The sequence below is a fragment of the Anopheles coustani genome, chromosome 2 (assembly GCF_943734705.1).
Source record: "Anopheles coustani chromosome 2, idAnoCousDA_361_x.2, whole genome shotgun sequence".
Lineage (NCBI taxonomy): Eukaryota > Metazoa > Arthropoda > Insecta > Diptera > Culicidae > Anopheles > Anopheles coustani.
Genome location: NC_071289.1, coordinates 17,483,331 through 17,605,226, shown reverse-complemented (window position 1 = coordinate 17,605,226; position 121,896 = coordinate 17,483,331). Strand labels below are relative to the sequence as shown.

General features: G+C 45.0%; 1 protein-coding gene across 1 annotated transcript; it reads right to left on the bottom strand.

Annotated features, from left to right (window-relative positions):
• Nucleotides 1–12,733: 12,733 nt before the first annotated feature.
• Nucleotides 12,734–78,131, bottom strand: LOC131264011 (uncharacterized). Its single transcript, XM_058266301.1, has 10 exons — nt 78,024–78,131; nt 70,788–71,740; nt 33,449–33,664; nt 31,021–32,265; nt 23,551–23,665; nt 21,142–21,308; nt 20,937–21,056; nt 15,444–15,635; nt 15,217–15,352; nt 12,734–14,090 (listed from the first exon to the last, which is right to left on the bottom strand). Exons 2-10 carry the CDS (start codon nt 70,864–70,866, stop codon nt 14,039–14,041), a joined length of 2,322 nt encoding a protein of 773 aa, XP_058122284.1. The 5' UTR covers nt 70,867–71,740; nt 78,024–78,131; the 3' UTR covers nt 12,734–14,038.
• Nucleotides 78,132–121,896: the final 43,765 nt, after the last annotated feature.

Genomic DNA, 121,896 nt, shown 5'->3' with positions numbered 1-121,896 from the left:
TGGAACTTCTTCTAGGCACAAATATAACACATTGGCGTATGATTTCTTCCACACCGCGATCGTACAACCCACGGAGGGCAATTGAGTTGGCGCGGGGCAGGCGGCAGTTGGGTGGTTCCTAATAGAATTATCCAAGCGGTCAAGAGATCACACGACGGTCACTTGTTTTCTTTTCAGGGCGTCGGTCGCTTATGCGCTGACCTATTATGCGCCCAAGCCAGTCTTCAGCAGCTCCTCCATTATGCTGCTCGAAACCAGCACGGGTTTTGTTTCACAAATTTGTCGGAAATCCAAGGATTCGCAGGATTACAGGTAACCGCGCACACACACACAGGCCTCAAGCACGCACCTCTTTCAACGAGGTGAAAATATTCTCTACTATTTCTTAGCAATCTTCGGCAGACGTTTTTTCAAGAACATTCACAGCACGCACAAATATAAGAGGAAGAGGAAACAAAAGCCCTTCGATCACCAAATTCTCTAAAACTGCCGATATTTCATCACAAAACGAATAATTACGAAGGACAGTCGATCGACAACCACCTCCTTCGAGCATCTGACGTCAACTGAACAACTTTGAAGGAAGAAACTTCAAAAGTTTGAAACCTGAAACCTGTGACCAAGGTGGTCACAACTTGAAATAATGACTGCAATGGCTCATTTGTTAATAACTTTTTAGTGCCTTGGCCAATTTTAGCACCAAAGTTGTTTTGAAGGCAAACAACTTGATACAAAAAAGATTTTACCTCAATTTTTAGATTATGAAATAAACATTTGAATGGGACATAGGTACAGATACCTTGGTTCGGTACGAAATCAGTCGAACCAAAGAGCAAGAGTAGAAGGTGAGTTCTAGGTTTAAGAAGATCGTTTTGATTCCAAAATTCCACATGGAATACATGCTTTTTCAAGGTAAAAAAATTATAATTTCACAAAATTGGAATATTTGTTCTTTTTTTAAAACAATTTGCAAAAAATGTGGAGAAAACATCATTCCACACCGCTCAGTGATTGTCAAACAGATTCCAAAATGCCCGACACTGTCACAATTCGGTTGCATCCAATTGCCGTCAGATGGCGCCACTACCGGAGAAGAAATATTTCCGTACCGTTAATTTAAAATATTTGAATTACAATTGTTACAAAAACTCAAAACTTAGTTCCTGCAGAAGTACAAAGCATAAGTTTCACACTTACTACACTGCATGCATTCTAAAAACAGCGTAAATAACAACAGTTTTAGAGAAAAAAGGTCGTTTTATTATTTTTCATTATTTTTAGTGTTGTTTTACTTAGAAATAGTTTAACATTGTCATATTGCAGATGTTATTCAAAAAGTATCCTCAGCTGGATGTGTATGTTACGTGATGAGAGTTTATCGGAGTTTAAATCATGCTAGTACACCGGTTACGACGGGTCGACTTTAGGACAAAATCTATCGTTCTGAAATCTTATACGCCGTTTAGGACTGTTTATGTGAAGACCTGCTGCAAATCTGTTGTGTGTGGCTGGAGTGTTGCTGGCTTAGCACAGCGCCTCAAACGATTCTATTCCAGAGCAAAGTTGAGTTAAGAAATCGGTTTGGTTTGGACTTCATCATGAATCTTTAATGTGTGATTTGATACAACAATGAGTGCATGGTAAGTACGGTTTTTACCGAACAAATTTAAGTAAACTTGGTGCCTCTGCTTACAAAATACCCGGTTCAATCTAGTATCGCTTATCCCGATGTTGAAAGCCATGCGCCGTGCTACCAAAAACTCGGAAGAAAAGAATTTATTATCGCTCCTACTAGTTTTTTTTGCTTTCTCTCCTCACAACAGCAGACAGATGGAAGTGATCGAGGAACTGTGCGAAATACTCTTTTTATAAATCATCGGTGTGATTTGAACGAAGGCGCCTAACCAGTGCAATCTACGTCTGGCTGGTGTCGTATGCACGTCCTACACTATCTACTTAATAAGAATTCGTGGTCTTTGAGTAGATAATTTATTTAAAAGAATGCAGTTGAAGTTGGTTGTTGGACCTTTATTTTATTTTACGTTTTGTTATGATCTACTCAATGTATTCTGACGAAAATAAACAATTAGAATCAAACAGTTGAATTAAGCTCGGACACTTTTGCAATGTTTGCTTTGGAAAAGATTTTTAATATAACACAAAAAAAATTTCAAAATTTTGCCATTTCATTAATTCTAATGTACAACGACCATCAACAATGGTTTGGCATTGTATCACTGTCCTTGATGCTTTTGCTTGTATGTTGGTTTCAATTCAATGCAATCTCTTCATTTGCGCCAAAACACAAATCAAAAATCGAAATCTGTGGACGATGTTAATTCTATATGTCATAAGTAAATGTATTATCGTGAATTAATAATTGATCCTACGATCAAGCGTGAAAAGAGGCTTAAAAAACGATTCCCACACAATGCACAGTGTTCACCAAATAAAAGATGTAACTTCATTGATTGTCATTCAACTTATACAAATAAACAAAACTGTGGGTAGCAGAACATTTTCATAATCCGAAAAGTTAGAAAGAATATCCGAGAGCGATAGGAACAGAAAAATAAGGTGAATGGAAAGAAAATAAATTCCGAAACCAGTGCGATTTCGCTCCTGAAAAACCGGAACTACTACTACGCGCGGACGACCTGCCGGTTTCCTTCGGTGCCACAGGATGGTTTTCTTATTGTGGTGGTCTCGTCGAACGGTTACGCTTTGAGTGGCGATGTAATGCGTTGCGTTTCGGTTGCATTAAGTTTATTTACAGTTTTCTGCAGAATGCGGCTCTGGGAGGAAACATCACTTCTTCAGCTTCTCTCTGCAATGAAACCGTTGGAGGGAAGAAAAACGAAACAAATCGAAAATGTGAAAATAAAGTCAAATTAACGTTAAACGAACTAATAAATGACAGAGTCTTATAGTAGGAAGCAGTGTCAACAAAAGGAAGGAAAGGAAAATACACAATCACACAAAAACGGGGGAAAAAGTAATATTACAAGAAAAAAGAAGTAAACAAAAGACAGTACAAAAGTGACAAAGCACAACAACACAGTGAAATCACACCACATAGTCACATCGAACCGGTTGTCCTGCTACTACGAGATAGCGACACCGATGGAAGCTCATTTTAAATCAACTGTTTTTCTTTTATTGGTCAAACATTATACATAATAACAATATCTGGTAGTTTTTCTCCTCCACGCATCTCTGCTTCATGGTTTTTGTCCCCCTTTCTCATTATGCTCATTAGCGCTCCTCAATCTTGACACCCCGTCTTTCCTTAGATCTTCTTTGTTTGTTTCTATTTTACTTCTTTTAATTTATTTATTTCATTTTGTGTTTGTGTGTTTGATGCTTTTATTCCTTGTTTTTTTTGTTGTAATTATAATTCTACGCTTGCTCTATTTTTTTTATTTCTTGCTTCTCGATCTCATTAGCTTTTGCACAGTTCGTATGTGCGCGGATGCAATTTTTCTATATAGTTACCGGTTCGCTTTTAACTTCGGCCCTTTGTTTGGATGTATGCTTTACTTCTTCCTCGTTTCTTGCTGCCTTGTTTCACACACACATACACACGGTTGGCTCCTAACGCTATTGTCGGAGATGCACAATATTCTATTTGGACAGGGGCGCACATATCGCCCCTCTTGGTTGTTGTTGCTGTTGCTTGTTTTTTTTTTACTTTACTTTAGTTTTTTTTCTTTAATAATGCTTGCCGCGGGTGCATGACTTCACTTAATTTTAAACGCTCGTTTCTACAATGATAGTTGTTGGGGCTTTGTATAACTGAGTGTGTGAGAGTGTTTGTGTTTTTGTTTGCCTTTGTTTTGCTCAATGTTTAGTGTTGGTGCTTATGCTAGGCGTATGGCGCTTTAAGTCCCCACTGTCCCAGTTGTCGGCGCGTTTGTCGGTCGGTGATTTGTGATATATAAATGTATTCTTCTAGTTGATTCTCGCCGGGGAAGTTTTGCCACTTTATTACATTCCAAATCAAACACGCACACACATGCCGTTTCTTATGCAATCTGTTTTTTTCTGGGGGAGGTTTTCTAGGAACGAAAACGGTCGTTACGGTTGAGAACGCATAGTGTGTGGGATAAATAATAATATTATATTTTTCAACAACGCAACTTTATCTTGATATATGATAGAGCACTCGATAAACTGATGCTTTCGTATCTTTGTCCTGTTACACTGATTACCTTTTGTTTTGGTACTCTCTATAGCGAATTAGGCGCAATAGTGGCATAAATAATCTTTAGTGAAAATTAAACAGTGCCCCACAACTAGCCTCAATGGTATTTGCGATTCTCGCAAGCTTATCAAACATACGCTAACGGCACCTTGCTCTAGATTTGATGGCCAAATAAACTACAGCAGATGATTAATCAACAAGTAAACATTAGCAATAAATTCAACAGACTTCAATCGGCAAACAGATTAAACGATAGTTAGTTGATATTTCAGTTTGCTTTCTAAACAGAGAAAAGTAGATAACGAGAGAGAGAAAGTGCGCTTGAAATGTACGTCCGATGGGTTTCATTTTTAATATTTGCTCATCGAACGTTGAGTGTTGCGTAACCTTTTATCATAACTATATTGGTTGATAGCTAAATTATTTGTCCTCTGCAAAAAAAACGAACCGGTTTGTCGTATATCTCTGCGGCGACATCGTGCGATTGATTGTGTTTTTGCGACGTTAAAACGGACCGCCGAAGAAAACAAAGACCGCGCATTTGTGGTCTGGTATTTTTGTTCAATGTTAATGTTTCTATTGGTTGTCTCACAGTTTCTACTTGCAAGACAAGCTTGCTTTTGGTGTAGCAATCTTTATCGTCATGTGAATTTTACGTACTTTTGCTGTCTGGAGTTGGCTTTGGAAAGTGCTTCTCAAGAACTGGACATTGTTTTTCGGTGCCATTTTACTTTTACTTACTTCATTCACCGAACATTTTGGTGTTATTTTTTGAAGAAACGAAAGTTTTGTTTTGTTGTATTTGTAGATCGACAACTCTGGCCCTTTTCTATATCTTTCCTATTTGATCTTCGACGCGATTGATGACAATGCTGGCAAATCGAATGGGCTCACTAACTGATCAAGATTGTTCTGCGATTGATTCAATAACATACTTATGAGAGAGAAGGATAACTCAAAGCCTTGAATAAAATGTAAGCGAGATCGATGGTAAAAACTAAACATTTATAATTTAACTCAGTCCAGTCATTCGGGTGACACAGTGTGATGTTTTCGCTTCTATTAAGTGTTTTGTGTGTATGCCTCTGGCTTCTGCCATCGATAGGTACCGAATACGCCGCCAAAGAGGAACATTGGAGTTTAATGCACGTCCCCGCGGCGGTTACGGTCGAATGGTTCTTGTTTACTCTAGCTTAGTGTTTTATTTTGCGCCTTGGCTGCTCATAACTTTTCCAATTACATTTGTTTTCCTTCAATTTTATACAAGAGACAAATTTGGGGGGATTAGTCTTTCCTTTACGCCGTTGCTTGTAACCTGTTTTTTTCTGGGAGGGTTCGATTCGTATAGGGGCCTCGGGCTGGGAGTAGGAAACAAATGGGACGATCGTTAGTGCTCGAAGTGATTAGGCGATTGTATGTCTTCTTATCTCATGCCCTTCCACGCTATAAACATGGTTAACAGCGTGAGGAGTTTGTTGAATTTTTATGCTTATGCAAAAATGTTCCTCTTGGTTGCTTATCTTTCTTTGCGATTTTGTTTCCTTTCGCCCTCATACTCGGTGTGTTGAGAGTGTTTGTCGATTTGACGATTGTGCAAATGTATCCTGCGAATTCGAGTGAGAGTGCGTAACGTACGTGAAACTTTGAACGGTGACACAAATAGTGAATGCTATATGCGAGAAGGGTGGGTGAATTGTTTTTTCTTTTCTTTTCATTTTCGAGGATCGCGACCAAAAGACAACGAGAAGTTTGGTAGAGTGCAAAACTTTCAACTGCAACTGGCTGTTTCCCGGCAGCATCTCCATCTATCCGTCACACACGATGCCAACAACTTTCTAACGAAACGCAACACGGTTTGCTAAACGGTAACGGAACGCGAAGAAGTGATGCGTTGTGCACTAAATGCACGAACGATCTTTACCTGCAAATATATAGGTCTAATTCAACATCCTAACGCGTTTCGCATCGGACTGACGTTAAAGTAAATGAACATTGAACACATATTTAGTACACCACTTACGAGATAGAATATATGTATATGTTTGCATAATGACAAAAATAACTCCCACGTGGCGTGATGGCGCTCCTCAATGTAATTGCTTCTGTTGAGTTGGTTTGCATTGGGTTGTTTTTTTTTTCTCTTAAAACGTTTATGTGTTATTTTCGTATTTCATAATCAGAAAGTGTGGTTTTATGCTCCATTTTCATCTTCCATCATCTGTTATTTAATTTAATAAACGTATTATTCTACCACCGTCGCACGTTAATGCATAATAATGCGTAATTTGCAAATATTTTATTCAAGATATCTACAGTTTGGTGATCGTACTTTTTGCCTTACTCACTTGTCGGTTTTTCTTTTAATTCATGATATTGTTAGTGTGAAGAAACAATCAAACGCACTGAAAGCAGGAGGGTGTTGGCATCAACGTTAACAATCGCTCGTAGCTCGGGACGAGAACTTAAAGGTAACTCAATTCTGAATCACGTTTGATCCCTTTGGTGTGTGTGGTGAAATAACATTAAATTTAAAAAAACAATAAATAATCTCGCAACTCTACGCATAACGAAGTGTGTTTCAATTGGTTGTCTAAACTTTAGAAGTTTTCCGATTTTTGTTTTCCCTCGAGCGCAAAAGCAACAGTAGTTTAGATAGCAGTTTCACCGGCGCTTTTCCTTAAGTCCCGAGAGCCAACGAGAGAACGGAACGCCTGTGAGCCTGTGATAACTATATAATACGTTAACGCACGAACAGATCCGAAAAGGCGAAAGAAATAACGAGTAAAACTTTTAGCTATTACTTTATCCTTCAACTACTATTATTGCAATACGAAAGGCTATGAACACGATGTCTTCATTCGCTCCGTTTTTTTTCTTCATTTCTTAGATGATAACCGTGCACCTCTTACTGGAGGTTTCACCGTTGTTCACTGAGCGTTTTTATCCATGGCTTTTTGCTTGTCTCTTTACTCACACTTAAGTTGCATTTACCCGGTATAGCTGCTCTTCCGTACCACTGTTTTCATTTACTCGTTCGCCACTTACTCTGACCGGTTGTTTAGTTTCTATTAATCTTTAGCTTTATTTTCCTTCCCTCTTTATTATCTTTTCTCAAGTGAAGGAAGTTTTGTTTTTGCGTTTTTGCATATTTTTTATCATCCTTTTTTTTATGCTTTATATTTCTGTCTACTTACAGTGTATGAATCTGTGTTGCATTATCGAAATGTAATTTTAATCTATAGTTTTCTGCTCTGCTTACCATTAAATGTTTACATACATCTTTACTCTCGGATTTTTTTTTTGTTTATTTTCTCTCTATCCCTCATTTCATTCACTGATAAGGCGACTAGTAAACAAATTCTTGCTTATTTACTTCCATCCGCTTGCAGGCCGGAGGACAGTGGCGGAGGGTGAGGGGTGAGTGTCGGGAGTTGGAGTTTTGGTTTGCTGGCAATTCATCATCAAGTTGCTGATCTTCTTCCGTAGGTTAAAGTTGAAAAGAGAAAAATGTAATCTAAAACCGGCACCGGAAGGAACAAAGTTCAAAATTGTATACATCAACGTTCTTAACGTTCTTCCGATTCCGTTTCAAATACTGAAGCAACGCTGATAAACAGAATAATCTCTTTTTTTTGCATGCACTGGTCACCGGTTGATGTTTTTAAGATTTTTAGGAAAAGTAGGCGCAGATAGCCCTCAAGAAACCACGAGTTTGCCAAACCAGTTGCCTACCTGCTTGCTTAGCATTACACTAGGTATAGTAAGTACAGTGGTTGAGTTCGCTTTTTTGTTATCTCTTTCTACATAACTTATTTCGATCGATTGGCTAGAAAAATAAATCCACCCCGGTATGTTTCAATTTGTTATCTCGTTACAGGAGTAACCATCCGAATCAAATTCCCATACACAAACCCGGCACTGGGGGTTGGAGCTTTTACGCAGGCAAGCGAAAGTGGTCGTAGATGGTGTTTTAAATCTGAATTTTCAAAGATCTCATTTTTCTTTATCTATTTCCTACCAATTTTGCACTAAACTATAGCCTATGCCGTGTGCATGCCCGCTTCCAGCCCAACTACGACGCAGAAAGATCCAAAATCCGACGACGGAAAACAATAGAGTAACATTGAGAGGAAAACAATCGAAGGTAAGAAACAATATCTACGATAGCAGATCTTTCCATTTCTGTGTGTTTGCTGTGTTTCCTACGGTGACTCCATATTACTGCGTGCTTTTTCCACTAATAATTTGTTCGGTATTTGCATTTGCTTCTCAGATAAGACTCACATCACCCTCACTTATACCCTTGTTTGTTCTCCCATCTGTTTCTCGCGTGCGATCTTTCGCAATTTATCTATTCCCTTGTGAGATTGCTTAAGTCCCGTGGTACTTTTGTTTTCGAGTAGTTTCTATATAGATCATTGATATTAATTTATTTGCCTTCCACCATGCTTTCCTCTTTTCTCATCGTATTCCTATCATTTATCTGTTTCTGCCTTTTTAGTTTATTTTACAATATGTACAGGAGTGCAAAAGCATATAGACGTACGCTGCTGACGTTTACTAATTCCGATCAACTACTTATACTATACGCTAATTGTTATGTTTGGTTGTTGTTGTTGTGGTTTACTTTATTCCACGCTTTCCGTTCTTGATTTTCCTTTTTGTGTATGCGACGATTCGTAGCAGAGTCCTGTTCTATTATTTTAGCTCGCTCGTTCGCATCCTATTAGCAAAAGGACCGCATCAGCCTGCTGTCATATTTCGCTACGAAACAATAGGTACAAAATGCTCAATTTATTACCCTTGTTTATATTCCGTTTCGCTTGATTTTCTGTTTTACTATCAGGTCAACAAAAAATCTTTTACTTATCGTATTTTTTCCACTTTTCTTCATCTGCATGTTGGATATTTCTACGATCTACGAAACAGAACACGACGCGACGCGCTCAATTTGTTTGCTTTTTTTTATATATATGTTTAGCTTAGCTCTACACACACGGCATTCCACACGAAATTCGAATCGCTCGATTGCGCACCGCGATACCGGTGTATTTCACTTTTTAAAATGCTTTCTACGTTAATGCTGCTACGTGAATTATGTCCGGCGCCTCTTCGACTCTTCCACCCGGCAAAGGGATGATGAAATATGGGAACAACAAGTGATCGGTAACTCTGCGAAAGGAATCCCTTAGAACGCTTCCTTTGCTGCGTCAGAAGTAAACGCAACAACACGCAACGAGAACGAGCGGGGAAAGGATCTCGAATGGGTATAGTTAACATAATTTGAACCATGAAATCGTCGCTACAACAAAACCACCTGCGCAGCTCTAGCAACAAAACCACCTGCGAGACAGAACTGTTAACAAATGGTGGGCCGGGTAAGGTAATGCAGTTATAAAAGCTTGGTATTTTCTTTTCAATTTTTTTTTTTCGTTTGTTTTCCATTCTACCACGGATAACGTACAAACGCTTGTGGCAATGCTACTCGCTACTTGGGTAGGAAAACGCGCACGTCCGGTCGTACCCCTAGCACTTTTATGGAAGAGTTGAAGTAATCGCCACGGAATCGTCCGCACGCGTTCGTTACAATTGGAATTGATTGCTCCGTGTACAAAAATCCACCGGTTGTTTTCCTCCCCTCCCCCCACGAACGGATGGATGAAAAATAGTCTTTTAAGGTTTAGAAGTTTTTTAAAGCATGACTCGTGTTTTCCTTCTCGCTTTCTTCATTTCTTCTCGATTATCTAAATGTATCTGAAGTAGTATTTAGTAGTAGTAGTAGTAGTAATAGTAGTAGTAGTAGTAGTAGTCGTAGTTGTATCGGTAGTAGTTATAGTTTAGCTATTACCGCTATGAAGGACAACGGATGTAAAGCTATCGATTTCATCATCATATGAACGAGTGAAAAATGTGGATGGGTTGCAGAAGAAATAAAAAGGTGCCGGGAGATGAATGGATTGGGATGGCATTGAGACGTATGCAGTGGCAAGGAGTGACTTAAGCCGGTTCGCCGTCCGAAATTCCAATTCTAGGGTTCATTCACACCGGTTCATTCTGGTTCCGTTGCAGATTAAACGCCCGCCTGACATGCGATCAGCCAGCGAACGAGCATGAACATGCCGGTGAGCAAGTGATTTGAACTGCTGGTATGTGATCGTGGTTGCTTGCAACGTATACTCTTCTAATGGTGCTGTAAAAACGGATTTCGGCGATCAACACGTGACATTCGTTCCATTGTGGTTAGCACAACTATGCCTAAACTCGGTCGAATCAGCTTGTAAGAAGTCCTATTACGATGACACATCTTATCCAGCTTCCTTTTTCCCCCACTGTTATATTGCATGTGAAATCATACAAACGATTTTGCTTGCGCGCCCCCTCCTCGTATCTTCGTAGATCGCTAGCGGGATTAATCTTTTTTAGCTTTGAGTTTGCGTTTGTGTGTATTTAGGGTTTTGTTTTCATATCTTTAAACGTTCACCTGTCATTATATGTTACAATAAGCCTTATGGTTCTCTGTATTTCCGGTCACAATGGGGGGGGGGGGATGATATTCACCCCCTGCTTCTTCGTCCCAATATGTTTTGTTTGTATGTAAGGTAAGTAACTACATGTCATGTGTTCTCTCTGGTGGGATTTAATATAAATTTTCATCAATTGTTCATATTTCACTATTTATCGAAATCTTATAATGCTTCAGCTTGGCAGCATGGTCATTATGCCGGGGACCTCGGGATAGATCCTCGCTCCTAAGAAGAGGACGACGATCGTTTATACTCATTTCGAGGGGGGAAAATTCGACTACGGGCAGCTGAACAACGTCTATTTGATCAGTGTGTCTGTGTTGAGTGTTTCCAGATTTCGTGGTTTTGGGGATTTCCTTCCGATGTGTGAACCGGTTTATGCTCCATTTTGTTTCCTCCTTTAGTGCCACAAACTCTCTCAACAAGGCCGTTTGCAGCAGCTGGTTTCACACACATCCTTGCTCTCTACCAGCGTCCAACTGTCGAGCGTGTGTTTGTTTTATCAAGATTTCATTTATTGCATTTTTAGTTTTCCAGTTAGTTCGTAACTACTTTCGGTAGCATCAATATCGGCTCCTGTTTGATTTACTCTACTCTCAAAATTACCGGTATCTATCCGTAGATGTGTCTTTTTTATGATTTTCGATTTTTCTTTGTTATTCTGCTGGTGAGCGGTAAGTTTTGTCAATGTGTTTTGAATGATGTTACTTTTGCGTGGATGCACACCCCATTTTCCGCACGCGGTGGTGTGATCTTACAGCTCTTTCCGGCGTGTATGCCTAGAACCGACTCCGACACTCCATTAGCGACACTTGCTATCCACTCGATTTGTTTAATGCGACCTCCTACAACGCAGCCGCACGTGACTCGCACGCGACCTATTTGTTGGTGGTAGTGGTGGTGGTCGCCGCACGTGCCATCAACTGCGACACACACTCTCGGGACCGACGCGTCAACAATTGTTTAATATTATTTTAATGTGTTCGATCAGATATCGACTTACAGGACTAGACTTATCATTAATTGTAATTTCGAGAGCTTTTTCGCCTTCTCCTGTAAATAAAAACCCCGTACAAATATACATATACACACAGACACACACACACCCACACACGCAGACACATACACATCGAAGGCAAGAAAGTTTGAAGAAATGAAGAGCAGAAAGATGCGCGGTCCCGCGGCATTCCCCCGGAAGTCGTGTGTTCGCCGGAAGAGGACACACACAAGCCCCCCCCCCGGAGGTTGTGGTTGTTGTTTGATTTTTGTGCAGTTGTTTTTTTTTTTGGTTGGTTGGTTGGATTTGATTTTCGTTGTGGCGAGTGTGAATTGTTGCAGCACGTTGCAGCAGAGCGGAGGAAGATTAATTGGATGGGAAGATTAAAATTAATCGAACCGCGCGTGACCGATCGAACCACGGGCGGGCCAAAAAGTCACAGTACAGTCGGCGGATTCCCCAACGGAACACGGAAGGAAGAGAGAAGAGAGAAAATGTGTCAGATTTCTTTCGGGTTTAGTAGTGGTTTTATTTAGGTGTTTGAAATGGTTAAAAATCAACAAGCATGCATGCGCTACTGGCAAAACAGCGGGTTTTGGTTCTATTAGAGTTGGAAGACAAAAAAAAAGGAAAGTAAATTCGGCTTGCCAAGTGAGGATAGAACGAATACGCGCCAAACTGTAGCCAAAACTGCATCGAGTAGTGTTATGTTGTGGCGAAACTAATAAACGATCATGCAGCTGCATTCGCGATCATGCATGAAGGGGGGTGCGGGCGCATTGATTTGATTATGGCTGTGTGAGTGTGTAGGTTGGTTTGCAATCGACGCAGGGAGGTTTAGTATCATATCGTCGAGGAGGATTGATGGAGGACGATTTCTTTCCCAAATTAAACGGCATCAATAATTATCCTTGCGAATCTAACAACCAACTCCTATCGAATTCCTGAATGGTGGAAAGGTAAGAAACGAGAAGAAAAAAAATGCACATACACACACTCATATTCGTAATGGTGTTGTTAGAGGAAAGAATTTGTTTTTATTGAGATTCTAATCGATACTGAATACACCGTTTCGTGCGCGGTTGTTTGGTATTTTACCCTGCAAACAGCCAGCCAGTTGTACCTACTGGCGAACCTCTGTACCTCCTTGCTACTGCTCGCTCGGCTGGGTTTTGATTTTCACACGCGTGTCTCCCTCTTTCTCTCTCTCTCGCTCTCTTCTTTAAATACTGACAATTCTAACAAATTTCAACAACAGTGTTTGTGCAACACTTTTCGCACGGGTTGCACGGGTTCGGTAAGGCTAACTACTCTAGGTAAAGAAGGCCGCCCCACGCAAGTCCGTGGGGTTGCAGTGAATTTTTGGAAGGAAAAAAAATATATATATATATATGTGGTACGATAAAAGATAGTGGAAAAACAAAATCAAACTAAACTAAAATATTATCTTTTTGCTTGTATCTGATAGAATAATAATAGTATCTCCCCCTCGCATGGATCACACCTCCAACGGTGGTTATGAAAATATGGTAACAAGTTTGGGGGGAAAAAAGGGAATCCGTTAAAGCTAACGCCAACGTGCGTCAGGTGGATTGAGTTCGAGGCTTAACAAACCTCAAAAATCATATAAGATTTGGAAAAAGGTATTCATTTTAATTCGCATACTTCAAAGTACGATGGGGGTGATGGAAACAAGAAACTCGTGCATGCTGGAAGGGGAGCGATTAACGTAAGTTTGAGGATAAGAATTAGAATCCGAAGCCTATGGTTAACAACAACGCCAGACACGGGGGCTGGGGTGTTGGCGGGTGGTGGTGGTTGTGCTGCTGCTACTATATGTGGCTGCTATATTCTGTCACTCTCTCTCTCTATCTATTTCTTGCTGGGCAGCTGCGGTTGTAAGTGGTTGTTACTGCATTTGATAACCCCCCGGAGGAGAGACACAAAGAATTAAAAAGGCTTAACGGAACAAAATGGCAATGAAAAATCAGGAGGCGATTGCCGCAAGTCGCCGCGCGCGTCCGGCTCCTCCAAAAAGAAAACAAAATGAGGGGTTTCATTCTTTCATTCGACCGAAACGTAACAATGCTCAACAAACGACTGCAAGAGAACATGCGAGAAGCTGTAGGCGCAGTCGTTCGTCCCGGCACTCGTCAAAAAGGTGCATGTGCAGACGAGAGCAACACGCAGCACTGAAAAAGCACGACATCTCGCACGCGATTCGTGAGCACAACGAACGCGATTTTTGGGCGCCGGGGAGGTTTCTTTTTTTTTAGTTTACTTTTGTGAAGGGGAACGGGAGGCTCTGTGTCTCTACTTTCTTTGGCGTAGTTCGGAATCATTACCGTGGTAGCCGTTCTTGTTTCTGCGAAGCGGGAGAGAAGAAATAGAAGAAGAAAAAAAAGGGTAGCATCGGTTAGGGAAAATCGGTACTTTAAGGGACAGAAGAAGAAGAAGAAGGAGGAGGGGAAGAAAAACAAAAACACACACACTAAGATTACGACGGCAACTAAGAAGGGTCGCCTAACAGGAGGTTAAGCGCGGGCGAGAGGCAACAACAAAACGGTCTCGAAGGTCGGTTTTAGCTCAGCGAAAGTGAATTGGTTAGTTGCGCACGGTTTTGGAACGAATTGTGTGCAGTTTTCTAAAACAACAACAATTAACAACATATTGCCACGAAACTTGTAGCAGAGCAAGTCGGTTAGTAACAAGAAGCAACTTATGCTTTGCATTCATTACCACGCAGGAGGAAAAGAACGACACCGATTTGTTAGTCTAAACATCGGAATTCGTTGTGACTTAGCACTAGAGGTTAGAGGGTCAACGAGATGTTAAAGGAGGCTCCCAACGGATGCACGATGTTTGTCGTTAGTACACGGGTTATGGGGAATTATTTGACGTCCTGTGGTTATAAACACATTTTCCTTCACTTCCAACTCTATGTACTGCTTCTAATATCAATTAAACCCACAGTAAGAAAGCGACGAATGAACCGCACAACGAATAAACTGCGGACGTGTGTGTGTGTGTGGTGTGTAAGGTGTGGGGTGGTGATGTTGGCGCTTCTGTTGTGACGGTAAACAATGTAACATGAAATTAAAAATGGAACTAATGGAGCTACCCTCCAAACGGTACAACATAATGGTTTCAAGCACGACGACACGAGTAGTGATCATTATCACGGAAGCGCTACAGAAATCAAAGACAACACTACAAGGGGACAACTAAGGGGGGCCGGGACATTTCCGGATCAAAGCTTACAAGAGAACAGGCGGTAAACAAAGCGTCAATGCGGTCGCGGGAACTACGGTGCCATAATCACGTTCAACAAATGCTCGAAAATTCGTGACACGCGTTGTGACACCGTTTGTACCTCGCGAACCCGGATGGGCTTGAGACGAGGGGGCCGGAAGGAAATGGTGAACGGAAGATGGTGGAGACAAAAGAAAGAAAAGGAAAAACGAAAAAGGAAAAGCAAACTGGTTACTTACTGGTCGGGACTCTGGTCGGTATCACTCTCCTCAATCTCTGTCTTGTTACGTCTTTTTTCGCATATTAAAATAATCGCACATAATACAACAACTTCCGCAATAATACCCACGAAAACGTAAAGTGCGGCGTATTTTCCTAAAACAAAAGAAATTGGAACTGCTGTTAGTATCGGTAACTGAAATTAAGATAAGAAGATAGAACGTCGAACAGTCCCCCGGAGGTGTACCTCTAACTCTAACGGTCATCGTGACCTGTGCCGGCTTGTTCGTGTAGTCGGTGGCATTATTTCGAGCCTCACAGGTGAAGTCGACGTAGTCGTCCAGCGTTATGCTTTCGATGGTAAGCATCGCGTTTTGCATGCCCGTCTCGTCCGGCCCCAGTACGACGTTATTTTTCGACTCGTTATAAGTAGTGTTGCCTAGAAAAGAAAAAAAATTGAAAACTATTATATGCAAGCAATACTAGTCATTTTAAATGTAAGAAAAATCAATAAGGTTGTTTTCTCGAGATAAAATAGTTTCGTTGTCACCAAACTTTATCGCAAAAGCAGGCGAGATGTTGTCTCTACGGCAACAAGATTTGAAATAGATCTTCAACTTTTGTCCCAATCGCATCAGATTTTGGCTCATAGTCATTTACTTTTGTATCTTGTCGAAAACAAGAAAATAAATCAGATTGTTGTGGTTTTCCTAGATAATTACACTCTCACAAAAACAATCATCGATAAAGTAATGATTTAAAACTCACTTGTGCCAATTACTTTTTACCGATTTCCGAGTACATTTTTATTTGCGCATTCAATTTTTTTAAATAACCAAAAATATGAACGTTTGTAAACAACCAAAACCACGACCAAACTTTTAATTTTTTACTAATGGTGCATAATTAGCATTTTTTACACCTTTTTATTATAGCATTCTCAGCACTAATAATAATCTTGATCTTTACATTGATTTGAAAAAAAAATTGAACATAGGGTCAAAATTTAAATTAGGCGACAAAACAAAATAAACACACGACAAATCCTGATGCGGTAGAGACTTACGAGTATGGTTTATTTTTTAAAAAAAAGCTTACAAGACAAAAGTTGATGCACAATTTCAATCACGGGTGGGCTAGGGACAAAGACAGGTGGGAAAGAGTCGATACAAGAGTAGAAAAAAAGGAAACCTCCATAAGAATCGAGATTCCACTTGTGTGTCGTTTTCTGTTTTATCCCCAACCACGTTGGGTTTCCTGGACAGCACAGACGGAGAAACGAAATATTGTTTGGTCCAGGGAGTGTTGACCAGTCACGTAATTCCTCTGGAATCACACGCCGGACGATTGTGACACGGGCAGCGCGCGCGCGCGCCCTCGTCCAAGAGCCGAGTCGATTTGCTCGATTTACTCGAGTATACCCACTTTGGCGGGTGGGTGGTTGAAGATGCCGACCGTGCCACCCAGCGCAAAGCACCCGGAAAGAGAAACAAAAGTCCATTAGAGCAGCAACGTCCTCGTGGAGTTGGCGGGAGGGAGGGAAAGGCAACGATGAGCTTTATTCCTTGCTTTCACGAACCCGCTACAAGACACTAAAAGGAAAACCCATCGGCCGGAGTGTGTGTCCGGAAAAAGGCGTGCTGTTGAAGTGTTGACCGAAGGGCAGGAATATGCTATGCCCGTGTGCCGTCGTGCGAATGGTTAGTTGTAGTGGTGGTTTGTGCGCTTTACAAGAGCAGGATGAGGAGTTCGATCGATTTGTCCATTTGTACCGCTGTTGTTATTGTTGTTGTTCGTCGATCAGCGAGTGGACTCCGGGGGGAAGTTTACTTCTCCTTACACCAACAACAGCCAACCGTGACATTGCCAAACGACGGTACGCCGGGGGTACGAGACGAAGGCAGGCGACAGCAGACACCTGAACCATCGCTATCACAACGCGCCATCTTCGGTGGAAGCCCGCGGTCGAGTTGAGCAATTTAATTTATGCTGCAAAGATTGCGTGACCGTGCGGCAGAGGGCGTTCATATTTCTACCTCAGGTCGTTCTAAATCATACAAAAATAATGGTTCCTACCGTGCTTTCAAAGGACAACGAACGAGGGCGATAAAAACCAGACATCCATGAGACCAAGTCGGGCTTTTCTGAAGTCTCGAGGAGCCCAATCTCGATTTCCTACCATTTACTAAACCATTTTCTTGATTCCCACTACTTTTTACTAACTTTTCCCATCGGTATTAAAAATGGCTCTGTTTGAACTTGCAGATGCTTTCCACGAGGCAATGGTTGCTTTGTGTTCGGTGATTTATTTTCGTCGCAAATTATCACGGTGGTTGCTGTGGCATCGGAATACATGGCTTGCTGCTTTATGCAGGAAGTTGTCCAACGAACTTGCTTCTTGCACTGTGTCCGAGGGCGAGTAATTTGTTTCCTTTTCCAGCCGGCGGAATGAGATTAATAGCCGGGGTCTTTCTCCCCCTCCATTCCTTCACATTTTCAGCGCACCTGGCAGCGCAAACGGTGACTCAAGATGTAAACGGTTTAAAAACGGTCTCTGCCAAAAACAACACAGTCTGACGACGCTGCACAGGAGGTTTTCCAATCCGTTGCTTCACTGCTAACCAACGTCCTCGGGGTCTACGGGGTTTACAGATTCTTCCGTTAGCTTGCCGAAACTGACCGAAATGTCATACTCCGCAACCGACCGGCCGACGACAGGGGGTCAGTAAATATTTATCTCCACGCCGCTCGGAGCGTGTATGCTGCAGTTGTTTATGCGTTACCGTCGGACAACAGTGTTTTTTCCGGTATTTAAAATTTACGTTTCTCCATAAACAAATCGACTTTTGTGGTTAGTGTTTTCCTTCTTCTTAGTTGACCATGGGCGTGAGATGTGGATGGATTTGTAATGTTTGTTCTCGTTGCACCTCTTTTGCTCGGCAGACACACCCGGTGTAAGTTGATGAAACATAAATTCGATCAGTTTTTATGATCAGCCTCCCGGTTCGGTGAAGTTTCGGTTTGAACCACTAGGTATTTGAATCTGCATAGATCTCAACTGCTTTAGCTGTCAATCATCTTAAGCATAGGTCCATAGGTTCATCCCCGCGCGGATCCTTGCGATGGGGAGCCGGAGAAGATCGTAACAGTTTGTTTATTGTTGGTTTGATTAATGTTAATCGAATCTGTCCAATTGATGGCTTTTGAAGCGATTCTCCCTCCACGCCGACCCCCTCCCTTCACCCGGGGTGTAATGGACTGGTGGGTAATTATTTTCCACCAAAACAAATCAATGCATAAAAACGTCCGGCGTTTCGGAACACGCATTTGCACATTAACTTTAATGTTCTTGTTTCGCTTCATTTTTTTTTTGTGTGTTTCTGTCGAACATCGATTCACATCGGAATGTTTAGAAAAATATTCGTTTAAAGACTCGCCCCGGGTACAGTTCATCTATACACCCCCAAGCCAATGATGTTGTTTTTTTCTCAACCATTTTCTAGCACCGTTGAGTCACCTTCCTCGGCCTCGGATCGATGTCCCCGATGTGATGTAATTTGATTCCATGATTAAACGAGGGGAAAGGGAAGAACAACAACAAAACCAGTCTCCTCATAGGATAATCATATTGAACGGAGGAGGGTTTCGTGGGTGGTCGATAAAATATGCCAAAAACGACCGACACACACAGACCACCCTCCCCTCCGCGCCACCCATCCCCGCCATCGTTGTCGAATAAGTGAGTGCGATTTTTCTGTGCCAGCGCGTTTGAAGGCGGCGAAGGAAACGCTCGATCGACGGCAAATCAAGGACATAGGACGACACCTGAGCGAGTGGCCCTAAGCCCTAGCCCAAGCCCCGGCTGGTGTCGTGGTCGTGGTATGCAAATGTGGAGCACGATGGAAGGGCGAAGAAGAAAAATGGTATGAAATAATAAAAATCCACAAGCATACGAGGGCTGAGCGAGGGAAAAAAACGGAACAAAATTTCCAACAACACAACGTGGCAACCGTCGCAGCTGAAGCAAACCTGTCCCGTATGGGACACTAACAAACCATACACACACACACATAAGGTGGGTATTAAAAATAAATTTTAAATTAAGCTGATAATGCTTATGAGAGCGAGTAGATACCGTTGGGGACTATTAATAGACACGGTAGAATATTTTCGTCCACCGGCGTCCTTTTCCTCCTCCTTGGTCTCGACGGCCGATTTCCCTTCCTGCGGCTTCCCTTCCAATCGTCGGCCATGCGACATTATTTGTTGGCAAGCGAACGCGAGAGTGTCTTTTGCTCGAAGAAGCGGTTGTGTGCCGGTTGTGTGGGTGCGCTTTGTGTTCCGCCGTGCAAAGCCGCTTTTCCCTTCGATGGGGTTGAAAAGCAACACACAAAAAAAAAATTAAATCATTTCCTTTCTTCAACCCCGCAGCGCCTCCGTTCGTTTTCTGCGTTCCAGCATAAAAATAGAGCGACAATATAATGCTTTTAAGGTGAAACTGAAAAGACACCACGGCACATATTTTCTAGCAACATCCAGCACACCAGAGGCTGCCCGGGGTTCGTTCCTCACGTGGCCCCAGCAGGCGGAGGGGGTTAGGAGGAGTTACAGAACCGACCTCATGGCCAATGTGTCACGACCGACGGCGATTGGCAATTTGGGACGGTGGTTCCTCCAGCAAAGGGAGACGACGAGCTGGTCGAGGACGAGGAATGCCAAAGGAGTTACATTTCCGCGGCCAGAAAGAGAGATAAAACGGCAAAGAGCAATAGAATGGAACGGGTTTTTAAACGGCGGAGACAGTTTTCCATTCACCGCACCTTCGGTTTCCTTTTCTTGGCCTGCTAGTTTATGGTCTAGCCTTCCATTCCGATGTTTATGGCCTTATTGCCATTTTCCGCCTTGACTTTTGGTGGCAGAACCGGTGGAAAACTGTGGAAATGGGGTGGGATATGTTCGATAACCGTCCGGGTAGAACAGGCCATAACTTAACTCTCACGAGTTTGTATCGATGAAAAAATTAACTAACTCCGATAGAGCAAAAACCCCAGTGCCAAAAGTATTTTCTATACATTGTGATAAATCTTTTTATTCTTGACGCAAAAAAAAAGACGGAAAAACAAAACACATTCCATAATTCACAAACATCACACCCTCGGGCATCGAGAGTGGAAATAAATCTTCCAACGGAGACGCAAACCGCGACACACAACACAATGCTTGTGTTAATTAGCACTTTAAAAAACCAGCACAACCACTTGTAGCACTGTCGGTTTCTTTATTTGTACAAACACTAATGCAAATAAATACTTTTGCTTAGCAATTATTTTTAACAAACCAACAAATGGTGCGTGCTACACTTTCGTTCGCAGCACCCACAGCCCGGAACAAGGCAAGAAGAGAACGAAATCGCACCCGTCCGTCATCTTTGGCAGGCACAAACAGGGAGGAACAGGGGGGAGGGGACAAAAGTGAAAAGAAAAACCAAGCAAACGCGCTTTGATGATGCGCAAACTGATCTCGTATGTCATGAGTGACCGAGGGAAAAGATTCGGGCGAAGAGTAGATTGGTTTCATTCCGTGATCAACAAACGATGCCGTCGGATTGACATGTTTGTTGGCCGTTTTACGAAAGAGATACGGTCGGTAGAGGCGATTTTTGTCGCTGAAACCGACTGAGAATTGTTATAAATAGATAACTAGCTCTCCACCTACTTCTCCACCTCCTCCCGATACTTACCAATTATCCAATGAATCGTGGGCTCCGTTCCGAGAGCTATACAGTGGAGCGACAGCTTCTCGCCTTCCACGATGTTAGTTTTGCTTACTTCTGAGCTTTCAAATTTAACGAAAACATTAGCTAAAAGTATAGGAGAAAGGGTATTATTATTATAAGGGTTATTGCGATCGTCGACACTCGATGTCGAGCCCGTCGATCTGCTTACCAATTACGTTAAAAGTTTTCGATTGCTTCAAGGCAGCTACGCTACACGTGTACTGGCCGACGTCGGATTCCAGCGTCCGGGTGATGATGAACTTTCGCTCGGCCTCCAAGAGCTTGAAGCGACCTTTCAGCTCGCCGATTTCGTTTACATTTGTACCGTTTTTAAGCCTAAAGAAACAGTGGTAGGGAGAGAGAAAGAGAAGACAAAAGGAATGAGTTATATCGTAATGTGGTTTTCTCGTGCATCGTGTTATGGTACTGAAATTGATCTTCGATAAAAGGAATGACGCGAAACGACGCGAATGCCCCGAACGGGGGGAGGGAATACGATATGGAGATACTAGCGATCTCCTTTTTTTTGTTTTGGGCAGGAAATGGGGTCGTTTACGTCAAAACCACCCAACACGGGAGACTCGTTCCAAACTTTCATTTACGCTCAAATTTCATTCGCCCGTCGTCGGATGTTAAGTAGTTTGAGCATCAATTAACAGGAAGCTGTTATTAATGGGCGAACCTCCCGAACCGAACCGTTGGGGGGGGGGGGGGGGGGGGGGGGGCACTAAAACCCCCGGCGAATGGCTTGCTGACGCGCAACGATCGGATCAATCAATGGGCGGATGGGAAAGATGTAAAAACCGGACAAAAAGAAACAGGAAAATCCTACTGTACCCGAACCGCTTGCTTTCCGGCCAAAAAGCTACATGCTATCTGTATTTTGCGTTGCGGGAAGAAACATCAAACACATCACCGGATCGGAAGATATGCGTCATCGGAACGCTGCAGCGCCCTTTATTCCCTCTCTCCCTCCCTTTTTGCCGTATGACGCTCGTCCGAGTTCCGGGCTTTCCGGGGGAAACATTATTATTTAGGTCAAAAGTTGTTCTTACGTCGCGCGCCCTACGTGGGACGATTTTCTTATCAAAGTATTCGTTGTCGGGGGTGGTGGTTTGTTTTTTTTTTTTAAATAGGAGAGGAAAAAAACCTCAAACCCGGGGTTGGTATGCGGGAAAAATCGTTCAACCGTTTACGTGCTTCTCGTCGCTCTGACGTCAGCGTTTTTCTACGCAGGGTGTTAATGAGATGTTTATTTGCACTGGTCTTGTAGTGTGGCTTTTGTTTCTTTGTTTTACGTTTGTTTATGGTTTCTTGCCTTTAGTTTGGTTGAATCTCAAGGGTAGCCACACACCGGAGCTTACGGTTGGATCAATACTGGATCGCACGGTGACGACACATTTGTTTGAAAAATGGGTAACATTAAATGGTTAAATCCGAATGGAGGCGCCCGGTAGTTGGTGGAACCGGAACGTTTCCCACCTCACGCTCGATTCTCGTTTGATCCGGGGATCGGTTAACTTTAGGACGTTAAATTATTCGAGCCCTCTTAAAATCTAAACCCTGTTTTAAACCCGGAGGATACTCGCTGGTGTTATGCTCTCGAAGTTCATATCGTAAGAAACAAGCAGCCCAAAGGCATTCCACCGACGGAGGAACGGCCCACATCCTTCCGTGCGATACGAGACTACACTACGCAAACGCTGACTACAGCACGCCCCCTGCTGCTCTCGCCGCTGCTTTCGGTGGAGATTTGGTGAAAGATTCATCCTTACCCTGGATAATATTAGCATGCGGGTAAGAAAATCCGGTTTCGAATGAAAAATCGATAAAGTTCGAGCACAGCAACACACCAGCCGGAACAAACGGAACCCAGAGAGTGTTGTGAAAGATAAAGTAGAAAAGAAAACGTCCCAACACACGCCCACAAACAAGACAAAAGAATAGAATCCCGACCGGAGAGCCATCGTGTGAAACGATGGAAAAATAAAAAAAGGAAAAACCCTCGACGCTGCCCTCGCAAACTTATCTCGCCCGATAAAAAGAAAGGGGTTTTGTGGATTGATAAATATTAATGACAACAGGGAGGAGATGATGATGCCCACCCGTAACACGTCGAGGAAAGTTTTATTCCAGCCCAGCCGTTCTTTCTTGGTTCGGATGAAAGAAATGGTGGTAAAGAACGAACGCTCGAAAACGCTGCCACAAAGGATAATTGTTTGGGGGAGAAAAAGGATTTTAAACGTGCGCTCCATTGGCAAGCGATTCGATATAATAGGATCCGTTTGTCCGGTTTGGATTGAAAAAGGATGGTCTGTTGATAATCTAAACGATTTTTTTTTTAAATAAAAACCAATGTGCATAGTTTCAGATAATCGGTGAGAAACTTTCCCAAGGACGAAAAAAGTTTTCATCGCGATATAAATTTATGAACATGAGGATATTATGAAGTCTTTAATATAGTTACTCGAAGACCATCAAATTAAAGATTCAAACGATGTAAAAAAAACTATAAGCAAGCCCTAACAATGCGCTTTAAGTAAAAGATAAAAAGATCGAAAAAAATAACGTTACTTACCAACTTAACTCGTGCGTTCCCTCCTTTGTTACATTGCAGCCGAGCGTCAACGGTTTTCCTAAATCGAATACTTTTAGACGAGTGGCGGGTATGTCGTAGTTAGGCTGCAGAACATCTGTGGCGACGATACAGAGGGGAAAAAACGGGCGGGGGAGAGAGAAGAAAAAGAAAGTTATTAGCGAGTGCGATTATCGAATGCGGAACGGCGGCCGGTCACTAGAGAGAGAGAGCTAAATTCGTTTCCGGTTGCGTTGAAAACCGGCGAACAAGAGAACAGGAAAGAAAGCGAGAGAAGGAGTTAATAGAAGAAGTAAAAAACACAGGAAAAAAGAAATTACATGTACAGGCACTACCGGGCAGTGGTTGGCTGGACGGTTATGGTTTTCAAGTAGTAGCGGAGGAAGTAAGGATAGTTAGAAAACGGTAGCGGAATTACAAGAGGAATAAAAAAAGCATACGGCAGGAAGAGTATAAAACAAGAGATACATATATATAGATAGCGGAAATAAGATAAGATTAGTTAAAAGTTGATGTTAGTCAAGCTGTCGGGAAATAGAAATTAAAGAAAAGAGATTGAAAACAGAACCAGACAGCGTAACGATATAGGTAGCCTTCGGGAAAGTTTAAATTCGAACAAGAGAAAAGTAGAAGGCAGCTAAACTGCATATTGAGCAAATTGGGTAGCAATTCTTTTCTATTTCACCAGCTAAGATATTGTTAAAAGCAATACGTTTGTATGTTTATTTAACAATCTTTTTGGTCTAACAACGTTTTACCAACTCACATTCAGTACTAGTTTTTTAAGACAACAAAAGGATACATATTTAACATTTTCTTAACATTCTAATTTCCCTTCGATTTGAACCAACTATTTGGAAAAAAACCCAGGAAAACTAGACTTTTCCCTTCCTTTCGGCAGCCAATGCGGGATTGTAGGATCGTTGGGAAAGATAATAATATCTGTGTTCGAAATAAAATCCCTTCGGTCCGCCAGCTCACTTCCACCTTCCACCACTTGCTCCAGCGAACCCGCGTGGTGATTCTGTCGGGCCAAATTGAGCCATCAGCCGGTGAGTTTTCCACGCTGTCGGAAAACTGGCACTCCGACACGGGAAGGGGGGGGGATTGAGGGACAGCGAAAGAAAAACCCCCATCATTCCGTCGAAGTAAGTGTAAATGGATGCTCCAAACCAACCCTCTCTGCCTCCTTCCCTTCCTCCCCATCCCTCGGAGGATGGAAATGGGGTGTCGATGGACCCGTCCTGTCCCTCCCTACGTAAGAAGGGGATGCTGCTGGTGGTGGTGGTGGTTTTCCCGTTGGGCAGTAGGTCGAACGAAACAAGCAGGCCATCATGCCGTGCTCAGCGTGATAGACGACAGGCTTATGCGGGGCAGACCCGGAATCTCGCGCACCTGTTCCATTCTATCTTCGTAATTTGACTGATGCTCTCCTTCGCCTCCCCCCCCCCCCCTCCCCCCCCCCCCCCCCCAGCGTACCGCCCCGCATTGTGAGGTCTTCTTGAACACAGAGGCAGAATGAGGGAGAGATGGGAAAACCCAGGCAGACATTTTCTTAGCGCACTCTCGCCACAGTTTCTTCACACCGAGACGCGCTGAGAACAAGCGTCTTCTGTCTTCACCCGATGCCAACATATGTTCCGTCCAGTTCCCGAGAAGCTGACCGAGATGAGACCCGGGTTGAGCCAAGTTGAAAACAGTGAGGAGTGAGAATGAAGGGAGCGGGTTAGTTTAGCGCTAAGGATGTGCGTTTGTGTAGGCATTTCCTCGTTTACGGCCCCGTTCGGGGTAAAATGGGCTGGACGAAAGAGGGGACGGAAGGGGGGATGATGTTCGCAACCGGTGCTGGCATGATTATTTAATGAAAACCGCAGTCATCTGGCTTTTAATTTCATGCGCCACGGCGAGAGCGAAGGGATGAGTTCGTGCCGTGATTCGGGTGATCCGATCCGATAGAGAGATTCCATGGTTCGCAGCACAAACACACACACCCGTACACGTCCAACTTTTCCCTCGTTCTATCACCTCGTTCCCCGAGGGAGAGCGGGCGAGAGAGCGAGCGGGACAGCGTGTGCCCGTCTGATATTTATAAATTTAATAAATATTTAATTTGCCGTTGTTTACATTCCCTCGTTCCCTTCGCGCGGAGGAGCAGCGGCCAACGAAGACATCCGGAGCACGGTGGGAAGGGAGGGGCTGATTTTCATCGGCAATAAAAAGAAGGCCACCGGTTGCAAAAGCAGAGGGAAACACGCCATCCCCAAACCAAAACTGACAGTGGAGTAGTTTAGAGGTTTTAGGAGGAGTGAACCACGAGAGGGCTCAATTTGGGACGATGTGGTGTTGGGGAGGGTGCTGGTGGGGGTGGAGAAACCATCCACCCATCGGCAGTATAAGACGCCGGAGGAGATAAGGCAAGCGAAAGGTGAAGGTTTTATGGGGCCAGCGCCGGGGAAGGAAGGTAAGAGGAACATCGTAGAGGATCAACTTTTATAATCTAATGAAAATCTTTCCCCATTTGATGAACTTACCCCGCATGGAACAGGGTTGGGGGGTGGGAGTGAGTGATCACACCGGTAACAAGGATGCAGTTTGAGCCAATTCTGACAAAGGGCCATCAGTGTGTATGTGTGCATTTGATGGACAACCTCCTTTGTGGAACTCTTTAGAACAAAAACCTTCCCTTGGAATGCTCACCATGGAAGCGTGGAATGGAAATGGTTATACCGTCATATCGGTCACGAAACATCGGGTACGTACTGTAAATATTTGCCTACGAAACACACCGGACATGCCAGCACACCTTTTCCGTTGGGGGGGGCTTTTCCGATACGCGGGGGGTGGGAAATCGTTTTGCCATTGCCGTTTTGAAAGCGAAATCAATAGACATTGCGATGGGTTAGGCCACCCCTTTCCTGTTCCGGTCAGAGTATTGGTTTACTAATCAAACAAGTAGGGGAGGTTATTGATTATTGTTGTAAAGGCGCGACTGTTGGAAGTCAAAAATCGCTTCCGTTTCCACCGTGGAAATGTGGGTTTGAAAATATTCCACATTAAAGCGGGTTAAAGCAACGTGGTCTCGGTTGACTTTAGACAATTTTAATGGACGAAAGAAGCCAACGGGAAAACACTCACCTCATCTAATGCACTCAAATGCACGAGACGTGACTTAAATCCGTACTTCCGCGCCAACTTTATTCCGTTGGAGGCTTTATTTTCCTTGCTGCGAGTTTTATCACTCGAGTCTGGTTTGTGGAGTGCTTAAAGCAATGATTTTCCATACTCCGGCTCCCGTATCGGAGTGTTACCATGTTAAGTGTGCTTGTTCTTTTTCGCTTCCAATGCATTTGCTTCTTCGTAAAACGCAAACCATGAAGAGGATAAATGCACACGGAGCACAAGCATAACAGTTCGTTTATGGATGGTGCGCGAAAACGAGTTTTGTAATAAATACTGGCACGAATGTTCCATTTCGCCCAAGTGCACCTTTGGGTAGTAAAGTTCTTTCCCGCTCCTTTTTCCCCACCGTCCCTTTCATTACTCCGAATCAGGAAGGTGGAACACACCACGGGCAGAACGGGGTTTGGCCAAGGCCAAGGCACCGAAATCGTCAAGAAAAGATCATCTGCGAAGGAGGGAGAGGTGTCTGAAGGAGGAAAAATCCAAACCGTGGTTGATGGTTTTCTAGTGGCGAGATGTGTTTTTTTCTTGCCGCCTTTATGTACCGGTTTTACTTTTAGTTTTTCCTTTAGTCCGCGCACATCAAAGGGAAAGTCTCCTTGTGTTTCGCCGTGGGGGTTTCAAATGGTTGAAAAAAGCCGCCCGTCTCAGGCGTGTGTGTGTGTGTGTACTGTTGCTCCGTGTCCATATGTCCGGCTGTGGCGGTGAAAAATGGTCGTCTCAGATCTATTTATCGACGCGGGGGACGACGCACGTCTGCGGCGATGGAACGTTGGCACATGTAAACTCTCATTGCGCGATCTTCGCGACCGAAGGAATTTTCCTTTTCCTTTTCCTTTTCCCCCACCCCCAGCAAAAAAGCGGCACAAAAATGCTTTGTTCTTTGGAATGTGTTACGTCATTGGTCTTTTAGAGGTTTCTTTTTCTCAACCCGCCATTGAAATCTAATGCGAAGGAAGTCGAAACTCGTCGTTACCAATGAGGATTACGTTTACGATTGTCTTTAGTGACGAAATGAAGATCATAAGCTTGAGGATCGGATCATGCCTTTTTTCTCTCTTATAAAGGTATCATCTTTTTATGGCATCTCATTTGCGTTAACGTTGCGCAATACTGTAAACAGTAATGAAGCAGTTAAACATCTTCACTTCTGGTTGCAATAAAGGAAAGGTGCCGGTTGTCAAAGTCCAGCACATTTCTAACACATCCATCACAACTCGGGGGAGAAGAAGTAAAGCAACAGCTCGTCACAGTTGGGACGCAATTAAAAACGACAGGAAATAATGCGCACACACGCGCGCGCAGGACCACGGCGGGCCACTTCACACGCGAACCTCTTTAAAACATTTATGATAATGAAAATCCGCACACCAGCGCGGCGGGAAGGTGCGTGCTCGAGCCGACGACGGCAAAAGTGTGTCACGGTACCCGCGGGCTGGGCTTTGGCGAACACACAACATTTTGTGTTTGCTGCGACGGGCGAGAATCGAGCCCGCGCGCACGCCTCGTATAATAAGAGTTATGCACAACCCTTCGATAATTATGAACCACCTTCACTCCCTCTTAGGAGGAGCCTTATCAGGCTGTGTGTGTGTGTGGGTGTGTGTTGTTGCAAAACTTTGCTCCAAGTCGTGCCGTGTCGGTTTTGCACGCCGTTCAAGGCGTGCTGATGTGTGGCCGTGTGTTGACCTAATTATGCTAATGTTTCCAACGGAAACAACGGAACGAACGCGCGCGCTCGAATGGGGTTCTCAAACCCCCTTTGTACACTATTCTCTACCGGGTGGAAAACACCTGCGGGGAGTCGATTCACTCAACTCAACAGGTTCGGGTCCACCTGTCGTCCCAGGTGTGTTGTGTGGAAGGGGAGGGTAAATAGAGTCCCCCAAATGGATGAAGTGAATCCGGACGGTGCGTGCGTTTTTCCGACGCGAACCATCCTGGGTTTTCGCGGGGAATACGTCAAGCTACCCTCCAAAGCCAGCAACACGTGACGTGAACGACACGAATCGCAATCAGACAGTGACGACACACAGACACACACACACCCATATACCGGGTGCCTATGCTAATGAACATACAAATTGATTCACGGGCCGGAAAATTGTCATTTTCCGGGCTCCCGTGTTGCATGCATGTATGGGCACGTTCCGCACGCAGGGAAGGAGGATTGTGCGTATGTGTGTGTGTATGTATTTCTTGTTTTTTGTACCCCTCCTAGTATGTTATCATTGGTCATTCAACCGGTTGGGTTGAGAGCAAACGAAAGTTAAACAAATAGCATACAGTTGGAGAGAAAAATTGAATTCCGTAATAGAAAAAAAAAACCATAACCAAGTTTTTCATAGCTTCTGGCGAAAAAAGAAAACAGCAAAAACAAATAGGAGAGAATAATGGGAAACTTTAATCGACAAACTTATATAAACATTAACGAAATCGAATCATCGATCGTGTAAACTAATAGTTCTCAAGCAAATTAAAACAACCGAGATTTTTTGGGTGTTTAGGTGCGTGTGTGTGTGGGAAGAAACTAGTGTAACGCTTTTATTTATTTCATCAATCGAAAGCCTGAAAAAGGTACAAGCGAATAACTTGGAGGGGAAATTTAAAAACTATACTTTTCCGGTCACTATATAAAATAAAACCGAAACACACACACACACACACATACGGAACAAGCACGGCGGCAAGGCTACAAGAAGATCTCGAAACTGTTCAAATGAAAGCTACATCAAAGTGGCAACATTTTTTTTTTCTTCCATCGACAAGCTCTTCTACGCTTCAAGTTCTTTGGTCTGCTTTAATTGCAAGAAAAGGAATAAAACACGAGCAAGTTGCGTTCGAATCTAGTGCAAAAGCCAAGTGAAGGGAATAGAAAAAAATTAAACTAACGCAACAAAAAACAAAAAAAAAAAAACGGACTAAAATCTGTCTCTAAATCTTTCTACGCTAGCCGACCAGTTCCAAACGGGACGGGAATATCGCCATTCCAAAAAGAAAGCAAGCAAAGTTTGTAGCAAACGTTAATTAAAAAGTGTAGCAACAGCAACAAGCGGTGTCGGCGGTTTGTTCGATGTTGGAACCTTTTCAGAACGCATTTTCCGATGCCGAGGGCAGGTGAAATTCATACCTCCACAGGAGAAGGAAAGGAAAGTTAGGAAAGGAACTTGGTTTGCGAGAAACGGTAGCTTTTTATACCACTCAACCAAACCTATACCAAAAACCGTGGAAGGGGGCGATGGAGTGGAAGGAGGGGGCGGTTTAGGGGCGATTGAAAAGCAAGTTCAAAAAAGCAAAGGTGGAAAATTGGCATAATTGAATGGACGGTTTTATCCGGACTGTCTTTTAATTTGCAAATGGGCACCACTCCATTCACCAGAAGAAGCGGCACGGAAATGAATACTTCCAGCTCGGCTCGGATGGCAAAGGAAAACTGTAATTTGTGCCGGGGAAGAAAATTTTCAAAGGAAAAAACAGAACCGACAAACAAACACAAATCGAGCGAGGGTTTTCCAAACGAGACAAATCTAATTGGATGCTAATGTCGGGGGAAGGCTAAGAACATAACAAACAAGCCAAACGCAAGCCGAACGCTTTTAAATTTAAAAGTTTTATCGACAGTAAAGTGAAGAAAAACTACGTACTAACATAAATCCTGGATGCTTTTGAACTTCGAGCCAAACAAAATGGGGACAACTTAAATGATCTTGCAGGCAACAACAAGTGTATCGTGTCGGAAAGGAACACAACAATCTAACGTTATTTGAAAACAAAATTGGAACTATAAAAAAAAACAATGCAGTAAAATAATGGATTTCGGCGAAATGAAAAAGTGGAAAAGTTGCAAATATGAAACGTTGGGATTTTTTTTTAACTTCTCACTGGCCCATCGAATTTTAAATACTGCGTGAGATCGAAAGGATTGAACGAGCTAAACTAGCGAACGAGAACCTCGCACATACGCAAAACAACTGAGCAGAAAAAAGAACTCTAGCAGCTAGAGAGTCGCTAAACGATGCAATGAAAAACAACAGAAACAATTGGCGCGGAACCGAACGAAACACACCCTCCGGAACGTGGTGGACGGAAAAAAGTCGAATAAGAAATTTAGCAAACGATGATAGCGCGCTCGTTGGAATGGGGACCAATCGAATTTTTTGGATCAAAAGGGTGTTGGTTTTTTTTTAATTTCTTTTTGGTTCCTGCCACCCCCCAAAAACACTGGGCGGGAAGATGCGGAACAGAGGGTGGGAGAAATTCTTGTATCCTCACCGGCAGCGGGGGCGATTGTGGTGGTGGTGGTGGTGGTGGTAACGGTTGCCGTTGTATGATGCTCGCGATGGTGATGATGGTGGTGGTGGGCAGTGTTTTCGCTATTGTTCTGCCCCTCACCACCACCCCCCAGGACGACGGCGGGGTAGAAGGTCGGTGCGGGGGTGGTGGTTGTGGTGGAGGGGACAATTTTCGTTGTAATCAGCACCACCGTTGTTGGCGCTGGGGTTGTGGTAGTCGTGGTGGTGGTGGTTGTGGTGGTAGTAATGATGGTTGGAGCTGGTGGAATCTCTTCTTCGGAGAAGCTGGTGATTTTAATCGGCACGATTATCGTGGGCCCCAAGGCGACGGAGGAGGCTGTGTTGGGTGCGGTGGCTCCGTCTTCACCCGGCGGTGTGTGATGGTGCGGCTTGGGGTGCATCCTCGGCCCACCACCCGGTGGCAACTCCTCCCGGCTGTCCACCAGAATGATGCCATCGATGTCGGTCTTGTTCTGGATCAACCGCTCGATGTTATCGTCGTCGAGTGAGACGGCCTTGCTGTCGATAATGATCTCCGTGTCCGGCTCGGCGAGGTCCTCGACGGTGTCCCCACCACCATCCTCCTCGTTGCCGTCGCCGTCGTCGTCGTCGTCATCCTCGTCCTCTTCGAGCAGTGGAGGAGGAGGTTGCAGTCTCGCGGTCGGCGTATGTTTCGTGCCTCGAGTGCCACCCGCCGACGAAGGCGAGCTCTTATCGGCCCCGTGTGTCAACGCGAGTATGCTTTCCATGTCATCCATCCCCTCTTCCTGCTCCTCAACATCACCTACTTCCATAGGACTCTTTTGACCGACGTCGTTTGATCGTTGTTGCAGCGGCTTCTCATCAGCCGACGTTTCGTGATGTCGATGACCGCCCCCGGCAGTGGCAGGTCGGTGATGGTGCGAACCGTGTCCGACCTCACGATCGAGCGTCGCCCCCGGAGCGGGTGCTAGTGCGACGGCGGTGGTGAAATGATGATGGTCGATCGCGACCGGTGCGAGCAGGGTGGACTTGGTCGTACCGAGCACCACCGGACGGACCGACCCTTCGTCGGTCTCGTGGCGTCGACCCGCGCCCGGTTGGCTCGCGTGGCCCAGCAGCGTCCCGTTGCGGAACACGTACAGCTGGTGGTAGTTCCGGTACAGCGGGTTGCACTGATACTTGCCCTGGTGCTTCGGCAGCGCACGGTTGACGCTGAGCGACGCTTCGATCTTGTCGTTATTCCCTGCCGCGACGATGCAAGAGAAAATCGTGATCAGTATGCGTGCACCGAACGATCGATACACCACGGTGCAGTTGTCGCTGTACACTAGCCTCCCGCGACGCACCCACACTACTTGCGCTCGGGGCCTCGAGTCCTAGCTAACTGGTGATAGGTGTCCTTGTGTGAGGATGAGTGCTGCTTTCTACGGAATGAATTCTTCCAATCTTCAAGATGCGTCAAAGTCGACGCTTTTTGATCATGAAGCAAAAAAGAGTTCTCAAGCAGTCTATGAAAGTTGTCATTTGTAATAGCGATTTTTATTTACGGTCATTCTGATCCTCAAGCTCGATCCTATCGCAATTTTCCCAATGATGATTTCTAGCATGCATAATTCTACTGGCCAATCTTGGATGCGAATTGATTCGGTACATCTTTCAAGCGAGTGAAGAGTGTCAATTTGCTACTTGTGATATAATTCTACCGCGTCTACTTTTTCTTTTTTTTCGAAATCCACTCGCGCTGGTGTTTTTTTGGGGCCATTTGTCTGTTCCGGCAGCCCGGTTGAACACGTGACTCTCAGCGAAAAACCAAACGCGTCGAAATGGAGACGCCTGGTGGTTTGTGGAATGGAGACGCCTGGTGGTTTGTGGAATGGAGACGCCTGGTGGTTTGTGGAATGGAGACGCCTGGTCGTTTGTGGAATGGAGACGCCTGGTATTTTTCTCGAATTGCCCACTGACCACCGATCATGTCTCGTCGCGTCTGAGACACATTTGCCTCCCACGCGGCTCGAAAGACCTGTCTCGCGAGCTAAATAGGAAAGAGTTTTCTTTGGTGTGTGTTTTTCGTTTTTGCAATTCTCGTTGAGACTAGAAAGAATTTCCCACACTGTCGATGTCCGTCACCCGCGCGTTCCGGGTGACGGGGCACGGGATGCGTTCAATTAGACTTAGGGGAGGGGGCCGTCGTGTCTCGTCGTTCAACCGGGTGTCAGAGTTGTGCAGACCGTGTGGAGGTGTATTTTACAGGCGAGTGGGCGATGAGCAAAAATTCCTAGACACTTTCTTTCTTTCGTCGCGGCGGATGAAGATACCAGTGTCAGGCAAAATGGCTCCCTCTTTTTTGTCCATCCTTCACGTCTACACCTAGCGCTACACAACGTTGGGTTTTTTTCCCGCCTTCCACTACAACGCAGCTGGATTACCTGCGATGGACATCTCGTTCACGTTGTACAGATGATCGTCCTTGCCGTGGCGGATGTTGGTGTGCTTCCGGATCGGCTCGCCGTCCTTGTGCCACTCGATCTTGTCGCCGATGCTGATGATGCACGAGATCGAGAACGGCTTGCCGACCTCGACCTGCGAGTCACCGTAATAGATCACTTGGTACAGATTGTTCAGATCACGTTTGCGGGCACCTTCTTCGATTCGCGTGGACGAGTAGTGGTTTCGGTAAAGGTTTTGGGTGTTTTATTAGCATTTTTTATTTCACGCGACGCATCGACAGAACGGGGGGGAGGGAGGGAGTAGGTTGGAGAGAGAAAGAATGGTAAAAGAGAACCACATTTTAATTGCGATCGATACACTACGCTGGAAACGAATGGATTTTTGGACTTGCTTCCCCCAACTTCAGCGAAATGTATTGTTACAATAACACGAAAACCAAACGAACTTGAACTTAAACTCCCACTTTCGTTCACTTTCACTCTATTTTCGAAAAGAACAAATCAAAATGTGAATATTAATTAGGTGAGTGCGTGTGTGTGTATCGGTAGAGGGTGGTGTAAAATACAGAGTACATGAGTGAAATATGCTTCAAGCGATCGCAAGAACTTAACGCCTAACGCTATGACAAACGATCTAATGGCACGAAAACTGCGAAGGTGGTGCTGCTTTTCGAAGGGAAAATGATGATGACGAAGCTGAAAATCAAAATAATCGTGATAAACGTTGGTGAGAACAAAAAAAACCAAACCAGGCAGCAGCATACAGCAAAAAGGGCGATGTGTAGTTGTTTCCTTTCTTTTTCAACTTATCGCGTGTCCGGTGATTCGATGAGGAGGAGAAAATGGTGCTGGGTTATTTTTTTTCTTTTTGCTTAAAGTTTTACTCCGGTGCGATCCACCCTTGCACGCCAATTGGCAACAAGCGTTGTTCGTTGTGTTGTGCCCCTTGGAAGCGGTCACGAAACGCACATTCATTTAATTTCCCTGCTTTATAATTACCGCTCGCGGATGGGATCGTTGCTCAAAATAGGTGCCCTTTGCGCCGTTGGCGATCGAAGGAGCAAAAATCGAAATTATAATTACCCTACGGCGTAACAAACAAGGGCAGACATTTTGGAAGTAGTATAAAACAATTTTTTGTTAGCAATACAACCATGTTTTCGTAACGCTCGGTAAAATTCACCCCCTCGGGTTCGTGTGCCCCGATTTACACGAGCCCCGTGTCTAACGCTTCCACTTTGATAATCAAGCCCCGGAAACAAGAGTGAACAAAAATATAAAAACAAAATACCTTGTTGCCCCCCTCGCACTTTATTTACATCCGTGTGCTTCATATGTCCGTGCATTCCTCTCCCGCAGGAGGGGGCAAATAAATTGAAATGCCAAAATAGCGCCGCCGGAATGCTTCCAGGTAAAAGTTTCATTAAATTGTGCTCATAGTGCGGTCGAACACGGTTTCGTTTCATTTCGCATATACGCGCTGCACTGCTCCAAACGTGACCAAAAAAAACAAGCGAAATTAGGACAGAAGCGTCTGCCCCGAGGAAGAGAGAGAGAGAAGAAGAGGGAGGGATACAGTGGGTAGATTCCCACCGGAGCGATCGTTATATGCCATGCCGGTGTACTAACGTTGTGTTTCACTTCATTTTAGTTAGTAAAATTATGCAACCCACATGCTTCCCACTCGGAGGCGCTTTCATCGGGGGCGAGTGATTTTCCCGCACAAGTGAAGTAATTTCCACCAACGCGCCCCACCAACGCAACCTTTCACCTTCTCCATTCGCAAGGATTCTCATTTCGCTTCAACTTTTATCGCACCTCCGACCTCCTCGTGGAGGTCTCTCCTCTTCTTTCCCTGTTAGTCTCCACCGGACCGGAGTTTCCCGTGTTGTTTTCCTTTTATCGGCGTGGTTATTTTTTTTTCGCCTACCGAACCGTTGAAGCGTGAAGTGGAAGACTCACAGTTAGGTTAGGTTGAAGTCGACAAAAGAGGAAGGTGGGAAAAAGCGAGCATCACTAACTTTCCACCTCTCCTAATGCAACCAACCATCCATGGTGTTCTCCCTGCGTCAGGTTGGGTACAATATCAAATTCCACACTTGACTAGAATGGCGGTGTGAGACCCTCCTAACCCACATACACCATCGTGTGAAGGAGGCGAGCGGCCAAACTCGTGTGCAAACTATCATAATGGGCTAAAAGTTTTTAACTAACTCTTCCCCATTCGTTCGGCTGCCTTTGGCACAACAGGATCACCGTCGGCTCAGGAAAGCACACCACGGGGGGAGGAGGAGTAGGTGTTGGGTGGCCCACAATGACACGGCAAAAACCCACAAACACACCAACGACGAAAAGTGGTGGGTAGAGTGGAACCCGTGTGAAAATGGCGGGACGCGAACCGTGACGAAAAGCACAACGTGGCTTCCACTCCACACACTCAAACACATGACAAAAGGGTTCCCGAAAGGAAGGCCAAAGATCGGACCAGAAGTAATAAATGCGGTGCTGTCAGAATCGGTTTCTTCTTGCCCTGGAACGGAAATGGAATCGCGAAGGAAAGGGAGGGTTGAAAAGGGTGGAACACACAACTTTACCACAAAAACGTCGGGCGAAAACCCCGTCAGACAACGCAAATTTACAGGGCGCAAAATAAAATCATTTGCAACCAACCAGGCCTGTTCCGTGGCGCACCGATGTTGTGTGGAAAAGTTTGCCTTCGTGTTGCAACTTTGGGGTGGGTTTCCTTCTGACGACTGCAGGATTTCCCTTCTCCGCGCGGCGGGGTGTGCTGAAGCGAGAGGTTAGAGGCCTGCAGCCGATAGTGTCCTGCTGGCGACAAGTGTGTCAGGATATGCCCGCCTTCCTACGCTCTCTCCTCCTATCGAAGGGCGCTGCACGCGAACCTTCTACCACCTCCTCCTCCTCCTCCGTGGTCCGTGAGTAGGCATTTCTTCGATAATAGGATCAACCGTTCGGGTGAAGGTTTGCAGCAGCACCACTGAGCGGAGAACGCGGCTGACGCTAAACAAAGGAAAAGCGAAACGATGACACTATCATATCCGAGCCAGGCACATGTGCTTGAACCGTGAACCACCGGGCGCCTCCATCGGTATCGGGAATCGTTGCAATGGAGGCGCCCCGGGGAAATTCGTTCACGGGGAATTCTTCCACAGGCACACTTGTTCTTCGATTGTTTCACAAGGCGGTGATGTAAGACCGTCTGTTTTACGACTCATCGCGTATGGGAGGGTGGAAAATTTGCCTTCCTAAGTTTATTTATTTCCATTATCAACTAGTAGGCTTTATAAGTATTCGCTAAGCTAGTAAGCCCTACTATTTATCTCATTGAAAGAACACAGAAAAGTAGCACCAAAATTAATAACCGACGGTTCGTTTTGAGAAATATAATAAATATTTTAGATAAGCTAAACCTGACGAATAAACTGCAACGTCTCTTGGCTAAAATGTGAACAACAATTCTCGTTTTATGAGTTGAATTCTTAGCAACAGGCTGTTTGAATTCTTAGCAACAACCCATTGTGGGTTAGAGAAAAATAAAAATGATTCATAAAATATCTTTGACGTGTTTTATATGTTTTAAATCGTCAAAAATATATTAAAGTGAAGTATTAAAAATGTTATTTTAATTTTTACTTTTCGTATTATCGATTTGGAACTAAAGAAGTTCTTATCGGTGAAACTACAGTTTGTTTTCTCTACAAAAATCTAAAGCATATTTTTTAAGCAATATGACAAAAATATTTAAATTCACCACAGTGACTTTCTTCAGTGCCTACAAGTTTCTTTTCTGCGAAAACACTTTCTCCGAACATTCGAAAAAATTCGTGGTGAAACTAACATTTATTTGCTCTAGAAAAACCTAACACAAATGTTTTCAGTAATATAACAAACATATTTAAATGCACCACATTGACTTTCTTCAGCGGCAAATAACTTCCTTTTCTGCGAAAACACTTTTCTCCGAAAATTCGTAGTTCGTGCTTCAGAAACTTGTCCTTCCATCGCCGGGGTCGATGGGTTTGAGAAATTGCAAGAAAATGCCCCCTTCCCTCCCATTACTGGCCCCCACCTCAGTATCTCCCCCTTTGGCTCCATCTTTATCGCAAACGAGGGGCAAGAAGCAGTGCGCTAGAAATTGATTGATTATCTCGCAGAACATGTCCCTCACATGCACACCTCACCACATCCCACCATCATCCACTATACAAGCGCGGTTTTCAGCGGTTGGAAAAACTTTTTCCTCTCCCACCCTCCTCCCAATGGCCCATCGTCGGTACTCTGGAGTCGACTTCGGAAGAACTCAATCGCTGGCGTACGACGGTCCCGGTGCTGTGTAAGTATTCTCGAGAGGCTGAAGTGGATTTGTTTTCGTATGCCATTCCACCCCTCCACCACCTCTCTCGCTCGCACGGGGGGGTCGCAACTCCTGCGCCGAGCAGTGATTAGAAAATGCCATTCAAGGCCTCTTCTGCCGAGCCCTCACGGACCGGTGACTTCTGTCTTCCGACTCCTTTCCACCTTGTCCTCGGGAGATTATTTCACGTGATAGGACACGTTTCGTGAGTGGCTGGTGTCCTTCGGTCCGTGCTTTTCGTTTTTGTTCCACGCCTTGCCTGCCTTCTATATTTCTTTTCCTCTTTTCAACACCTTAATTTCCTTCCGTACGCCTGTCACCGTGCTCCGAAATCACTCGAATGCCCAGCGCGGTGCCGTACCACGCAATGCACAAACCAGATGACTGATGGAGAAAAGTTGCTTAATTTGAATTTTAAATTTTCCAATCCATTCATCGGCGTCCGGGCGTGCTTTCGGTCGGGTGTGTTGGTCTCCGGAAGACAAAAGGATCGATAGCGGGCGGGGTGGGGAAGAACATTTTCTTCCTCGCAACCATCGTCCAAGTTGGGCTAAATTTGCTACAGGCGAACTTGGCTATTTTTTTTCTGTCGTTTTAACCCTCAATCAGAAATACCATTTTAGCTCGAGCTAATTGTGTCACCTTTACGGATGAAATTTAAATCTTCTTCTGTTTCGTTCGCAAGGCGTTAAAGTGTCACAAGAAACGAGTCAATAAAGATGGAAAGTGGAATTCGATTGATTGATGGAGAAAGAATGAATTTAAACATTTTAAATGAAGACTTCACAGTTGTGTTGGAAATAAAAACTTGCTGAAGGGCAATTGAATTGAAAATATTCACAAACTTTCTACCAAGTTCTGAGTCATTTTTCCAACGAAACCGAAGTGCTCTGAACCAGCCAAATTAATGAGCCCTCATGTCAACACACTTGATGCTGAGGAAAGATAAAAAGAAACTATAAAAATACCACTTGATCGAACCGAGTAACACCGTCCGGCAGGGAGTTGCAGTCGGTTTACACATGGACGCTACCAAAAGGCGTCCATCGGAGGGATAGTCCGTCGTCTCGCACTCGTTCAAATTCAATTACAAGTCGGCCGACCCCTTCTTCTCTGCCGGATATGTTTATGGCTTTACGATCGAACTTTTCCCGCTCGTTCGCAGCACCGCTTCTGCTGTTGTGTGTTGTTCTGGTTTGGTGCTTCTGCTGCTGCTGCTTTTCTTAATAATTGTTTTATAAACACTGCGTTCGCATAAGCGCCAGCAAAATAAATACATCTCAAGTTGCACGCCAGTCAAGCAGCGCGTCCGTCTACTTTTCGGACGAGAGAGGCTCGAGGGAACTCTCGAAGGAGGCGAAGGAGGAGCAGAAGGAAATGCTTTTCTCTCACTCCAGAATCCCACACCCCGGGGTCGATTATTGACCTGCGGTTTTTCCGCCGGAGTCGAGCGCCGACGCTTTACTTTTCCATTTTATTTCCACGGCAGTATAGTATCGACGAAATTGGATATTTTTTTGATAGTGTGCTTCAACACGTACGCACACGCATGCCGACCCCAAAGCGAGGGAGGAACTGCGAAAATCCTGCTAATGGAACACCGCCACCGGAACCGCGGGGTGGGGGTGGGCATGTGAGTGGGAAAAGCCGCTAAATAATCGATCGAAACAAAATACCAGATGGCCCCGGGAGCGATAGATGGAGCGAGCAGGGAGAACGGGACCCAGGGCGGATATTTTAGCGCTCGCAGCTTGTTTCGAACACAAACAGCGGGCCATTCGATCGCCATTCGATTTTGTTTCCCTCCCTCATAAACTGGCGGCGAAGTTGTGTCTGGTGCTGCCCCGAAACTCCGAAGGAAAAAAAGGCCAGCTTCGATCGAAGGCTACGAAAATAAACTCGTTCGTGGTCCGGAATCAATCCGGTACGGTTACATAACTCTTGCTGGCAGGCGGTGCTCTAAAATTTCTCCACCCTCTAAACCGTGGTAGAGAGCAAAGGGAACCGTCCTTCAAGGACAAACTGGGCCAAAGGTGCGCTGAACTCTCGCCACAAACGAAAGGTAATCGACTGATAAGTTCCACCAGAAGTCAGTGTGTGTTGGCTCGCCGGAGGAGGATTTATCAACACAAACAACACGGCGAGCACCAGTCGACGGTGGGAAGGGATTTTATCACCACCTTCCATAAACAATGGTCGGAAAATTCGTCCGTCAACCCGCCTTTCATCGAACGCTAACTGCCCAACAATGGTAACAATTTCATTAAAACTCCACCATTATGTCGCATCACCCCATTCATCACATTTTCCGCCAAGTCAGTGTGTCTTTCCCCCCCACACACACACACATACACTGTTCCCCAACTCGATCCCCGGCTTCTATGGAGGTCGAAGAATCGCATTAGCCATCAAAAACCAGAGTGTGTGTGTGTTGTGTGCCTGCTTCGGCAAAATCGATACTGCTGCGATTGCCTGCTGGCGAACGAACAGGTTTTCCTTCAGCCTCGACCCGCGCAGGACACACCAAACCACCAGAGGGTGTGTGCGAGACGAGGAGGGCCAATATCGGTTCGATATCGATTGACCTCTGCCTTCAAAACAGGCACCAAACCAAACCAAAAGCACACGCATATCGGCAACATAGGAGTTCCAGCTTGATCTTCTACCGGGTATCGCGTGCCCCGGATGTGTTTTGTGTGTGTGTGTGTGTGTCTGATGGAAGGTGGAAAGCCATTATCAGGAACCTGCCAACCGGAGCTACACACAATTTAATTATTGGAGCAATTAATTGCTTGCCTTCGGTATATCTCTGGACACCCAGCTTGCGGGAGAACGGGATCAGGATTAATCCCGGTATACCCTTCTGGAGAGGGGGTGGGAGGGGTAGAGGTTCAATCCGGGTTGAAATGAATACTGTGTATCGTTCCACCGGTCACTGGGCCTTCACAGCCGAGATTAGGAACGTTGCTGTGTTTATCCAACGCTACGCAATCCACTCTCTTCTCTGCCAACGTGACTCAAACCTGGCCAAAATGATACGGTTGTGATGAATAATTACTATCTACCCCCAGGAACACACAGGACCACGATTTTCCCCGAACAATATTGGGCTTTTCAAAACGTTTTCTGTGTTCTTTAGGCAATGTTCAACATTTTTGGATGAAGCATCACTCAACTCGACCGTAAATGGAGGGTGATCGTGCGATGGGAACGTAGGCTAGGAAGCATTCTCCCATTAAACAGGTTAAAAAGACATGGACAAAAATGTACACCGATTTCCCGAATCGTTTTTTGCTTGAGTTAACCCTTCGCAGAAAAGTGATAACCGTACGAGCAAAAATCTAAAATTGAGGTCATTACTTAGCAGTGTTTCATATCGAACAAATGTGTTGACATTCGGTCGAAGTAATTCGCTCGCCAAGACACTCTTCCCTACAACACATAAAACCATCGTATGTGGTCCCTTTCCGTCCATTCCCCGTTTTGCAGCGAACTTCGTTCCGTCGCTGTCACAATTGCTCACAATCTCCCGCGCGCCGATAATTAAAACCTCATGCATCGCTTGGCGAACTGGCGAGTTTACAGACCGCACCGGAATGTTGTGCCCCCCCCCCCCCCCCCCCCCCCCTCATTCCACAACCCTCGCGTAAAATTTTCCACGGTGCGAAATCTGTCAAACGACAGGGTGCCATTTGTCATCCAGCTTTTTCGCTCTCGCGTGTACATGTACGTACGTCGGCACGGGGGGAAGGGAGGTAGGGAGAGACTCTCCGTTTCGTTGTTGTAAGGGTAATCTAATGTGACCTCTTCTCACCCCCCACCGCGGTCCACAAAACGCAACGCGACAAATGAACGCGAGGCGGGAGACAAAAAAAAAACCGACACGAAATTATATCACGGTTATAAATACACTCGCTCGGCGCGCGCGGATTGTGTTGGCCAGCCAGAAAGAAATGGGACCCCTTGGCTGAATCCTTTGGGGGGGAGTGGGAAAGGATGGACGTCCACCACCGACGGCATAACAACGGGGACCGGTCGGTTCTCGGGTGTGTGAGTTGAGAAACCCGGTGTGGCGGTGTTGTTGGGTAACGATAGGAAGTTCTGAGAAGTAGCATTACGACAGTGGGAAACAAACGCAATCACCATCAAAAACAATAAACCGGATAGTAAATTCTTCTTTGAATGTGGAGGTGACGGAAAGTAAAACAAGGTAAGATATTGTTCCGTCTTATTGTGAACAACAGCATTAGAAAATAGTATCCTAACACAGGTCGTATACTCACATCGCTTGTTAGACAGTCGGATATTGGGTGCATGTACCTTTCGGTTGAGGTCCCCCCAAGACCGTCCATAGGGGGGAGGGGGGAGGGCAGCGTCACATGACAGGTGAGTTTCGTCTGCGATCGCGTGGAAAATCGGGCCGAGGGAGAAAATAAATCTCCCACCAGCAGCGCTCGTTCGGGTGGAGATGCGGAGTTGCACTCGTGAGTTACTACTGACGATCGTCACCGCGACGATGATGATTCGCTCTTCGCTGAGCGCACCGAGTTTTCCACCCCGGTGTGCGTGTGTCGAGGGGTATTACAAACCCCGAGCGCTGTTACATCATCTTTCTCGCGCCAGCCAGCGGAAAGGGAAAAGGGGTGCCAGAGGGGAAAGTTGGGAGAGAAAAACGGAATGAGTCGTGAGTGGGAAAATCGATGATCCCTCCCCCCTCCCGTCGCTCGTATTGAATTCGGCAGCCGGAAAAGGACGGGCTCGCTTTCGCCCGCCATCGGAAAAACGGTACGTCACACAAAGGGCGCTTGCGCTTCTCACCCCGGCGGGTCTCAGGCAGGCAGGCAGGATTTTCATGCTTCTCTCGCGTGCAAAACGGTGTTTCCACGACGAGCCACTCACTCTCTCTCTCTCTCCCGCTTGCTCAACTCAACCGATTGTTTACCGAGGAGACGGAAAGGCGGTTACAATGGAAATCCCCCGCTGGTTCCGCGTTACACACACGGCCGGTGTCGCTGTAGTGGTTCAAGAGCTTCCACTCTCTCTCTCACACACATACACACACACACAACCACTGGGGCAGCACGAGGACGAACACCAAAAACCGTGCCAAGTCCTGGGCCACGGGGACGTGACACAGAAAAGTTTCCCAGTCGGTGACGTCATCGTTGTACGCATCATCATCATGCAGCAGCCTCCTGCACAATGCCCCATCCTCTCCATCACCAGGCAATTGGAAGCTTTTAACACACACTCCCTCCTCTGGGTGCTGGGGAGGACGAGCCCACCACAACATCGGACCTATTTCACCATTTTGACAACCGTAAACGAAGGCAAAATAAAAGAAGCTTGACCACATCACGTGAAGCGTGCGATGCTATTTGAATCTCTCGTATCCTAGTCGAAACTGTGCGTGTGTGTGTGTGTTTGTTTTAGTTGGCTTTGCACTTGTTTGTTTGTTTATTTGTTTGCTTTTAGAGGCCTGTTCAATTCGGACAGTTTTTACCCTTTTCCCTTATTCCGTTTGGGGATCGGACGTCATGAGGGAATTTTGCATTGATGCGACTGTCGTGCTGCCTTGACCGGTAGTTGCACACATCCGGATATGATTGTGAATAGATCAAGCATTTTCCAAATATATTTGTTCGCAGTTAACTACCCTTGATCGAGTTTATTTCATAAAAAGTCTATACTTTCCATGAAGCCAACTAAAGAAATAAGAGGTGATTTTATATGTGAATATTTCTAATGAAATGTGTTCAAAATTCGATGTTGGAATCTCCTTTTCTTGTGGTATCAAAGCACAATTTTCCACAACAGAACGACAATCATAAGCATTTAGGGCTGAGACATCAGCCGTAATATAAAAATGCTATTCAAGCTCGAAAAAATAAGTGATTATGCGTCAAGTATTATGAAATAGTTGTAAAAGATTCTAGAAATACGTAAGAAAAACAGGACTGTCCTTCAAAAACTTGTCTCCTTGTGTATCATATTATAACAAGAGAGTTTGGCAAGAGGAATGTCCTTCAAAAACTTGTATAATATTATAAAAAGAGAGAAGCAGCAATTTAACACGAGAACCACCATTAGAAATTTAATTCCAAAAGCCAGTCAAAATGAGTACCTACCATCGGTAAATAAGCAAAGAGGTGTTTGTTTTCAAGTTCGTCAAATTAAATGAGAGTTTTACAAAAAATCCATTAATTAGCTTCGAAAATAAAGTCTGGAATTTTCCATTGCTGACAGTCGGTCGCCAAGAAAACATTAAAAAAAAAACTCCAAAAAATATTATAAAAAAAAAGATCTCTTCGAATTTATTTATTAAAATTCCATACGTGAAAGTCCCGGTAGATCCAGTGTTTAAGCATTTTCAAGCACAATCCAAAATTATTCAAACAGTTTACATGTAAAATCGTCACAGCGACAAACAAAATGAAATGAGGAAACCTGTCCTAGAATGCACCCAAAAATTTACTCCAAAACGCGTTCATTCATTAACTCTGTCGCGTGGGATGCGGCGTGTATGGTTCAAAAAACCCTAAAAAAAACGACGAAAAAAGAAACCACTATCCAGTACGCGACACACACGAAACCAGGTTCGAACCGGCTTACCAGCCGGAGGAAATCAATCACCACACTTGCGTGGTTTGCGTCGTCCCGGAATGCAGACTCGAAAGAATTCGGGTCACCGTGAGGAACACCGTCTTTATAATAATCGTCGTTCCAAGACCAAGACGACGGCGTACACTTCGCTGGCAGGGGCGCAATTACAAGCAGCGAACCGCAACAAACAACAAGTGAAAACCAACTTTACCCGGCGCAAAGCGGACCGAAGAGTCACCACGTTGGGGGGGTAGAAAAAAGAAAATTGGCCAATCGATGTCAACCGTAAAAAACTCGCGGTAGCGAGAGGCGAGCGGAGATCTCATATTCCGATGTTTATTTTTCGCTCCCTTCTTAAGCAACAAGAAAAATACAAACACACAAAGGGGGAGGGAGGGAATAAGGTAAGCAGAGGGAGGGGGGAAAAAGATACATGCAAATGGTTGTACAACAGTTTGCTCTGCATCGGAAGGGAGCTAAACGGAGGGGACGGGGGGGGGGGGGGGGGGGGGGGGGGGGGGGGGGGGGGAATGATTTGTGGCGGTGCATCTTTACAGCGATGTTAAACCGATGAAAAATAATATCACCCCCCGTCCTCCTCTCCCTGGACGCCTGACGTCTACATCGTGACCAGGTCAGGGTGGAATATTAAACCCAGGGTGTAGCAGGTTGCCAACACACACACAAACACACACACACACATACATAGGAGATCTGGGCACGTCATAAAACGTTGCCTGCAAACTGCAATGCCATCCACAGACGGTCAGGCGTCGTCGTCTTCTTCGCCGTCGATGGCACGGATTGGATTGGATTGAACATATTGCAATTTTGGGAGCGAAATTTCGGGGAGAAGAGGAGTTTGGGGGGTGGTTTCGGTGGGGTTGGAAGCAAACCCCTTTCCCGATCCTTTCCATCGGTTCGACTCTGTCAAGCATTGGCCAATTGACGTACAACAAATCCCCGAAGGTAGAGAGATCGCACAAACCGTTTGGGTTCTAGATTGGTTTGGTTTGGGTTCGTGTGTCCTCCTTTTGAAGAACACACCAGAAGCCAGCAATTTATGCTGCGGAATGAGAACACGGTTCTATCGCGACACGAGATCGTTGCCAGTATTCGGGCACAAACACCACGAGAACCAGTCGGAACGAAAGGACATAAATATTGGCTCCAAGTTTTTCCTTCGTTCCATCAAACGGATCATCGATCAATGGACAATAATGATGGCATTAATAATGAGAACAGCGGTATACAAAAAAAAATGTGACGAGGGTTTGCACATTCATCGGGGTTTGTTTTCATGAAACTCGAATCGAACCAGATGCAGTATGTGTGTGTGTGTGTGAGCCGAGGAAAACCCTTCTAGTGGGAGGGGAATTGCTGTGGGAAAATGCCAACAATCAATCGATGCGGGAAATTGCATCCGCATGATGCCCGAAAAGTCGACGAGGAGACGCTACGAATGTACGTTCGTCGACGTAACCGAAACGTCAAATTGGCGCAAAATTCCGCAATCGTTTCGTGTGTGTTGGAGCGGCCAAAAACCAGCACCCCTTCCGCTTTCCACCCATCAGACAGGAGGAGGGGTTGGGGGTCCTTTCGGGTCGCACATTTCGGGCGTTCGTTAATTAAACATTTCGTTTCCATCCATCATCCACCGAAAAGCCATTGCGGGATGCAGTTTCGGCCCGGGAGTGTGCTTCCAAAATAAGACGAACTGCAAAAAGCCCGGCTTCGGTTCCCACATTTCGGGGCCACAGAACCGAGAGCCGAGTTCTTCAATCAATCGATAGAGATAGGTGGTTGCTGATTCAATTACGATCGATTTTGGAAGACTGTGATATAAATAAACTGCCGAAAAAAGGAACAAAAAACGGTGAGCTCCAGAATGGAGAAATGATATTGAAGCTGGGTGGAACCGAATTAGCACCGGGTTGTTCATCCATTTTAATTGGTTCAATCATATCATAACGATCAAGGTGGTTGAATGGTGTATGCGCTGTTATGGGTTTTGAATGAGTTTTCGATATGCTACATTGAGGAAATTGTGCAATGTTTGCAAACAGTTCAATGTTGAGTGCAAAACCAAACGATAAACTTGTGTTTTTCAAAAAGGTAAAGGTTAGGAAAAATGATTCGCACGTTCCGTAAGGTGGAAAGCACTTTGTAATCATGAAATCGAACCATTCTGAATACAAGGAATAATTTTAACTCTATAAAAGAGCAGTAGACAAGGTCTTTTAACCCAAAAGATTTAAAATAATTTTCATAAATTTGATTTACATACAAGGAAACATAAAAAAAAGTATTAAGATATAATTAAAACGACGAACGGAAGTGCTGTGCGCTTTGGATCCATAAAAATAAGCACGACTATCGGAAAAAGAATTAAAAATTTAACATGATAAAAACATTTCTTTCCTCGTGCCAGAGGTTGAATGGAAAAATAAGCAACTTTGGAAAGCGCAGCTTGGTAATGGGCTTCCTGCACTTTACTGCACGTGCTAATGGTGATGATGATGATGATCACCGTCCCCCTCCCCCTTCCCCTTCACGTTTGTCACATTCTCCCCATGCCGTGTCGTCCACCGTGCCCTTCTCTCGAACCTCTCCCCCGAACGACGATGTTTCAATTTTGTTTGCATAATATTTTATAGCGATCGTTAAACGGTTCCCTCGTTCGTCCCGCTAAAATTCCCGGCCCACCGCCGGGTGGGGAGGGGAGGTAGTACGGCTCGCGATGTTTACGGGAAAGAATTATGTACATATATTTCCATTCCACCCTCCAAAAACCCCCAACGTTGGTTGTTTATTCCGACAATGTATCTTGGGCCGTGGGTTGAATGAAGGGAAAATGTGTGCGAGGCGTGTGATGTTTGTATGCCGTGTTTTCCATCAAGGGGGTGAAGGCGAAAAAAAAAAGCGCCGATGAAACACATGGCGAACGAGTTGAGAAAAACAGGTAACTCTAAATATCGAAGCTACTGGAGCCGGTCATGCTCCAACATTCCACGTTCATTTTGTACATCATCTTAACTTGGGAAAGGAAGGTTGCGGGGATGGCAACCGAAATCTGTTTAAAATCTTCACACACAACAAGTAGCGAGTGGAAGAAAAATGAACACATACACACCTACCCACACACATACACACACACACACATAATGGGAGGCATTCAAATCCCGGGAGGTACGCGCAAGAGATCGCACGTAATGATAATAACTCCCGCCTTTTAAAAAATTGCCCGAGACTGAGGGGTTAAAGTCAGTGTGGATTGGCGAAGAAAGGATAAGTAACCACCCACACCCACACCCACACACACCTTCTTGCAGCCTGGGGAGTCAATAAACGTGTCACGTCGGCACGCTAACTGACAATTTGATTACCGTTGGGTAAATTCTTTGAACCTTGAATTTTTCGCTTCCCGCCCTGTATTTTATTTTGTGTGCATATGTGTGTATGGCCGGGCAGAATTTTTTTCCCCCCCATCGGACTCTTGGTGTGGAAAATACGCTATAAACAAGCGGGGACTTGCTTCATCTGCTTAGCATCACCCAACACGCTCTGCTCGGGCCCCCTTTTCGGAAGGGGAGGGGGAGGGGGGGGGGGGGACTACAACCCGATCCCCGGGTGCAATTTAACCGAAATCCCCTCGCGCCCAACGCCTTCCCCATGCGGGACACGTACCGGTTACCGTGTGTGTGGTGTACTACGCGCATGGATGGAAAATATTTTGTGTAAGAAAATCATCAACCATACCCGCGGGACGGAAACACATGAGATTTTCCTTGGGGCTCGGTATGGTGTTGGGGAGGGGTGGGTGTAGCACCAGATGGGCCGTCTGTTTGGGGTACACGAGCAACACGACGGCGACTTTGGCCACAGCGGGATAAATCGACCCTCGTTGCAGATTGAGATGGACGGATGGACTCAACGCTAAGACCTCGAAGAAGCTTTATCGACGTGACTGACGGAGATAGGGTAGACGAGATGGCGAGGGGGCACTGTCCGACACGGTATGGATTCGAAATCCCATTCCCATTGGTGCCTCGTTCTTGCAGCAGGATTATTCCGATTTGTTCGATGCACTTTTAGCGTTCGTTTGGCATCGATTCCGACGTGCCGTTTATTTTAAATTGGCGCGTAAAGCTAACTCAAATTGAATTTTAAGAAGAGATTAACCAATAAGAAAAAAAGAAGCGTTCGAAACATTAGCATGTCGTTGGCCACTTCTGATTCTGGCAGCAGTTTTGCCCCGACGCGACGGAATAATTAATCCCGCTGCTTCCCGGGGAATTTTGAAACGAAAATGACGTCAATCCCGGGAACGGGAACCCGTCGGGGAAAATAAATGCATGCCCGGTTAATCATCATCTTCCCCCCCAACACAACATCTTCGACCAACTGAATGGCGGTGGCCAAAAATCATAAAAAGAGCCAACGTTATGCTAAAGGTCATTGCAGGAAACGGTGGCTCAACTCGAACTCGTTGCCGGCGTTGCGATTAATAATAAGTTCTCCCGTCCCGAAGCACCGTCAATTAACCACCGCGCCATCCTTTTGCATAATCGATGACCGTGCGACTTCTGGGGACGGTTAAAAATGGCCCCCCCCCTTCCCCGGAAGGAACGGAGAACGTCGCACGGGGAAATCCGTTCAAGACGTCCGTCGTCTCCAAATCTGACAGCTGACGTGACTGAAATTGGCGCAATGGACGCGAGAGACCCCTTCCCGGTAAGGCAAACGGGTGGGGAGGGCGAGGGTGGGTGCGACCGAAAAACTTTATCGATGGCTCCCGCCCCTCCCATACACCGGATAAGCGGGACGAATTTCCACAAATTACCGCTCGCCGTCGTGTTTTGACGCGCTTTCATTTTCGGAAACAATCAAGTGTTTTTATTTTGTCAAATGAAATCAACTTCTTTCGACTTTCGACTCCGCGGGGACCGTTTTTCATTTAGGCCCCCCTCCCCTGCCCCTTCCTAATGAGGCAATCAAACCCGGTTTCGGTGATGCCAATTTAATACTTTTCTTCTTTCCTGTGAACCGTCTCGGAAGGTAAGATTGCGGTACTTTTCTCTAGCGGTTTTTTTTTATTTATGTTGCGTACTATTTATCGGGAAAAGAAATCTATAAACTGGGCAAAAGATTCGATTTATATGGTTTAAAAATCCTGTTGTACTTACTTTCTTCAAGTGAAAAAGAAAATAGAAATGCGATAACACGTAAATTGAACTGGCTTCGGAGGAGGAGGAGGAGGAGAAAATTATAGAATTTTCCTTCTCTCAAGCTGATGCTGCAGAATTCTGCGTGTTTAAGTGGCGATAGGAATCGATCGATACGCTGGAGAAAAGAGTGGTAGTAGAACCCAAGGCAAACGACATCCCCGATAGCCATTTCCCCCACCGCGAAATCGACCGCGGTCGGCGAATGGCAAAAGAAAAATGCATCCCCCCGGTTCGTTCGAGAGAAGCCTTCTGGAAGGAAAAGGTTGCTTTTCCAAGCAGTTTGAGTAGTTGGTGCTGGGGAGGGGGTAAAGAAAAATACACCACCACAAGCATAAACCCACACACACACATAACACGACGACGACGACGACATGGGTTTTTGGTTTTTCCCGAAGCAAAACATTTCGAAGTCCTCAGAAAAAGAAAAAAAATATGTAGGCTGGTTGGCGAGGGAAATGAAAGCACCGAACCGAATATTCATGCATACAGAGGGCTCTTGAGCTTTCTAGGTCAAACACCACATTTACATCTGTTTTCCCCCAACTACCCCTTTTCGTTGCGCGTTGGTTGCTTTCCTTCGTCGGCACGTTTTATTGGAAAGCATTACATTATTTCGTTCGTCCGTTTATCTATCCCACTCCCGTTTTTCCAGCACAACTTTGGGAGCCTTACATCATAGGGTGTTTTTTTTTTAAAGGAGTACGGGTGGGTGTTGCTGATTTTCGAAGGAAATCGAGCAGTATTTTCTTTGTCAAGGAACAGTTGGGGAAAAAAGAGCGTAAGGAAAGCCTCTTGTGTTTTCGACGAATTTTTCAACTAGAGGAATTTTCAAAATTGATGTAATGGGCACCCTGGGCAGACGACCTTCGACGCTCGGTTTGATGGAAAACGAGACCAGTCGATGAGCGGCAGGACACTTGGGAAAGAATCGGGAAGAAGAAAAACGAAACAATTGGCGAATGTTCTACCAACTGTCGGCAGAGGCCGACGCAGACCTTGCCATCTTGATATGTATATCTTGCACGATGTTTTCCCGATGTGTGGGCAGGTGGTAGCGAACAAAACAACACCCACTCGCAAGTAAAACAGAGGGAAAATAAAACGTTCCTCTGTGGGAGAGAGAAATACCACCAACTCTTTGAGGCTCAAACCCCCAGCAGGGGAAAAAAAACCCCAACCGGTGGAGGAGGTGGGAAAGGAATGTCATCACTCCAACATTCAGTATGCCACCTTCCTGCCCACCATCCCCCAACCACCCCGTCGCTCTATTTTCCAGAGATTTAGGTGTAGGTGCTTTGCGGTTTTGTTGGTTTTCCGGCTGGTTTGAAGCTGCTGACCGGTTTCGATTGCACTGCGCCGCTGCTCGGTGCTGCCAGTGGACAGATAAAACTCCGATCCGAGCTTATAAATAGACTGCCAGGTCCCGAGAGTCGGTTGCTCAAAACCCACTCCCCCCCTCCACCAGCTACGCCCACACACCCATGGAAATGGGTGGAAAAATTAAGATACTAACTACTGTAGGCTTTTGTAGCGAGCCGGCGGTCAGAGGGTTGGGGCCTATTTTCAGGACGGCTGACTGCCCAATACAGACGCCAGCATCACCGGGGTTGTGGATGCACCCGGTACAAGGCACACACCCACACAAACGATGACCGAAAGCATCTGGAGGTTGGATGTGGATGTTCTTTCAACATTTCCATCGTCCAAGTGCTGCACGCTCCGAAACCCTGTGGCTCTCGACTATATGGCCATTTTTTGTTTTTTTGTAACATGCCTACCCTTATTCTTGGTCTGCAGTTGACACAGTGAGATTGGCCCGTGGGCGCTTGTGGACAAAGTTTTCCCGTTCGCCGTGCCGTGAGCGTGCGCGCGTGCGTTTTATTATTATTATTTCCTTTCGCTCGCTCGGACGATGGCGCTTGCTGGCAGGTTTTTACGATGACTGATGTGTGTGTGTGTGTGTGTGTTTGTATAAATGAGAAATAAAATGTTCCACCCTACCTTACCCCCCCCTTCTAGCGGAAGAAAAGAAGCTGATGAGACATTTCCCGGTTCCACCGATCGTTGTAGTTCCAAGAACAGTTCGGTTTTAAAGCGACATGATGGAGTTTTTAAAGTCCCAACAGAAACATGCCACCCCCAGCTACTTCACGGTACTTCCCTGTGGAGGGTAGAATTCATCTTTGCCAAACCACATCTGTCGAAATTGGGGATGGAAAACGCTCCAAACGCACTGACGAGAGTACGAGTATGTCAAACGCGCTTCGTAGGGAGAGACAACGTCAGGTATCAGGTGCATCACATAGTTCCCCCCACACACACAAACACACACACACAGACGGTGTCTCGGGAAAACATCCGAGAGACTACCGGGGAACCACCAAGTGCCAAGTTTTTCCTACCCATTGCTGCCGGGTTTTATCATATGCATATTTTCCCGTCTGCACGACGGCACGATTGGAAAAGGCGGGGTGGAAGAGAGGGGGGGATTGTGGGGGGGGGGGGGGGGGGGGTGCAGCAAAAAATCTGTTATTCTACTGCATGCCTACATGCCCGGAATGTCTATAAGCCGTATGCCAAATGGAGGCGACGTGTGTATTTTTCTTCATCCAAATACAGCTTTTCCGTTTCTTTTTTTCTCTTTCTCTCTCTCTTCTCTCGGATTGTCAAGGATAGAGGATGCCAAATCTCCAATACGGTGAGGATTCGGCAAAATTGTGGATGCTAGAAAATCAATTTAACCTGATCCACAAAAACCTCTTATGTCGTTCGGTTCGGTACATGAATATTACGGAGAAAATATATGCTTGTGCCAACGCCAAATGAAACAGACTTGTATAATTGACCCAAGGCAAGGGTAATCAAAGAAGAATATGTTGATGCCCTGGAACGTCATAGATTCATTTTCGGGCATGAGACGTTGTTCGTTGTCTGGCGGTTTAGGCGAAGATTGGTTCTAATTAAGGAACACAATCGATCAGAGAAATTAATTTCTCCTCAGCTCGGTTAAACATTTTTTGAACGACATGCAATCGTTGAAAATATTTGGTTTTCAACTTTACCACAACTAAACAAACTTTGTTATTATTACCGACAAATAACAAAGATTATTTTGGGTGTTATTGAAAAGAAACGATTTGTTCGAAATCATCGAAAAGTTTATACTAGAGAGTTCAGATTAAGTTCCATATGTCATTGCGGAATGTAAACAAACCAATATATGACGATAGAAAATCGTAATTTATTAAAAAAGTATGTAGTTTCCAAAGGTGAGATATAGTTAATAACCTATTCTCATACCTAAGAAACATGTGTGCAAAGTTTTATTAAAAATGGTTCAGCCGTTTAGGAGGAGTTTAAACACCAACACCGTGAGACAAGAATTTTATATAGATAGATTATTTTTTTTACTTATTTGACAATTATTATGCCACATATTTAAATATGCTAATCGATCGGCAAAAACAGCTTGTCATAAATCATAAAAGTGAACTGGTACACCAACTCCCTTCTAAAGTGAATTTAATCGCACTTAAACTCAATGTAAGATGGTGGTCGCGGGGTTCAAAAGTTCAAAGAGAAGAACACCCACACACACACACAGAAGTTATGCGTCCCCAGTGCAAGGCATATGAAGCATGTGCACTTTACTCTACTGCTTCAATCGACCAAAGGCAGCTTCCGCCTCGCTCTTCTAGGGTGCACGAAGCAACGTTCAAATGATTAATAGCTTTCACAATCGCTCGATATTGCAAAAGCATTACGCATTTGCACGACGACTTCGCGGGGCAGCGCAAAAACCGAAGGAAGCACAACTGGGCGGCACCATCAGAAAGGATTACTTTGAAAGTTGTTCGATAGTTCGCACCCAGGCGTCAGGCGGCAGGCAAGCGGGCGCCACCGGGCTTCTAACACACTTCTGTGGTCGTTTCGTTTGTGGTAACTTTGGACGTGGAAAAACAACGTGAACAACAACACAAAAAGTTGCGATGGAAGCGAACGGGCGGAACCACCGAATCCACTCCTTCCTGGCGGGATATCCGTTGATCAAGATTAATGAGATTGGCATTTCGCATTGCCGAGCGACGGATTACGAGACCCGCGAGGGGGGGAGATGTTGTCTTGAGCAGATCGTGTCAAAATGTGACTAGCCTTTTGTGTTGATTGAGAACAACTGACACCTAGTGAAAGAATGCCTGACGTATCATTTTGCCTAGTCACTTTGTAATCTTCACAACGGAAAGGAAAAAAAACCATATGTCCATGAATCTCCTTCAGTTTGTTGGGTTAGAACTTCGTCCACTAAAGTCTAAAATTTAAACCATTTTTGTTTCAAAATAGTTCAGTCCGCGACATGACACAAAACTCGTTACAAAAATGGAATTAATTTTCCTTTCCATGCCGAAATCTTGATTTTAATCCTTGCCCGCCAAACCCGGGGGAAGTAGACAGCATGGCAAACGGAACTGAATTTAATCTCGCACCACATCGTGATGGTACGAGGGAAAACGTTCCCATCTGCAATTTGGAGACTCATTACACAAACGTTCAGTAAGAGCAGAGAGTATGTTTGAAAAAAATGAAACAAATGAAAACTGGAGAGAACCAGATTTTGCGAAAGCAGAACACATTTTCCATCTCAACAAGAGGGGGAGGGAGAGGAGGGGCGAACGTTGAGCCAACGCAGTGGTAAAGTAATTTGTCTTGTTGTGTGACACACATGCAACGCGGGGCGGGATTTTGGGGGTGGATGAATTTTCCAACATCAGTTGGATGAATTTTCCAACATGGGTCTTGTCTCTAGAGTCGAAAGTAGGTGGGTTATAAGGAAACCTCCTTAAAGCCACTAAGCCAGTGCCAGCCATTTTGAAACACCATGCCGACGACATACGGTTTCGAAAATGATTATTCCTTTCGCATCTCGGAGTGAAATTGTCTTTTCACGAACACGATTTTACCCATTCCCCGAAGGAGTTTCCCAATCCGACACACGGCTGGGGAACGACCGGGGTGAATGAAAATTTATGAAAAATTTGATCCACACCATTAGGAAGGGGGGCTAAAAATATGCACACCGAGGCGGAACGACGAAAGCTGGCCGGGCAAACGAGCGAACCCGCAATGCAACCGGGAGTGTGTGTGTGTGTGGTGTGTCGGTGCTGAAGTGCATGCAACAAGATAGTGTACCCGGCGGGCACACCGAGAGAGTTCGCACCCGGGGCGTGTCTCGTTGTCGCGATTTGCAAGCAGCAAGTTGTCGGAAACAGCACTCGAACACGTGAGACACATGCAATGCACGGGAGAAAGGGAGAGAGGGAATCGGTTCCGGCGCTGGCGATTTACATTTTCCTTAAGAACGCACCACCACCACCCAGCCGCCCAACGCCATCCCGCGAGCAGGTGAATAATTTCGCTTTTCTATGCATTTCCACCAGAGCCGCGCGTCGTCAGGGTTCGCGGTCTCCACGGTTTTCCCGGCTTCCCGACGAGCCGCTGCTCAAGGAACCAACGGTGGCCGGGAGATCAACTTAGTTCGCGCTGGTGGACGACGCGCGGGAAGTGATTAATTTTGCAGCGCCGTGTGCTAACGCGAAGGCGTCGGCAAGTGTTTAATTGTAGTGAATTTTAATTTAAAAACACCCCACCACGTTCGGCGGAACGGCAAACTGGAAGGTGATTTCCTAATTCATAATTATGCTAGCGCAAGCGACGCTCATTAATCGTGGTGTGGTGGAACGTTTAGCAAACGCATAAGGTACGAAGGAGGAAAGGGATTTAAATAAAATGAATAAAAAACATAGTTAAAGTCAGCACGCTAAAGAAACATTCGAAAAGGACATTTCAAATCGACTGACCACCATATTAGAAATTAGATACGAGGGAAAATATATTAGTTTCCAAAGGCTAAAGAAAATATCATCACCTGTGACACCAAGAGAACTAGAAGATAATCGTTTGGAGCAATTAACGAAACATTTTAAAAAGAAAACCCCCTATTTATGTCCGTGCATAACGTGGGCCGACCTTGATCTCGACGAAGGAGAAAACAAACGCCTTAGCCCTCTCTCACGGTACATCTTCGCCATTGTTCTAATTTATGCCTTCGTTTTGCCCGCCGGGAAAGGCACGAAAAACCGCAGCGCGGACCATCGTCTGCTCTGGTTACTTAAGCATAATTAGCATAAGTATTAATTTCCCTCGAGAACTTTGCGGGTATCCCTCCGACGGCGGTCGAACCTCTTTGGTAAAACGGTGCCTCTTACCTTGTCTGAGACGGGGACACACCTTGGTTCGATCGTAACTGAATGGTAACAGTAACAAAAAAAACAACCAGACTCTCGAACACTGAAGGTTGGGTGCAATATGTTATATTGGAGCCAGGGTCGGGGAAAGCCAAGGGATGGTACGAACGACGCGTATAAGCCGCTTAGAGTGGCAGCGAATCTCAGGCCATTTTCGATTACAGCGACAACCTCGGTGCAACTTCCGCAAGGCGCTCTTTTACGCAAAACCCACGAAAGCCCCATCGTTGCCTCCCCCGTCCTTCGACAGCGTCTTAACTGTAGAGGGGTCCCGGTGCGATGGGTTGTCAATCACCGGAACCGGTTGTCCGTGCCCATCTGAGTATCTGCATTGCTCGAAGGGCATATAAAGCGGATTCTAGTTGAATGTGTCGCTGTAAGCAATAAGGCTTTGCCCCCGCTGCATACAACAGTTTTGTGCAGTTTAATAAGAAAGTTATTTCTTAGCTGTCTTTTCGAAAGAGAGGAAAAAGTACGCTTGATGGAGAAGTAATCAGTACTGCATGGATTACGGTTTCCCATTTTGCGTGGCCTTTCATGCAATAACTCTTGGCCTTAAACGTGTGGAATGCGAATGGGTTATCGACGAAATAAAAGAAAAACAGCATTTATTTATTGAATGGTACCATTTGTTAAATAAAGTTCAAGTTGAATACAACACACATTACTTGCTAGCTTTTGCTCCTATTATCTGTCAATACGACATCCGAAAATGTGCCACATCTGTGGCTTTGCGATTTCGTTAAGAAAATCTTTTTTCTAGCATTGCAATGTTGTATGAACAGAATAAAATAATCGATTTATTAATAAAGAAACATTAAATAAAAATGTAAACAATTTGTTCGCAAAATGTAAACAACAGCAGCTGTCAACGTGGCTTAGTGATGGGTCGTGCGCGAAGGACCTACCTCATGCGCTGTGATTCGATCCGACAGGTTAACTCATATGTTGATTATCACGATGAAAAAAAAACCCATTCACTATTAAAGGGACTGGTATCCTTTTCAGTTACGTCTTGTGGGAGGAAATATTAATAAGTCCCTTCAATCAATGTTCATTTCCATCATATGTCTACCAAAACAACAACATTAAAAAGCATCCTAACATACCGTGCAAACACATTTGCCTAAGATATGCTTGTGGGAGTTTTCTAATGTGTAAGGGTTATAAAAAGAAACTTAAAACATTCAATATTCTACATGTCGGTGTCCGTAACCTTTGTTTTAAATCTAGTTGGGTCAAGATTAACTAATCGTGATGGTTCCGAACCTATTTAACCATCTTTATCTTATCATGTCGTCGACGACGATAATCGGTCATTGAAAATGTGTCATTGCACTTGCAGCTGTTGATCGATACGGACGTGCATCGCCTCCTTAGAAAGAATCATCCGCTCGTTAAGATGGATAATCAAGATCTAATAAATATGGTGGAAAACGGCGTTCGATTGATCATGTGCATAATTAACCAACGGCCGATCACAATATTCGAGCTACGTTGGCCTATCCAGTTGGCGATCGTGGAGCCTGTAGTTGCTTGGTTGGTCGGGCGTGATGACCTAAGGCTACCGGAAGTAACAGCACAAGCTACGATTGTCCTGCCCCGTGGCATCCAATGGGATCTCAGAATAATGTGGGCTGGTCGCCCATTGATCGAGCCCTGGAACTACGAAACGGGCCCTGTGACATCATTCGTGTTGGTCGGCCTGGCATTTGGTCTGGGTATATGGGCCAGACGCAACAATCTATGACAACGTCATACATCCACAAACGTGCATTTAAAGTAGCACTAAACAGCTACCCAACCCACTGCCAGCGAAGCAAGCACCAGCAACGATGCTGCCAACGATCAGGTGACCGATGCCGGTGAGAGGACAATGACCGGAGAACACGTCAGTCGAAAGGAGAAATGTGGCAAACGTGCGGTCACAGGAAGGAAATGTGTCCGTTCCTTATATGCAATATGACGTAACGATGTGTAAAAATTATTGCAACATAATGTAAAGAAACACACACACACTTGATAAAAACCTCAGGATATGTTGTAGACTAGAAGGAAAATGGAGATCACACATACTATTATCGTCGTTGATTGTCTGCGTTTATTGAGGTCGAACAAACGAAACGCAAAATGCATTTACAGTAAATATTATTATTTCAAATACATATACACATTGCGAGAGAAGGGTTAAGATGTGTATCGAATTAAATAATACCTAAATAATGCGGACAAGAAAACAAAAATAATACCCGACGTAGTATGAATCATCCAAAACATAAAAAAAACATCCGTTGCGATGTAAAATGCGAAATGTTGCGACACCCACACTCAGGCGCAAGGTTGAAACCAACAGCATATCACACAAATTCCTCGAAATTGCTAGTTGATAACAACATCCCAGCGTCGGTAATGGCGGTTCTATTATTTATCCTTTAATTACTGGCCCGCAAAAGGTTGATTGAAAATGTATATAGCAGAAGAAAAAATAAAAAAAAAAACCGGCACTAAATCGTACCGCAATGGCAGCAATGTTGTTTTGTGTATGTGTATGTTAAAACCACCACCAGGAAGAAAGATTGTTGCGGGGGTTGATGAGGGGGTAAATCAATTCGACCTAAAAATAAATGTCCATCCCAACAAACATTTCAAAGGGAAAAATCAAAGTACGAATACGAAACGAGAAGAAGGAGAAAGCGAAAAAACAACACACACATACTAACACCAATGGGATCATACGATGTTGTTTGGTGGTGTAGTGCCCCCTGGTAGGGTGGTGGGAAGGGGTTATAAGGTAGGGGGGGGGGGGGGGGGGGGCGTGGAAGGAAAACCAATGGCCATCGGCCTCCGAAGGGATGTGCTTTACCTGCCCCAAACGATCGTAACGGAGAGGCTTTCCCTTTTTAGTGTGTGGTTTTGTGTCCTTCGATCATCAGTTAAAGACACACACTCACACACCCACAAACGTGAAAACAAACGGACATTTTTGCAAAATGGGAAACCCCATGGCACACATACACACACATATCAGTTGCCATTTGGAATTCGTACCATCAAATCAAACGAGGTCCGGAGCCCCCATTTCAAGTCAACCGGTCTCATCCGAACTGAAATATCAGCACGTAGTGACTCACCCCCCACTCTCCTTCACCCCTTTCCATTCATCTCCCCCCCCCCCCCCCCCCTTCCCCTCCCTACCAAGCCTATAAACCAATCCCGGCAAAGCAACGAACCGAACCGAACCGGCTACTGCTAAGAGGTCGATAATGTTTAATAAAACATAAATCGATATCCGTGGACCGGTAAGTTCCCCCCCCCCCCCCCATCTTCCCCTAGCGCCACTGGTGCACGACGATGCGCGGGTGGCCTTCAAAAAAGCAACATCAAAAACAAATATAAAAAAGACCTTCACATCTAGCCCCCCGTTCAATTTCCGTTCTCGGTCACCTCTTCGGGGCGGCAATTGTTTTTTTTTAACCCGGTCCGTTTTTTAAACGTTTTATTTCCGGTTAGGAATGTTTCATCCCTTTACAGATAGGGGAGCATAGGTATGCTGTAGGTGGAAAGGGTGTTCCTTGACTTCTTCGAGATTGTTGACTTTTGGTCAGGTTGGAGGAACACAAGTGATTTATTTTTAAACACTCCACAGGACCGGAGAGAGTCCCGAGACGGCAATTAGATTTAATCGGCATCGAAACGAATGTCGACCGGCCTTTCTTCTTCTTCTCGTTACGTTTGCATAAAACGTTTACCACGTTTTGTGCACACAACTCGAGTGCCATTTGTGGATGGAGCATGCATGCATGCCGTGCAGCATGAAGGTAAAGTGTGGCGAGACGGTCACGAACGAATGTAGGTTACATTTGCGGTTGGCCATTGAGCTATCAATCACGTCGTGCCCCGATAAGAACAACACAATGTTGGGAGGGAGAATAATCTTATCAGGCGCCAAATGGAGGAGGGGGGTTTTGCTGAACCGGTGCAATCAATCAATTTTATTCGATCAAATTAGAGACAATTGCTGTGTTTTATTTTCAAATGTCACTAAAAAAGTTGTGGTGAGACGATCATCGTTTGATGGGATCAAAAGAGTGAACATTCCAACATATACATCGTGGTTTCGCTGTTGCAAACTGGTTGCTCCCATGCAACGGGAGTAACACACAGCTGATCGTAAAAATATCCCACCGCACGCATGCAGCAGAAAACGAAAATGGAGACCCCACTGAAGCGAAGGCCCGAATATGCCTCCTCATCGAGCTAATTGAAGTCGAAGGTTGCTACCGTTTCACGCACGAACGAGTGGCTCCACAGAGAGCTATATTTGTGGCAAAACGAGCATACATTTTCCGACCAAAGGAAAGAACCCCCGCGCGCGGTTCGATCGATTGAGCCTTTGAGGCAAGCAGCAGCAGCTGACTAGGCAGAAAACAATTCATTCATTTGTGAGCTGCACGAAAGAGAAAGAGGGAGAGGCGAAGAGGGTGAGAGAAGAAAAAAAACAAACCCTGGGAACTGGGGGAACCAACATTTCCACTTCGATTTTCCTTTGGTGGAATAATTACTGCGAGGGATGCTGTGGTGACAAACTCGCGAACTCGAAAACCGTTTGACCTTTCGGCCTTTTTTTCCACACTGTTGTTTTAATGTCAGGCAACAAAAACCCCTCCTCCCACACCCCACTTACGCCTAATGTCCGAACAAATATGACCGTGCGAGCTTTTGGGGATGTGTGTGTGTGTGTGTGTTTTTTTATGATTATTATTTTATTTTTGTTCCACATCCAGCATTTCTATCTTCACTTTTCCAACGTACCCCCGAAGAATTCCCTGAGCTTTGAGGGATTTTCTTGCGTGCGGAGAAGTGACTCGCAAAAAGGGAGAGAGGAGGAAGAGGCGAGTGTGGGGGCTCAGTGGCGCCCGGTTGGCACCGAAAAAGCGAGACGCATGCGTACGCAAACGCTTACTCACCAACCTTTCCATCACCGGTTTTCAACGTTAGGCGATCGGAAAAAGCGGAGCGGCGGATGGGTGCCTGGAGGAGCAAGGAGGAGGTTTCTGGTGCTGGGGGGGGCTCTGTTTACTTTCCCTTCCTCCCATTCCTTCCAACCCTCCGAGAAGGCCGTGGGCCAATCATACTACGACAAGCGGAGCATAAGAACCGGTCCGGCTCGGTGACAGCATAAAATAGAAGCAGTAAAGAGCAACATGATCAGGCGGCGGGGTTGATGGGTGTTGGGGAGGCGAAAAGCAAAACACGCGGTACACAAAATGCGAATTAAGAAAAAAAAGACCTAAAAGACACCACCCTGGCCGAAAGAAAGAGAGAAGCGAATAAAAACTGGTGAAATGTACAAGAACACGTCACGAGAGAAGATGACGGCCACTCGTTCGTTTGCGACCTGCGTTTGGGATAAACCTCGTGGTTGTGGGTTTGCAAAAAATAAAAAAGACGAAAAGAAACGCTCGTGGTTCTTTTTGTACTGTTTTAGACCAACCCCGCCGATCCGGACGCAAATGCAAAAACCCACCACCCGAGCGCAGCCCGAGATTTCCCTATTCGGGCGTTATTTTTCGTTTCGGTCCAAAATTTCTGTTTAATTTGTAGATGCTTCGTTTCAAACTTAGTTCCGACGGGTGTGTGCGGCCGGGGGTGGTATTTAAATTTACTTGGGAAAATTTGACGTTCGCGTGTTTTATTATGCTGTTTGTTTTGCCCGCGCGGCTTGATGGGGGATCCCGCTGGTGCTTCGCTTTTTCGCTCGGAGGAAAAACACCACCGGGCGAGAGAAGCAGTGTTTTCCGTTCGGTTCGGTTTTCTTTTTCGGCCGGGCGATGTTTATGTTTGCCGCACGCTTTCTGGCAGTGGCTCATTATTTTAAGGCCTTCAACTGGCGATTTATTATCGCCAGCCGACGAAAGCCGGGCGGAATTGGGGCCTCTGTTACTGAAGCTGTTTAATGAAGGATAGTTTTGGCTTATAATCGGGGAAAAGAAGGTTGAAAGAAAGCCTAGGTATATCTTAGCTTATTAATTTGAGTAAAGAACATTAAAAAAGATAAAAAAAATAACCATTTGTGCAACCGAACAGGCAAATCCTTCTAATCCCCAGATCTTCAAGGGAGAAGGAATGAAAAAGATAAGGCAAAACGTTTGAAACAATAATTTGCTTACTTTCTCACTGAGAGGATCACAAACAACTGTATATGTAAGACTAAAAAGAAAGGGCCCTTAAAAATCTAAGCTTCCGAAGTACTGATCTCACAGCGCGGTCTACGTTCGTTGGCTATAATACTTAATTAACTTATAATAAGTTGTTGTGCCTTGAAGGAAAATGGCGCACATAATTGTGAGGATCTTCTTTATTTTTATATAGTTTATGGTCGAAAACAGAAGAAAAATGACAATGTCCAACGATTTTGAAAATTTGTTCATTAAATAATGTTCAATTTTAGAGCAACTATGCTTACACTTTTAGTACGACTTAGTTCTTTGTGATTGTTAGAGAAGCTTATCATCTATAATTTTATTTTTTTAAGTTTTCAAACATTCTTCATCGCTCTCATGCCTTGAATCAAATATTGTGCCCATTTTCATACGAGAGGAAATTATCGTCGAAATAGAGTGTATTGCGATCAAAAGGCAACCGAGTTAATAATGTGTCGAAGAAGGTTCCACTGCATCGAATAGTATCACATAAATGGTGTATTAAAAATATAAAATACCCGACTAAGACTGGTTAACTCCATCATTAGGTAGCTTTACCATGAATATTACTTCTCACGACGATTTTCTAATGTTTCGAGCAATTTTTCGTCAGACTTTGATATTATACACAGCTATATGGCCGTATATGAAAGTCAAATTGTATTTAAAAAAAAAAACAAAAAAATTTTTTAAAATTTTGATCTAAAGGCCTGTACAAGAACACAAAAGACCCGAACTTCAAAAATGGATCAGACTACAAATAAAGTTTTCTCACAAAAAATTAACTCGTTCATTTTATGAACTTACCAGAAATTCCTATAGTTGTAAGGTGAATTCGATAACTACACCGGGCTTCACATTGTTGATGATGATTTTACGTAAATGATTCGGGTTTCGTTAAATGTTAGCAAAAATCCGGAAATTTATTATCGATCAGTTAGAAGTCTGAAGTCTGATCACCTTCGGGAGGTTTTCCCGGGCGATGGACAGCGGGTGTGGAAAAACCAGAACAATATGCTGGGTTCGATCGGTGCCCTGTGAAATCGAGGATAAACCCATCTTCCTCACCAACGCCGCTGGATCGCTCTGCGGGTGTGAGACGTGTTCGATGGTGCGTTCGGATTTCCACCACGGATAACACCGCAAGGGCGGGCCCGGTCGACGGGCGGGAAGGAAAAACGGCGCCAAACCTACGGCGGGAAGGTGGCCGACTAGGTTGGATTATTTCTGTAAATAATCGCGATCCGTCGATTTATCCGCCGGGAAACGTATAAACAACAACTACCGTGACGACGCGTGTGGGGTTTTCGTCCGCGCGATGATTTTTCGGATTTTCGGTTCGAGGGTGTGGATTGTGATGATTTTGGGGAACGCGAAACAAAAGCTATCGACAGGCTTGATGGGGATGGGGAGCAATCAACACGATCATCCCTCCCCGGTTGGGCAACACGGAGTTGCGGTGTCCATTGTTTTTCCTCTTCCACTCCCTGCTAAACCACCGCCGTAGTGGTGCAGATTAATCGGGATCCAGATCAGGTCCGTAAATCGATCGACCGCGGACCGAGTGAGCTCATCTTGAGCCATAAATTAGATCCACGAGGTGCGAGACCGAGCGCTCGGAAACGCGAGCTTGGGAAAAGAAGAAAGTTTTCACATTTAGAAACGGGAGAAAATTAATCTCATCACACGACACTGGTGCTTGATGGAAAAGGCCACGGCCCTCTTATGCCCGTGTAGAGGATTAGGCAATTTGTGTTCTAACCAGAATTTACGACACCTCCCGGAGCTCAGTGTCACCACCTTCATATGCAACCCGTGTCATCTGACTGCCAGGGCTTTGGCGAAGGTGACTTTTATCTCGCCGTAAAATGCGTGTGGCTAACGAGCAATCATCTCCCCGCAATGATAACATTCCTTATCGCAACCAAACCAACCAACACTTGTCAAACAGCAGAGTGTAACACGAGGCGTGCCATACCTGCAGCAGGCCACGGAATGAAGCCGTGTCGTTAAGAGACCGATGCGCAATAATAATGCGGCTCGAGATTGCTCCCGCGAGGAGGTCGACGCCTTTCGGGTTCTCGAGGAAGGTGAAAATCCACGCAACCGGCAACAGAAAAGCGAACCGGACCAGAAATGGGATCTGGCGACACGGCGCATGGTAATTACGACCATTCGTCGGTGGCGCTAAGTGAGTTATGAAGCTCGCAGATAGGAGATATGGAAGGCGGCTTCCATTTGCGAGGGTAAGTAAATAGCAACCCCCCGATGCCGGCCATCTCCGTGCGTCCAGCCACGCACGGAGACTGCATTGCAGATGAGAGATATACCGAGACCCGGGACTGTTGGGGATGACGTATTACGCGAGAGCTTAACCATAAGCGGTTAGGCTGATAATTTCTTCACCGAGGTAGCACATGCAGATGTTAATTGCGAGCTGATTGGAATGCAGTAGAACTTTTCAAATCATCCAACCGCAGATTAACAACCAGATACTGATGAAGGTAATCTGCGTCTTGCAATGTAAATGTAAATTGGCATGAATAAAAGTTTAACACTTTCAACGCCGAGCGTTTCTAGAACACTTTTTTTGTACAATCATTTTTGATGAAATTTTGATGTAAAACAAATACTGAAACTTGTTTCTTAATCAAAATAACAAACAGACCAAGCTTTTCTAAGGATAAATTTGTATATTTACAAGAGCCTTCCACTATATCAGTTTGTAAAATAATCAATAAAAGGTAAAGTAAATGTACATATACAATAAGTAAACGAACATATGTATAACATAAAAGATATAGTAATTACAAAATAAATTCATTCGCAAAATTAATCTTTACTTCGTTTCCAAAAACCATTGGTTGGGTACATTTTATAGACAATTTTTAATGATGGTGCGAACAAAACAAATTTAAATTTCATGTTCCTGTGGTTTCTAAAGCCATCAAACTTAAATAAAATTTTCCCGGGTGAAGTAAAAAATGTTTCATTTTTTGCAACTTTAATAAATGACTACAGTCAACCTCTCCACACTGTTTTTTCCATTCCAGTTTTTTAAGTTGCACTTAATGGTCGATATTCAGAAGATTATTTTCCATGAGTTCTATGTCAACAGTGAAATAATGCTCTGCATACCGAATGAATTCTTTCATAAGTACATGTGTGTGTCATATTGTTAATTCTGAATAAACAGGAATTTCTACTCCCTTGAAATGTATTTTAAAAATTATTAAATTAATGCTCAGTTCTTTTTAAGCTTGAAATGAAACATACTTAGTCATATGGTTGGTGTTTCATAACCTTGTTAGTGATAACTCTGATAAAACGAGAAAAAATAGTTATGAATGCGTCATTTAAAAAACTTTATTCGTTCGTTATACTTTCCACGCATGAGTTAAAAATAGGAAAATTAAACGTGCACGACGCAAAAACAAAACTTTTATGATTAGTAAGCGTACAGATTTTTTATTGACTGAACCGAACAAGACTTATCGAGTATTTCTATCGTTGAAATGACTTAAAAAAAAAACGCTCACTTTAGAAATACCTCACAGTCACCCTGGTTTCGTGTCAAGTGTCGAACGAATAAATAGCGCCACCGCCAGGCGTGTGAGTTGTAGACTAAAGGCAAATATCTAACAACCCCGGGGTGGTTGGAGTGCTTTCTGCATGGATGACGTTTTTGCACCTTCCACCGACGGCTTCTTTTCTAATTAGTCGGCGTCGAAGGCGGTAAAAACCGGGTGTAGGAAAGGCAACCATCATCGCACGAAAGGCACACTAGGCGGTGGCTTATCCGCTTATGACGACGGAGCCCACCCACCGGGTTCGGGTGAGGGGTGGGCGATGCAAAAATAGTTTTTCCTGCCGTCCTGCCGCGAGAGACAATGGGACCTAGCGTCGGCGGAGGAGGAGGAGGGCGTCGGGTTGAAATCAATTTCGCACTCCTACACGCTCCAAACGCTCACGGGGGGTGGTGGAAATGTTAAGAAAGTCCTCACTCCCGCGCGCATCCATTTCAATTAAGTCACGCGAAATCGCTCACCGATGATGCATTCCGGGGCTCCGTGGTGTATTTTTACACACCTGATATGTTTTACCGAGCCTTTGCGTAGGTGATCGCGAGGCGTACATTGCTGAATATATATGTATGTGCAGGTTCATTTTATTCCCATTCCATCGATCGCGTTTCGCTGGAACTTGTGTGTGACGAAATGCCGACGTCGAGATGACGCATGCAACGCGGGTGTCGGTAGTCGTCACCCCCTGACAACACGACCGGTTCTTGCTCGATTACTCTATGGAGCTGTTTTCTTAGACGCAAGACGCAAACCGTTCTTCGACGGGGCGCTGTGTGACGTTGATAAGAAACTTGCTTTGTTTCGTGTTTAAAAACGCTCATGTCAACGACTCGCAGATGATTTTTAACAACATTGACCAAGCCACGACTGTACAGCTAAGGCCTTAACGAGAAACAAAAAGAGCTGAGGGAGAGATGACGACGACTTCCACAAAATACCGGTTTGCTTGAATCCATCGCTGAAGGAAACAGTAGAGCGCGCGTGTGTGTGGGTGCCACCCTGTCAGTGTCACACGAAACGCCAATGTCGATGATGCCAATTCCGAGGTGGCACGCCGATTGACGCCATCGGGGTTTTCTACACAACCAAGGTCCCTCGCGTCCGTTTATTGCATTCATAATTGGTTTGCGAACAAACACAGCGTGTGCTCGGAACTCAACGAAGCGATGATTTGTGTTGGGGTGGGGGGTGGTTTTTTTTAGTACCGATTATTTTAAAATGACGAATGACTAGTTGGTTGAGATAAAATTGTTATGAAAGAAGACCTGTTTTTTAAATTGAAAATATTTGTTGAAGATAAAAACGTTCTTAAAATAACTTTAATTGCATAAAACAAATCCTAACAAATAGAAAAATAATCTCTTTTCCATCCAAGCGTACGAAGAACCTGTAGTTAGTTCTGGTCGACAGAAAATTGCATAATCAAACACAACAATCGAACCCCCCCAAGGTCCATCCAGAACATCGTAAGGGATAAATTAGTTCAAGGATTTCGAACGGTGAACGATAAAATACACACACACACACACACATCGACCGGACAGCGTGTGGTTGGTGGCGTTGTGTAACGTCGTGGAAATCGTTGTTGCAAAAAAGGGGGGAGAGCATTGGCAGCGAAAAGCCTCCGGTCGAGGGAAAACTTTGCCCACCACCGATTTCTTCTGTGTGTTTTCCTTTTGTTTTGTGTGTGCTTTTTTTGGTTCCCTTTTTTTTTTGCTGAGTGTTTCAGTGTTTTTCAGGCGAAGAAAAGCTCCCTGAACGTCCTGTCGAAAATCCGCACACAGACACACAAACACACACACTAACAGGCATTTGCTGGGCCGAGGCTTTATCTGTAATTGCAAAGCAGAGCGTGTGGAGGCCTTTGTTGAAGAGTTATGTAACGACGACACAACATCATCATGCGTCCCAAGGACCGAAAGACACAACGCACGTGGTTGTGTGTGTATGTGTGCTCGGTGGACGACATTGCGACATTGACGTAAGGAAAAATGGGGGGGGCGCAGAGAATATACGAAAGGAAAAGCGACCGCCTGCGATGGGTAAGAAAACCAATAGATGGCTGAAACAACGGAACGAGAGAACGGAGCATCGTCACACAGATTTTCCCAAAAACAAAACATAAAGAAAAGGGAAAACGGAGTTAAAACGGAGGGAAAGGGGTGGGTGACGCGAAACCAATCCAATCCGGGTGAAACAACTTCGCTGGACGGAATCACCCCGGGAGGGAATGTGAGGGAAAATCCCTTTTACATCGGAAAATGTATTATCATACCCTAGGAGGGCCCTCTTGCTTGGGCTCCAACTGGGTTCCTCGGGCCGGTTGTCGGAACCCTTCGGAAAGCACGGAGCGTGAGATGATAGGATATAGGAGCTGCTTTCTCTTTGGAGGAAACATCCATACGAACAAACGCCGACAAGCCAACAGACAAGAAAAGGATAGTTACACCAACATCAACAGCGAGGAAAAGCTCATTTTAAAGTCCCTTCGCAGTGGAACATCCCTTCCATCTTGCGCTGCGAACGATATGGAAAGGGTTCATTTTCTTCGTTGTGTGTTGTGGAAAACTCTTCCTCTGCTACCAAACACATCATACACGCGTGGAGCCCGGCATGGTTGTTGGTTGGTGGGGCGGGGGAAAAGCTCCCATGCTAATACTCCACCTGAACCGTGCGTAGGGCGACACAATTCAACTAAACCGAGGACACCCAAGATCCTCGAGATTTAATCCCAACAATGCCGGCGTACGGCGCATACATTAACATGCCGGCTATATAAAATACAGGCGAGAGTTTTCCTCTCTCTCTTTTTTCCTGAGGCAGAAACAAGCTACGCACGAAATTTGCTTAAAGATTTTCGTTTGCACAACTTTTACATGCAGGGACTGAAATTTTGTTTCCCTTTTTCAACGTTTTCACCACCCACAGCATTGCAATCCCAATTTGTGTTCATGATTCGAGGAAAAAAAAATGGCTCCCCTACGCATCCTTCGAAGATTTTTAGAAAACTTGTCTCAAAACATGACAGTTCCTTAAAACAAGCCTGCGGGTACGCTGTGATACTTTTAATGTACTATTTCATGCTGTAGGAGAGTTTATGGAGGAGAGTTTATGTATATGATTAATCTATAGCAGGGGTTGGCATACATTTCCCAAAAAAGGGCCCGATGATTTTAAGGAAACCGAAAGTGCGGGCCGGATGCCTTATCAACGACTATTTAATATTTTCAAAGTAGTACTCTTTTGAATGGAGTATCAACTTTCTCAATAGTAAAGTTACATAAAAAGTGGTAAAAGAATAAATATTTGAAATTATATAATAAAACTTTTTTCAACATTTTGATACCTATTTTCGTTGAATTTTGATTTTGGTTTTCCAACATATGACAGGAACAACACCTCGTTCAACAACAATTTAAATATTCATTTTTGGGAAGAAAATAAACCATACATCGTGAACAAATCCGATAAAAATTGAGATAGGTTTTTTGTAGTGCTGTGCTTCATGAATCTTTTGGTGAGATTCGTTCATATGAATCTTTCATCTAAGATTCATTCCGATAGATTCATGAATCTGTGGAGATTCGAATCTTCAAAGCTTGATAAACTTTTTGTCACCCGAATGAATATTCATGAATCTTTCAAGGATCTTGCACTAATCTCGACGTTTCTTTGATTGGATCATGGATTAAAAAAAAAGAGGGTCTCTCTACCCATTTTTTGGCTCATCACTTTTCCTTAGTTGATGTTGCTTTGGGATTCATGAATCTCTCATCCAAAGATTCATGAATCCTCTAAAACGCAAAGTATCATAGCGATTAAGGATTCTGAATCTGAGTTACACAACTCTAGTTTTTTGTATGAAGCACTAACATTTTCTGACGGGCCGAATAAAATCAGTTGGCGGGCCAGACTTTGCCGACCCCTGATCTAAAGAAGCAGACGAAGATCACAACAATGTCAAAAAACATAATCCTCAGACAGGGCAAGTGTTGATGGAGGAGCAAAGGGACACCAAAACGCGTCGATTTGAAATGGAAAACAAAAAAGCTTAGCGCATGATCGTACGGCTTTTTATGCAGGGAAATGCTTTGATGAAATGTTTTGCGCGCCGGGAAATTCGGTAGATACTCTCATGATGCTGGGCAAAATATGGTAAAAGCCATAGAGGAGAGTTTCTAGCCAGTTGATTTTTTCTTTACCGGAGCACCTACGGCCTATGATATACACAAAATCGATTGCGGCGATGAGGTTGATGACGCTCGGGCGGGGAGGAAAACATAAACATACCAAGCTCAAGTAAATCATACACACCAAAGATGTTTGTCATTCGGCCGGAATGCAATGTGTTGATGTGGAAACAAAGGGGGCGATGACTCGAAACAGATAAACCAATATTTTTTACTGACAGGCGCTACAACGGCTCCATGACACTAGAAAGGTGTAACTACAATTTGTTTTGCATCGTTTTACCATCCGTAATCGGATACGGTGTCTCTTTTTTCTCGTTTGTACACGACGGTCCCATAAGCCGAGAGTTTATTATAAAAGAGTTTATATAAATAAATAAAGAAAACGGTAGGTAAACATATTTGCGATATCCCGAAACACAGCATATTGTAAAAAGGGATTCGACAGGTAACATCGAAGTTGGGGTAAGAAAAAATATAACAATCTTTTTACAATATCAACAGAACATAACCCGTTTGAAGAGTTGACGAAAGAAAAGATAAATAGAATGGAAAGAAATCTATTTTCATTTCATTGACAGCGTTGTAAGAAACAATAAAACAGGTGTTTAGAGTTAGTGAAACATTTTTTGAACGTAAAGGATTTGTTTTTGTTATTAAAGAAAAGGTTAGTTTGTGTACAACAGCAGTAGAAGTTTTGGTTGTAGAAAGGGTGAAGGTTGTAGTACTGCACGCACGCACAGGAGAAGAGGATCGAAACCGATCGAAGGAAAAGACGTAAAGTACAGTGGGAGAAGAAACGGAAAACGGTAAGCGGGGAGCGTTTGAAATACCTGAGTTTTGTGCAAAGACTAGGGTGACTAGGAGCAGCACTGCTAGTGGCGAGTAGCGCAAAATCCGTTTGCAATCCATCGTCGGGTCCGTGGTTCTTCCTCGTTCCTTGCTGCTGCTGCTGCTTGCTGCGTCCGGAGCTCCTATCGGCGGCACACGTTGCTCATACAGGCGGCGACCGGGGTTTGGGGTGCGCGATGCTGCTTGTTTTGCGGTGGGGGGGCCCTACAACAAGGGTTATGCCTTGGATCCTTTGTGGGCTTTTGGAAGAAAGCGATTGTGGCACGCGCTTGTCGGCCGCGAAAAAGAACTCCTCCGTCTTCGTCGGTTGTTTTCTCGATTAGCAAGACGTTACCGCACCTTGATCGGTGCCGCCTTCGGTGATCTTCTTCCCACTTGCCTCACGAGTAGGCAGGCTGTGGTCGGTCAGCTTTACAATCGGAAACGGAAACCGAAACACTGGCGATGGTTGGTGGTGGCGATCTGTTGCGCTTCCCCTTTTCTTCTACTTTCTCCTCGCCTTCACTGCCCTTTTTCTGCGTTAACGAACAACAAAAACAACAACAAAAATCGCACACTCGCACACTTTTCCCAACCCGAACACACACACACACTCGATCGCCGCACAATACACCACGGTGATCGTGTCGGGGTGTGGGGTTGATCCTGCTCCTGCCGCTGCTTCCGCCGATGCACTACAAACGCGCACCGGAAATTATTTTCCCACGCACACACAGACACACGCGCGCACACGGAAACAGGGGGACACACCGCTCGTTTCCGCTCCTAACCGGGGGGGGCACACGCACCTTTTACGTCGATGGCAACACACGGCGCACACACACACAAACACGCACTCACACTTACGGCCTGGAGTGCCTGGATGCGTGAGGATTCCCGCGTTCGCTTCCGTGGAAAACCTTCCCGAACAACAACAACAACAACAACTCGGAAACTGTAAGAGAAGGTGGGAGAGAAAGGCGGGAATATTAACACTCTGACGTCCGGATACACGCTTGGATGTAATGGCTCCGTTTCAGTATGTATCCGATCACATCATTTTGGTGTGCTGTCAACGCTGTCTCCTGATACGCACCACAGACTACTGGATGTAAACAAATATTAAATGGAAAGTAAACAAATTTCACAGAGCGCGTTGCTGTTCGTACGTAAATTCTAATAAATATTGAAAAAGAATGATCAAACAAGGCGGCCAGATACGGAGGAACTAGTGCAAACACTTGATCGTCCCCCGGGTTTGGTTTTCCCGCGCTGGAAGGCCCCCGGCGGATGGTGGTGGTGGTGGTGGTGGTGTTCTATGTGGTTGACTCGCGAATTCCTTCCGAAGCACGGGCTCGCTTTCTGTCTCCCGATTGGAGTGTCCTTTGCTTGCGATTTGTTAAATTGCCAGTTCCATGTGACTATTTTTGCATTTAAATTGAACCCTCAAATATTCTGTTCGGACACTTTTCAGTTAGAAATAAAATAAAATAACCAAGTATATAACCACCAACCAGGCGACACTACATGGCCTGTGTTGTCGGCTGTTTTGATTATAGCCCCTTTTTGTTCAAATATCAGTGGCTAATCAGTGGCCTTTGAATTGTGGTGAGTACTTTCTAAATTAGTGAGATTTTTCCTTTAGTTCCATTTGTATCTCTGGTGTACAAGACATTTTAATGTCGGGGAAATTATCTTTACTACCATTTTGCTTGCCACCGTCTTGATGTTCCCCGGGCGACCGAATTGAGCCATGGTCCAAGCAATTAACCCGTAACCTGAAACGGTACACGGCTGGGTTTTGCCGGTTGGTTGCCGATGCAAGGCTGCACATAAAACCCAACCCTGGATCGCTAGCCAGCTCCGGCTGACCCGGAAAACGCAAGCACCCGAATGATGCCTTTTCCCAGCTAAATGAGCAAGAACTTTTCCATAACTACACACGCCCCCGCGTGGAAAGTGTGGGCTTCGGTCTCGACCTGTTTTTCCCGGAGCGAGAAGTACGAAACCCAGTTTTTATCTTCACCGTTTCTCGTCTCCCTCCCTGACCGAGAGTTTGTTTGTTGCCTCCCCACTTTTTATTTCGGGTTGACCGTTGCTGCTGAGTTTGTGTAATTAATTAGCCATTGAAAGTGCCATTGCGCACAGAAACAGAAGCCCGGCGGCCGACGGGACGGAAGGCGAACCAAGTCAATTGAAACCACCGGGCGCCGTCGGGGATACCTTTCCTTTTCGTTTTTGGACATTTTGGTTGGGAAGTTATTTGCTATTTCGACGCTACCGTGCTCCGTTCGCACGTGGGTAACATGGTGGATCCGGTTTTGGGGTTTCCGAAGGATTACGTGACCCAACAAAATGGGACGGGCCCCGAAATCGAAAGAAAACATCCTCCGAAGCCTCCTCGTTTGGGGCTGTTGCTCGGTACCTTTACCGGTTGAAATATTTACTACTTTTTATAATACTTTTCCAGGTAAAAGTCGGTTGCATCCTTTTTGCTTCACTATATTTGAGCTGATTCCATTCCTAAACAGCATACTAAAAAAGAGCTTCGAGTTGTGCAAAACTACTGGCAAGGAAGATGTTTGATCCAAACCGTTTTTTTTTCTGAAAATGTTCACAAGTTTTTAGTCAACTTGCTATAACTATCTTTTCATATCAACCATTTTTAAAGGGGAGCCGGAAGAAGGGATACCCACTGTCTCAGCTGTCAAAATTACTCGCCCCAGTGAGTGACTCGAAACCGCACGGTGAGTGCCCAAAGAGTCACGTGAGTGTTTGGAGCTGCGGAACCCTCAAGATGACGTACGAGGAGTTTGATTTGTTTTCACAACTATTTGCACGACATTAAATCAACCTTCTCTTGCAAACGGCTGCTGCCGGAGCACCGCTTTTTAAAACCCACCAACGTTATTGATTCATCACAGATCAAAGGATGTAATCGTGCCGTGGACACAATGTAATGGAAAGAAGCGAGAGCGAAAGAGAGCAAACCGAGCCGCCCGTATGCGATGGATAAAGAGAGTCGATCTCGCGCGGACAATGTTCCGAATAAACACTCACAAAATGGCGAGGACGGATTTGAACACCGTCCAAATTGCAGCAGGGGGCAGCTGGGCAAATCGTGTCGGGATTCGAAAATCCACAAGAAACTACCGAAAATAGCTCAAACAATATGTGCACTTGTTTATCGGCCGTGGCACTACGTATGCGCATTGAAAACACATGAATCAGCAGTGGTTATCGCAGGTTTGGTATCGAATTCGGTCACTGCACATCGTCGATGAGTGACCTTTCCCTTACGTCCGTCCCCTGGCCCACATGCGAGTTGACAGCACGGCCCTTGCACAATGGGCAGTTTGGGACCAAAATGTGTACAAAATTTTTTCAACTATTTTTAAAACTGATCATATTTTATGACTTATTCTTTGCACTGACAGCTGTTTTGAAATTAAATTCAACACTTGGTGCGAAATTTATCTCAACATTTCATATGGCGCCATAGTTCCAAACACTGATGTATTGTGCGTTTGTGGTTGTGAAAATAAATAAATAATGTGGCCAATACCTTGAAACTACCTAGATCTATAAAAAAAATCAACAAACCAAACAAGCTCGAAGGGTTGATGCAGGTGATCACTTTTACCTAATCATAATTACGATGGAGACGCCTAATGGCTGCTGACAAATGAGAGGGCAAATGAAAATTTCCATAACTTTAATATCTATTATTAGTTCTAGTTAAAAATTCATATCTCATTCGAAAACTGGCCATGTGAAATGCATTTGGCAAGGTGTAAAAATTTATTTGCACTTCTCATTTGTGTGCCATTTTTCTTCCCAAGTGGCATTTGTAAAAATCTATGGTTTTACATCAATTTCTTTGATGAATCCACTCTAAAATTACAGTTAGCCGTAACGATGGCATTAGATAGCAATAGCGAGAAGTGAGCGAGCGATGGGAGGGCGAAAATGAGATGCACTGTGCTGACGCGTTAGGTTCCCCTTAACAGCGTAGAAATTTCCCCTTAACCGCTATGCTGTTGCTAAGGGAAACCAAATACCGTATGCGTGATAATGTTTGCACCACCGTGTACCCCATGTACCGTATGCGTAATACTGTTTGCACCATCGTAGTAAAATAGTTCCCGTTTTCTCTGGGCATACAAAAGGAAATGAAACGTTTTCGTGATTTTGGGGACAATTTCGAATCGAACATTGCATTTACTCTTCGGAAAGGTGCACCCGTTGGTGGAAATAACCAACGCAGAATAAAATCAACAATAAAACTACTTCCATAAAGTTTGGCCCAGTAAACGGGCCGAGTTACCGGGCCACGTAAGCGGGTCCTGTTAACGGGCCGTGTCACCGGGCCATGTTAACGGGCCCTGTAAACGGGTCCTGTAAATGGGCAATGTAACCGGGCTCTGTAAACGGGCCGTGTTACCGCCGTTTACCGGGCCCTGTAAATTGGCCGTGTTACCGGGCCCTGTAAACGGGCCGTGTTACCGGGCCATGTAAACGGGTCCTGTAAATTGTTCGTGTTACCGGGCCCTGTAACCGGGACCAGTCAACGGGCCGTGTTACCGGGCCCTGTAAACAGGTCGTGCTACCGGGCTTTGTAAACGGGCTGTGTTACTGGACCCTGTAAAAGGGCCGTCTTACCGCCGTTTACCGGGCCCTGTAAACGGGCCGTGTTACCGGGACCTGTCAACTGGAACCGGGACCTGTAACTGGGCCGTGTAACCGGGCCGTTTTACCTAGTCGCCTCTCAAATTACTGTTACACCATGCCATGAGCTTAGATAGCAATAGCATTGAAAGCGAGTGAAGGGAGCGCGAAAGTGAGATGCAGACAATTTCTACGCGTTAGGTTCCCCTACAGCGTCGGAATTTCCCCTTAAACGCTTTGCTGTCGCTAAGGATACTATGGATGCAGGATGGAAGGGAAACATTTTGTTTTTGGTAATCGATGGTTACATTGATTATCGATGGTTACTTTGCTGGAAAATAAAACAAAGCAAAGCGGAAATCTGCTGCACAGTTTCATTCAATGTTTGTAATAGGAAGGAAATGAAACGTTTTCGTGATTTTGGGGACAATTTCGAATCGGACATTGCATTTACTCTTCGGAAAGGTTGTGCTTCACGTGATGAAAATGCCCTACGCAGAATAAAATCAACAATAAAACTACATCCATAAGGTTTGGCCCTGTAGCCGGGACCTGTAAATTGGCCGTATTACCGGGCCATGTAAACGGGCCATGTTACCGGGCCCTGTAAACGGGTCCTGTCAACGGGCTCTGTAACCGGGATCTGCAAATTGGACGTGTTACCGGGCCATGTAACCGGGCCATTTAAACGGGCCGTGTTACCGGGCCCTTTAAAAGGGCCATATAAACGGGCCGTGTTACCGGGCCCTGTAACCGGGCCGTGTTACCGGGCCCTTTAAACGGGCGCTGTAATCGAGTCCTGTAATTGGGTCCTGTAACCGGGACCTGTCAACGGGCTATGTTACCGGGCCCTGTAAACGGGCACTGTAACCTGGCCCTGTAAACGGGCCCTGTAACTGGGCCGTGTAACCGGGCCGTTTTACCTAGTTTCAACAAAAAACAATATTGATTTTGAAGTTTTCTTAGTTTTATCCATCGAAGCGAACCCACAGGCTTCACGACGGCGCCAACTTGGATTTTGCTGTTTTGTCCCGGCGAACGACCACAGTGCCATAGTCACCATGAATCATGAATAGAGCTGTTTTCGTTCCCCTGCCTTTAATATTCAATGTTTTTAGCACGGGTTTTGGTTTACAACATAAAAACGAAGGTAACGAACAACTGCACGCACGTCCCCGCAACACTCAATGGCACGCACGTACCGCCACCAGGCAAAAACACACCACCGTACCACACGAAACAAGCGCACCAAAAAGGGCCCCGAGTATTATCGATTTTAGCTGCCGACCACCAACGTTTTATGCCAACGTAGTACAAGCGAACGGTAAAGCGAATCCCAGGCGTTCTACGTTCACCACTTTGGTCGACGCAAACGGTGCCATCGGACCGGAGGAGACGGATTCGTCACTATGGTAATTCGCTTTAGGAAAGTACACTTTCGTAAGTAAGTACACAAACTGAACAGCACAGATTCAGAAGAAGAAATAAAAAAAACGCACACACACAAAATATCCACCAGCCTTCGGGGCACCTACCACCGGTCAGCCAAAAAAGGACACACCGTTGCCCTGCACACCCGTTCACACCGTGCCAACCCCCGTGCCGAGAAAAGGACAGAACCGAAAAACGAAAAACGCACAACAGCGCACAACCACCGTCAACGACCGACTGGTACGGAGTGCCTTCGGATCGGAGATGGCAACCCCCGCGCTTCGTCGAGGTGGGGATTCTCGCGAGCGCGGTTGCTATTATTATTGGCTTTTACGGCACCTTCCGCTTCCTCCGCCGCGATCCGCCATAAACTTCATCCCTCCCGTCCACCGACTCGCCCGTTGTGTTGTGCGCGGGGCACCGCCGTATCGTTAATCACCGTCTAATGGCAATGTCATTTGTGGCCATCACGGGGACCAACACTCTTGACGGAGCTGGGAAGTGATAAGCTTCGTAACAACCTCTCATTGTCGTGTCGCTTCTGGCTTATCACTGCGGTCCACCCTAGTCTCCGTTTATTGCACCCTGCAATGCACCTCTACGGCCGCACGTCGTGGTCCGCAATGTTTGAAAAACGATTAGACTGCTGTGAACCAGAAGATTCCGCTGCTGCCCGTGGCGGTGATGCTGTGTGTTTACTGACGTGCGGGCATCGGATGTGCCTTTCAAGGACGATCATTGGACCAGCGAGTGGACTTTGTGTTTCCGTTTGGTAACTGCAGTCCTCGGTTTTATCAAAATGGTTCTCTTCGCGTACGTAATCCAGTCGTCAAAGAGGAGGGTTTTTCCCCCACCACCACCGTGTCTGCTGGTGCCGTACTTCACAAGGAAAGGCTGTGGTTTTAACCTTTTTGCGGAATGGCAAAACGGTAGCACCGACTTGCAAAGGATGGACCACAGGATGTTACAGCATTCACGGGCAACTTCGATCGGTTTCGCCCCCACACACAAACGCACGGACGCACGCACAACACCACCCTTTCGATTATCCTACGATTGGGAAATGGTACGTGCTACGGAAACTCGCTGCAATTGAGGGTATATAATTGGGTTGGACAGCGAACACAAATCGAACAAACCACGAAAAAAACGACACCGACACTCCTCGCACGCACTCCACATGAACCACCGCAAAAATGGGGGCTTTTCAGAACCGTGCGCGAGTCGGAAAATGAACAGGACCGAGCAGTACTTTCCGAGAAAGCTGTACGTATTAATCTAGTGTTGGCTGAATCGAGATTCGGAAGACCCGAAGATTCGATCCCTGGCCGGATTTTAAGGATTCGAATCCTATTTGACGGGTTCTACAGATTTGATCCTATTGAGATTCGAATCAACTTTGATTGGTTTGGGACGCAAATCAGATTTAATTTGTGTACGACTGGATTCAATTTGGTTTTGACTTGATCCAAATCTACTTAGATTTGATGTAAGTCGAACCAGACACGAGGTGAGCACTTAAGGGCCGTTTCCACACAGCGAGTATGGGCCGGATTTCTAGTAGTGAGTTTTTGACAGATGTCAAAAACGCGCACCGTATATGGGTGAGTATGCTTCCGTGTGGACGAAGCCAGGTGAGTATGGTATGGTATATGTTGACAGTCGTCCTGGGTCATACTCCCGGCGATGCCGGGAAAGGTGAGTATGGTAGTGAGTATGAAAATGGGTGCCTGGTGAGTATGATGAGTGTCGGAGCACCCGTCACTTACCATACTCACTACCATACTCACTATTATACTCGCATCGTGGAAAGAGCCCTTTAGGATGTGATGGAAGAGATTCGGATTCGAGTATGGGAATCTCAGAAGATTTTGATTTTCCCATCACTAGAATCAATCCGATCGAATTCGAACTGTCAATTTTCATTCGTCCCAAGGTTACTTGAAGCAAGTTGCTTCGTTCCAATAACCTTGAGTTGTGAGGGAAATAGGTATAGAAACCTTAGTTGGAATTTTTGTAAATAACTTTATGATCGCTTAACCACATCTTTGAAGAAACACAGCTTTGTTCAACAAAAGTTTTCCTTCTTTTCTAGTGTTTGAGTAAAAAACATGTTTGGGAAAAGGATAGCACTTACGTCGAAAATATAAGGAAACCTTGGTTTTCAGTTTTTGACGAGAATTCGCCTTTTTCAGGCGAAAAAGAACGGCGAAAGTATTGAGCTAGTGATGAGTGATCTGAACTTGAACCAGTAAATAAAACAGCTTTCCCAACAGCACCGAACTTGTTAGCAACTCTTTACACAATTTATCATGTTTTTCATGTACATTTTCATGATTGTAAGGAGGACTTGTGATTTATCATGAATTAACGAGAGTTCTGAGAGTGCCCATTATTTATTCATGTTTGCAATGTAGATAACTTACCCTTATCATACTTACTCCTTAGTGATTGTCAGAATGAACTTAACTTGGGGAACGGTACGAAAACTTCCCTTTTGCACTTCTTTGACCAAATTTCACCGAATTTATTTTGAAATATAACCATTAACTGTTCTTACTGATTCGTCACGAAACATGCTTTTGTTTCGTAAAGTCTCTTCGTGAGCAAAATGAAATGAAACTGTTCAAATTTTTATTTCCTCACTGTAACCAAAGTTCATATAACGATATTCGATATTGTTTTGTACATCTTGGTTAACCTCCCAGCAACTGACAGCACGGTGCGCGGTGAGTATTCAAAAGCACCGTTCAAATAAAACATTAGTTTGATCTAAATGAAGTTTAAAGTAAGTTTTATCGAGCAGTAGTTGGTTAATTCATAAAGCAATTTAGGTTTTGTCGGAAACTAGTGTTTAAAGTTGTATCCACTTTGGTCAAAGTGATCAATAAAACGAAATCTTATTCGTAGATCTGTTAGTGCAGTAAAACGGCAAATTTTGAATGAAAATAATGTAACACAGTTCACATGACAAGAGCAATAGTTGTTAACTATTAATAAAGAATAATCAATAGTTTGAATAAATCAAACTAGTTAGACTCAAAGTGGGAGAATATATCCTCATACAAGGAAAGAAACCGAAAACGAAGAACTGACGAGCGTTGTCGAGTTTAAGGTGAAAGTTGTTTTTGATATTAAATTGTGTCAGCTGTTTTGTTCAAATAAAGTGTTCAAATAAAAGTACTTAAAGGATTAAGAAGACATTATTTCTGAGTTGTAAACAGAACTTACATACAAAACTAGCCTGCATGCTGGGTGAAAACGTGGAACAAACGTAACCATTTCGTTGGAACATGAATAGACCGTCTGTTTTCTCTTGCGATCACCACTCCATGCAACAGCTCACTCAACTCGAGCACAAACACTCAACCCCCAAGGGTTGTGTTCCGGTCCGGCAAACTGCAATCGAGAAACTGCATGGCCTCGTCGCCTAAACTCACGCAACGAGCACGATAAACGATTGTGTTGGTATTTTATTTACATAATGTTTATCCCTACGGTAAGAGCCACTCTACCTGTCCGGTTCCGTGCCCGTGGTCATGATGCTCCTTTGCCAAGCGAACCCATCCCGCTCGGAACATTAGAATCGTGGGTGCTCCGAATGCCTTGATTGCATGGGGCTCATTGTTGTTTGTGGCGCAACAATACACTCGAAGGACGTGCCCGGACGATGAGCAACCGTGCTGCTCCTTTTATCGCCACACACAGTTACAATGTGTGTACTTCCGTTTGTGTATTCCCCATTGGTGGCCAATTAATATGCGGAACGCCAACTGCTGCCACGCCTCTCATTCTTCTCTTGATCCAGTGTTGTTGCAGTTTTGAAGCAGCCAATTCCTCGAAGCCGAGGGCAGTTAATATGGTCTTTATGAGCGGAAGCGCATCATCACAGTAATAATTTTCAATCAGTACCGGTGCGGGAAGCAAGCATAATACTAATTGTTATAAGTCAAATAACCAGTGACCTTATCAGCGACACTGGCCAAAGATTAACATAACGCACTAGTTCTACCAACAATACTATTTACTGAACGACTTGGTCGTTTCAGAAATTATTCTTTTTACAATAGAAATAGAAAAAAGCGTATTTTATTTTATTGATTGACTGTAAAATAAATGAGCAAAATTGCTGTTTTAGTAAATTGGAATGTTCCAAATATTTTACAGTTAAAAATAAGAAACTTTCCAATCATATAACACTTTAGTTATAAAACACATTAAAAATGTTGTGTTTTGTAAGCATGGCTGATATCGTTACGCGTCCATGCACCTTCACTCACCTCCTTTGCGATGAAAAACTGTCTTCATAATGGCCTCCTAATGATAGTGGAAAAGATCGTAGCAAGCGTTACATATACATTTTATATAAGTTTGCATTCTACTCTGCATCAAGTGTCATCGGTTGGTATCAAAGGACTTCAATGTTTGTTGTGGTGCCAAATGACGACGACACCGTTCAGTATTGGATCAGTTACATGCAAACACAACACAAAGTTGTTAATACTTTCCTATTTCCATGCAGATACTGCAGTGTTGAAACCTAAATCCCGAAACGAACCAATTGCAGGGTGTTGGTATTTTATTTCTTCACAACCAACCTCCCCGGTGTCCTCGGTTTGGCGTTACTGCGTCCGGTTACTGTGTACAAAGTGAATATGTAAACTACCGATGCCGTAATCCGTAAGGAATGCCATTGCGCTCGTGCAAGTCCACGAGGGAGGGTAGCATGCAAACGGAGGGTGCTCATCGATGTAGCAACGATTCGACAAAAGTACTTCCTTCCCTAGAAAACCATCCTACGCCATCGGGGTATCGGGATGGGGCCAATCAAATTATTACGACACACTAAGCCATTTCACTGCAACAACCGTTGCATGGTTCACGTAGCGTTTCTTCGTGGCGTTCGTCGATTGTGGTAATAATATTGCGGGAAGAACTTGCAGTTGGGCACGAATTAGATTGGGGAATAATTCTTCAGCAAGTAAAATCCACTCGTGCTGCATGCACAATGCTTACATAAAGGTTTAATGTAATGGATGGAAACGTTGTGGTTACTTGAGGTGATTGGGGTTCAAAAGGAAAGAATCAAAAGAAAGACACGTTAAACCCTCTAGAAATGAATCTGCAGACTTGAAATCATACTTGTTTTTAGGTTTTGCGGATAACATAACGACGGGACTGTTTTCATTCAAAAATAGAAGTTCAACTATCATCTCCCAGAGGGCAGCACCATTTGTCACTCTTCAATTCAATATTTTCAATTTTGTTTCGGTTTAATTTTAACGGGTTTAGGTAAGTTGAGTGTTTACGAACTAGTAAAAAAGTTTAGATTAATATGAAACAGTTTGTTAACCCCTTTTCATTTCCGCCCGGGCTTGCTTTGGGCAAGTGGATAGAATTTATACTGCTGCTGGCTCGAGCAGTTTTTTCGCACTATTTGTTTCTACCTTTGTTGTGCGGTGTTAATTCGAGTGTCCCTGGTTGGAAAATACGATCTTATGTGTTTGTAACTGTTTATTCATTTATTTCAGAATCGATTTAGTTGAAACAGATTTTTGCTTATTACTACCAAATTATTACTGATCGCAATCACAAATCGCACATATGGTAGAACAAAAATTCTTGCATTGTTGCTTGCAAACAGACCGTCATTTAATCCATAAAATGTTTGAAAAAATCTCTTATGTTTTAAACGAAAAGCTATACAAAAATGTAAAAATTAGATTGTTTAATCAATCTCAAGTTTTTTGGGAAAACATAATTTTCTCCTATGTTTTAGACCAAAAGCTATATAAAATGTAAAAAATAGGGTAACAGTTTTTTGCACCATTTACTCGACTTGCCAGAACTGCTAAGGGGTCTAGTAGTGCCACGTATTTTAGAGGAGATTTCGACGCCCTTTAAAGCACTGGTGTACTTTTGCGCAGTATCTTCATGTGGAGTGCCTGAAGACTTAGTGTATTAATTTTCAGGGGCACACGGAAATTGCCGAGCTGCCAGCAGTACTGGCTTTTGCGGTGCCACAGCAACACTTCATGTTTTAGTTTCTGTTTAATGTGTAAATATAATGAAAGGCTCCTATTAAAATACTAGTGTGAACGTTTTTAAATGCATTATTCAATACTACTAGTTTGTAAAGAGTAAAAAAATAGAGGATATGTCTTTGAATAAATCAACTTTGCCACAAATATATCTCATCATGTCCGTGTTTGTTAGCAGTACACGTTTTGGTTAATCGAACATAAGCTATAGATAGTTATGATTTAATACGACTGTAGTTCATTAAAATCTTCTACGGATAGTTCTAGAGAAAAACCGAAGGAATAGCTAGTGCTCGACAATATCAACCCATCGTAGTCTTGCCACCCCCTGACACCGTTCCAGTAATGGTCCCAAATCAATTGACCTAAAAGCATTTCCCTTGTTTGTGTAGGCCATTTCGGCACAGCTTGAATACAAACAAAGTAACTTCCAATAGTGGCGCACGTTTCAGTTCTATAAATCAGACTCTCTGCTGGGAAAACCGAAACGATATTGAAATATGGAGGGTGGAGGATTAGTTTCGATGGAACTGATTAATTTCGCATCGACGTCAAAGACTTGACGTTAACCCATACTTACTTAATTTTTTATATTGAGTACAATTCCCCAATAAGTTGCAGTTGAAATATTAATAAATTGAACAACTTTCAAAAACATGTGCATGACGTTTTCTCTGTTCGCGATTTTAACCACATTGTAAGCAGATTCAGCCCGCAACAAAATAAAGTTTCCAGCGTTTTGTAGGATGGAATTGATGGATGAGGTGAGTTTTTGCTCTAAATTTCAAAACACATCTACCCTCATAAAATATGAATTGTAAAACCGTTTGCCTACGAAAAAACTAGGGGGCAGCAAAAAACGAAATAGATTATAATTTTATGCATAGCACATAGCCATTGCTGGTTCCATTACTGAGGACTTTATAAATAACCTCCAAAACATTGGTCCGCAAAAGTTCGCTCACAAAGTACCGTTGGAGCTTTTTCTGCCCAGTTTCGACGGCCAGTTTTCCATCGCCATCATCATTTGCCAGAACGGAGGGATGGCGGGAGTGTAATCTATGTTTGCCCTCTCCATTCACTCTCTCTCTCTTTCTCCCTGTCTGTTGTTTGAACGACGACGATGAAACGAAAGACAAAAACAACAATACCCAAAAGGAAAAGCGGTGGCGATTGCAATGCAACGGTAGAGTATGTTGTGGATATTCACTTTTTGAGGTCGGAAAAAACAAAACAAAAAAAACCGAATTCAATGTTCGGCATGTGTGTTGGGGAAGAAATAGAAAGGGGGAGGGCGGGTGGGAAACTAAAACCGTACCCCACCGAGCGCTCATGGGAAACGAGATTGTGGATCGCAGTTTTGCGCAATTTTACAACCTTCCATCCAATTCGGTTTCAATGACGCAAACTTTCCACCGCTTTCCAACATTCGCCAGGGCATGCATACACCCCCCGTCCCCCTGTTCCTCGTGTCGTTTTCCTCGGGTGGTTCGCGTTTGTAAAGATTGGCAATTTTCTACCATTTTCGCTTAACGGGCTTCGCTCTTGTTTTTCCCACAGCACAACAACGAGCGGTCGATTTGTGATGATGCTGTCGTCCGTCGGCGGCCCGAGGGCCACGCTATTTCTCGCCGAAGATACCGGGCACCAGGCGTCTCCATCGAGCCTAGTTTTCACTTTGTTCGCAGAGTTGCACCGTTTTGTTTTTATTCCCTTCCCCCCCTTACGACACGATCGCGTTTGTTTCATTACTAGCGGAACGGTCGGCGTGTGATGTTGTTCAAACCAGGGCCAGAGAAAGTGGTGCTTTGTTTTGCTGAAGCAGAAGGGAAAAGCTTTTCGCCGCGGGCGTGAAAAACCCCTAACGTGCATGTGGACACATGGATCGTTTTTATGAGCTTTCGGAGCGTCTAACGTGGCCGGCCGATGGAACGTTGGTTACGAAAGTTCGCTAGAGTGGTAAGAAAATTCCCAAAAAAGATACTAAGCAGTCACCGAGAAGATAAAGAAAGACGGATGATTGAAAGCCGTAAAACATGAAATGGAAACCCGGTTCCCGATATACCGCCTTTCGTTACACGTTTTGGTGCAGCGCTGCGCTCTCGGCGGTTTTCCTCATTTTCTTCCATTTTTCTGCGTCTTCCTTTTCCTCACTTTCCCTTTCCGTGCGGCATTTTGGATGGAAAGTTCTTTTCCTTGGAAAAAAAACATTCGTTCTGGGTTGCGTTTGTGGCTCGATGATGAGTTCGGAATTTCTTCCCGACAGCTAAACTTCACGAAAGCCTTTTGTTGTTACTTGCCATCCTCAGCTTGCACGTCGAAACGTCCATTTTACTCTCTCCGAAAAACCCGCCTTTGACCTCAAACACTGCATCCAAACAATGACATGATTAAAATTGCTTCCTCCTAATCTGGTGTCGCCTTTGAGAGAGGGAGAGAGAAAAGAAATTGGGGGTACGTTCGACTCCACTTTCTCGTTGGTCGTGGTTGAATTTTTCCGAGTCGAATCTGCAAAACCCACACGACGGGCCGGGGTCGGAAAATGGTGCCCACCCGAGGGTTGGGAGTGGCAAAAATCGCTACACAATCTATTTGCCAATTGTGAAAGTGGTCGTTAGGGGAAAAAAGTTTGTCCGGATCGGAATGCGTTTGTTTTCTATTTTCCGAAAGCGATTGTAAAATCAAGTGCAGGTCGGTGGGGGGAGGGGTGGGGGAGGGAATAATGTGGACGAAATGTTTTCTACCAGCTAAGGGAGGAGGATCGGGGTTTGACCTTTACTCAGCTTTTTAGAAATGATTACAATATGTTTCCATTCATGGACTTTTCATAGTACAGGGATTTATATTAAATTTAAGTGGCGTCAGTTTATTTCAATTTCCAGATATAACAAAAAGTTCTGAAGTCATATTTATCATATAAAATAAATAAACTTAATCGAGCTTTAATACTAAGAAAATATAAGTTACTCAAAGTAAACATTAAATTGCCTTTCAGACGTAAACAAAGCAAAGCGTAAAGTATGGAGTTAGAGCGCAAATTCCTAAAATATTGTATTGAACAACTTTGTTGTCAGATACCGAACTTTCAGTTCAGGTTTAGTGTTTGCGGTTCAACCCGAGAGGAAATTCCCAACTTGAAAAACTTGAAGTCCCACGAAGACCGAACCGGCCCCTGCGTTCAAAATTGTATTTATGTGCACAAACTAAAACAATATGGTACGCAGACGGAGCAGCTTCATTGTTGTCGGTTGTCTTTTGGAGGAAAAAAAGAAAATAACCGAACGATATGGCGAGCTCTTGCTGCGGTGGTATTATTTATTCACGTCCAACGCGGGACAGGGCCACAAAATGGGTAAACCGAACGGTCCTATTTGTAGCGCCGCGTTTTCCCAAGCCGTCTGATGCACCGCCGGAAAACGCCATGACCACTTCAATCGTTCTGTGCGAGGCTGTGTGGAGGAAAGCTAAGGGGACCGACGAAAACCAACCTGGATAGGACGGACGCGAGTGTAGTTAACGCCTGGTAGGTAGATGAATCGTGTTGATTGCTGTGACCACCTCGAGCGTTTTGTCGCTTCCAGCAATGAGAGAGAAAGAGAGACAGAGGTGGGTTTTCCTGCATCTTTTCCCCTTTGAAAATGCTGTCCCCCCGTTGGCGTGTTATGGTTTTCTTTCCAATGGTGCACCAAGCATTGTGTTCCCGCCACCTCCAGCACCTAACGGGACGAATATTGGAGCGCCCACATTCCAACCGTTCGACAAAAGTCACGGTGCGCCAAGAGAGAAGCGAGAGAATCATTTCCGCCGCCGGCAAATTGCATGGAAAACGATAAAAAGTGAATTAAAAGTAAATGAATTTGTTGGCACTCGAAAATGGTGCACGTTGCAATGGCTCATTCGTTTGCATTAGTCGGTTTTCGGAGTCGGTGCGGAGACCGTCGTTGACGACGTTTTCGTTGGGTGCGCGGTTTGCGCGAAATGGGAAGCAATTTCCGTACCGGGCTTTCGTCTGGTTGAAATGGGTTGAAATTAACGTGAAAACTGCAAAATGACGTAACGAAACTGCGTGGTTTGGATGAAAACGGGAGGGGAGGAGGGTGTCTGAACGAATATTTTCCAACGAAACTGCATTCGTCAGGGTTCAATAGAACTTCGGGTGCAATTATTAACTTTATTTCACGTACACGTCAATCGGAACGTAAATGCTTGGTTCTATAAGATAAATTCGATGGAATATTTTTGTGACCACGGTTCGTAGAACCATTCAAATTGTGAGTATTTTAAACGATTGATCTTTAACAGGGACGCTTGTAGCAATGATGCGGGCTGTTTTTCAACAACAAACAACAAAAGTGTAATTTAAAAATATAAAAACTTCCAATACTTTTTTCTCTGTTTGTTTGATAGACCCTAAGCATGTATTTTGGGAAGCGGGAGGGTGTTTGAAGCTCTGTTTCTTTCCTTTATTTTCAAATACTTACAACATGTTTTGATAAAGCATTAGCGTTAACACGCCTTTATTATTAACTTCTAAGCGTTTTTATCACAAATTTTTAGTACAATCTTTTTCAATAAAATTTGTTTATAGCATTTATTAATCAATCAAATTGGTAATAATTACCAACAGATTTCGAAGGTCAAGCAGCCTTAGCTTCCCAAAGGACTTGTTTTTAATATAACTATAGTTTTAATGTTATATTTTCATTTATTTGTGGGTTAACAACTTTTTAGAACTAATTGATGCTGTCATTCGTTTTTCGGTGACGTAACAGCCAACCTGTTAACACGTTGCGTACCAAGCGTTTTAGCACAGTTTTTAGTACAATTTTTTTAATTACAATTTGTTTATAATATTTGTTAAACCGATTGTTTTCGAAGGCCAATCAAAAACTTTGCTTCCCAAAAAATTTATATAAAATATTACAATAATTTTCATGTTGCATTTTCATTTATTTATGGACCTAAAACTTTTTAGAACTAGAATTGCTGTCACCCATGTTTGAGTGATGCGGTACGGAACGTGTTAATGCAATTTTTTTGCATAGCTTTAAATAAAATAATAAGCAAGCGCAACTAAATAAATTAACGAGAAACTGAGTTATTTAACAGAACAGAACCATTTTATTGTACGTCAAATGATCTTAATTTACTAGATTATCATTTAAATGACTGAATCAATGCATGATCATCGCCAATAATAGCCAACAACGAATGCTTCACGTTGGTGGATTGAGATTGATAGTTGGAAAACAATCTCCAATAAAGTCCCCCTTGCGTGACAACAGGTGAGTTTCTTCCCCGAGACAACCCGAAAGGTGCCATCTTCGGAGGACATCACCATGATACTTTGTAGTGCCGCTGGCAGGAAAATCCAATGCAATGTAAATTTATGTTTCCCAACCCGGCAGCGACCGGCGGGGACAACAGTACCCGGACCGGATGAAATATGCACTCCAACGTGTGTGAGGGTGTGTGTGTGTGTGTGTGGTCCGTCCGTCCAGCGACACAGTGCAGTTGTCAAGTGTGAAGTTGGTCTTTGGAGCTTTGGAAGGAATTTTCGTTTCATTGTTACATTTGCCTGCCATCGTGTGGGAGGACGGATGCTTCGGGAAAGGGGAGTGACGTATTTTCAAGTCGGTAAAGATCACTACAAGGGCATTGTTTTTCCGTTTCACTTTTTTCTCTCCATCCCCACCGTTGGGCGGGGGAAATGTACCGTCGAGTCGAGGAAAGTGATGTAAAAAATTCATTACATTCCGTAAATTGTACTTTCAGACAAATGTCTTAGATTGCACCAGGCAGTCGGTTCACCGTCTTACCTTCACTCCCCTCCACCAGGCCACCGTCTTTTCCATTCCCTTTTCCCTACCACTCGGAAACAAACGGAAAGAATGTCCCAAACCCCTTCTGCCCGTCGAGTCAGGTGCTCGGAACTTACATGCGGACAGAAATAGATGGTGAAACTAGATTATGGGCTACGGCACTTTATGTGGCGGTGGTGTTCGTGGTAACGCTGGCCACCCTTGTACCCACCTTCCCGCACCGCTACTTTAGGTGCTGCAATGATAACAGCAATATCGAAACCGGTGGCATGCTGGGGTTTTCCAGGGCACACGTACGGTGCACGATGAGCAACTGTATGAATATTAGATTCGCCTTAAGGATACCGTCCCGGACGTTTGATTTATGGTTGATTAACATTCAAATGCTGGAAGATTTATTAAACTCCACTGGCGCCGCGGGTGGGCGGTACGGCCGGAGCGGTACGGAAATCGGAATAAGAAAATGTACCACCGCCTTTTATACTTGCCCACGGTGGTGCTTCTCGCTCGAATGGAAACCTTTCGTTACCTGATTTGATTTCGCTTTGATGACATTTATCGAAAAGGGGGTTTCGAAAAGGCGAGCAGATTGCATGTAATAAAGTAAAAAGTGTTTGTGATTGGTTGTGATTGAAATCAACTAAATTGCAGTTGGTCTTTGAACCTGTCCATCAGGGTGTACATTTGTGTGACATCCTTGTTTGACATGTCAGTGTGTACGAGTTGACGCTGCACAAATAATAGCAACTCCCTTTTGGAGCGGCCCAGCAGCGTCGTTGTTTGTCGAAATAATCAAATTACTGCTGCCGGTGCACAAAACCGCACGATTGTCCCAAGTGTCCCCATTAAGACACCGCTAGCCGGAGTCTTCCGTTTGTACAGCAGCGAGCACGACACTGTCACTAATCTCTTACTTAAACTGTCCCGACACGTACTGCGTATAATTGAAAATCCGGCAACCATTCCCCGGAACGCGCACCGCACAATTAACTGGCAAATTTTATTCCCATTTGGTCACGGACGCAAAATAAACACCGACGAGGGGTGGCGAGGGAAGGGGTGGGTAGGAAGTGGGGACCATGGTACCCGGTGCGGTGGTTCGAACGAAAGGGTTCGTGTAAGAAAGTGTCCTTGGAAAGGAGGCATGTGTTGGTTCTGGGAGAGAGAGAGTTTGGAAGGGCAAAGGAGGAAACCGCAGCAACTAAAGTGCATCCGGAACACACGGGGGTTTAAGCAAGACGCTCGAGCAATTTCGGTTGCATCGGTTAGCATTGGGGCCGCCCACGCACACAACGACAAAGGCGCACTTTGCTATCAATGTTTGCTACCCTCGGAAACAAGCGAATGAAGGAGCGCTGTGGGTTTATTTATGATAAAATCGTACGATCCAGGAACCGGAACGGCCCCGAGAGGAGGAGGTGGATGGATTTGTTTGAAACCACATACACACACACACACACATGTTCCCAGGAAGATTGTAAAGTTTATGTTCGAGGGCAGTCGGGAGCGCTTTCCATATGCGTTCGCTCGGTACAAATCTTGGTTTACGGGTTTTGCGGGCCGAAGTTTCCGTGTGCGGTTTCGAGCTCAACAAGTCTCGGTGCGTCTTCCTCCGGTCGCCAGTGGTGGTGTTTGTATTCCCATTCGGGAAATGAATAACTTACCCAAAAGCGAGAGTCCATAAGGGAAGCATTATGGTGTGGAAGGTCGTGCAATTATAAAGTGGTTGATAAAGCAACACATTTAGATGTGGAAACTATTATTTGACATATCTCGCTACAAGTGGAAGAAAATGTTTCTCGTGGACAAATTCTTAAAATTAATTTTATTTCATAGTAATTAGTTCAGTATCCTTTTGCACTTCAGCACATTCTGAAGGTGATGGTAAAGGCGAACATGAAAAGCGTTTTATTAGTAAATGATTTCTTTAGAACTAACAGCAGAAATTAATTTGCCAATATTTAATGTTGAAAAGTTAGCATTAAGAGTTATTTAGGTTTAGATACTTTAAAAACATAAAAGAAAATGTCCGATTTTTGCCAAAAACATTGTTTTTACAACTTAAGCGAATGTTGAACTGAAATCGCAACACTCCAATTAGGTACGCAATCGAAAGAAAGATTGTACTTTCTGGCCGTTGAACCATCGTTGTGCAATGAAGGGCAGAGTTTGCTGAACGTTAATAATTTAATCACTTCTAAAGAAGCCTTTCCAACTGGAAGGCCCGAGTAAGCGCGCCAGCAAAAGATTAGTTACCGGGGTTAAAGTTCAACATCATTTTCCGCTCTACTAGAGTACACTCCTCACTTCCCTCTCCTCTGAGAAGGGTGAAGAGGGGTTGTAGAGGGCGGGAGAGGAGAAGGAAGTTACACTGCAAGCTTATAAGCCCATCCGCAACTGGCCAAAACGCGATCGTTACATGAAGGGGAAAATAAACAGTAAAGTGACTGAACAGTGGGGTGAATTAAAAACAACAAAAACAAACACGGAGTGTTTTTCCACTCCGCCTGCGGGGGGTTTTTACGTGACGAAAGTCACGTTCCGGACACCGGTTACGTGTTTACTGGGAATTCATTATCAGCAAATGTTGTTCGGTGCTGATTTTGCTTTTGCAGCGTTTTTTTTCCTTTCGGTGGCCGAAACCGAAAGCTGTGGCGTTTTTTCCCGACCAACAGTTAAGTTTTTTTTGACGGGGAGAAGTTAGCGGTCGATAAGGGGGAGGGAGGAGACGGAGACCAGGCAGTCAACATTCCGGGCAGGTGTTGCAACCGGGAATGGGGTTGTGGAAAGGCTTTCTTAATTTAGCACTCGTTTCCTGATGGGTGTACCGATTTCGTAGAAGTAAACTGTCAGGAAAATGGTTTGATATAGGGAAAAAGTGTTTTTAATTCTTACTTGGTCGTTTTAGATCTTAATTTATCTCACTGTCACTCCGGTTGACTTTTTTATTTGATTGTTGTGCCACAACAAACCGAATAAAGCGAACATTTAAAGCAGAAAATCTCGTTCGTCCTGCAAACCTTCGCTCATCGCAAAGAGTTCTCTCGATTTAGTGAATCGAAACAGCGTGCGGAGTGAAATTTAATTTCCCGTTTTCCACGAAACTATCTCGTAGCCATCGAAACTTCCAACTTTCCCCCGTTCGGCCGGAGCGGAAAAGCGTGTGAGAGCGTTTCGAAGAAAAACATCCTGAAACGAAAACACGAAAAATCAACAATCTTTCTTGGCGGCCCCGGGAAGGACCCGTTCCCGTGCGGTATGTGTGCCCCCATGTGTGTGTGTGTGTGTGTGTCTGTGATTGGGGCGCGGGGCCTGGTAGATTATTTATTCGCCCTGAAAAAGCCACACCATGCCGCCCCGAGGCGAAGTCGGTAAGCCGGCGACAGAAGACGAATATTTTAATTTGAATAATTTATGAGCAGGCTTTACCGGGTTTCCACCGGGTTGAGCGATCGAGCGAGGGAAAGTCGATCGGGCCGAGATGGAGCGAAGAAAACGACGCCCCACGGAAAATACGACGGGCGGGACGGGGCTTGAGCCAGGTAGTGTTTGTGTTGAAACGGAAAACCGGGAAAGGTTTCAGCGGGCATGGGGAGTGATTGTTTTTTCCTCTCTGTGTTGAGTTGCCTCCAAAGGGGACTGGGGGGGGGGGGGGGGGGTGGGAAAGAGAACAAGAAAACCAAATAACCCCACGGTCTGAGGAACCTTCGCGCGGTCGGCTGGTGCACGAATCTGATTATAAATGGACCAATTTCTCGCGAAACAAACGCGAGCGGAACGCGCAAGGAAAATGGCAACCGAGCGATTTCGAAGGAAAGTTTTCCATCAAACCCCAGACACTCCGGTTGGTTTCTTTTACGTTTCGTGTGCGACGATCTTTTGGCTCGACATTTTTTAAAACACGATGCCAGCGCATAACGTCTATCGGTCTATTGGTTTTGTGTCGTTTTTTTCGGTTTTATTTCGTCACCAAATTCGGCTCAGTTCTCTGGTGAGTTGGGGTTGTTTTTCTTGGCGTGGTTTCCTTCCCGTGAGGAATTCGTCTTAAAGCAAACAAGAGCAATTTTTATTTCTGCCCAGTTTGGACGTTAAGAAAAGCAGCGTGGAAAATGGCAGCGATGGCAAGAGAAGACCACTTGGAAGGCACGGAAATAGAAGTAATTTCCAGGGCTCGCTAGTGGTTGCTCTGGAGCGCTCTATTTTTGGCAGTTTTCATTTCGATGTGCACCGCTCAGGTTTTGTCGTTACGCGAATAATTTTCGCGTTAAAAATAGGTGTTTACGTTTCGTGCTCAGACAGAGTTTTGCAATGCTTCCGATTTCCAGTAGAAAGAGGAAACATTTATCCAAATCAAAACACGATCACGCCTGTGGAAATGCATCCATAGTTTTGCCTTAATTTATTCCCCGAAAGCGGATACATTTTCGTGGAATTAAATGGCTCGAGCCGTTCCCCGGAGGGATGGCAAACGGAAATGATATTGGATGACATTTCCTATCCACGGGGGGCTTCGGGGCAAATTATGCGAATTCATCGGTCCGCCATCGAATTTCGCCTGGCCACGCTTCGGGAATTATATCAATCGGGCCTCGGGTTATGAATACAAGCCGTGGCCTAGAATCAGCCATCGATTGTCGCTAATCGAATTCGATTAATCAAGCGCATCGGGCAGGTTGCGCGTCCCGTGAGATGACGCACGTCGGACGGCTCGGTCGGTTTAACTTAATTTTGATGCAGTTCAATTGTATTCGTTGATTCTGGTGGTACTGGTGGGAAAACCATTAAAGTGCTATTCGAGTTTCACTAGAACGATCCAATCAGGTTCACTTGATTTTTTAAAGCTTTCCATCTCTAACAATTAATATTTTACAATTATATTGAATAGAAAAACGAATATGTTTTTATAAAAAAATCATCTTAACCTTTAAACAATAATAAAAAAATAAAAATATAATTGGTGCTCCATTGCACAGAATTTACTCGTTACCATGTTTTGGATAGTTATAAAAGATTCTAATTAATTGGTTTACGTTAAGGAGTCCCAAAAATCGACCACTTTCGTACACTGCGGTCGCCAAATTTTATTGCTTTTCGGTCAATTTATTTCGATCAGATACGTTGGAACCGGAAGCGTTGTCGCGATATTAATGACAGCTTAGTTCACTTCAACGATGGTTTCGACAAGCTCATTTTCCTGCCCTCGAAGGTTAATGGAGCGAGCTCGGGGTTGCGTCGCTGGCGCTAAACGATGAGCAAACATTATGGCGTCGCAATTTTTCCTTTGCTACCACATAAATCTAGCTTTAATTAAACATTAGATGACCGACGGGTAGGTCGACTTTTTATAGACATGGGTAAGAGTAAGTTGCGCCAATATTACGGAGGAAACGAATGGACATATTTTGCACCATTCAGTGGTACCAAGAAAAATGATTAGACCATGTCCACTCTGAAAAAAGTCTTCTTTGCAGCCTTGTAAAATAGAGTATTAAAAAAATGAACAGATGAATTGGCTCTAAAAACAGTGTAAAGCAGCGAAACAAACAAGCTAAAGAGTCAGAAAGTAAAAGCAAACCTTCATAGCTAGAAGGAACGCCTGAAAAGGCTAATCAGGATGGAAGATTTGTGTTCTCGCTTTGAGACAAAGATAAAGTAAGATTGCTTCCAACATTGTGCTTTTACAGTATAAACTGTTGTATTCTTTTTCGTCCGGACACTCAACGCTCACATTGTTGGATGCAAATTTAAGCTAGTCAGAATTCTTTACTGTTCAAAGGCAAGAAAATAAAAATGAAACACTCAAACCTCTCATCAAAATAATGACTACCAATCTGGGCTACGAAAATGAGCAACACCATGATGAATGGTTACAATGGAAGGTGCAGTTTGCTCCACCCCTTGGTCATTCTACCATCGGTACTCGACAATTACACCAGACCGGAAAGTTCATTGAAACAATGTGGTGTCTCATTGGGAAGCGGCGGAAAATCTTCCATTCCAGAAATTGCTTTTCCACCACAATTTTTCATATCCTTTTTGTTGCTTTGCTCCCTTTTCCTATGAGTTGCGATAAAGCAAGGTAGCAAATGATTTTTTCTAACACGAAGCACAGAAAAAAGACCATCAAAATGGCAGCAAAGACAGAAAGATAATGGGAAAAGGATTGCACGAGGTGAAAAAAAAATCTATTTGCCGTTTAATTGGTCTACGGTGGTTTAGTTTTTTTTGTGAATTCGGCCATAGCTACCACTTCGTCCACAAAGCGTTAGACTCGAACGAAGAAGCGGTGTGCTGGCAGCACTTAATCAGCGAAAAATGCTCTGCTTTAAATTGTTCACATAAAAAGCTACTCTCGTATTGAGGTAAAACGAAGTAGAAAAACATAAATAATACAGAAAATCGCCCGAAGCAGGTGAAAACTGCCCCACATTTCGGTGGCAGTTGTTTCATTTTTCCAATCGCCAAGGGAGGCTTATCGTTCAATCGTGACGTATTTAATTTTCTACTTTATTTATACTTCCTACTTCCGGGAAATCAGGTTTTTTTAAATTAAGAAACCGTTCGTGGTTTTGTAGCCCTTCAAACAATTCTGCACGATTCACTTCCCGCAGGCTTTTGGGAGGTAGTTTTCGTAGAATATGAAATTTCACGGAAAAATCGATGTATAATATTGTAAAATTCAAATCAAATTTCCTTGTAAAAGGAAACAAAGAGGATTTTAATCCTGCTTTCCGTTAATTTTAATATGTTATATTTTCAAGGCTTTGTGTTGAACAGATGTTTTCTTTGAAAAAAACTACCAGCTATCAATTTTTCTTAGTTATTGATATGAAATGTCTAATGTAGTCAAAAAGACAGATTTGATGATCGAACTAATGAATTGTTTTGCATAATCAAAAAGGAAAAAACACAAGACTTAACAATATCTCCAGCCAGTCATATTCTATCAGTGTTGTTTTACGGAAGATTAACATGTTCCGGGACGCGAAACGTGTCTGTTGAGATTTGGAAAGCATTTTACATATATTATGCATTTAAAAAAATTCATCGGTGTGAGTTTCAAATAAAAACAACAATAAAAAACGGGCAATCATTTCCCCCCAACAACGACGACGATCAAGCGCTCCTTAAACCTCCTCCCGTTCCCCGCGCGTTGATTCACGGCAATCGAAGTCGAAATGAGAACGAACGATTTCCCGAATGAATAATGCACGAACCAGCGTACCGGTAAAATGCGCACTTCAAACGGAAAGCAGGGAGGGCCACTTGCCCACCCGAATAACGAGCTACATATTGTGTGTGTCCCGGTGGGTTTGGGCGATTTGCTCTCCCGGCATCAAATATGCCGTTTGATGTAGCATTACAGATGGATTGTTTTTATTTTGCGCTCCACTTGAGGGTGTTGGTGTGTGTGTGTGTTTGTGCATTGTTATCCGACCGGGTGGGTAGGATTTATGTTACACTCTTCCCGCCAGGTGAAGTAGATCCCCCTCCCTCTCAACCTTCCTTTTATTGGGTGCTTGCAGGTGATAAATTGAAGGTAAACAGTGACGATAAGCGGAGAGATAAACATTTATCTGGCGTGTCGAGCTCCGGGCTCCGCGGTGGGTGTCACCGATGCCGGTGGACACGTACGTAACACGGGTCGTATTAACGTCATTGTCGTTACGTGGTGGGTCAAAGGAGGGGTTTTGTGTTTTACTCGTGGTTGCTTACGGACGGGAGGGAGCGTTTGTTGTAATGTGATTAACTTATTTAATTTATCAACAGCATGAATTCCCACGTTTGCAATCCCTTTTCTCTCTCTCCTGGTGATATCAAAAGTCACTTCCCTCTAACAAGTCGCTTCGCTCGACCACTTTCTAGTTTGTAGTTCGAGTTGATTTCCGATCGTGTAAGCCGAACCCGTTTCTCGCTTGCTCAAAGGAAAAGTGGACACTTGCTTCGGCGTCTTATAGTGCTTCCGTGCTCCGGGATGGTTGACCTGGTTCCACGTGAAGTTTTCCAGTCGCACATACAAACATACACACCACGTTGCACGGCGCAGATAAGGCAGATCCCGGCGTCAGCCATGTTCACTGGAAAACCGGTTTTCTAAAATGTTTTTCCCATCCCACCACCAACCCACGTGTGCTGTGGTGAAAAGTGGCACAAAAACACGACTGCTGCAGGCGGAAAATTGATCAAAGTATTCGATTATTTGACGGCAAACTATTGCCCGGAACGGGACGGGACGCCGACGCTGGTGGCGGTAGTCGTCGGATGATGGTGTGCGCGAGCGCTAATGAAGGAAAACTTTCCCACTTTTCCGGCCAGCTGCATCACTGTTCCCGGTGGAGAGGCTGTGTAGCGGGTCGAGGCATGTTAAGGGGACGATGCAGCGGAAAATTACACGTTTCTGGTGAACGAACGTGACGATTTTCCTTCGGGGAGAAGGAAAAGAAAGTTGTCTTTCGATTCGAAATGGTGCCAAAAGCGTGGTTTTCTCGATGCGAGCAGGGACGTAGGGGGGAACGAGCGGTGGCCAAAGGGCTCGGGAACATGATGAAGGAAGTAGTTACTGGTTCCTGGTCTTCGATTCAGAAATTATCCCTTGTAAATGTTCTCGTTGAGTTTCTCCCGTTTGCTTTACCTTAAGTAAACGTTCATTGCAAAAAGAGACATTTGAGAGCGTAAGAAACAACACGCTTGGAAAAATCGAGGGAAAACTAAAACCTCCCCAGAGCAGTCAAAGGAAATGATTTCGGCTGCCAAAAAAGCAGCCAACCGTGTCGCAGCCCATGTTTGAGTCGGTTTCAGTTCGGGTACGGTGGTGTAACGTGAATCATTGGTAGTGTAAATCATTTTTATGTCCATACATGAGTCCCCGCCTCTCGAGGAACGAGCCGCCGAGCGAAAAGGGGGGATAATTGGACGGGGAAAATTTTCAAACACGAGCTTCACAACTTCTTCCCAACCGGTCGCCCGCGGGCGGAGAGACGGAGACAGGAAGTTTATCTAGAGCGTGACGAAATGGTTCGAAAGTTTACTGATTAGTTTAGTTGCGAAGCCGGTTCCGGAGCAGTCGGCTCGGAAGGAGGAGGGCTTAGTTCGCGTGGCATCGATCGGAACCGGCTTTTTGGATCGTTCGCTAAGATTTTGTGAAGATTTAGATAGCAAAAAAAAAAATAACAACCGCTTTCTCCCGGGGTTGGTTGGGGTTTCTTTACGATCCACTAGTTCATGCTTTTTCCTGGAATCGATTCCAGGAAAAATAGCAACTGGAACATAAAACCGTCCGAGCTTTTCGGTTGCTATCGCTTCCGGTCAAACCTTGGAAGGGCCTAAAATAAGAATAATAATTGTCATGTTTCGATGTCCTTTTCGGAAAAATCGCCACCCTATTTGCCCTTGATGCTTATTATATAATGCTAATATTAATGCTACTTTTTCCCCCATTTGCCTTCGAGCAATTTTCTTCGGTTCATTTCATGGCACCCTGGATGGGGAGGGAGTCTCTTCCGGGGGGAAATTGGAGCCCGAGAGAGAGAAATCCACCCCGGTTTGTGTTAGTGCGTGTGTGTATGTGTGTGTGTGTGTTTGGACATGCCATGGCACTCATAATTATGGAGAAATTATACAATTTGTCATACAATAAATGTCATTTTCATTTCGACCAAGGAAGTAGGAACGGGGAAAACCACCAAGAACACGTGTATGTGTGTGTCTATGTTCCCGTTTTGACACGGCGCAAGAAGCTCCCAGCACCCCAACCGGACGGACGTTCATTTTTATAGGTCATTTGAGAAACTTTTCTTCCACGACGCTGCAGCCCGGAAGTGGAAAACTTGTTTCGTTTTACGTTTTTCCCTTTCTTTCCCCCCGGTGTTTGGTATCGGATGCCCCCACACTGTGTGATAATAGGTTAGTACAGTGCTCGATCGCACGGGTAAGGGGTTTTTAGAAGGAGAAAACGGTGCTAAAAAGTTGCCGGCACAAAGTTTCCCGTTTGAACCAAACCCCCGATGTCCGATGCGTCCGATGCGTTTTGTGGTATGTTTCCGGTTGGGACACGAGCGGGGGGGTAGTTGTTGTTGCTGCCCGGGTGTCCGAGGTTTGTCCCGGAGCCACAGTGACATGCATAATTTTCTCTTTGAACATGCTAATTCCATCCGATTTGAGGCTGGGTTTTGTGTCGGTTGTAGTTTTCGGTTTCGCTTTGAAGTGGAAGTTTTGCTGTTTTGCAAATTTCATTTATGCTTTCAATTATAGATGTTTGTGTTTTGGTTTTTCCAGAGAAAGTTTATACTTTAATCCCCGGCGGTTGATTCATGTTCGTCTTCAATTTTGCTCGTTTTATTATAAACTTATATGCAGTTCGCTTTTTATGAGCATGTCACGTGATGGAATTTCTATCAACATTATTTCGTCATCCCTCAACCGGGGGCGACCAAACAATGTGAACCTAATGTCGACTTTATTTGGGGTCTTCAAATATGCTTACATACTCGGAATACAATTTTGTGCAGCTTTGTCCGGTACGGAGACAAAAAATGCACTCGTAAACACTGCACCGCGTCCTATCTCCTCCGAAGCGATCGCTTGTCAACTCCTTCTTTCTTTCGTTTTCCCCGGGGCGGGTACTTGCCCGCATCATAAAATGATCCGCACTCCCATCAGCAACTCCTGTCCGGCGCGATGGAACTGACAAGTTCTAAGCATGAAGGTATCCCGTACTCCCTTGCGCAAAAGCATACACACAAACACCCATAAACCATCGTCCGTCGTCCGTTCGGCGCTCCGGGATACCGTGAAGTTGGGTCACAAGACAAATCTTGTGCATGAAATTTTGCAGATCCCGATCCAGATTATGACGGGTAGTAAAGTTTCTGTCTGTGTGTATGGTTGGTCGTCGTGCACGTCCGTGGCATCATCCGGGATTTCGGAACGGCGAGCTTGTCCGGAACGATACACCCGGGTGCATATACCGATATGTGATGCGAGTTGCAGTTGGCTTTTTTTTCTTGTTTTGATGAACTCTCTCTCTACGTGACGGTGGTGGGTCATGCAGTATGCTTCTTGTTTTTTTACACAGGCAAAATAAGTGTCCGTTCCTTTCTTGGAACGAACGAGAAGAAATGGTCCTTTAAAAATCTGTTCAGCCAATTGATTTTGCTGCCGCACGGAGCGATATCACACGAATTGCCGTAAAACGTGGGACAGTTTCGCTGCGGAGGGAGCCATTTCGGCTGCGATTTAGTTTTATGTTTCTAATTTGATACAATTTTGAATACCTTCCCTTTCGTGCGGTGGATTTATTCGTTTTCGATCGAGAGTAAAAGGACTTTTGTTTAGCGTTTCAAGGATGTTTTAAACAATTTTATAACAACGACTTTGAACGAAAACGCGACTTTGTGAAACAAACAGAAAGCAGTTGCTTTGACATGTAATTCTAAACACAAAGATCATTTATCACTTGACAGTGAAAATGTTGTAAGTGATGGACTTCAATGTAGAGTTTGTTTGTGTCTCTTCATTACAATTTTTTTTATTTCAAAAGCATCCAACCAAACACTTCCCGAAGCGTCCAAAAGAATGTCCAATAAAAAGGACCACATTTAGTACGCGAATTGAAATTGCCACACCGAACCCCCTGCTCTCCGTCGCTGGAAAAGCGGTGAAGGCCACTTTACTGTCTAACCTCAGTGGCAGAGTGGAAATTTATGGCCTCCGGGAAAAGCGTTTCCCCTTCCCGTGCGCCACGGTGATCGATCACCGCGCCACAACATCGTCGCACCTCGCGCGGTTCGTTTTGCGGTCGCTTTCGGCGGAAAAACCAGCAAACCGATCGAACGCAATTGCCAGCCAGCGAAACGGCGCCACACACACACACACACATAATCCCGCTATCAGTTAACAACCGACCGACACTTGACCGGGGAGTTGTCTATCGGGTTTCGGACTGTGCTGATGGTGGGTAATTTTCGGTGGATATGGCGCCATCGACCATCGGTGGCTTTCCAGCATGCAGCAGAAGTAGCAGAAGTAATTGAGATCGATACGCCAAACGACCCCGAGCGGGCAACCTCTCGGTTCTCACCGGCTTTTCCCGCCTCCCCCCGGGGTGGCCAAATCTATCGTTCATTAACTCGTGTCAATCGCATCGCATCGGTGGAGAAAATTCCGGCGGCCATCATCGGCACGTGCCTGCGTGTCCGGGAAGTGGTGGCGCATTCGACGAGGTACGTGCCCGGAAGCGCTCGTCACCGCGACGCGGAAACGGGCCCCCCACCCCCCGCCCGAAACCAAATAAAACCATCCCAATCACGTGCCAACAAATCAGTGCAATTTTATGGTTTAGAAATAAATTTCGTGGCCCAGCCACGGCGTTAGGGCTGAATAATTGCGTCCCGTCAGCCTGTTTTTTTTTCCTTAAGGGCGCGCTCCGGGGGCTTCCGGGGTTTTATGAGCGATATAATTCCGATCCGAGCCCGCGCGGTGTAACGCTGGCGCCCAATTGCGAGCATATTTATTGCGCGGCCGATGGACAGAATGTTGAGCTAATTAATATCGTTCAGTTTAATTTCCACGCCCTCCGAACGATGCCGGTGCTGGTCCGGGAAACGGATAGTTTTCGGCCTTCGGCGGCGACCCATTTTGGGGGGTTCTAGGTTGAGTTAATGAACCGGGCTTCGGAAAATCGAATTTCCAACCCACGTGGGCGCCAAGATTGGGTGCGGTGCGGAAATTGCCAATTCCGCCAATGGCATACCGGAGCAGTGGAGTGGAGTGGAGGGAGGCAGTAGAACAAGCGGTGTGCTTCGCCTTCGGATGATGTAACTAATAATTAACGATCGGGCAAACATGACATCAATCATCGTAAAGGGATCAAATGGTGAATAACGTTGCTATTTCGAGCGATTAAACAACGACATCAGTGCGATGACAGATCAGCGCCGATCGGACGACAAATTATCCATACGAATTGTCTTTTATTGTGTTTATGTTTGGGTTGTAATTGAGACGTGGTTTTATGCCATAAAAACAGTACTCTGATATGGCACTTACAAATGTTTGGTTTTGGTTCACGGTAATAAACGTACGGCTTTGCTGATATCAATTCGTTGTGTACGTTAATTAAGCGCAGCTCATTTCAATATTTATTTACGCATCCCAGTGAGATCCATATTCAAATAAGAATTTCCTTTTGTGGATTGCTGTCAAACAAGAAAAGTGCAACAAGTTTCACCCACTTTTTTCAACGCAAATAAAATAAAAATTCAATTGAACACCACAATTTGCAATTTAATAAAGTAAAAGGTGTTTAAATGAAAACTTTCACAGAATCAGTTATTATTAGAATTTTAATAAGATAATTAGAAAATCAAATGGACAATGTTTGAATGAAAATGCTCAAGTACCTGCAGTAAAAACATTGGAGCTTCCATAAACAAACTTAGCTACAAAAGGCGTATTTTCCATTTCACTTGGTGTTCTCTGGTAAAGTATATTAAAAACTTTTCTATTAAGACGAGATTTGATATACTTCTCTATTCTATCGTGTAAGTTATTTTTTCAAACTCGTTTTGATTTTCCCATTCCTTACATTCCTTTCCCCAGTTATGATAATTTATGCGTGAACTGTTCATTCGAATACTGTTCATTCCAGCATACGATGGAAAACAGTAAATCCTGCTTGATGTTTCTGTAACAACGTTATGAGTTTGCACGCAATGTTTTAATTGCTTTATAAACATTGGCTAAGCGGAACTGTTCGCCTTTCAGCATGATATTCTTTTACAATCGTGCGCTTTGCCAGCAACGTTTCCTACGCTGATCCGGTTTGCGTGGCATCGAATGTATTTTAATGGCCGCACTCTTCACTTCACTAGCGGTAGTCAACATTGTCGGGTTACAGGTTTTCCCTTCTATCGCTACATACCGTGCGATCCGTTTTGTGGGGTAGCTTAGTGCTCTGATAAATGTTACCGAGGGACGCCACCGGTGGCCTTCTGGGCTCCGATGATCGTTCATCTCGGTGTGCATAGCTTGGGTCGGATTTTTTTTTCCCACGGTTTTCCTCACGCTCGAGAACCATATTTCATTCGACCCGTCGCACCGGAAGTGAACACGAGCGAGCATGGTTCGAGGCCGGCGGGTGAGGAGCATCCCCCAGAATAGGAGCGGCCAGTGCCGGCGCTCGTTGCAACGGGGACGCCACTATTATGCCCTTGTTTGTTCGCTTCCCACGGGGAACATAATTTGTATGCTTTGCTATTCGATTCGCGCTCACGGAAAACCCAGGTTTCACCGGGTACGCCACCCGGTGCCCGACTACATTCGGTCGTCCGGAGGTTAAGGGCGGTGCGGATAGTGGAACATGTGAATCCACTACCTCTAGCCTCTCTCGCGTCCCAAGTGCTGCTAAAGGCAAAAGTACCGCAACCATCAATTCAAATTTTCCACGCTGGCTCGTGGCGAACGTGCATACATCCCTTCCGAGCTGCACACTCCCGCGTTTCAGCGGTCTGTCTGACTCGACATGGAGGAGAAAAAAGACAACTAGATATGGTGCATTTTGCACTGGAGCAGCCACGAAACTACCGAGGGACTCGAAGGACCTGTGGTTTGTCTAATAATTTTTCCACCAGTAGAAAAATCATTTATCATCGACGCTCCCACCGTCTTATCGCGGGATGCGGCGCAAGTGAGGGCAGTGGCTAAAGGTGGACCTCGGCGAGGAGAGTGTCTCTTTTGCAATGGACGCCAGGGCCGGGGTTTGAAGAGGGACAATTTCGAAATACGTCTCGTCTGGTTTGTAGTACGTGTGTTAATCCGATGGATAAAATATCATTATTCACCGGGGGATCGCGAAACCATTTGGATGCATTTTTTGTGTCTTTCCCCGATGGCCAACACCGGAACGAACGCTTCCTGCGCCGCGTGTTTGATCCTGCGTTCGTGATCGAGCATGATAGGTCGTTGGGTGTCGCGAACGCGATGTCGAACTGTCACGGTTCGTGGAATAAACGGACTTTAATAACACATTCAATTTGTGGCGAATGGGTTTAATGCCAGCGAGACATTTACAATGGAATTACATCACGTGCACTGTGGGGTTTAATTTGAGGATTTAAAGTCCGGAAAGAGAATAAAACAAGGTGAATATGTATGTATTTTTCATGAAGCGCAAAACAAATCTGAAATGCTTTAAAAACCATATGTAACACAAAAGTATTACGAATCGCTCTAAGGGTATGTAAAAACCTTCCCCGGGTATGAATTCCTACGCACGATGTGTTTCAGATGCAGTTCCTATCAAGCACCACTCCAACGTACAGAGGAAATACTGTTTTACCGGCGCTGTTTTGCTACAAACAAGCCCATTATTTGGCGAGCCGGTTTGATTATGTTGCTGGAACAGACTTTCCGAGCACTCATGAGCTCGGTAAAAGGATTCAATCTACCAGCAGGTTCGAGCACGGCAAAACTCTAATTAAGCTGCCCGGGTAAAGTGCGCCCTCACTTAAGCCCCTTCGATAAAGGGGCTTTTCCGGGGGGGGGGGGGGGGGGGGGGGGGGGGGGGCTGCGCAATCCTTTCACTATTGAATAACCGACCCCCGCGGGGAGGAGGGTGGTACGTTTCGGTGTGGCTTAAGTCTGTATGCAGTATTTCAAGCGTTCCGTCTCGTACGTCATACGTTTTGGGGGCGGTTTTGGGCAACACGACCGATGCACCTTTTTTCCCCGGCTAGCACACGGTGCAGAGGTGTAGAGAAAATGGGAGTTTAATGATTGTTTTTCGTGCTCGCAAGGAAACCCTCAACGTCGCGCCATTTCTGAATGTGCTTTCTTTTGGCAAACGGATTATGGTTGCAGCTTTCGTGGGGTGGAGAAGAAATAGAAGTGCAACGAAAAACGAAACAAAAAAAAAACCAACCATTAGTTCACGGATTAGCAGTTGCTTTTGCTTCATGTTCAATGCACCAAACAAAGAAAATAATGGAAGAAAAAAGGAGTGCAGAGACGTCAGTTTCAAAGTGCAGTGCAAGTGTATCCTTCATCGACTGGGAAGCTCCTTTTTTGTTGGCATTCTGGCGCCCCTCCGTTCGCGGTGCAAGTCACACGAAACGAATCCAGTCGTTGCAGTCGCAAACGTGGAACGGGTATAGTTTTTCGGGTTTTGCGAGCTTTTATTTCGATACCGGCGTTTTTAATTACCGACTCGTTTGCTGCACACCCAATCGGCGAAGGTAATGGTGGTGAAGTAGTTTCGCTTTTGTTTTCCTTAGTGAAGAACTTGAGTAGAGTAGGGGGGAGGGGGGGGGGGGGGGGAGGGGATGGGAGGAATGCGTCAAGTGGTGCATCCGTCTGTGGATGGTGGCATTAATTTATCTCTCCTCTGGTGACCGGTAACCGGTTTGAGCCAACAGCAAAATAGGAAAAAAACGGAACGAAAACAATTTTGGCAAAACTGTTTGTATGCGAAAAAGGCACCGAGTGGAGAACGGTGAGTGGAATTGATTCGCAGAATTTGCAACATTTTCTGTTTCGAGAATACTTACTTTGATGTTGGTAAACGAAAAACGTTTAAAAATAAAAAAAAAGTAAATCGAAATTGTTCCGAAACTCGAAAGGATGTGTCTGAAAGTTGTTATTCAGCGTTAACATTTGGGTTTTGTTACAATGTCGGTTTGTTTGAGAGCAACAAAAGTGATATAGAAGAGAAACACTCCATTCGAATGGAAGTTTTTTGTACGGTTTATGAATAAGATAAACTAAATTTCAAAATATAACAGACATAAAAGAAAATTAAAATGATCATAAACTCTTGAAAAGACAAAATTAAAGGAGGAAAGCTAACAGAATCAACCCAAAAAACCGTAATTTGATGAAAAAGTTGTGTCTTTTATATTCTTTTATGTTCAAAGTTTTCTCCCATACTTCTATTCACTATTGCTTGAAATATATATGATTTTACAAAAATATGTGACTATATGTGATTCTATTATAAGCCAAGGGCACTAAATAATTGGAAAATTTCGCTCAAGTTGCTTAAAAAATTTCCAGCTTCATATATTGACCTAACACATAAGAATCTCATAAAATACACATTCCGGAAGCTTCCACCGGGCTCCGTTTCGAGCGGTGCAGCTGCGAGTGGAAGACAAATGCCTTATAATTATGCATGCCAAGCGTGACTTCAGACAACCTGTTGTAGAATTAATTTCAACACACAGCCACAATCCATTAGCCTTTCGAAAGCGAAGGTCAGAGAGGCCACCCCGGTCTTCGATCGTTCAAAGCCAAACAGGGGCACTTGGGTGGGAAAGCCCAGGCCCGAGACGGGGAGCAGGTTTTCCCGAGAAGGAGCTGCACCAAAATCAATTAGTCATTATCGGCCGGAAGCAGGCTGAATGAGCTGGTCGATGAGGTACACCGGCATATGGCACCGGGACGGTTTCGATTTTATTAACTTCGTTATGACTTAGTGGGCGCGTCAGCAGAATGTTGTGTGCTGACAGTTAATTATGTTAAAATTTTTCGCAATTTCCGGACAAGCGAGGCAAGATGGAAATAATGTTTCGCTGCTGAATAAAAGTGGGCAACTACCCGAGGTGGATGTGTTTGTAATAGCTTACGGAAGGAAATGTTCAAACCAGATGCTTCGCACGCCATTTGATACCAATTTCAGAATTTTGCTTGAATACATTTTAAATTAAAAATCCCAATAGCTTTCCTCGCCTTAAATGAAACACAATTTCTCTTCATGCTCCGAGCGGATGGCTGCAATCAGCTTACAATGCATTACAATCAATTGCAGCCGAGGCGGCGGGAGTGAATTTAATCGTTCGTTATAAAATTGCTCGGCATAACTCAATCAGCGGGAGCCCAGCAACGGGTTGACGTCAGCGTAAAGTGATAAATTGGTGACCTTCGTAGGGTCGAAGGAGGAGGGAAGGAGGGTAGCGTACCCGATCGACGTTCCGATTCGACTCCTTCCCCCCACCCGTTTCCGGATCGAACAGATATTTACGCGCTGCAATATTCATAAATTTTACCAGCCTTTTCACGGTTTATAGCAATTTTTATTCACACCATGTGGCCCGCGGCCCATGCGGTCCAGTGTGGATGTATTTTATTCGCCCCTTTTTCCTATTTTTCTTTTTTTTTTGCCGTCTCCCTTCCACCGCACTGAACAGCTGGCGCGCCCTTTGGCAGCGGGCGGCATTCGATAGCATGTGGTTTGCGCTGGACAGTTGAGACTAACCATCCGGAAGATGGCATACGACGAGCTGTAACTTTGTGTGTGTGTGTGTGTGTGTCTGTGTTTGTGGTTTTCCTTGCTGGTTCGGATCGGATCATTTGCAAAAAAAAAAAAAAAATAATAATAAAACAGAATGTGAGCTCAAGTGGAAAAATGAGCTATCAATAATGCATGATTCACATAACGAAGCTTATAAAAATGCTGATTTTGTCGTTGCCACGCTTTACATATAACAATGCAGTCAATATTTACAAGTGGAGTGCAGCTGGACGTGATTGATATGGCGAGCTGTTGAACCAATCAAACGTTGAAAGGAATACTTATTGTTAAATTGAAATCAAACACTTGCTTTCACACATTAAGCGGTGTGAATGTTAACAGTTTTCCGCTTCTGCCGAGGGCACTTCCTACATAGCGTTCCAACGTTTGAATGGCAAACATACATCAAGTTGATTAGATATGCACATTGTAAATCAAGTTCACTTGCCGCACAAGCTCACCACGCTGGTCCTATGAAGCCAGGTAGAATAAAACACACGTGGATCATGAGATATTTTATGTTGATCCGTAAAATATGCGCTGATAAAAGCGCTCACCTTTGGCGACGTCCCGGGCGAGCCGATGTACGACGCAAGCCTCGAATGTTCCACCCGGGATGACATTATGCTGCGGTGGCGTAAAGATATTACCCCCCCCCCCCCCTTGGGGCGGCGGTCGATGCACGGTTCGTCATTAAGGAGAAAATCATTTCTTCTAGCGCAGCGAGACGAGTTGCAACCACGACCGCAACCACAAGCGCCATTGGATGACATTATTCATGGTATCTCCCGTCGACACGATAAGTCGCATGGGCTTCACCTTCGTTCGTGACTCAGGGGCGCGGTCTCCAAGCGCAACCCGATGTCACCTGCACAGATACATCGTTGCACCGAACGCCGGACTTGGCCGTAAAAGGGCAACTATCGGTTTTTATCGTGCCCTCCGCTTGTAAGACTTGCTTGATAGAAGAGAGAAAAAATAAACTAGAAATACGTTGGGAGGGGCCTAGGAGAAGGGGGGACAAAAATGTGCAGAACTATTGCAGGCACCCGAACCGGCACCCCCGAAAAGCCAAAAGACAGGATATGAGTGAAATATGGCGAAAGATCAGTACGCCTTACAGCGGTAGGTACGACTACATAAATCTCGAAATATTTTACATCCCACTGCACCTCGAACTCTGCTCCAGCCAACCGAATGCCGGTGTATGTGTGCGAGGGTGTGTGTGTGTGTGTGTGTACTTGCACGAACTTTTGCTATCATATACCCGGACGTACCTAACAACCTGCTCCGCAGCGACTTGCAGCGACCGTCAAGGGAAATCTTGGTTCGGGAAAATGGTTGTTAAGGGTGAGCTCTAGCTTTAAGAATTTTCCCATCGAAGCTGGTTTGCCCGGTTTGCCAGTGTACGTGGACTCGTCGGACAAAAACCCTCTTTAAGCCGTAGGTAGAATAATGAAGTGGACATGAGTTCAACACGACGAAACATTTGCACCGCACAGCTCGCTCGACTATTTTCTGTAAAACCTCACTTGCTCAACCCAATTTCGGGTCGAGAGTGTGCACCATGATGCTGGGTAGAACGTAGCGGCACACATACATTGTATGGGTCCGTTGGTCATGACAGTAGAAAACAGTACAATAATGTTTTTCTCGTTGTTGCCACACTTTGGTTTAATGGAAACCGGAAAAGGAAAACGAAATGTTAGGTGAAACTGGGCAGAAAGAAATTCTGAATGTAAAACCACACGTTCAACATGAGTTGTGAGATTAATTGGTTCGTTGTACAAAATGGAGCTTATTTCGAGTTGGGGTTTCAACTTTTTTTTTGCTTTACTTCCACCATTAGCAATTTGAATTTGTTCGTTGAAAAGAAATGTTCAATTGTTAGCAAACGATCACATTTCATCGATCTGATGAAGCAAAATGCTGCATCATTGAACCATCATCCCAAAAGGGAAAACTTACGAGCCGCACTAACGAGCTCCCGAGTCGATTCCGACAGTCAATTCGGCGAATAGAGAAACTCCCAATTGGTGGAAATAAAATGTTTCTGCTCGCCGTTAAAAAACGACGAAGAGCATTTTCAGCTCGCCATTTTCCTGGAATAAAAGCTTGATTTCGTTAACATTTTTATGCGGACTTCTAGCAAGAATAGCGCTGCATTTTCGTAGCGATTCAATTCAACCGTGACCATTATTTCCCTCAATGGCCGCTAAATGGATCCCGGAGAGAAGAAAAGCCGGGAGCTGCTGTTTTATAGTTTAGCGTGTTGTTCTTTTTTTACCTTTCCAGCAATTCAAATGTTCTACCGTTAACGGTTGGCAAACGCTCGGCACAAAGGAATGCGGTTCCGTTCTTTATTCCGACTGAAACCGCAGGGGTTACTCGTTTATGGTGCTTTTATTGTGCCGTGAAAATGTTGCATGTTTCCTTCCGGGCCATCGAGTGCGTTTTGCATACCCTGCCCCCTGCCTAACTAACAGCCTGCAAACGTGGTGAAGTAGGTGTGGAAGGGGAGAGCCAAGACACGGTGCGCCATCACGCTGGGGCAGAAGTTAAACATTAAACAATTATAAAATCAAGCAATAAATCCGAACCAACTTCATCGCGGTTGGGGTTTGCTTTTAATTTTTGCTCGGCGTTGCACCGAAATTGCGTTTGAGCAGCACATTTCTTAACAAGCCACGGCTCGGTTTGACGCCAGACGGGTCGGTTGAACGGTGCACGCGGCGCGCAAATAATGTTTCGCCCCGTGCAAGAATAAGTTCTTTTTAACCACGCACCAAGTTGTTGTGCGGAACAACATGGCTCGTAAATACCGACGAACGCTCCACGTTCACCACGTGTACCTTCCTCCGTGGCTGGTTTTTCATCTCACCCAAGTTTCCCGTCCTGGGACGGGGGTTTTGGCACAATTTCAACCGGCACCAAAAACCACGCAACCCGAGCCTTTAGCCTTTTCAGAAGCGAGCCCCCCTCCACTTCAACGGGAGGGCCACGTGGTTGGGGTATAGATATTGCGTTACTGCCTTCCCTCGGTTTCGGTTGGTTTCGGATCGGAAACTACTGCGAGTTTCTGTCTGTGTGTGTGCGTGTGTGCTTCGTGGCCAACCGCGACAATCATGGCCAGGGTGCAGGCAAGTGTTCGACCCCAACGCACCGCCGGGGGGAGATGAAGCGTCGCGTGAAACCCAGCAGGTTGCCACCGTTTATACGCGGAAGCGCTCGTACCGGACGGTTACCGTTGCTGATTCGGCTCGTTTGTGGATAAGTTTAATCGTGCCGTACTTTTTTTCCCCCCCGGTCCCGTTTTTGTTTTGTTCTTTTCTACTTGTGGAACAACTTTCACCCTCGATTGGGTTTCATCGGGGTTCGGGTTTCCGCGCACGGTGTCACCGAAGTACCACGATATCACCAAGCAAAGTGGAAACTGCGTACGGAAACAGAAAGCCACAACGGAAAGTGGGCTCTAAATAGGCAAATACGGGGTTGGTGGAAGATGGGGTGGGGAGTTAAATTGCTGTGCGAACCCCTACCCTTTAGTTGCGCCGGCAACAAGGCATTGAAATTCATTACGCAATAATTTTTGAAATTTTACAACAATCGCCACAACCCGGGGGAGGCCGGCGTTCATTATCACGCGTGCACAGCGACATACCAGGGACTTTATGTATGTGTGTGTTAGTGTTGGTATTATGTTCACACACACCGAGGATTACACACGGGGCTTGGTTTTAGGATGGAAGCAAAATGCACAGAAAATGGAGGCGCCTGGTGGTTGGTGAAGACCTGGTGGATGGAGACGCCTGGTGGCTGGTGAAGACCTGGTGGATGGAGGCGCCTGGTGGTTGGTGAAGACCTGGTGGATGGAGACGCCTGGTGGTTTGTGATGACCTGGTGGATGGAGACGCCTGGTACCGCTTAAAGTTGAGAAGGTGGTGCGAAACTTTTGAACGAAACCCCTCTTGTTTTTACTCGTGGCCTACATATTTGGATGGCATGTTCGAAGGGAGGAGAGATAAGGGGAGCACACTGTCCACCAACTTGCGCAGATAATGAGCACGTTAAAGGAGGGGAGGTTTTCCTGCAAGCGTAATATTGTAACGGTTTAATTTACGAGGGATGCTGCTTCCCGCGCCCCTCACGCCACGGAAGCTTTGCGTATGAGCAAACGGTTGGCAAAACCGCTTCCTACGCACTCATTACGCCCTCTGCCGATGCCGGTGACGGTTTTTCCAGAACGGAACTTTATTGCCTTTTCACCTCGCCCAACCGAGGGCGCATCCTTTCTTCCGCGACCGACCTTGGCGGGAGGTTTGGGGCTGGGTAAACATCCACCGCACACCTTCTCGCACTCACACAGCTTAATGGGCGAAAGGTTTAATTTGCCACGGTTTTACGGGCCGCGTGGGTGCGTGAGTTTTTCGGGAGGAATTTCGCATCGGAACAACCCTTTGCTCGAAAACCTCCAGCTGAGAAATGTGACCTTTTTTGCGCTTAATGAGGGTTTGGGGCAAAAGTTCAATAAAAAGGCAAAACAAAAAATCAGCGCCCTACTCGAGATGACAATGGACCGTTCCCACACAACTATCCCTAAATGTGTATGTGTCTGTGCGTGTGTGTGAATGCCCTTTGTCAGCGTGTTAATTTAGATTAAACTTAATTGCATTCATATTGTGCCCGGATCGGTGACGTTGCCGTTCGCTTTACGATCGCTCAGCTGTTTGCGTGTGTGTGTGTGTATGGGTTTGATGGAATTATCGGATGCCCAAACGGCACGGCACGGTCTCATTTCCAAGTCGGATTGGTACGTTTCGGAGTCGGCGGTTCATTAGTTGGGATCAATCGTCCGATCTTGTTGGGGAGAATCTGGGAGGGAGGTGGAAATTACGGGGTTTTCCCTTTCCCACTTCAATCAATGCCTGCAATGGAATGGTTTCAGAATGCTGCCTCAATTATAATGCTTCACATCGTGCGCTGACATTATTACAGAGTTTGTAGGTAGTTAAGGCGATTCCATCTCTATGGAATTCTAATTAGGGAGTTTTGGGAATGCATTGCTATGTTCTTTAGTTTGAGCTACAACCTTACGGGCGAGAATACAATGCAAATAATTGCACACACTAAAATGTTGATTGCCTGACTAATAACAGGAGCACGGAGAGTAATTTCACATGGAGCATGTTCTCCAGTTCAATTTTGTTCAGTTTCGGCATGCAGATAGTTTTTATATTGATTGCTAGATTGAGTTTGTGAATCTTTTTGTTTGGATTCGTTTGGTTCTATGGATGTAATGTAATTGCAAAAATATTGATTATCTTTCACGATTCAAAATTTCGAGTTAGTAAAGGAAGTAGAAAAACGAATACTTGAAGCTTATTTGTCGATTCGAACCACAAAATAGATGTTTTTGCTACTTTCAATTTCATTGTTAAGCTTGTTAATACTCTACATTGCTCTCTCTTTCTCTCTCTCTCTCTCTGTCACCCTATCTAATACCGTTTGTTCGGTACATCCATAATGTGTGGGAAAGCTACCAATTTCCCTTTAGAGGTTTTCCGTGCGTTCATGGCTTCGGCTCCGCATCGAAGCTGGCAGAAGCTTGGAATTAATTTCGAACGCGCTTTGGCATCGGTGCTGAAACATATATTTTCCACCGTGCAAACTTTCGGCAACGTTTCGTATTATAAATCCCCCCGCCGTTTCTGAAGGCAACAGTTCGATGGCTGGCACATTCGGAAGGTGTGCGTGGGAGGGTGGGATAGAACCAGCAGCCGGTTGCAGCTTGGTCTGATTTTAATTAAAATCTTACCTAGTATGGAAAATGTGGGAGTGAAATGCGCCTTTTTTTCGTTTAAATTCTCGTTCTCCTGAGCTCCTGGTGAATGCATTTTTAGTCACTAGAATGAACTCATGACTCGACGTTCGGTGCCGAATGTAGGGCGTTGCAAATATATGAAATGCATTTGATCATTCAGACGGTCGTTGGAAATAGAATTTTCTATTTTCGGAATTGAATAAACAAAGGTCTATATATCCATGTTTGAAGAGTGCAGGTCAAACAATACAGAGATAGTTTGAAGCCGCAATATTTGTTAATAAAGCTCTCCTAATGAAGTTTTTGAAATGTTTGATTCATATGAAGTTTTGTTGAATGATAATTGGACAGTCCATGACCTACAACCCAAATGGCATCGTTAGAGATATGAAGAGTGAATCAATTTGGCAAGTACCAGAAAGCGGAGAAAACATTATAAAAGCATGTAAGAACATTCTCAAGCCCACAGGTCAAAATATCCCATGTTAAGGGACACTTTACGTCTAGAGAAAAAATAAACGAGCAAGGAGTGATAAAATTGTACATGAAACGCAACGCGCTCGAATCCCGAAAAAAGGGTCAACGAAACGGGTGTGTATGTCTACTTCAGGGTTGTCCTTTTTTCCCGTTCCACCGCTTTCCTGCACTTCCCGAGGCCGAAATGTGTACGTGTCAGAATTTAACGTCCCAAAATGGGGTTTATTGTATTGTTCAGGTCACAGTGGCATCCCTTCTTGCTTTTTTTTCGTTGATAGATTGGGGCACGCACGAATCTGCGCTTCGCCAGGAAGCGACGATTGGTGGATTTGATGGTGGTTGGAAATGACGGGTTATCAGTGAGCTAGGGTGATATTAATACCGAGTCATAAATGTTGCACACTGAATGTGACACACAACAATGAGTGCTGTAATGAAGTACGTGAGCGTGAAACACTAATCGGTGGAAGGATACTTACGAGCCACGCTTCACATGACGAGCTGTGAGAATGTTGATGGTTTCCAACACGTTTGCTGGTTGCAACAGTCTACGTTGGTTAAATTTAGTTAAACCCCGCAAGCAGGATGCTTTTACAGCAAAGCTTTTTAAGTAAATGTAAAGATGTTTCAAATCACTCGCAAATAACATCATCCGCTTGCTTGCGGTAACCGATCGAAGCACATAATCCAGCTTAACTTTTGAAACGCTCAAATAAGCGAACGGGATGTTTCGTTTCATGCGAGAAAATTGCAGTTAGCGTAATACGCACTTCCTTACTTGCAAAATGGATCCCTCCAGCTTATTCCATTACGTTTGCCACTCGCTTCCCGCTCACGTCGTGCCCCAAAAAATTAAGAACTGCTTTTAGCGCCAACCGAATGGGAAGTGGAACGAACGCGGTAACGTTTTAAATATTTGATCAGGCTCCAGCCAAATTTATGCACCCATCCGGACTCTTACGGGAAATAATACCCCTCCCCACCACCCCAACACGCATCTCCCTAACGAAGTAAGGGAGCCTGGACGCTGCAGGGTTGCCGTTATGCGGAGCTGGGAAATTCGGGAACAATTTTTGTGCAAGTAGAAAAAACGACACCGAGCTTAGGTTTCTTCGCGCAAAACGGTCCTTTTTATGCAAATCTGGTTGAAAAGTTGAAATGTAATTGAGAATTTTCCACTGCAGCGCTAAGTTTGCTCCTCTGTTGGATTTTTTATGGTGAGTTGCTTATTTTAGCTGAGTTTATTATTATTGAAACCCGGTGCGTTGTGAAATGCTCAAAACTTTTCTTTTGATTTCATGTCCACAGGGCGCTCGGGTGTAGTTGCTATTTAATGGATCTCCGTTTGTAATATTTTGTTTGATGTGATTGCATTAATCATCCCGGATGCCAAGATCAGAGAACAAATGCTCTCGAGATTTCCGGGTTTCGGAGATAAATAATGAACAGAAATTCTCTGGTAAAAGGAAGTAAATTAATTGCACATGAATAATTATTCACTCTATTTTTCAACACGAACACAATTTTAGGCTTCACGTCAGAGCAGAAAGCTTAATCTTCGAACCTTTTATGCATGCGCTTCCAACGTCTAAGACATAACAACGACCCTTGACATATTTCAGTCCGCAAAGGATGTCCTTTGCGTCCTAATCTTCCTGTTACATTGCTACACTATTGTTCCACCTTACCTTCTTTTGTGTGTATTGAGACTGCCTTTTCCTTCACGCAGCCTTGCCAGCCTCAGTGAAGGTGTGTATATGAATTTCCCCTATCGTATTTCCCCAACCCTCGCTCAAATCCGAGCAGGTAAGAAACGAACGATGCAGTATAAAGTGTGCCTCTTTATGGGCAGCTACAGTGGTGATGGTTTTTCCACCTGTTCGCTGATTTTTTCCCGCCTGTGTTTCAAACGCGGTGTGGTTGTTTTCCGACCGAGGGAGGTTGTTTTCCGAGCGGCTGGTTCTATTGTTACGGTTCGGCTCAATGTTTGCTCCCGTTTTGGGGTCTCCATTTTCCAGCCAACCGGGCAAACAAAAGGTCGGCAATCGTTAGAAAGGTCGGCTTAAGCCTTTCAACCTGTTGCGGGTGATTCCGTGTGCCAAAGCGGACCGCGATCAACGAAGCTCCTTTTGGGTTGTGGTGAAAACTAAGCGGTGTTTGGCTCAGGTGAGCGAAACCCTTCACAAAGTGCTCTGGGAGGGCAAAAATTTGAAGCTGTATTTGTCTAGGTTGGTGCTTCTGGCAATAGGTATTTGTAACAAACACACATTTAGAACACGGTCATAGTTGCACAATGAAAATGTAAGTTAATGAGTTGTTTGTATAACGTGGCGCTTCAAACTAATCATTTGTAAGTTGTTTTTATGGAAACCATATTTTATTTTCCCATCTTATCTCATGTTTTTTTATTACAAAATACAAATGGAATAAATACCGAAAACTAGCCCATTTCACGTAAGCTCGTTGTGCAATTTGTGTGCATTCTAATTTTTCTCAGGTTGCTTCACCTTCAAATAACGAACACCTACCTCGAGAAGGCTACTTTAAACATCAAACGAGAGGATCGCACAGGGGAAACAAAAAGACAACCATGCGCCGCACGTTACCGCACTTTAACTCCCCGATGTACTCGAAATTGGAATTCGTTAGTGCTGCCGAACACAGAGACAGAACAGGAAAAAAATAAGCGTCCACTGGGAGCATACGGTCTGGGGTAGAAATTAAACATGCACATGCTGACAAGCGTCCCCGGCTCTGCGTCGAGATTCGTCGGCGGGCGCATAGTTTCACTGTAGCATGAAAAGATGCTACAATTCCCACCGGAGTGGCAAAGGAAATTTCAACAGAGGGGGTTGAGAAAGTTTGTGGAAAACCCCGCTCATCCGCTTTTTACGTTGGCCTTTGCATTGGCGCTGGAAAGCCTTCGTTCTTGCAGCCATGCCGTCGGTAAGGAGTACGAATGGTGGTCCTCTGCCCGTGTTTTCAGCTGGAAAAACTCCTACCGGCAACGGCGGACTGCGGCGAACTCTCGCGAGTCGCGATGTTTACGCTCGAGCAACATTCATCCCGGCAAGGCACCGGAAGACCCGGGCTTCAAGTGTCACAAGAATCGAGTTCATAACCGCACGACAGCGTACAACGGTAAATGGCTTGCCGGTTGGCAAAAACTCGGGGCAAAAAAAAGATGCACGAAAAACAAATCCCAACACACATGCACACCGAGCGGGCTGGGGGCGAGTTTACGTCCATTATGTTATCCTTATTACATCCTTTCGTCGCTTAGGTCGTCGTCCCGGGGGGATTTTCTTCCTCCTTTAGCCGTCGTTACGCTAAACGCAATCTTTTGAATCCACCATTTTATAGTCCCCCACCCCCCCCTCCCTCGGCGCCGCGGGAGAGGAGGGCTGTCCCCGAAGACCCCTTTCGCCGAACGCATCGTTCAAGAACCGGCTGTAAACCGGCAGAACGAACGCCTTCGGGGTCGTTCATCTCCGATGAATGGCGCGTTTGCGTTGCCAGAGTGGTCGGCACTTGGGGACGCACGATGCCGGGTATCTGGGTGTTTTACCTCGTCGTCAGTCAAGGATCACAAATTTTGTATTAGTTTCTTTTATCATGTTTCAACTCCCTTCTTTTTGCCAATGGGGAGGAGGTTTGCTATCACCCTCCCGTGTTTTTGGCGTGCACTTTGGGGTGTACTTGGGATGGACCGAAAGACTCGTTGAGACGGGATGCATCAAAATTTCTCCAATCTTTCCCTCCCCGAAACAGTTTTTGGGAACGAAAGAAACGTGTACGTATGAGCTGTGCGGAATCGCCGAGCCACCAATTTTGCGACCCACGGGGACTGAAGAATATTTATTTATGGCTTTTTAGCGTCACTCACTGCTGCACTTTATGCGGCAGAACCCGGGGAGAAAGCGCCCAACATGTGACGGTCCACACTGGCCCGAGGGTCGTAAAAGTGTGATGGGAATTGTGCGCTGCTTCCATCAACCAGCAACCGAACGTTCCATTACGTCAGAGTCGAACCTCGTCGTATCCCGTATCCGATGCCGCTCGCGCTGATTATGAGCCATCTGATGCGAGATGATTTGCGAAACGCGTTCGGTAGGAAAATTGGGCCAGAGGAAAACAACCGCCGCAACCACCAGCACTCGGCGCACACGGAAAAACTGATTAATGTTTAGCTCATCATCCACCCGGCCTGATGAGATTTCCCTGCCACGTCACGCCCGGGTCGGCGTTCGGGGTAAGGCACCTCTCGGAAAAGCTGTGTGGAGTGTGCCGTAATTCATTAGGAGAGTAATGATCCAATTGGGGAATCATTCAATTTATGAGTGGACTCCATCGTTACACAATGCATTAACAGATCATTGCGGGGTGTTAGATATGTGTGTGTGTTTGGAAGAACCGACCATCGTGCAGGTTGGTTCGGGATTTGGGGTTTTCTTTCGCGCCAAGTTTCAGCTAGCCAACAACTCGCCTAAGAACTTCAGCTTTGGAAGATGCCTTCGTGGACGTGACTGGCTGATTCACTGATGAGGGATGATGGAATATTCATGTCGGGAGGTGCACTTAAAGTGCGGGCTTTCGTGGTGTGCGATCGTAAAAAGTTGCAAAGTCCGTAACGTCCAGTCTGCGTCCGTTCAAGTTTACCGTACCGCTGTTTTTGGAAGACATCCTAAACTCTCGAAGGTGTTGTTCGTCAAGGAGTCAAGGGAGATCCTTTGGACAAGACACCGCCTGGTTGTGATAGTTTCTAATGAGGGCAGTCTCCAGTGTCCCGCCGGAATGCTAATGGATGTTTGAGGATAGTTTTATCACCGCTACACGTTTGTTTTGATGGGTAAGCGGGATTTTATGGAGATGCAACCGAATCGTTAAAAGCTCGCGTCAGATAAACGTGATGGAGCGTTTTTCTTACCCGAAACATATAATGTAACCTCCAATCGTGCCGATAAATTCCGATTACCATTCCTTCGATGCAACCGTACGGTAACAAACGTCTTCCAATCGATTCGTTTACGGCGCGCGAGACGGCTCCACACAAAAGGGAAAGCGAATGGAAAGCGCTCCAGACGGCGGAATGCAATGTCTAAAGTTTTGTGCGAAACGTAAGTAAACCGGAATGACCCTTTGGCCGTGCCAAAGTTGTACTCGAAAGGCGTAATGGGAGCCGATCTTTGCCCGCTTCCGCCCGCCCCCCCCGAACCGACGCAGCCGTCGTAAATATCGGCCGCGGCCCACGGCATCGCCGCCAACGATCGAAGTTCGGCATGAATAGATGCATAATTTCGTCGATATGGGAAAAGTTGGGCCCGAACGTCGAGCACGTCCCAAAACGGTTGCAAACGAGTTGAACTTTTTCGGTTTAGTAGCAGCGGGAGGTTTTTTTTTTTGCTTCCCCAAGGTTTTCCTGGCTGCGCGTACTCGCGGAAAACTGACGGCGCTCAGGGGACGCCTCTCAGCTCGCGTCGGAGGAAATCAGTTGCCGTTGCACACGCACCGACGCCTTCGGGGTTCGCCTTTGCTAGCCGGAAGCGCCGGAAGACACGAAGCTCCCGGTTCACCGACTGAACCCGATTGAACGTGAACGGCGCCAACTTTTACCTCGCCACACCGGGCTCATGTAATATTGATTAGCTTAATGAAATGGAAAGGAAGTGATTTCGTAATCTGTTTGCCGGGCTGAAGGAGAATCTTTTCCTTCGTTCTTTTTTCCTCTCCCGGTTCCGCATCGTATGTTTTGTGGGCCCGGCCCTGGCGAAGCGTTCCCGGATTGTCCCGAGTCCGGGCGCGGACTTTGGACTTTGGAGGAGTGAACCCGCCGAACCCCCCCTCCCCCACGGGTGACAAGGGAGATTAATGGCGGGACATTAGGGACCGAATGCAGTCGATTTGTGATGGAACCACCGTACCGGAATTACCTTGTGCGCGTGGAGAAAATTGAAACTGATACGGCGTGAGTTATGGGCTGGAAATATGGAAACGCACACATTGTGCGAAAGCCACGGGGGTTGGAAAGTTTGTAGCCTTTATTTGGAGCACCGGCAAGAGGGCATACAATGTCTATAAATTTGAGCAAAATCGGTTCGGTTGAAGTTAACACTGAACTTCTCATGACAAAAACAATTTAAACCGCTTACCATAAGCTTGTGATTAGATTTATTTTATAATGGACCTCAAGTGCGATGGAAAACTTTACAGCGAACCACCATTATCCTTCCACATGCCACTAACCAAATCAGTGATAAGCTTTTCCATTTGATTTGATTGAAGCCCTAATCTGCTCACTCGTGAAATTAATACCTCGTGCCGGAATGCAATGTTCACGGGAGCGCGCTAATCCCACGACAAGCTAACCGCAGCGCCCGTCCTCCCCCTCCGAAACCTACGCGACCGGGAAAGACATGTCTCCAGGATTAACACGACTCTCCGGACTGTCAGCTGTCCGGATTGCAGCGATTCTAATGAAGATAAGAAGGAAAAAAAGGGCCACATGTCCCGTCCCTCTCTCTCGTCGGCACATACTTTGAGTGGCATTTAAAAATGCTAATAACGCTCCGGGAAAATCCCCACGGCAATTGTCCTTTAGCCTTAGGCGCTTAACTCCGCCGATGAGATTACGTCGACACTCGATTCGCTTCGACAAATTTCCCATCGCTCGCGCGAACAAAGCTTTTAGCCACTTCCGAGGAGGGTGGGCTTCAACCCCCCTAAAGCGCCGGCTCTTTTCACGGCTCAACCACCGGCGCATAATGCCAGCGACATCACACACACACACACACACACACTCCCCCGACTGCTGGGAACTTGGAAGTCGGGGCCCTCGTGATGGGCGGAAAATTCTTAATTACATATGTGTTTCCATGTTTTATCAGGCGGTGGCTACCCGCTGTATGCTAATGAAGACAAACACGCCGCCGACGACGGTGGCAGATGTAAATGAAGTTGAAACTCCGTCCAGACCGTTGCTTGATCCGTCGCATGCGAGAGTCCTTCGGGAGGTTCCGAGCAGTTCCGCTCGTTCCGGATGTGTCGTGACAAGTCGAGGCCGCCGTTCGAGGATGAGTCTTGTCTTTGAGGCTTCCGGCTTGGGTGTGGGGAGCGGGTAAGTATTCCGACATGCCGAAGAAACAAGCGACTAACATGATAGGCCTTTTATGGCTGAACGGAAGGCAGCATGTTCTGAGTAAATGATTCCAAGAAAACATCGTGCACTGTTTGAATGCGTGGTTAGCGAGTAGTTTACATTAGGAAGGAGGAAAATTGACCCGAGCAGAACGGAATCGTTGCAATACATAGAAATAAGCTCGCTCTTTCTTAAGAAACATTTGACAAAGGAAATTAAATACCTCGCTAAGACAATTCAGAAGAAAATTGACTAACTAACTAGGCATCGCTGAGAGTGTAATCAAAAAGCACTTGCGAGTCCGAGCGTTAGCTGAATATTTTCTTTCAAAAGTAGATTCTCTTCTTCGAATCGTTTTCTTGCCACACCTACCTCCCCCCCTCCTCCCACGGTGGTCGAAATAAACGTTTTCCCTTGCTCCACAGATCATTGCATTTTGCAAAACTCATTTCCATGCTGCAAATTGGGTTTACTTTTCATTGCAAAACTTTCCGTCAGTCATAATTAATTGCCACCGACGGTTGGCTAATCCCCTTTCCGACGCGTTGATCCTCGTAGGCTCGGGCGCCCGTAACGTCTTTTCGTTTGTTTCCCTCCGCCACTCTCTCCCTTTCTCGCTCTCCATTTTCCGTTTGACACACGTTTCGATCTTCCATTCTGTTGAGCGGAACCGCTGGCCTCGAAACCAGCTAGCAACGATTGTCGTTTACTGCTTCACTTGCCAGCTCTGATTGGTGGGTAAGAAGGGGGTGGGGGGCACGTGAGGCACGCGTGGGAAGAAAACAAGGCGAAAATCGTTTTGCCAAGAATTTGAACCCCCGTTCCATCCGAAAAGCGGCTGGCGTCAAAAGTTGGCGAATTGTTTCTTGTGGTCCCACCCCACTTCTCTGTTGTTTAGCTTTTTACCGTACACTGATGAGTTACTTCAAGCTGACGGACCGCTTTTCTTTTTTTTCATGAGAAAAATGTTGATCAAAATGGTAAAATAAACAGGTAGAAAACAAAAACAAAATTAATGGATATTTAAAAATAAAAACGCGTTTCGCGTAGGATATTGTTCGCAAGCAGGTTTGAAGCCCGGGAGGCTCAAGCCAAACGTTAATGAATATAATTAATTAATTTCGTTTTAAGTTTACACCGCATTTGCCAAGCGACTGACGATGGCTAGTTTTTAACAGATTGTGTCCGATAAGAACAAAGAGACATTAAAAATTCCCCGGAAGAAAGCAAAGCAGTCATTAAAATAATAACTGTAAAGTGTTTTGCTGGAGATTTCTCAAAAGGGGGCTAATTAAGTTTTAATGAAGGATGTTCGTCAATAAATAGGGCTCTAATTAGATTAAAGTACGGGAAAATCGTAAGATTATTTCTGCCCAACCAGAGATACACAAACTAAAGGAGTGACAACAACGAAACCGCTCAAGAAAGTA

Excerpts from the sequence above, each read along its gene's own strand:
- LOC131264011 (XM_058266301.1), bottom strand. The coding sequence starts at position 70,866 with ATGGATTGCAAACGGATTTTGCGCTACTCGCCACTAGCAGTGCTGCTC. Across the intron at positions 33,665-70,787 it reads AGTCTTTGCACAAAACTCAG|AAGGTGCCCGCAAACGTGAT; the intron begins GTATTTCAAACG and ends CGCGAATCGAAG. Across the intron at positions 23,666-31,020 it reads CACAATCGCCCCCGCTGCCG|ATGTTCTGCAGCCTAACTAC; the intron begins GTGAGGATACAA and ends TCGTCGCCACAG.